The sequence below is a fragment of the Euprymna scolopes genome, chromosome 19 (assembly GCF_053919585.1).
Source record: "Euprymna scolopes isolate OS-2025 chromosome 19, ASM5391958v1, whole genome shotgun sequence".
In the NCBI taxonomy this organism is placed as follows: Eukaryota; Metazoa; Mollusca; class Cephalopoda; order Sepiida; family Sepiolidae; genus Euprymna; species Euprymna scolopes.
In genome coordinates this window covers 39,440,780-39,546,117 of record NC_136500.1, presented here as the reverse complement: position 1 = coordinate 39,546,117, position 105,338 = coordinate 39,440,780, and the positions used below count along the sequence as shown (strand labels likewise).

General features: G+C 34.1%; 2 protein-coding genes across 3 annotated transcripts; one reads left to right on the top strand and one right to left on the bottom strand.

Moving 5' to 3' along the window:
- Nucleotides 1–9,803: 9,803 nt before the first annotated feature.
- LOC145303541 (uncharacterized) lies at nt 9,804–54,613 on the bottom strand. 2 transcript variants are annotated; one of them, XM_080145008.1, is made up of 4 exons: nt 53,781–54,613; nt 31,371–31,546; nt 23,885–24,104; nt 9,804–17,394 (listed from the first exon to the last, which is right to left on the bottom strand). In XM_080145008.1, the coding sequence occupies exons 1-4, from the start codon at nt 54,255–54,257 to the stop codon at nt 16,345–16,347; spliced, it is 1,923 nt and encodes a 640-aa protein (XP_080001134.1). In that variant the 5' UTR covers nt 54,258–54,613; the 3' UTR covers nt 9,804–16,344. The 2 variants fall into 2 exon arrangements, with proteins under 2 accessions (XP_080001134.1, XP_080001135.1); XM_080145009.1 differs by lacking the exon at nt 53,781–54,613 and adding an exon at nt 42,362–43,139.
- Nucleotides 54,614–55,299: 686 nt separating this feature from the next.
- LOC145303540 (pyruvate dehydrogenase E1 component subunit alpha, mitochondrial-like) lies at nt 55,300–97,634 on the top strand. Its single transcript, XM_080145007.1, has 9 exons — nt 55,300–55,490; nt 62,033–62,104; nt 71,624–71,797; nt 73,152–73,278; nt 76,560–76,651; nt 82,705–82,953; nt 86,452–86,588; nt 92,379–92,487; nt 96,365–97,634. Exons 1-9 carry the CDS (start codon nt 55,449–55,451, stop codon nt 96,527–96,529), a joined length of 1,167 nt encoding a protein of 388 aa, XP_080001133.1. The 5' UTR covers nt 55,300–55,448; the 3' UTR covers nt 96,530–97,634.
- Nucleotides 97,635–105,338: the final 7,704 nt, after the last annotated feature.

Sequence of the window (105,338 nt, the reverse complement as noted above, 5' to 3'; positions counted from 1 at the left end):
GAAAAAAGGGCTGCTAAGGGGTCAAAATTGGGATCATCGGATTTTTATCCGTTTGTCAACCATTTCATGACTGCACATGTGTAAATCGGTCACATGACAGCTCATGTTAACCATAAGTAGGTTTGAAAACACTTTTTGAAGATTCTGGCAAGCTGGCCTAATGGTTATCATACTTGACTCACTGTCTTTAGGTTTCAATCTCAGCTCGAGTATTTTTTTTTTTTTTACTTACAGAAGTGAATTGTTTAAAAATAAACATAAGTTGCATGCACAGGTCTCAGTTCTTTCCATTTTTTTATTTATTTATTTTTTTCACTATATTGGGTAAAATATAACAATTAGTGGAGGATTGGCTCTAATAATAAATTAAAATTTAATATTTATGAGCATTTTAGGACCGAGCTACTTCGGGTGGCCCACTAGTATACTTATCAAGTTGTTTTTTAAATTTTTGCTCGGACATTTTCTATTTAAAAACAAACTTAATATATTCCGACATGGATATGTAAGAGACCTTCATAAGGTTAATTAGTTTGCATATTCCTTTGAAAATCGAATTCATTATTTTCTATTGTTTACTTATTAATATTTTTTATGGTTCCTTATAGGATGATTGGATTCATTTAACAATTATGCTCAGTTCTATTTATGCATAGTTTTTATATTGTGCATAATTGCATAGCATTAAGGGTAAAAAGGTTCTAGCAAATGCACATGTATTTATATATATCTGTATAGATGTATATAAGTTATCTTGTCTGTGTGTGTGTGTGTGTAGAAAACCCGCTATCAAATGCCTTTCTGAATTTTTTAATCTCCAAACTTGAAATTTGATATATATATATATATATATGGGATTTGTACCTGTGGAAATATTTTGATTTTTGTTTTTAGCTCATAAAAATAGCTGCTATGGGATCAAAATTGAAAAAGAAAAAAAAATTAACCTTGGTGAGAGTAAGTTAAATAAAGCTGTTCTTGTGCTATTACTTTTGCACGTGCACAAAATTAAGCATTCATAACTCAGTCGTTTAATTTTTAACCTTTTGTATTCATCTGTCAGTATAGTCCAATTTCCACTTTTAACCCTATTGGCCTTGATAAGTGGTGATGCCTATGTATAAAAAAAAAAAAAAAAAAAAAACTCTGGCACTAGCAATGCTGAAGTGATAAATGACTAAGGCTGTTTTTGCTTTGATTCTAGCAGGTGGCACTCAAGTCATATTATTTTTATATAACTTTTGAAATCATTACTATATATTGGATAATAATCAATAGAGAATTGGCTCTTTATTAATAAATATGAAATCTGCATTAATTAAAGTATATTTATGCGTAAATTGCTTGGCCTGCTAATATAATAAGCGCATGAGTATAGAGAGGGATATCAAGTGTAGCTTCAGGGAAAAAGTAACAGCGCGTCAAATGGAGACACAGGTGGGGTGGGGCAGTTCACATGCACAATACTGCATGTTTAATTGGGGTGCAGGCTTCAAACGACAGGGCTCTAATAAGGAAGTATTTAGCTGTAATAAAAATGAAGACCTTTTTAAATGAGCAAAAAGGCTTTATTCAACATAAAATACAACCAATAGGGATGCATAACAAATGAATGACAAACAGAATGAACATGCCAATTTCCAACATTATTTTTAAGCCTATACGTGAGTCAAGTATGATAACTATTTGAAGTCTACACATCACATCATAACACTCTGTCATATTTTTTATTTAAATTTCTGGTTACGGATGATCTTCCTTCCCCATTTTGTTGATTCTGGAAGAAATCTCAAAGCGTCCTTCTTCGAGTCTGACTTCTGCTGCTCTTCTATTTCTGGACGCTTTATTTTGCCAACTAAAGAGAAAGATTCACCATCTGGTGTGGCGTTATTCTTAGAGGGTTCCTGTTGATCAGTCACTTCCAGTTCAGAGCTATTTGGTGGGTAGAATCTGGTGGTTTACAATGATCAGTGAAGACAGGAGATCTCAGGTTTGTAAAGGATGGGTCAGTGGTCGGAGTGCAAGCTAGGTCTTTTGTCAAGACTTGACTGACAGCTGTCAGGGAAAAGAATTCTGTCAAAATTGGGAGTTGCAGATATTATTTCTACTGGTTCCACTAGGGGGTCAGACATGGGTTGATGGACACACTTTCTAAGGAGAACTGGGCCTCCTTGCAACCACTCAGGGAGGGTGTATCCGGTACCCAACTTGCTCGAAAAATTGAACATTCTCTTGTGTGGAGTTGTTAGTTGCTGTACAAAGGAGATATCAAATAGAGTGCAAAGCAATGTTAAGTACTTCTTGCCAATGACGATCATCTAATTGCTTGGTCTTGGGGGTGAGTTTGATTGTTTTCCAAATTGTATTATTTACTCTCTCACATTGTCCATTGCTGATTGGATGGTATGGAGTTGAGTGGGTAATCACAATTCTGTGTTGCCAGAGAAACTCTTAGTTCACCTGAAATGAACTGATTCCCTCAATCACTATGGATGGAATCTGGGCAATCAAAGAAGGTAAATAAATTCTGGAGACATTTTATGACAGTTTTTGTTGATATATCCTGGCATGGATAGACAAAAGGATAATTTGAATATTCATCTAAGATCACGAGTAGGTATTTGCAATTATTCGCAGATAGTTTTGGACCCATAAAATCTATTGAAAGGCATTCAAATGGGGATCAAGAATGGATTAAACGACTTGAGGGGGGTTTGAAGAATCTTGGTTTCAGTTCAGCACATATTTGACATTCAGCGCAGGTACGTTAAACATCTTCCGTAGAGAATGTTAGATTTTTCTGTCTCACAAAATGATTCAGCCTCGATACTCCTGGATGACAGAGCACTGCATGCAGATCTTTTAGTGATAATGAGCACGAAGTAGAGCATGAATGAGAAAGAGTATCTGCGGAGCTATTAAAGGAACCTGGTCTATATACTATATCATAAGAATAGCTGGAAAGATCAAGTGTCCATCGAAGTAGTTTATCATTTTTAATGTGGTTTAACATCTGAGTGTTGAACATATGTGAAGCAGCCTGTTGGTCAATAATGATGGTAAAATGTCGACCGAGTAAGAGATCACATCATTTACGCACAGATTTGACAATGGCTGCTGATTCACATTCTACTCCTGAGTGTGGACACTCCAACAGCGTCAGGGTCCTACAAAAATACACTACTGGACGTCCATTTTGAGAAAGGCGGGCTGCTAATGCTGTCGCAAATGCATCCGTTTCTATTGTGAATGGAACTTCATCCTCAATGGCTGCAAGCGAAGCCTTACAAATTTCATCTTTTATTGCCTGAAATTTATTTTGGAGTTTTTCAGTAATAGAAAATGATGTAATGTTTAACAAAATGACATCCAATTGGAGAAATTCTCTACCCATGGTGAATAGTATGAGAAGAGACCTAAGGCTCGTTTAAGTGACTTACTACAGTTCGAAATTGGTAATTCTTTTAGTGGTGTGAGTCTGTCTGAATCAGGACTGATTGTTCCATTTTCCAATAGGTGCCTTAAAAATTTGAGTTTAGTTATACCCCCTTTCTTTTCTTTTTTTTTTACAAAGGAGTCACAACTTATCAAGGCCCGGAGGCCACTCCAGGAGAAGGGTTAATGATATACATTAGTTATGGGATTATAGCATAAGTAATGGAGATTTTGTAAATTGGATTACTTAGAGGGATGGTTCATCAAGAACTTGTTTACGTTGGACTTAAAGACAACCATATTGTAGTCAGCTGGAAAGCAGGCAATTGGAAGAGAATTCCACAGGTGTGCAGTTCTAAGAAAGAAGCTTTGTTCATTGAATCTATGTTTAGTTTTAGGCACAGATAAAGAGTGTGGGAAATTATTGATAGTGGTTTTGGCTAGATGAGCGTTTTTTGTGAAAGTTTGGTGAGGGAGGACCATAGCTTGAAGCTCAGCACTTGCCAAGAAAATAACGATAGAGACAAGCTCACAAGGTCTCTTTTGTGGGAAAGAGGTTGCAGGGCAGAGAAAAGGGCATCCCCCACTAAGCTACGAAGTCTATTTTGAACTCTGTCAAGGCAGGATAAGCTGCTTCTAGCAGCTCCTGCCTAGATGTGGCAACAGTACTCCATCATTGGCCGTGCTTGATTTTTATATAGGTAGAGAATTGCATCAGGAGTGAGATATCTACTGGAGCGGTAGAAGGATCTTACCATTTTTCCAGCGGCCTTGACAACGAATTTGATGTATGTGTTCCATTTTAGATCAGGAGTAAAGGTCAAGCCCAGAAGCTTGTCAAAACATGAAGCCTCCCCAAAACGAGAGCCATTCATTTTAATTGATGCCAAATGAGGATCAAAGTGGTGATGATTTGTGTTTTCGGATTATATTGTGCATAGTGCATTGGAACACGGTTACCGAGTTTGTTAATCCAAAAGGTAACCGATAAAATTCATATAGGCCTCCGTCAGCTGCGAATGCTGTATAAATTCTTTCATCTTTATGAATATGGCATTCAAATCTAATTTATTAAAAATTTATATTGTGATAGTTGGCGTATAATATTTGAGATTTTGACGAGTGGAAAAGCACCAATAAATGTCTGCTTTCTTTTAGATCGGCAGATTTAGAGAAATGACCTCTCTTTCCAGTCAGCATTCCTAGCAGGGCAATAGTTTCGAGAATGATTTTCCCACCTACAGAATTGGCATTTTGGCATAGTGAACTGCTTGATTAGTTCTAGAAAAAGCAGCACATTCTTTAGTTAATTAAGACGTGGGATCATTTTTAGATTTTTATGGATACGCCTGTGGAACTCTGTTCCATCTGCCTACTTCCCACCGGACTACAACTTGGATGTCTTCAAGTCCAACGTTAACAAATTCCTTCTGCTTGTGCAGCTGCCATATGTCAAAGGCAGCATGCGTTCCGCAGATTCAACCGACATAAGTCCAGCTCAAATAAACAGAAGTTTATAGAAGCTAGAAATAATTGTAAGAGAGTGATAGAGACAGCTAAGACAGATTACTCTGAAACCACCAGAAAGCGCATCGAAGCACAGAAATTAGGAACCCGGGATTTTTGGAAAATCTACAACAGCATAGTTAATAATGGACAGTCAACTATTCCCCCACTAACAAACAATCATGAGGTTGCTTGCACGGCAACTGACAAGGCTAATCTGCTTGCCAGTCGGTTTGCCTCAAACTCCACACTGAACTCAGTACACCACTCACTCCCTGATTTTCCTCTGCGAACAGACGCCACAATTGACGATTTGAAAACCACCCCTTCTCAGGTACATGGTATTATAAAAAACCTAGACACCTCAAAAGCATGTGGACCAGATCTCATCCCGGCTGTGTTATTAAAAAAATGCTCTGCCAAGGTTGCTTCAGTTCTGTCCAAACTTTATAATAAATGCATTAACGAATCTTGTTTTCCCGACTGCTGGAAAACCGGCTCTGTGGTACCAGTCTTCAAGAATTCTGGTGAAAGAACTGACCCACTAAATTATCGCCCCATTAGCCTCCTCCCGCTTTTCGCCAAAATATTTGAGTCCTTAGTTAATCAAACCCTAGTCCAGCACCTAACAGCTGCTAAACTCCTGACTGACAAACAATATGGATTCAGGCAAGCCCGTTCAATAGCAGATATCTTAACTGTAGTTTCTGAACGTATATACCATTCATTGGATAAAACAAGGGAGGGTAGAACGGTGGCCCTTGATATATCTAAGGCTTTTGACAGGGTATGGCACGATGGTCTTCTAAGGAAAATTAAATCATATGGAATCACTGGAAGAATTCATAATGTAATTAAATCCTTCTTAAGTAAGAGAAAAATCAAAGTTGTCCTCGACGGTCGTACATCCAAACAATATGACATAAATGCGGGAGTACCTCAGGGGTCTATCCTTGGACCTCTATTATTCCTGATATTCATAAATGACCTCCCTGATAAAATTGTTTCGGAAATAGGTATATTTGCCGATGACACCACTCTCTATAACAGATATGAGGGGAAAACAAATGAACACATATCCAAGGAAATGGCAGAAACACTAGAGGATGACCTCCAATCCGTAGTGGAATGGGGACAAAAATGGTTGGTCACATTCAATGCTGCTAAGACTAAGCTTGTTTCCTTCAATAACTACAAGAAACCTTCTTTGCCACCAATAGCAATGGCCAAGAACACATTGCCTGAAAGTAATTCTTTTAAACTCCTCAGCCTAACGTTTACAGGGAATATAAACTGGAATAGATACATTGAGAGCATTGCCAAGGCTGCTGCAAGGAAGGTTGGCTCCCTCTACCGTGCTAGAAAACTACTTACGCCTGACAGTATCCTATACCTCTATAAGGCCACCATTCGCCCATGTATGGAGTACTGTTGTCACATCTGGGCTGGTGCATCTGCTGCTTGTCTCTCGCTCCTGGACAGGGTTCAAAAGAGAGTCGCCAACCTGATAGGTCCTGAACTGTCATCTAGGCTTCAGCCTCTGTCCCATCGACGAGATGTTGCATCCCTCTGCCTGTTCTACAAATACTTTAATGGTGAATGCTCTGACGAACTACAAACACTTGTACCTCCCGACGTAACTACCCCCGACAAACCCAACAAGCTACTAAGTCTCATCCCTTTACAGTAGAGATCCCTAGGTGCAAGAAAGCCTTTTACTCCAATAGTTTCTTCCCCAGAACTGCGGGTCTTTGGAAATCCCTTCCGGGATTCTGCTTTCCCAACTGCAATGATAAGCAGAAGTTCAAGTGTAATGTTAACAAACATCTTTCTACTCATCTCCCTTCATAATGACCCCGCTAATTAAGTCCCTGATAGTAGCCCCCTGCTTCAAAGTGGCACTGTGCCTTGTTTGGGGTGAAAATTGAATAAAAAAAATAAAAAAATTCCTAATGAACCGCCCCCTTAAGTAAACACTTCATCAAATCTCCACACTAACGGAATGTACTTGCAATAACCCTTATCCCTGAATGGCTTCCGGGCCTTGATAAGTGGTGATCACTGTGTAAAAAAAAAAAAAAGCTGAAGGTGATAATGGGATACCTGCTGAATATACAAATGTGGAATCAGGAAACTAAGTGCTTTGTTTTTATCAATATGGGAACTTGGTACCGTGCCACAACAGTTCAAAGATGCTTCAAGATGATTTAAATAGAAATTGAGGCACGCACTGAAATACACGCTTTTACCTAATATTGGATTTTTTAGATATGCATAATGTGCATATACGGTACATAAAGGTGTATACAAATATTCAGGGTTAATTCTAATATTGTGAGACAGCTTATTTTTTAAGTGATAACATTACATTATATATATATATATATATATATATATATATATATTTCAAAACAGATTTTGGCAGTTAAGGCAGCACACTCAGTAGTGCTCTGGCAGTCATTGGAAGAGATTGTCTCACAGGTGGCGCATCTCTTGGGTTGCTCAAATGCACATTTTTTTGCCTTGCATATGATTTAGTTTTACTTTTTTTTACTCCAATGGCTTCAATCACATCAAAACGTCGAGGATGTCTCAACAAGGCCAATTCTTTCTGCTACGTGTTTGGGGCTTCACAACAGTTGCACAGCGTCGAACCATCTATTCACTTTTCAGAACCGCCTACTTTCACTATTTTGACTGTAAAATTGGTGATCAGGACAAGTCTTGGGCTCCACACATCTGTTGTAAACTCTGCTACAAAGGGCTAACTTCATGGTTTAATGGCAAGAAAGCGGCTTCTTTTAAGCGAGTTCTTTTAATGATTTGGAACTCATTCCATTTGTGATTTTTTCCAAGGAATTCTGCCTTTTGGATCATTTTGGGCCATTTGGAACTTACCTGTTGGATTGGAAATTTTTAATTCGACCGTGTTTGGATTTTACCATTCTTGGATTTTTTACCCTTCACCGGACTATCCATTCATGTGAAATCTTTTTATCATTTTTCTTTTACCTCCTATTTCCCTTACCTCACCCTTTTTTTAACCAAGTAAGATCTGTTACTTACTTGTAGTTTCATTAAATACTTTTACATGCAAGAACCGATCCCGCATTTTGCTAATTCCCGCCCTCTGATATGCAAAAGAAGTATGAGTATTATCCCCGTAGAGGAATTTCTAGCTTGTGTAATCTTAAATGGACTCAATAATTCAATTTGTAAAACGGTGCTCCCAGAAGCCAAATGTGGTTTCCGGTCTGGAAGAGAGGCGCCGTTTTACAATTTGTCATCGTGCAGAGGGAGACAACTCTCGTTTACTAAGAAATTCGTTCATTTTTTCATCTCACAATTTAGGACGCTCAATCTGACAATATTTTTATTAAATCAGAACATTAAAAAGAAGACGACGAATTCTTTTAAATGTAACAAAGCTGATAACATTAATAATACAAAATGTAGACAAGATGTTAAATATGATTGTCTCCTTTCATCGTGGAATGATGACATCAGTACAGTCTGACTGTGAATCATTTGAAGTGTTCTTGCTCCAGTCCTATTTCCTCTCTTCTTTTCAGTGATGCTTGAAACAGCCTTCGAAGACACTTAATAATTATTCTTCAAAAAATCTAGCTAATTTGCATATTCTTTTAAACATTCATTTTAATTAATTCCATATTAGATTTTTCGGTTTTCTTATGAGATAATTATCTTTAGTTAACTATTACATGTAATTATATTAATGCATATATTCTACATGATTTATACTTGCATAATATTTGCGTAAAAAGGTTATAGTAAACACAAACCTCTTTCTATATACATTTATGTATGCGTATATATATTTATTTAAAAAAGTTTGCCTACCAAACTCCTCTGTCAGTTTTTGGTTTACAGATATGAAACTTACTATATTGGATAGTCGAACCCATGTGAAACTTTATATTTGGGTTTAAACCAGGGAAAATCAGTAGAAAAGTGTGAAAATTAAAAGAATAAAATTTGCTAGGTGAAATTTGAACGACGGCATTACAAACATGCATGTGTAATGTAATAGCTATTGGTTCATGATTTAATTTTAATTGCACAAGTAATTTTTTGCAACCTTTTGTGTGGAAAAAAGCTGACGGAATTCCTTCATTAAAATTGAGATACTTTCAATTTATTTTTAATATTAAATAGATAATTTTCTTGAAAGTACATTTTGTGGGGCATAATATCGGCATAACCTCCTATTTTAAAATTCAGATATTTAATCCATAGTCATTAGGCACCAATTCAACAAGATTCTTTGAATTTCTATTTCCTTCTTATGATTCCTTAGGCTTAAATGTCAGACATTTTCTAGAATCAAAATTATGTAATGGATTTTGATCAAAATTAGAACAAGGATTTTAGGCATAAGGATTTGTAGCATTTATAGTTATACCAGCAGGCTGCCTGGTGTTGCCCAATCATAAAATGCAAATTACGTATTTATTATTGTAGAAACAATTCTCTAGCAATTATTATATCGAACCTAATATATAGTAGTGAGATCAAAACTAAAAAATATATATGCCTTGGGTGCTATCAGCTAAAATCGAAACCAAAACATACAACTCTCCACCCTCATTCTAAAGCCTCTGAGCCATGCCCATACACATATATCTCTATCTCTCTCTTCATTTTATATATATATATATATATATATATATATATATATATATATATATATATATATATATATATATATAAAAATTAACCTGTCATCTCTTTTGTAAAGCTGGAATTGCCTGATTATCAAATAATAAATTTTAGCCAGAACGGTCAGACAGACCAGAGTTTTATACATACATAAAATTTGAATCATTTATAAAGGATAGAAAAAGAATTATAATTATTTATTTTCAAAATAGAAACATCCAAAAGTAAGGGAAAAAATTGAGAAAAACAATGTGAACAACGAAAAAACAATAAAAATACATGTACAATCAATATTTAGTAAATGAGTCCTTGCTCTCAATGGCAGTTGCACATCTTCGACTACAAGAACGAATCAGTTCTTGACAATCCTCAATACTAATTTTAGACCATTCTTCTTGAAGCTTCACCAACAAATCCTCCGTGTTAGTGGGATTTCTTGCCATAACTTTCACTCCTAAGGTCTTCCAAAGATTTTCTATTGGATTTAAGTCAGGACTTTGCAGTGGCCAATCCAGAACTCCAAAATCTTGCTTGCTAAGGTAACTCATTACCATCTTTGCCTTGTGACATGGGGCATAAAGGTAGTCCTATCGAAACCTGAATTCTGTATGATTGGCACATGATCTTGAACAATGTTTTTATAGATTTGCGCGTTTACACAAGTTTGTAACCGGACAAGACATGTTGTACCTTGGCTAGAAAACATTCCAAATACTATGATGCTTCCGTCCCCAAACTTGACAGTTTTCTTAGTACATTTTGCACTTAATCTTTCACCAATATGTCTCTTTACATTGTTTTTTTCCATCATTTCCAAATAAATTAAACTTGCTTTTATCACTGAAAAATACTTTTGCCCAATTTTCATATGTCCAAATTACATACGTGTTTGAAAACTCTAATCTCTTCTTTTTATTCTTCAAACTAACAAGTGGCTTCTTCCCTGGGGTTCGATTAAATAGCCCTATTTCTTGCAGTCATCTTGAAACAGTCCGTCTTGACACATTAACAAAAAACTTCAACCAGAACTAGCGCCGATACTTAGAAAACTGTTTAAATGTTGTCTTAAGGAGAACTGCTTCCCATCACCCTGGAAAATCTCATCAGTATGCCCTGTATTTAAGAATTCAGGTGATCGCTCATCCCCCTCTCAGTACAGGCCATTAAGTCTCCTGTGTATCATGAGTAAGTTGCTGTAATCTGTGTTAAATAGAGAAGTAATCAACCATCTCAGCAAAAATAACCTTCTTAGTGGCAAACATTATGGTTTCCGTTCTGCAAGATCTACAACAGATGTGCTTACAGTTATATCTCATTGGATTAGCGAATTTCTCGATGGAGGCAACCTTTCTAGGGCAATTGCTCTTGACATATCTAAGGCCTTTGATAGGGTATGGCATGCAGGTTTACTTCACAAGATCTCTAGCTATGGTATAGCTGGAAATGTCCTCTCAATTATTAAATCATTTCTTTCTGACAAGTTCATAAGAGTAGTAGTTGAGGGGCAAAAATCAGCTCACAGTATTAATGCTGGAGTCCATCAAGAGTCCATCCTAGAACCAACTCTTTTCCTGATCTATATTAATGATCTTCCAAATCACATCCTTACATCATTTGTAGACATTTATGCTGATGACACTACTATCTATGGTAGCACATCTAAGTCAGTAAACGACCAAGTTCTCTCCGATTCTCTCTCCTCTGATCTTGAACACGTGGTACAATGGGGAAAGGAGTGGTTGGTTACTTTTAATGCGTCTAAAACCAAGCTTCTCTCTTTACATCATCAACGTTCTGATCTCCATCTGGCATCAGTTGAAATGAATGGCTCTCGTCTTGAGGATGCCTCAAGTTTTGACAAGCTTCTGGGCTTGACTTTTACTCCTGATCTTAAATGGAACAGGTACATCAAATCTGTTGCCAAGGCCGCTGGAAAAATGGTGGGATCGTTCTATCGATCCAGTAGATATCTCACTGCTGATGCAATTTTCTATCTATAAAAGAGCCAGGTATGTCCAAGGATGGAATACTGTTGCCACATCTGGGCAGGAGCTGCTAGAAAGGACTTGTCCTGTCTTGATAGAGTTCAAAATAGACTTCGTAGCCTTGTAGGAGATGTCCTTTTCTCTTCCCTGCAACCTCTATCTCACAGAAGGGATGTTGCAAGTTTGACTTTGCTGTATTGTTATTTTCATGGAAAGTGTTCGACTGAGCTTCAGTCTATGGTCGCCCCTCGCCAAACTTTCACAAGGCACACTCATCTAGCTGAAAACACTATCAATAATTCTCCCCACTCTTTATCTATGCCTAAACCTAAACGTAGATTCCATGAACAAAGCTTCTTTCTTAGAACTGCACGCCTGTGGAATTGTCTTCCGTTTTTCTGCTTTCCAGCTGACTACAATATGGTTGTCTTCAAGTCTAATGTAAACAAGTTTTTGATGAGCCGTCCCACTTGTTAACAAATTTACCGAATTTCCATTACTAATGATTACTATATTGTCCAATTTCTATAGTATACTCTTTAACCCTTATCCTCGAGTGGCCTCTTAGGCATCACCACTTATCAAGGCTATGTAAAAAAAAAAAAAAATGTACTATTCGTAACCCTTTTAATTTCTGTGCAAGACTTAAAATGGTTCTTTAATGATATACACTGCATTATTCAATCTTATCTTGCCGAAGTTTTGCGGGATCTGCCGGTTTTAAAAGCACTATTTTGTCAGTATCATTGTAGGATTTAACAACCCTGTCTACAACATTCTTGGAACGTTTCACTTTCTCTGAAATCCCTCTAAGGGTGTGCTTTTCCTTTTGTAGCCTCACAATAGCTTGTCTCACAGAGTAATCAAGTTTTTGGCATTTTGCTATGGTGCCAACTGATGCAACATTTACAAATGACTAAGTAAGACTTATTCTTTAGAGGAAACCAAAAAAATTTGAATATAGCATATTTTTTACATTGTTTTTCTCAATTTTGGATGTTCCTATTTTGAAAATAAATAATTGTTATAATTCTTTTTCTATCCTTTGCAAACGATTCAAATCTTAGTACGTTATTATGGATAATAATGACTACCAGTTGTCAAAATTTCAACTTTCCATGGTTGTTATTTCTAACAAATATTAGGTTTTAAAATTTTGTCCCTTAGTTTTGGACGCTAATAAATTCACCTGCCATTCTTATTTTAAAAGATGGAATCACTCAATTGTTAAAGACAAGATTCAAACAAGGATGGATGGTCTACAGAGTTTTATGATTCTTTAGATTTTAATTTAGAAAATTAATTTTAGCCCTTTCAGGGTGGGTATTCTAGTATTTATAAAAAATAAATAAAATGGCAGATCAGAATTACATTGTGATCAAATGTTGATTTTAGAGCTAAGAAAAACTTATCAAACACATTCATTATATAAAAATAAGCACGTTTTTCTCATGTATTTTTTGAGGGATCAAATATATAAAGTAAAATAATCTGAGCAATTCTTTCTGTGCAAATGAGTTTATTCAAAGCAAATTATATTCTGTTCATGTTTGCTCCAGTTTTTTGGATCTTTGAAAGCAGATAATATTTGTCAAAGAATGACAGTTTCTCAGAAGTTTATAAATAATTAAATGAACTTATACATTAACGACCTGAAAGTTTCATCTCTGTTGTATATATTGATGGTGCAAATCTCTAAGAAAGCAACCCCTCGTCATAGACGTGTGTTAGGAGCAGATGCGTCACTGAATTCTTTACAAAAGTGCCTAAAGAATGGTGATGATTATGTACAAAAAATAAATTTTGGAGTACAAAAGGTCACGCATTTTAATGGTACCACTCTCGTCTTTATAGCTCTTCAACTTTTTGAGTCAAAAACAAAATAGATTTTACTTTTGGAATGACACTTGCATAACAAAGCACACTCTGGACGCCCATGTATTCATCGTTGGCAAAAATGCATTGAAAATTGTGGTGACTATGTAGAAAAATAAATTCTCACAAAATGTCACTCGTTTTAATGGTAACTCTTAAACTTTTGGAGTTTAAATAAGGGCTTTACTTTTGAAACGACCCTTGTATACATATTTTTTTGCCAGAATAGGTAAAGATCACATGGAAAGTGACGTTATCTTGTGTTGCTCACCTGATGTCTGGGACACTCGTAACATTCTAAATACCAAAACCAGATGATGTAATTATTTCTTTGCTTTATGAACTCAATTTAGAGTCTTATCTTGCACTATTTTCTATTAGGATTATTGTCCTCATCGACATTGACGAAGATGTGTCGAGAAGACAAAAAAAAATAGATAGGACAGATATGACCCTTGGAAATAAAAGATCATGATTCAGTTGCTGCCTCCTCTAGTTTTGGTATTTAAGGAGCTACAAGTGTCTTGAATTTCAGAGTGGCCAGCAACAGGCAACACTTCACATCTGCTCTACACACAGTCCAATCCAAAGAGTTGGTATCAGTCATGCTGCATGCAGTCAAATCACTGCCTAGGAACTCAAACCAGGTCTTTCTTGGTCTACCATGCACCCAACTGCTTGGGGCATATCCAGGTGTGTTATGGAGTTAATTTAAAAGGTGGAATGCTGTACATGGCTCAACCACTTTAAACAGCAAGTGCGTAAGGCATCTGAAATCCAACCAATACCAAGCTTCTAATGGATGAAGGGATTCTTTCCCCTAGTTTGCTGGCACACATCCACTGCATTATAGTAAAGATTATTATGCAGAAACCATTGCTCCTACTTGATCACGTTTTTTTTTTTTTTTATCTTGCCCCTGCTGTTTAACAATCTATAAACAACTTACAACTATTACGTATAAACTAACCCCTCTTCAGGGTTGGAAAAAATACTGTGGAAACTAGCTGAAAAACAGGTTTAGGACGGTGAAACATGATGTCAAGCTGATATTTAAAAAAAAAAAAAAAACTATTGTGTATGCTATTTTGTTTTCTTGCGTTGTTGTCACCATAGTTACTAACACAGCAGGGATGTAGCCTGTATCTCATACAGTGTGCCATTCTGAACAGTAAGGGGAATGCTCCTGCTAGTCAGTTCACGGACTGTGCAATATTTCTTATTTCTGACATAAAAACTCAAATCCGATGGTTGTGAAATGTTTTGGCATTATAACAAATTCACTAAAGACCAATTACCATTTGGGTCCCTTTCCTTAAACAAATCTCAAAGAAACTTTCATGATGGCAAATTCTACGTTCTCTAGCCAACAAGTGGTTGGTCTTTGGCAGTAGAATTATAAATGGATAGTCAGCTCATGCGACCTTGATGTGAGCTGCTGTCGTTTGAGTTGTGGTGTACACTGGGGAGTAAATCTGTTCAACTTAACCAGGGTGATTGTGTCCGAAAGTACTTCTCAGTGTTGGTGTTTCAACCATATTTCAGTTGATGTGCTCTTCCGGCCTTCTTCAGATTTATGGTCCATTTATGTATGCTAATAAGTTTTATGGATATTTAACAAGTACAAATCATTCATATAAAAACAATATGTTACATATTTCAGAGAGATACCATGATTTCATTGCAGTGGATCTTTTAAGGGCATTTTAAAAATGATTTGTTTAGAATTTTTAAAAGACTTTTAAAAGGCAGATCGATTGGAATGAAACCATGGTACGTCTCTGAAATATGTAACATATAGTTTATATAACTTATATTTTAGCTTTCATATTTGTGATCGAGCACTTTATTGATTTCTTTTCAACACATCCTGACATAGTATGCATACCAATAGGAGGAGCTGATGCTGGTTGTTGTTGTTCAGCATCATTCAGTCATTCATTTTGTGTGAATCAGGTTAGGGTTAGAGTAAGATTATTGTTGGCATTTGTTTCCCCCGATATCTTTCGAGTTAGAATTCTTTCATGAAGGTTACCCACATCCCTAAGTGAAAGTGTATCTGTAGGTTGTCAATTTGTGTCATTAACCACTTAGCTACCATCATCTCCCAGCTGATACTGTTGTGACAAAAAGTTAAAATGGCTGGAGCAAGTTTGATGAACTTCTATAATTATTACCCAGCAGAGAATTAACATTGTTAACCAAGGGAAGACTATGAGACGTGTGTACAAAGTGTGATGATGTATGGATGTAAAACCTTAGTCAGTGAGGGTTGAGGATATGTATTGCATGGAAAGAAACAATATGAGAATGATATTATTGATTTTTTATGTGACTCTTGAAGACAGTCTTATGCGTGTAGGACAGGACACTTTGTTCGTTTGGTCACATTTAAACAATGGATACAAGTTTTGGGTTTAGTAGACGTAGAACAGTCGAGATAACAGGGTTAGTTGGTAGGGGAAGGCTAAGGGAAAACATAAGTGATAAGGATGGATTTGAGAGAAAATGGGAAAAATAAAGACCTGGCCAGAGATAAGTTAGTTTGGAAGTTAACTTTTAAAAGTTGCTAGGTCTTTATTTATTCCTCATTTTCTCAAGTTGTTCTTATCACTACATCCGGTTTTCCTTAGCCATCCCTTTCCAAGTGACCCAATTACCTACATCTACTAACCCAAGAACTGTCAACAATTCTTTCAACATAACCAACAAAATCTTCTGTTCTGCACACATTTCCTTATACTGTCCAAATTTAATCTTTCTCTGAAGTCATCAGATCTAAGCCTGCCTTCATAGCACATTCATCATACTCAATGGGACCGGGTTGGATTTGTAATATTCGCAAGGTTAATATTCATGAATCTCAAGACGTGAGATCTATATATGGTTCCCTTTTGGCAGTCTGTGATATATTTTGGGGTAGGGTATCGAGTTCGGAAGACAATAGCATCGTTGAGTAAGATTTTTGCGATTGTGAAGGTTTATTTCTTAAATTTAACCTCAAATCGTTATTTCCAGCAATAGTTCTCAACGAGGCATTCTCACGGGTAGGCCGGGCGGCTTTGTCTCCAGAAGACGATGGCAAGGTTGAAAGAGTTGTTACAGCTTTTAACTGATTCTTTGAAAATGATTGTTGATGATTGGAAGTTGTATCAATAGCAGGGGAAGGACGAGGGGATAGTCTTGGTGGATGAGAACTGGTACAAGTTGAAGACAATGTGGAGCAATGCTGATCATATTCAAATACATTTTGGTTCAAATGTTCCCTTTTGATTTGAGAAACGACTGGCGATTCTAAAGTTTGGCTGCATTCTTGGAATGTTTTTGGAATTTTACTTACTTTAGCTACAGAAATAGATCTGGGAGAGTAGACTGGCTCGTTAACAGATACGGCCACATTAGTGGTAATTTCCGAATGTGTTGGGAAAGCTGGACCCATTGAACTATAATCCTGGATGGAATCTTGAGACTCTATCTTGACGGCAAAAGGGTTAGGGAGAATAAAGTTTTGACCTTTTGAACTCTGTACCAATGAACTGTTCTTGACCCCTGGACTAGAACTCTGTTTATGGTTTAATGAGATTTGTGATGAGGAGGTGTCTGATTGAGTAGCAAGGTGTGACAGTGATGTTCCTGGCTGGATGATATTTTCTGCATCTTGTGTCTGTGAGTAAAGGTGCGTATTGCAGAGTAGACAGAGTTCCTCAATCCCAAGTTGGTATGAGATTTGCTGCAACTGAGTGAGTGTAAGAGGATCAAGATCCAATACGCCATTATACATATACTCAGCAAATGCTCTCATTGCATTCTCACTTATATTGGCCGGAAAGTTCACACGCAGAAAACAATCGTCTCGTACCTCAGAATTCGATAATAATGTTGGAGAAGTGGCCAATAAGACAACTTTATGAACCTAAAAGAAAAAAAAAGAAAAGAAAATTAATGAAATATTTTTTAACTGAAGAAAAAAATGAAAAGAAAACCAAATGAAAATAAAGAAACTAAGGTGTTCAGTGCAACCTTGAGATGCTGGCTTCATTACGAGGCTCAACAGTCTAATCACAACAATGGGAGGTAATGGTGGCTCAGTGGTTAATGACACAGATTGATAACCTAGGTATGACAAGTTAAAATCCAGTTCATTCCACAGAAACACTTTCACTTAGAGATGTTGGCAATCTTCACATGGTGGCTCCTGTGACACAATGGGTTTGAAATCCTTTCGAGGAAGCCCCAGATCCCCAATTTGGAGGTCCTTTTCTTAGATGTGTACTGTTCTTGCGGGAAGGCATGCACAATCTGCTCAGGCAATCTCAAATCTGACATGAGTCAGATCGGGCTTGATTGACAAATATTTTATGTGAATGAGTACAAGAAGATGATGAATGTCGTGCTTGATTTTTTTTTTCTACATAGGAGTAACCACTTCTCAAGGACTGGAGGCCACTCGAGGATAAGGGTTAAAGAGTGGACAGTGGTCAATGGGACAATATCGGAGAAATCGTTAGTTGTGGAAATTTGGTAAATTGGATTACTTAAGGGGACGGCTCACCAAGAACTTGTTTGCTGACAATCAAATTTAAAACAATGTTCATGTTTTGTTCTCTCTTTCTTTCTCTATCTTTCTTTCTCTTTCTTCATTGAAAGAGAGGAGAATCAAATTGTAGTGAAAAAAACAGTTGAAGCTAAGATACCAAGCAGGTAAGATGCGTGCCTCAGCACTCATAGCAGTTTTTTTTTATCTGGTTGCAGGTGAAAACAGACATGGGTCAACAATCATCAAATTTAAATACGTTCTGCCAGTGTTAAATGTAAATAAAAGAATTATATTTTTATAAAAAATGCCTCTGTTCGTTATTTATAAAGATGTTCTATCTGCAACAACAGTATTCTTTTTAGCAGAGGTCTTTTATGTCTGCCTGTAACAACACAATGAAGACTCAGCAACCAGACCCATGCCAGCCAGTTATAGCTGACACCATATCGACCATATATGTAAGGGAAGTGTCTATTGTTTGATCGTGTCTAACACCCGGGGAACTGGTTGCCATGCCAGGACATAACAATAGTTCAAGAAATGTTCACATGACAAAAGGAGAGTAAATCTTTCTTGCAAACATAAGTATCTGATATCCTACTAGAAAGATATCAGAGAAATGAATGCCAACATCATCATGAATGATGCTAATCAACAACAATCTATAATATATAAAAATGTAATTCGTTATAAGCGAATAAAACCATATTTCTATGTTACCAATTTAATTGAAATTTTCAGAATATTTATATGTAAAGTCAAGGAATGTTTGCATGTTATTAAAATAAATTAACATCGCAAATTATAAAAATATATTAAATAAAATAAAAATATTTTTTGTAAATGCAGAACTATGTTCCATTTTATTTCCGGTTTGCAGTAAATTTACAACGATTTGACGATTTCAAATTTCGAATTAGAAATGTAATTCTGGGTTCGTTCGTTATCAGTAAAACCATATTTGTACATTACCAATTTATTTGAAAGCTTCAGACAGTCTATATGTTATTAAAATAAATTAACATCCCAAATTATAAAAATATATAAAATAAAATAAAAATATTTTTCTTAAATGCGAACCTGTGGTCAAATTTTATTTCCGGTAGAATGCACATTGGAATGATTTCACTACGATTTGACGATTTCGCATGACAACATTTTCAGTGTTACATCGCTAAGTATAATAAGCATCTCTTATTTTTACATTTTTTATTTCATTTGTTTATTTCATCCATCAAAAAATAATTTTTATTTGTTTGTTTTTTTTTTTACGGCATCTCGCATTCCAAAATTCCATTTTTTTTTTTAAATTTAAATTTAAAGCGTTTAGATTAAATCCAAGCCTACCTAAAATAAATTTGTTTAATTCTTATAAATATTAATAAATAAAAAATAGTATCCATTTGCTTTGATCGATTTAATTTGCTGTACGTTTTTTCATATATAACTTCATATTTGAACTTATCTCGAATTACAGGATTTAACCACTTTCGGGCAATTTGTGCTAATTCATTTGCTGTTTCTTTTTTTTCTTTTTTTTTTTTTTAAATGCAGTCAATCTTATTTCTACATTTTTTTTTTTACGGCATATCGCATTCCAAAATTCCATTTTTTTTTAAATTTAAATTACAAGTGTTTTGGTTAAAGCCAAGCCTACCTAAAATATATTTAATTCTTAAAAATCGTTTCGATCGAATTCATTTGCTGTAAAAACTTACTGCAATTTTCTCTTCCTCACGTGTTTCTTTCCGTTTATTTTTTTTTTTTTAATTTTTATTCTGATATTCAACAAATTCCTTGGTAAGTTTCTTTTTTTTCCATAAGAATTCATTTGCTGTTTTTTTTTTTTTTCAATCTTATTTCTACATTTTTTTTTTACGGCATCTCGCATTCCAAAATTCCATTTTTTTATTTAAATTCCAAGATTACATTTTTTTTTAAATTTAAATTCCAAGTGTTTTGATTAAAACAAGCCTACCTAAAATAAATTTGTTTAATTCTTAAAAATATTAATAGCATCCATTTGCTTCGATCGATTTCATTTGCTGTAAAAACTTACCGCATTTTTTGCCCCCCCCCTCCCATTTTATTTCTTCCCCACGTGTTACAGGTGATTCTTGGTAAGTTTCTTTCGGTAACTCTTTCTAAATAACTTCATATTTGAAGTTATCTCGAATTACAGGAATTAAAAATTATTTTGTTTTTCTTACTAATTCATTTGCTGTTTCTTGTTTTTTTTTTTCTGGCAGTCAATTTTATTTCTACATTTTTTTCCCCCCATAAATTTTTTTTCAACTTTCACGTGCATTTAGAAATTGTACGATTATACTTTAACAATTCAAATAGTTTTTATACATAAATCCTTCTTTCAACGTTGTCCAACAATATTTATTCCTTACCGTTTTCCGGTGTTTTGTGGGGGCATTACTATATTGCTATTGCAATTATTTCCATTTTTTGCTTCCTGCTTTTTCTACAGATTTTTTAAATGATTTATTATTTATTCTTAAAATCTTATAACATTACAATAAACATTACATCTTCTTACAAATGATTTTTGCTTTTTGAGTTATAGAAATTAATACCATTTTCTTACTCACGTGCATATAGCGTACGAGCCATCTGTTTACTAAAAAACACTTGGCCTTACATAACGATACAGCTGTTGACTGGCCAAACAATTGATTATATTGCGATATCTATCAAGCATATGTTTTTCTTCAGTCTCCTCTTTTTTCAGATTGCTTAATTAAAAATTTGCAGAAACAAGGAATCAAACCTACTTGGACGCAAACAAAATTACAGAATTACCATAAAAAAAATTGGCATTACTTGGCCATACAGGCAAATAAATTGAGAAATCACTCAAGCAAATATTGTTTTAGACTTCTCTTTCTTCAGATTCCTCAATTACAAACAGGCATTAAAACATAAAACAATTTTAAAACTAAATTCATTTCTCCAAATCTATTTGGACAAAAAGAAAACTACAGAACCACATAGAAAGCTAAATTGGCCTTAATTGACCATACAGCTCAATTACCAATAAGCAAAAAAAAAAAAAGAAGAAAAATATAACAAATAAAAAAAAATTGCTCCAAATCTATTTTGAAGCAAAGAAAAGATTTTCAGATTCCTCAATTGAAAATAAGCAAAAGCAAAAAAAAAAAAAAATATTTCTACAAATCTATTTGTAAGCAAGGAAAATTGCTGGACCATATGCAAAAAAAAGGTCTTAATTGACCATACATATCTCGACAGATAAATAAATTGAGAAATCAATCAAGCCAATATTTTTTTTTCAGACTTCCCTTTTTTTCAGATTCTTCAATTCAACACTTTTTTAAAAAAAATATATTCCTCCAAATCTATTTGGCCGCAAATAAAAAAATTGGCCTTATTTAGCCATACATTTGTCGACAGGCCAATACATTGCGAAATAAATCAAACATCTTTTTCAGATTGCTCTTTTTTCAGATTCCTAAATTAACAATAAGTAAACAGAAAATTTCGGAAAAAATTATTTCCAAATCTATTTGGATACAAGAAGTAAAATAATTGGCCTTATTTGACGTTACAGCTCAATTAAAAATAAGCACAAAAAGGAAAATTTTAAAAATATATTTCTACACATTGTGCTTATTTGAACATAAGTTCTCAATAGGATAATTATTTGAGAAAACAATCGAGCAAATATTTTTTCATACTTCTCTTTTTTCAGATTCCTCTAATCAAACTAAGCAAAAAATTACAAAAAATCATTTCTACAAATCTATTTTAACGCAAAGATAACTACAGGGCTACAAACAAAAAAAAAAGAAATTGCTCTTAATTGACCGTACAGCTCAATTAACAATAAGCAAAAGAAATAAGAAAAATATAACAAATTAAAAAAAAAAATTGCTCCAAATCTATTTGGAAGCAAAGAAAGGATTTTCAGATTCCTCAATTGAAAATAAGCAAAAAACAAAGAAAATATTTCTACAAATCTATTTGTAAGCAAGGAAAATTACTGAACAAAAAAAAAGAAAAATATAACAAATTAAAAAAAAATTTTTTTTGCTATATTCATTCAATTTAATCATTTCACCAAACGGAACCACAGCAACGCGTGGCCGGGTACAGCTAGTGATCTATATTTTATTTCTCTTTGTCTGTCCATCTGTTCCACCTTTTCTCAGAAACTTCTGGTTCAATCTGAGTGAAATTTTGCAAGGGCTTTTGTTATAATAAGGTGCAGCAAATTAAGTATTATGGTATTCGTTTAATGTACACTTAGGGATTAGTTTTTCTATGAAACTAGTGGATCAGTCTAGCTGATAGTTTGTAAGGACCTTTGTTCTGAGAAGGTGCAGCAAACTAAGTATTATGGTATCTGTTCAATTCATAATTAGGGATGATAAAAATTTGTAAAGATTAATATTTAATTAAAAAATAAGCACAAATTTAACCATATTCAAGTATCAATTTGGCATAAAACACTCATTCTAAGTCAACAGGCTATAACATTTCTGGTCCTTAATGGACTAAAAAGTCTAATAATAATTGTAGAAACACTAAGAACATTTTTGTATTACCTGGAAAAAAGATTTTTTACTATGCAGGGAGGGGTTTGCCACTTAAAGCCACTTAATGAGTTTAATGAGAGGAGACTGATTGCCAATGAAAAGATGAGGAACACTATGGGAGTATCAATATTGATCAATGGTATGAACCATGTCTTATTATCTTATTACTTTTAGAGCAATCCATGACAAGAATTTCTATATACTGGCTTTGAAGGCAACAAAGTTGTAATCGGCAGGGAAGCAGTCCAGCAAAAATTGGAATCAAAGAAAAGATTGTGACCATACAACATACAGTAATGACAAAAATAGCCAAAAGCTTAAGGAAAATCTTGGAATGTGGAAACCAACGCAAATAACCAACCAGTCACAGGTAAGTTAAAATAGTAATAGAACAAGAAAAGATATAGAAAGAACCTCACATGAGCCAAGGAAACTGCCACAAATTTAATGATCTTCCGGCCGTCTCTTACAAAAAACACAGACACATACAGCTGATTGTGAAAGGTCAAGAAAAACTAAAAAACCAAGGACAAAGAACACCAACCAATCTTCCACTTGATACAAAAAGTATTGAATCTTTTGGGAGGTTTATTAATACTCAAATTCCAGAGAAATCAATGGTATACGGCTGTTGTGAAGACACAAAATGTTTTACAACAGTTCTCGAAAGAGGTGGAGAGTGCTAGAAATTTGAAGAGACATACCGACACTCAGATTCCAGGGAACACTATTGGTTATCATTAATAGGCAATCACAAATACATACATTACGTGTGTGAAAACTAATGAGCAAATAATCCACTTGCAGATTTCCATTCAAACATGTTTTCAAGCGAAATCATTAGCCGATCACATTTTCTGTCATGATGGTATTAATATTACAAGTGCAGGGTGGAACGATAAAGTTGTCGCCCTAAAGAAAATAACACTACAGCTTTATTTTAAAACGTTTATTGAAAAAGTCAATTCAGGTAATATGATTATGTAGTAGAGCTGACATCTATTCAATGTAGCCACCTTCAGCCTCAATAACCGCCTCGATACAGGTTCGAAACTGTAGAGTTGTTTTCTTTAGAGCAACAATCGTTCCACCCTGTAAACTGAATCCCTCTGAATTCTGTATTCATAGCTTTTCATCTTGATACGAGAAGACCATTACACTGTTGATCCCGACTGGATTAATTCTTATCTGGAAAAGCTTCTTCGTCTGGATTTATGGTGCCATTTTGTTTTGCTTGGGAAAACAACATTCTTTCTATTAAAAGAATTGCTCTATGCTCAAGAAATAACATTAGTTACCTTAATAATGGTGGTGCCATTTCCAATTGATGCATCACACATTTTTTGCTGTTTCCACATCGACGCTAAGCTCAACATCATCCTATTTTGATATTCAGGGATGACAAGGAATCGTTTCGAAGAAGGCTCATATGCATCCATTATAATGGAATCGGCTTCTTGTTGTGTAACATCGGACAACTGGCTTTCATTTATCATCATTGGTACATTGGAATCTGACCTGTAAATTAAGACAAAACTGAACTGAAAGATAATTCTGATAATTATTGTAATTTCATTTTTTGAGATGAAAATTTGGATCATTTACTTCTCACAATGTTTCAGCCAATGTAACCTTCAACCTTCTTCAGGTCTATTTTGTTGAACTTGGAAAACTTTCTATTAGACTTGGAAATCTGCACAGCATTTTGAATGGGACCCTTTATTTAGTACATTTAAAATTCTCGAGTATTAAAAGAAAGAATGAATAAATAAATAAATAAAATAAAATACACTATAGAAAAAAGAAAGATGCAGAAATGAAATCAAATTTATGCACTGTGTATAATTTTCGGCTTTTTAGTGTGATTTAATTGTTCTGGTCTTTGAAAAAGGGACAATTTTTTGTTTTGTGTCAATGGACTTTTGAAATGTATAATGTAACAAAGTTTTATTATTTTTTTTTTTGTGTTTTGTTGCAAAATGTTTAAATGTATTAAGGTATTTTCTTTTGAAAATGTGTTTTAAACAATATTGTAAATTCATACTTAATGTAAATGTTATTGATTTTCACAGCAAGAATTCAAAGTTATCAGTAAATATACATTAGATTTAAACAGTCTAGGAGAAAATAAAACTAGTTAAGACGTATGGTTGGCTTACAGATTCAGTTAGAATTTTAGAAGGGGGACAAGAATTAAAATTACGTAAACGGGTATTTAGAGAGTTTTTAGATGTGATAAGCCGTAAGAAAGATGTTTTTTTTTAGCATTTGGTTTTTGTTTTGTTTTTTTAGAGATCCTATAATTTTTTTCCAAGAAAAGTGACTTGGTAGGGATTGATAAGCAAGCACAAGAAGTGCCCCTATTCGAAAAATTTGGGAGCCTGGTTAATTAAGTGCTTAAAATAAGCTGGTTGCATGTGACGACTCCAAGCAAGTGATAAGACTTGGTTTAATTAATAAACAAGCGTTGGAAAGAATACGAAAGTTCTTAAGGGGACCAGTAAACCGATGATAGGTAATCCCGAGGCAATCACATATAGCTTAATGAAGTAAGAGACAGGCAAAAATATGCCGTAGATTACGTAAGAAAGATACAACCTTGTATTTGTTTTTTAGAGACGCATGAATGTGGGATATATCTGCTGGATCTGGGATAGGGGAAGTTTCAAGAATCCAAGCAAGGAAATCCGAGTGAATCCGTATGAGAGAAAAAAAGGTATATCTTGATAGTTAAAGCCAACCAAGGAGATTGGTTATGAGCTTTGGTATGTCCCGTATAAGGTAGTTATAGAATAAAAAAACAAAGCCATACTTGATAAGACTAACCATGCAGAAAGAGTTGATTAGGACACTTTTGGGACGAAGGAAGTCGTCCATTTCGAGGGAGGTGGAAACCTCTAGTCTGCGACATATGGGTGGCTAGAAAGTAGCTGATGTGAATCATAGGTAAAGACCCTACACCCAAAAAAGTAAATGCCAAGAAGATCAGAAAGGTTCTGATCTTATAAAAATATAATAATTGTGAAGTCGGCCGCGGAGGGCTGACTGAAAGAGATTTTTTTTTTTAGCCTGATCTTTCCTAGATGTGTGGTTGTGTAAATGTAGAAAAAAAAAAAATGTACTAAATTTAAAAATGCATACATTTTTTTTTGTGAAATATGGAAGGGAGGGATGTTACATGATAAGGGTTGTTCCCTTTTCATGTAAGTATAAAAATAGAGAGATTTAGTTAAAATGAAAATGAAATAGCAATAGACGAAATTCGAACCTCGTAATTTAGGTTTAGAAATAGATTACGTGTGAGAATTAGAAAATGGAATGTAAAACAGCTTAGAGATAAAATAGTTTCAAGAAAAGAATGTGCACTGTCAATTTTGTTATGAAAATTCAATTGAAAGAATGCAGCTACAAGATAATTTAATAAACATGTTTTTAACATATTGGAAATATAGGTTACTGAGTATAGGTTAAAATTCCTTTTGTAAAAAAAGGAAAAGTTTTGGACACGTATGTCCAGAACACATGTGTATGACGTCATGGAAAATAGAAAGTTCTAGAGATAGATAGAAAAACTTGAGAGTTAAGCAGACAGAAGCAGGGGGAGAGACGAAGAGGGAGTTTGAGAACGACAGACGATAGTCTGCAGTTTGGAATTCGAACGTTTAGAGGTGAGACGGTCACTTTGAAACTTAATATGTGAAGCTTTGAATTCTTGATGAGAAAACCACGGCCGGTCATGAGAAGAAATAAACCCATCATGTGTTTTTATAACGTCGTCTTTGTGTTATGATTCTACCAAAAGGTAAAGTGAACTGTTATTATATGTCTATATGTCTGTGTTATAAAATGTCTTGACATACACATCTCATATCTACACTGAGACTGTCTGAACAGTGAACACTATCTCCTCACTCAAAGAGCTTCCATATTCTACACTTCTAAGTATGAACATTTTTTTTTTTATATATATAAAAATCGTTATAACACGAACAACATCCCTCTCACAACATCCCTCTTAATAAAAGACTCTCTAAGCATTACTTATAATAAGACTATCGCTTTTAATAACAACAAGAAAATAATAATCATAATAATAATAATGAAACCCCTATATGTAACAGATCTACGTATGTATTGAGCATTGTTGAAGTAAATACTTAAAGTTTACTTTCATATATTAATTTATGTGATTAAATGAAGTAATCATATATATATATATATATATATACACACACATCATCTGGCATTGCCCAGTTGCAAGATCCAGTTAAATATATTTTAATTCATGCAGATTATATTTACTACTATTCAGTAGATATAAAACCTTTACAAACTAACCCAGTAACATTAACTACTCATGCGGGGGTCGCAGAAATACCTGGATTAAGACTCAGGCACGGGACAAACCCTATCGATGCTGATGGACCCGTAGATATTCCCAGATCATTCGTCTAAGAGAAAGAAAACTCTGAGGCTAAATCTAAGAGGAGGGAGGCCTCTCCAGTCTTGGATGACAACCTTCCTAGAGCTGGTGACTCAAACAAATTACTGGTTTACAAACCTAAATTGCCTGGCTTCCATACTCCTTTGCCTATTAGCCAGGTGCAGAGGTACTATCACAGGGATTTGACAGAAACACTCGGTGGTCGATCTTGTTTCCTGACTAAGGTAATGAACGCCGTCTTCCCCACTCCAGACACATCCCATCCTTCTAAACTGGGCGCCATATATGCCAGTGCAATTAGATTGGGTTGACTTTCGTCTGATGGGTTGAGGGTACCGGTTTGACAGTTCCTGGCTGCTGTTTCCGACTGGTAGTACAGAAGCCCTAACTCTTTGGTAGCGCTTAGAGTGGCTACTCCATCAACAGTTGTATGATATCGTGATGTTTGTAGTGCCATGTCGTGCATGAAAAGAGACTCTGCACTCATCCATAGTGGGCTTTCCTGAGGCCACAATCCTAGTAAATGAAAGGTCAGTTGATGGTCTAGTTGTGTTGCATGTCTAGTATTCTGCATAACCACTTGCTTAGCATCCCTTACCTAAACTGAAACTTTTAAAACAATGATGACAGTACAATAAAAAAATTATGCTTAAACCAGGCTTAAAATCAAACAAAACCAACTTGCCTCCTCCCTTGAGGCTTGCATTTACGAACATCTGTGGGCTTAGAACTAATTTAGATGATGTAGAAGCATTTCATTACTTACGGTTTCTAACCAGTTATGGCTGACAGATACTAAGAAATTATTTAAGGTTTCTAACCAGTTATGGCTGACAGATACTAAGAAATTACTTCATGGGGGTAGCATGCGTTCGTTTTGTCAGTCATAGCTGGATAGAAGTCCTAAGTAATTCACAATTGTATTTTTTGGTTGCCCATACTAATTGAACCTTCAACCTTCAGGAGAACAAGCTGCACGTGCGCGGTCCCTCTCTGGTGCTGCATGTGGGATGACGCCACAAAAAATAGTGAAAAAATGATGAATGCGAGAAGTGTGTAGGGCCAAAGTTGAGTTAGTGGTAAGGCAAGTGTATATGTTCAGTTTCTTTCAATTTCTCTACCAAAGCATTCAGCCAACTTTTGGTCTAAACATTATATAGAAAGGCATTACCGTACATATGCACACTTTTTAATATATACATATACACATAAAGTTATGAACAGTACATAGGGCCCGAGCTAAGCTGGGCTGAACTGCTAGTATATAAATAGATAGATGATAAAAAAAGAGAGAGTGATGAGGAAATACCCAGCACAATTATGTCTGTATTTCATTTGCATACTTTCTTCATAAATTTTGGTATGAAAATTGTTTAGGAGGAGAGGGTAATTGTTTTACCTTCCTAATAAATTATAGCAAAGAACAAGGCACGAAAGAAACACAAACTTCTTTTTTGAACAATAGCAATGAAGAGTATTTTATTTGTAGCAGGAACTAGCAGGTCAGGCTGCTAAAAGGGAAGAAGGCAAAGAAAGTTGTTTTAAGGTCGTCGTCGGTCAGTCAGTATTATGTCGTCCCCGGTTGGATAACAGTTATCTAAAATCGAGACCGTCAATGCTATAGCGAGATGCCCGGTGGACAGGATACGAAAGAGGATAGATGCTGTTAGGCTGGTGGTCCCGATCTGACTGCTGACATTCCCTTAAGACTTTTAGGGAGCAGAGGAATCAATGCGCCCTGTTAGCTGATTGGTCAGCCTGTGGCCAGAGAACAGAGAGGGGCATTGATTCACCAGAGAAAATAGTTCTCTGTGACTGCCACAACCACTATATAGACATACATATAAAGATTTTGAGAAATATGTAAAGAAGAGCCCCAAATAGGGTTATTTTTTAGCTTTAAAAGTTCCCAAGGGATGCAAAGCAAAATTTTTCCAGGGTCAGCAATATTGAATTTATATGGAAAACAATTGCCTTCACATTTTCGCCAAGTTTCAGAAAAATCTAATGGATAGGGTGAAAGTTATGGGATAAAAAGTGTCATTTTTTGCAATTTTGGGGCATTTATGACTCTTTTTGAGCTTCTGGGAACACCGAATCCAAGTGAAAATGGACAAACGGTGCAGTTTCATGCCTTCAGACATGTATATTTGAATTCAGCACCATGGAAAACTACTATATAGACAAACATATCAAGTTTTTGAGTAATATGAAAAAAGAACTAAAAAAAGGTAAGTTTTTTAGCCCTAAAATCCCAGACGGATGTGAACCAGAATTTTGCTAGGGTCATCCATACTGAATTAATATTAAGAACAATGGCCTCCACATTTTGGCCAAGTTTCAGGAAAATCTAATTGATGGATCAAATGCTATGGGGCAAAAAGTGTTATTTTGGGGCATTTTTGACCTCTTGAGCCACTGGATATACCAAATCCCAGTGTAAATGGAAAATGGATCAGTTTCAGGCCTTAACACATGTATATTTAAGTTGACCGCCATGAAAAACCACTATATAGTCAGACATATCAAGATTTTGTTGAGAAATATGAAAAAAGAGCCACAAAAAGGGACGTTTTTAGCATTGAAAGTCCTTGGGAACACGAACCAGAATTTTGCCAGGGTAACCCATACTGGGCTCCACATTTTGACCAAGTTCCAGAAAAATCTAGTGGATGGATAAAAAGTTATGGGGCAAAACGTGTCATTTTTGGCCATTTTGAGGCATTTTTTACTGTGCACATCTATTTAATGAAATACAATTTGTGGCAAAATTTTTGGAAACACTCTTGGACGGTTATCTGAAAACATAGGTCCCTCTCCGATAAATCGAGGGACCAATATCACTTTCACAATTTATTTTATCCAACTACTCTAACCACTACACCACAGGTCCTTGCAGACAGTTCTTGTATGAATTTTGGGAGCCTAAAACCTATTTTATTTTTAGTTGTAAATATTGACTGAAACGTTATAAAAATGACACTCAAGATGAAAACAGTAGTCCGAAGAATCCAAATATTCCGAGTATGGACTAGTGTTTTAATTTTTATTTTGAATTAACAATGATGAAAAATTAGTTCTTAATAAAATTTATTTTTTATATGTTATATCAAATATTATAAAAGTGAAATTGTTTGTCTGTGTGTGTGTGTACATTTCCCTACCAAACTACTCTGTCAATTTTTAGTCTACAGACTTGAGATTTAACATAAGGAATATTAAGATTTTTTAAAATCTTTTTAATCGGTTTTCGGCCAGAAATTTGGCTGTCAAAGGGTCAAAGTTCAATGATTTGACTTTTGAAAACTCTACCAAACTCCTCCGCCATTTTTGGGTCAAAACACTTGAAATTTTAGATGTAGGTTACCTAGACATGAGTCAAACTTTTAAATATATACATTCTGCCTTGACAGAGTTAAAAATAGACTTTGTAGCTTAGTAGAGGATGCCCTTTTCTCTTCCCTGCAATCTCTTTCCCAGAGAAGAAATGTTGCAAATATATAACTTCAAGAAAGTTAATTTGGATTTTACCGTCACTGGATTATTTATCTTCCACCAGACTATCCATTCACGTGTAATCACCTTTTTCTTCACCATATTCCCTCTGCTTCACTTTTTGTTATCAAGTAAGATCTTTGACTTACTTGTTGTTTCATCAAATACTTTTGCATGCAAAATCCGATCCCGCATTTTGCTAATTCCTACCCTCTGATGAGAAGGAAAGTATTTCTTCGAAACTCCGCGGATTAAGGACTATCCACTTATCTAGTGTTTCCTTTTCAGATGATTAAATATGTTTGTAACTCTTTTTCAAAGTGTTTTTTAACAAGCATGTTTTATTAACTGTTTGCTTGTATATATATATATATATATATATATATATATATATATATATATATATATAATAGAATACCCATCCCAGGATAAATAAAACAAATTCCTCAAATACAACAAATTTGCACCACTTTTATGTTTATTATTAAGATTAAAATCAAGATATGATACTAAACCTTATATCTAGAATCCTTCTAATTTTGATCCAAATTTAAGACATGATCTACATGAAAGAAAATGTTTCAAAATTGAAGACATTTTAAGAAGAAATAGAAATTTAGGAAACCTTGCTCAATTGATGTCTAATGATTATGAACCAAATTTAATAGAAATCTGAAATATTTGAATTTCAAAAATGGAAGATTGTGCTTATATTGTGCTCCCTAAAATCTCTTCAAAATATTCCAAAGAAACTTACATTTAGAAAATATTAATTAAATGGCGTCTAATATTTATTGTTAAAAATGAGAATATTGATTAAAATAAATAAATAAATATATACTTACTGATCATCTTGGAATTCTTCTTTTATTGTATTTATAGTTTCAATTTGACTTGATTCAAAATCAATTTCTTCTGGCAGTTCAGTTTCCATGTTCGGCAATACTTCTCTTGGCTTCAAGGTCGTCTCCATAACTGGTTGTGGCTGTGAAGTCTTACTTATTTGTTTACCAGTTGATAACTATGCAATAAAAACAAACAATAAATAAAATAAATAAACTGGATAAATTTCTACCAATATTCACAAAAAATTTATTTACCTAAAGCAGTGCCAATTAACATAGTGGCAGATGTAGCAGCTGCTACAGGCCTTGCGCTTCACAAACGTCCCACGCTTGGTTAAGCAAATTTTAATTTTTTTTTATTTTTTGTCGATTCTCTTCTCTATATTAATAAAATAATAACGATTTTTCCTCTGTTATTTCAGATATTATAAGTATAATAAGTAGTTTGGACGATCAATTAGAATTGGAAAAAATCAGAATATTTTGGGGTATCAGAATTGGAAAAATTTTAGCCTAATTTTTGATTAAAAAACGATTCTTTTAATATTTTTTCAAACCGTATTTGCCATTGCTGATCCTAGTGATATTTATTGTTTTTTTTAATATCAGAACAACTAACATCTATGGATCATAATAAAATCAGAATACAATTTAGGTTTATTTTACTTGCGTAAAAAAAACACAAAAAAAAAAAACGCCAGCAGTCTCTGGCAAAGTGATTGGGACCTCTACACTTGTGGCACCACACTGCAACTGCATTCTGCTGGTCAGAGGTTGAAGGCTGGTCCACAGACATATGACAAAGAATTCTGCATCTCCCGACTACTGCAGCAACAGGTTCTTCCACATCTGCCTCCTCCGTCATGAGAACCTGGGTCCTCGCAAGAATCTGCTCCAGGGTCATCCGTTCCATTCTGGAGGACCCCCGCAACTGTTGCCTTATGAAACCGGGGAATCCTGACACGAAAGCGCAACTGAGCAATCGATAATTATTTATTAACCGTGCAAGATCCTGCAGGTCACCCATGTATTCAACAGTTTCCCCTGAGTGCAAATGATGGGAGACAAATTTGTCCAGCATGAAAGCCATGAGGAAGGTTTGTTTTACTTGCTTCAAAACCGGCCTCTGGTCATGGGTTCATCTCCGATATATGGACAGCACGCCACCTCTCAGCCAGAGTGATAGAACACACTCAATGTTGTCAACCCACACATTTCGCACACCAGCTGCAGTTGTTTCAACCATACGGATTGTGTGTGATTGGGTGAGACGCCACAAAATTCAGGAATCAGACAAATATCAAATGCTTTGCCTACCATCTGTAAGCTGAAATAGCTTGAAAACTGCTAGGGCATTTTGCCTTACACTGCGGAAATTTCTTTTGAAAAAAAACTTTTCTCTTCTATTACCGGTTTTCTATCTTGAGCAAAAGCACAGCCCTCTATCCATCCGAGTTTGAAGTCTCGGGAATTCTTGTGGTTAATCTTGCCTTTTTCCTAATAAAACGAACCACACCTACTGCTTTTTCTTCTTATTATTCCCCTCCTAGTTCCTGCGTATCGACAGCAGACAGAGCAGACCTTTCGTCTTTTAGAGGTGAGTGTGTTAAAAGAATTACTACTACAAAACATTTATTTTATAAAATTCTGTATTGTTTCAAAATAAAATGATTATTAAGTTCAATAATTGTTTGTTAACATTAAGTGAAAAAAAAAAAAAAAAATGAAACTATTTAATCACTCATATTGACGTCTTAACCTTGATAATGATGGGATCTCTTTTAATGTCCTCTCCAGTTATGTAAGAGTTATCGCCCCTTTTCTTCTGCCGTTTTTTTCTTAAAGTAAACCTGTTTTGCATGTCACAGCACACAAAAAAATCTCATGTTATAGGTGGTCGTCAATATTTCTATTAATGCAAATTCTTCAAATTTTAAGACAAAAGAAATTAACATATTGGCTATTAAATACTGTTTGAACAACGTCTCTATCTTGACTTAGCTAAAGCCTCTACTTTGAGATGCTCTAACTTTTCCGATTCAGCCCTCGAAAAAAAAATAAAAAAAATAAAAGATAACACCATGTTGGTTATTCTTTTTCAAAGAATTTTTTTTTTAACATTGTTTTTGATTTCATAATAAAAAACTTATAGTGTTTTCCAAAATAAAAAGAAATGAAGCATTCATTTCCAAAATTTCCAAAATAAAAAGAAATGAATACTTCATTTCTTTTTATTTATAAGTCAGTTTGAACATACGAACGTGTTATAAATTTTTGCGTGCATCACAACACACAAAAGATCTCATATTATCCATGCTTGTCACCATTTCTATCGATGCATATATAAAAAGTGTTCAATGAATTCCATTCACATTTTTGGAATTGGACAAAAGAAAATAATATATTGGCTATTAAATACTGTTTGAACAAAGTTTCTGTCTCGACTTACCTTTGTACTACAAAGTGTAAACTTCAAGATGTTCTAAGTTTTGACTGAAAAAATGCTTTCGTTCAAATTCTTTTCGCTGAGTGACTAAAAAAAAAAATGAAATCTCATCAATTGGTAGAATTTCTATATCAAGTGTTTCTGTGAACAGACTCCACCCGCATAGTTGCAAAAAAAAAAAAAAAAAAATCATCTACCACTATCAGGTACACTATGCCAGCATGTTTTGTTGTTAATAGTTAGATTTAAATAGCGATTTCTTGGAATATACAAAATTACAACAAAAATTTTGAAATACTATTTAAAAAAAAAAATTTATTGTGAAACCAGTGATATAAGTTTTATTTTGATGGACATAGAAAAAATTTACTAGTTACTGGTTTCAAAACTATGACTGTTATATTAGTAGTATTGTGCGCCTTGTCCAGCACTGACCAAAAGAGACACTTTCAGATCTACATCGATTGAGTTTCGATGCACACTGCATTTGTAAGCAAACAGATAATGAAACAGAGTTCTTTTGTTTTTTTTTTACATTTCGTCAATTTTTTATATTCTGTATACACGAAATTGGTAAATGTGCACCATCTTTCCACCCTCAAAAAATCTTTTAAAATTACCATTATTCGAGGTTTTTGGGTTTGCTGAAAACAAAAATAACGTTTAAAATTCCAGGAAACAAGTAGTTTCCAAGATATGAAAAAACTATAGTTTAAAAAACTGGGGAATCATTTTTCTATATCAATTTATCACAAAATGATTTTTTTTGCGGGGGGGAATAATTTTTTTTAAGGGAGAGGTGTTTATTTGGTAATTGTGGCCTGGTAGATCAACATAAAACCTACCTTAAAAAACTTATTTTATTATTTTATTTGATGCTGAGTGTGAGATGATGCCAAAAAAAATAGTGGAGAAATGATGAATCTGAGAAGTGTGAACGGCCAAGGTTGCCTTCACATTTTCGCCAAGCTTCAGAAAAATCTAATGGATGGGATAAAAGTTATGGGGTAAAAAGTGTCATTTTTTGTAATTTGGGGACATTTGTAACCCTTTTGAGCTCCTGGGAACACCAAACCCCAGTGAAAATAGATAAACAGTGCAGTTTCATGCCTTAAGACATGTATATTTGAATTCAGCACCATAGAAAAAACATTATATAGACATAAATATAAAGTTTTTGAGTAATATGAAAAAAGAGCTCCAAAAAGGCATGCTTTTTTAGCCCTAAAAGTCCCAGAGAAATGTGAACCAGAATTTTGCTAGGGTCACTCATACTGAATTAATATTAAGAACAATGGCCTCCACATTTTGGCCAAGTTTCGGGAAAATCTAATGGATAGATCAAACACTATGGGGCAAAAAGTGTAATTTTTGGCCATTTTGGAGCATTTTTGCCGTTTTTGTGCCCCTGGGGATGCCAAATCCCAATGTAAATGGATAACGGTGCAATTTCAAGCCTTAACACATGTATCTTTGAGTTGACCACTGTGAAAAACCACTATATAGTCAGACATATCAAGTTATTGTTGAGAAATATGAAAAAAAGAGCCACAAAAAGGGGCGTTTTTAGCACTAAAAATCCACGGGGATGTGAACCAAAATTTTGCTAGGGTCATCCATACTGGATTTATATTAAGAAAAATGGGCTCCACATTTTGGCCAAGTTTCAGAAAAATCTAATAGATGGATCAAAAGTTATCTATCGATTTTGGCCATTTGGGGGCATTTTTGACCTCTTTTGAGCCCCTGGGGATGAAACAGGAATTTTTGCACAAAAATTTTTTTACTGTGCACATCTATTTAATGAAATGCAATATGTGGCAAAATTTTAGGAAAAACTAATGGACGGTTATCTAGCAATCGTCCGGAATAACAGACGCACAGATGGACGCATGGGCACCACTGAAAACATAGGTCCCTCTCCGATAAATTGAGGGACAATATCGCATTTATATTTCCGCAAATAAGTAGTTTTCCAGATATTAAGCAATGTCATTCTGTATGCTATAAGTGCTGGTCATTTTTGCAATGTACGCTTATTATTGAAACCTAATTCCTTCAATCACCTAAAAGAATTAGAATCTCATTAGATATATTTTGGAGGGGGGGGGGCTGAGGGTGTTAATTTGCAATAACACTGAAAATTTCTTACAAATTGTCACACATTAAAACCAACCAGGCTCGATAAAGAATTTTGTTTTAATGCATTTTATTTTATTTTATATAAATTATGTGACATCATTGGTACTTGTTCAGTTTAATCAAGACATTAAAAAATACCGAAAAAAGGTTATATTGTACGTATCTGTTTTGAACTGAAGATCTCTGAAAAAAAATTCCACTTAATTTAATCGAGTAATTTTTTTTTACAGCAGGAGAGCACGTTGAAGGCAGACATCTTGGATTTTTAAAAACGCCACAGAGAGATAACTCAATTTAAAGCGCTGACACTCCCTCCCTATCTTTAATACTAGCCTTTCTTCCTAAAAATCGAACCTTTTGCTCGGTATCATAACAAATTGTTTTTTCGCTGTAAAACAAAAACTACTTGATGAAATTAAGTGAAATTTTTTTTCCGGAGAACTTCATTCCATAACGTATATGTACAATTTAAACTTTTTTTTTTTTTTTTCTCGATATTTTCATATTTTAATGTCTTGATTAAACAGTACAAGTACCACATCATTTATTTATTTATTGATTCATGAGTTCTTGAGTGTTAAGTATCCTGTATTGTTTCCTATTTAATTCTTGTTTTTGTTTTTTGACAATATAAAATTTACGTCTCTAAAATAAACATTTACCTAAATAGCATTCATGAATGGCCAAGAAATCAAAAATAAGTAAGATATGCAACAAATAACTTCTACCAAAAGCATTAAAATTTAATTTTGTTTCGATCTGCATAATTTGAAACTTCTGCAACTGTAATATTTTTTTTTAAATTCCCACCATCAAACGATAAAATTTTTGGCGCACATGACTTAAATAAAACAGTCAAAGGCGACCATGAAAAGTGTCTACTCAAAATATTTTAACAATGAAAACAAGCCTGGATTTTTTAAAATTTTAAACCTTTTGTTACATGTTTCTGAAGTTTGGAGATGAAGACTTGTGGCGTAACGGATAAAGTACTGTGTACCCAGTTGTAAGTGACACTCTTCCGGAAAAATAGATGACAAAAATAAAATTGAATAAATTACAATATTTATCAATCGATCAACTTCAGTCAAGAAATTATAATAAAAATCCTTAATCCATTGATTTTCAAAGATATATTCTTTTCATCAAATGATTAGCATTAGCAAAACAAAAGTACATCACGAGGCACCTTCAAAATTCACCACAGAATTACCCCCCCCATATGTAAAACAATGTAACTTTATTATAAATTAATATTATCAATATAACTTTTGTACCATATAAAAGAAGAAGGGCAAAATAAACCAGTAATAATTTAAAAAAATCTTTTCATCGTACGAAAATAATGAAATTGCAAAACGAAAATGGCGCTTTAAAATTAAGTCGCTTCTGCTTTTCCATAGTTTGTATAATTAACACAAGTCTGATGTCACGGAATAATGCGTTCCTTTTTTCACATTAGAAAGCCATTCTTAACATGGGGACGGGAGGGTATTATAAACCTATTCTGTACTTTCACCTAACAATTTAATAAAAACAGGTATCATAAAACTTTAATTAAACTTGAAAATGCTATTTAAAAATAGCGTGGACCAATGTGCACTAGCACCAAATAACATTTCACTGTGTTTCGATCGACGACATTCCATGAGAGGGGGTACATGCTAAAGCTTTTTGTTTATCACCACAAGTGCTAATTTGGACATGCTCCAATTTTCCTGTTTATAGTTACCTATAACTAATCTCCGGCCAAAAAAAAAAAAATATCCATCAGAAAAAAAAACTAAAAAACAGAAAAAATCATAACAAGATAATTCGCAAAGCGCAAAGTTCAAGCCAAAATAAATAATTTTTAAAAAGCCCAAAAAAACTAGGGCACACGGAAAAATTTTTTCTTTGTAAAAATAATCATTGCTCCCTAAGTCGAACTGCGTAAACCATCAGAGCCAATGCGTATTTCGCTAAAGGGGTCTAGGTGTGTCAGAATTTTGGGGGAATTTTTGACACCCCTAACACAAAACTACAAATAAAATATAAAAAACTCGTAATTTCTCTTTTTAAAATGGGTTGTTTATTTTCGTCATGGAATATACTTCCAAAATAAACTATTAAAGTTGTTTAAAAAATAATAGAAATATTATTTTTTAAAAAACAGTGTTTACAAAGTGCCTGCGCGTGTAATGAAATCAATTTAATTTTATGAGTTAAATGTTTTTCAATTTTTAAACTTTAAAAATCTATCCAAATTTTTCTAATGGTTCAATTTTTACGATATTTACTGGTTCAATGTGAAATTTTATGCTCTTTCCAATAAACCGAATATAATATTCTAGACAAGCGTTTTTTTTTTAAATTCACCCCCACCATTTTGAAATGTCTATTCAAATGAAAATAATTAATTTTCTCACCTCAAATTTATATATCACAAATTGAAGCTAAAAGATCAATAAATAAAATAAGCTAATTTTAAAAAAAAAACCCAAAAAACACAGTTATTTACAAATTTACTAGTAAAGTCCAAAGTTTAAAACCTTTTTTGTTTAAAACCATGTTGAATTTTTTTGTTTTTTTTAAGTGAAACCTTATAATCTTGTTATATTGTCCAGAAAATTTCGTAGAATTATGACAATTTTTTCTATTTCATTCAGTGTTTTTTTTTTTAGATATTTAAAAAAATTCACTCCATAAAGAAGAAATAAAATATTAAATCAAAAACTTATGTATTTCTTTGAGAGAAGAAAAAAAATAAATAAATAAAAAAAATAAAAAATTTGAGTGTTTTTTTTTTTTTAAGGCGAAAACTGATAAGTAAAATGTGATTATTTTTAATCCACGGTGACACATATTTCTTCACGGCTTACGCGTACGTGTTGTTTTTACATCCTTTTATCCATCCGTATTTCAAAACAGGAAGAAACAGTGCTTTGCTAACACCAGTTAATGCTTACGTAATGGTGGTCTTTTCAAATAGTTGTTTAAAAAAATTCTTAATAAAATATTTAAAAGATACATGGAATATAAAATATAAATATGGACAAATTCTCATAAATGAAGAATGGAAGCATCCATTGATTAGTTTTTTTATATAGGTAAGTGATTTTTTGGAATTTATATATATTTATTATATTTAGATTAAGTTAAAATTCGTTGAATTTCGTGAAATCTTTTTTGACAAAAACTGATTAAAAAAAAATATTGTATATTTTTCAATAAAACCTTTTATTATTTTAAAGTTTCTTCTTTGCTCCTTTTATTGAAAAAAAAATTAGGGTTTAAATTACATTATTCATATTGTTATAAGCTTTGAAAGATAGAGTCTACATAATCACTCCTTTTTTAATGGCGAATTCTGACACTCCTAGGGTAGCACTCATGTACATTAGCCACACACACACACGGATATATATATATATACTACTTCTAATAATAATAATAATAATAGAAAATCTACCCAGCGTTGTCCAGGAAGCTTTATGACAATATTGCAATTTTTCTTGAACAAAAAATTTGAGTAAATGTAAGAAAAATTAAAATAAAAAAAATATTTTAGCAAAGAAGAGTTACCTCCCTTAGGACATGTTAAAATTCCAAATAACCTAATTTCCTAGCCTTCGGGCAAGATCAGTGTTATTTTGTTTGCTATCATTTAGTAATTAGATTGGGTTTCCTCGTGTTTTTTAAGATTTGATAGGCGGTCACTAGGTATCTCCAAAACAATGTGAAAAACGGAGCACATGTTCCCGTGACGTCAGAATTGTGTTAACTATACGAACTATGGAAAAGCAGAAGCGACTTCATGATTTTTTAAAACCTTTGTTTATCTTCTTCAAACTGTAATTAATAATTAACCTTTTTTATAATTTTGTTAGGTTTTAAGATTTACACAGTTTAATGATTAATATTATAAACATTTGTATATTAAATATGGTTTTACTGAATGTTCTTTTGGTTACCTACGGGCTTCCATATTTTGTTCGGTAAAAAGAGACAAACAAAATATAGGGGGGGGCTACAAAATGCTTAATATTTGTGCAATAATATTTTCAAATTGGTTTTAATCTGGCGATAAAATAGCTGACAAGACTCATGTTTATATTAAAACTTAATATTTTTAAAAAAATTAAACCAAATTAAAAATCTATGTTGTAACGGAACATTTTGAAACAATGGAATTTTAATCGTTTTGATCTTTTAAAAATGAATTTTTAGGAAGTTTCTTTTTCTTAGCAATTCAACTGATTATAGTATATATTAATTCGAAAAACGCTATTTAAAAAACATAATATTAAATTCATATCATTTATTAATTACAACTTCAAGATAATTTTTGTTCAATATGTGTATTTAAATTTAAAAAAAATAAATGTTTTACTTATTTGAACTCTTATGTTTCATAATAAATAGAAATTTCGATAGATTTAAATATATTTTGTTCAAGTTTCGAAAAAATAAATATGAGGGGGGGGGGCAGGACACGCACTAAAAAAAAAATGTTTTTTTCCTTGTATATTTTACGGAATCTGCATTTTATATGTAATTTCGGTACTGGTCGCGATTTGAGTTCCCTGCCGAACACCATAAAAAAACACTGACTTCTTCCTATGCATGAGCAAAGGACATATTTTAGAAATTACTAAACATTAATAATATCTCACTTTTATCGCCTTTGTTTTTTATCACTTTTATCGATTTTTTTTTTAAAATAGCATTTTCTTTTTAAATGACAACGTTTTTACTGTTTATAGGCACCGCCAAAAATGGCCGCAAAATCAAGTTGTTGTTTTTTAAAATGAAATTACATTCATTAAAATCCATTATTTCTGAGTAACTTTTTTTTTTCCAGAAAGATAAAACCCTGAATTTTATCATATAGAAAGCAGAATAATGTAAAACTTTTTCTACTGTTTTTAATTAAATTTGAAATGTTAAATTTTCCCAAAAAGTTAACAATTGGCGTTTTTTTGTTTTGCACAAAAAACGTACATAAATATTTAAAAAAAAAAAGGTTTTTGAAATAATTAATTTATTTATTTGTTGTCTAACTAAGATTTAGAATGATTTTCTAAGAGAATATGCAAAAATATTATAATATAAGTACCTGGATTTCAAATAATTCCACTTATTCATATAGGCAACCAGTTATTTCGCGTCGATCTAGAGTCTAGATCGACACTGTTTACTTTTGCATTTGATAAAAAGCAAACTATGGAAGACCAAACAGGCCAAAAAAAAACTTATTTTTCAGTGACGAAAATTTCAATGTATTAAAGTAGAGAATAGGTACAAAACACCATTTTGTGGTACTAGTGCACTTATTGATTCGTGCTGAAATAACGTTATTATTTAAAAAGCCATTAACATGGGGAGGGTGTTTTGTACCTATTCTCTACTTTAACCTCACAATTGAATAAAAAAAACATTAAACTTTAATTAAACTTAGAAATAAGATTTAAAATATAGCGCGGATCATAAGTGCACTAGCACCCATTTTTTTTATTAATAAATGTTTAGTAATTATTTTTCTTTTAATATTCATAAACAGTAAAAACGCCGTCATTTAAAAAGAAAATGCTATTTAAAAAAAGAAAAGAAAAAGTCAATAAAAGTGACACATAAACAGTAAAAAAAAAAGTCGATAAAAGTGATTAAAAACAAAGGGGATAAAAGTGAGATATTATTAATAAATGTGTAGTAATTTCTTTTATTTCAATATTCATAAACAGTAAAACTTATAAAAAGTCGATAAAAATTCATGGTCGTTTAGTTACTATGGCAACTAAAACATGTCCTTTGCTCATGCGTAGGGAGAAGTCAGTGTTTTTTTTATGGTATTCGGCAGGGAACTCAAATCGCGACCAGTACCGTAATTTCATTCTAAAATGGATAAGTATCGAAAATTTCACGAAAATCTGACCATTAGTTGATTTTTGCTAGATTTATTAAACACGGGTATGTTTTCACGTTCGAAATGCTTACTATATGGGAAAGTTATTTTTAAGCGCCAAATTATGTAAACACGATTTTCGTCTCACAATTTCATTATTTTCGTACGATGAAAAAATTTTTTTTAAATTATTACTAGTTTATTTTGCCCTTCTTTTAAATGGTACGAAAGTTATATTGATAATATTAATTTATAATAAAGTTACATCGTTTTACATATAAGGGGGGGGGGTAATTCTGTGATGACTGTTTACGTCAAGTGGCACCTGACTCAGGTCAGGCCGAACTCGAGCGGACATGAGAATCCGGTTTATAATATGCACCAGTACCGAATTGTCTTTCGAAAATGGGCTCGAACCCAAAATCCTTACCCTACAAACTGGGAGCCTAAAAAGGCAAATCCGCAAATATTTATTGAACTAAAACAAATAAAAAAAAATGAAAAGTGAGAATCAAATACCATAGAAGCCATATCATTGTTATTGCTGCCAGGTGAAGCTTGCGTAATATTTCCTCGCGTGACTACGGTTTTGCGGCCCCGGCCGTGTGGAAACAAGAGTTTCTTCCGCTTCAGGAATCGGAGACACCAGGATGGTGTGCCTATGAAACCTTGGATGTTTCTCTCGCGGGCGATCGCTATGGCCTTCTGCCGAATCAACTTGGAACAAAGTCTAGTATATCCGGTGATGGCGATCTGTTCGAGCACCCAGGCGGCGAGAACCTCCTCCAAGAGGGCCCAACGGGCTGATCCCCCGCGGTTGGCCTTCTTCGACTTGCGGCATTTCATCAGGAGGTCCTCTTGCTTCTTCCAGTACCGAATCTGTTTTTCGTTGACACAAAAGAGGTGACTCGCCGCCCTGTTGCCCATCTCCTTGGCACAAGCAACCACTTTTAACTTGAAAGCAGCCGTGTAACTCCGACGAGCTGCCATCGTTCGGAAGATATATATTTTGTTAGCGTTTAGGGTTCGGCAAAACCACTAACAGGATTGGTTTAAAAAAAAAAAAAAAAAAAAACCGAGAGACTTAATAAAAAATAAATAAATCGCTCAAACATGTATTCCCATTAGAATGTGTCCCTTTCCTTTTCCAATTCCATATAATCCAAATTAAACATTAATTTTCATATTTTTTAAAGACACCTCAAAAATAGTTAATAAGAAAGTACAAAACGGAATACATAATATAATAATAACATTTTTCCTCTAAATTTTCAACCGGTGTGTATGGAAATTGTTTCAAGGGAGATAACTCTAACCGAATAATTGAATTTCCAAATAATATGGAGGATCAAAAGTGTAATAATTTTTTAAATGATACGATTTATTTTGTTTTTAACAAATGTAATAACTAGGCTGTGACAACAGCATATTATTTTCATTGTTCTGACTCTTGAATATATATCCGTTAATATCTTATATGTTTTTATATGGACGGATGTGGTTCTCGGTTGATTAAGTGTGTCTAACTGTGTCGGATATGTAACTGAGAGTCAAAAGAATGAAAAGAATATTCTGTTGTCACAGCCCTAGTAATTACCCATCGTCAAAAAGGACAAGAAAAATTAGTCTTCGCCAGTTTTCCCATTAGTGTTTCTCTCTGATAGGCTCATAGGTTGATGGGCAGAAATCAGAGGCCCACAGTATTAATGCTGGAGTCCCTCAGGGGTCCATCCTGGGTCCAACTCTCTTACTGATCTACATCAATGATCTCCCAAAACACATACTTAAATCATTCGTTGACATCTATGCTGATGACACGACCATCTATGCCAACACATCAAAGGTCGTAAATGACAAAGTTCTCTCTGATTCTCTCTCTTCTGATCTTGAGCACGTGATACAGTGGGGGAAGAGGTGGCTGGTTACTTTTAATGCATCTAAAACCAAACTCTTATCTTTACATCATAAACACTCTGATCCCCATCTGGCATCAATTGAAATGGATGGCTCTCGTCTTGGGGAGGCTCCATGTTTTGACAAGCTTCTGGGTTTGACCTTTACTCCTGATCTGAAATGGAACACGTACATCAAGTCTGTTGCCAAGGTCACTGGGAAAATAGTGGGATCCTTCTACCGCTCCAGAAGATATCTCACTACTGATGCAATTCTCTATCTGTATAAAAGCCAAGTACGTCCAAGAATGGAGTACTGCTGCCACATCTGAGCAGGAGCTGCTAAAAACAGCCTATCCTGCCTTGACAGAGTACAAAATAGACCTCGTGGCTTAGTGGGGGATGCCCTTTTCTCTTCCCTGCAACCTCTCTCCCACAGAAGAGATGTTGCGAGCCTGTCTTTGTTTTATCGTTATTTCTATGGCAAGTGCTCGTCTGAGCTCCAATCTCTGGTCCCCCCTCGCCAATCTTTCACAAAAAACACCCGTCTAGCTGAAACCACTGTCAGTAATTTTCCCCATTCTTTATCTGTGCCTAAATCAAAACGTAGATCCCATGAAAAAAAGCTTCTTTCTTAAAAGTGCACGCTTGTGAAACTCTCTTCCATTTGCCTGTTTTCCACCTGGCTACAACTTGGATGTCTTCAAGTCCAACATAAACAAATTCCTGATGAATCGCCCCCTTAAGTATGATACTTTATCAAATCTCCAATACTAACGAGTACTACGATACTATCCCATTGATTACTGTACATGCAATAATCCTTGTCCCCGACTGGCTTCCGGGCCTTGATAAGTGGTGACCCCCCCCCTGTAAAAAAAAAAAAAAATCCATAAAAAATAATGTCTGAATCGCTGAACTAGAAGCCCTAGTACCACCTTGATGTAAATACCTCTCCCCGACAAGCAGCAAAATCTCACCCCTACATAGTAGAAATTCCCTAGACGTAAGAACTCCTTCTGCTCTAATAGTTTCTAACCTAGGACTGCTAGACTTTGGAATTCTTTTCCAGATTCCTGTTTCCCCGACTGTACTGACATGCAGAAGTTCAAGTATAGTGTAAACAGACATTTTGCTGCTCTGCTCCCCACATAGTATCCCTCCAAATTATGTCCAAGATAGTAGCCTCCTACATCAAAGTGGCACTGTGCTTTGTTTAGAGTGAAAATGCAATAATGATAATAATAAAAAATGATGTAAAAAAAAAGAAAAGAAAAAAGAATGAATGTGATATTCGTTTTCAGTTGATCTGAAAACCTGTAAAAAAGTTGTCAATTTAAAAGTGAGTGTTGAGTTGCAGTTAAAGTAAAAATACTGGATTTTAAAAGTTAAACTTAATTATTACGGGTGGGTGCTTCTGTAGTATTAGAACGAAAATGGAAATCTTGAATTTCAATGAAAACCAATTTTATCTACTTGATTGTCATGCCGAAGATTAAATTATTAATGAAAATATTTTTCAAAGTAAAATTGCAAGTTTACTTAAATAATAAACAGAAGAGTTGGAGCTTGTTAAGATAGAGTCAACAGATCGATTTTTAAAAGATAAGTTTTATAAGCAAAAATAATATTACTTACTTGTCATATCAAAAATAGTAAAAATGCCTCTGTTCAGTCTCAAAAGACAAAGGACACCCCTTGAAAAGGCAACTGTGCATGTAATTGTGAGACAAGAGTTGCACAATCCTCAACCACACCTCTCCTGAATCAGCATTATTTGAGTCCAGTGGAAAGGAGAAGTCCAGGATGGCTGAAAACAATACCGAGATAAGCAGAGAGCACATACAGCACCCGGAAGTCCCAAATGGTCACCCATTTAGTACTTAATCAGGTTCAACATTGCTTAACTTCAATGATCCAGCAAGAACTGGTGTGCCAATGTGATTATGCCGTATAAAAAATAGTATACATCAAAATATGTAAATTCATCGAGTAGAAAGCTATTTATAGTTTGTAAAGTGGATTTAAAAGTCTACCGAGTCTGAGACTAGTGTTGAATTTATAATACTGCACTTTTTCCCAACCTGTCTCATCGGTCGTTCCGAGTCTCTATATGCCCCCCCCCCACTTTATGACCGCAACACCAGTGTTTTGTATAATATTGTTAGGAAAGTTCTGTATAGTTATGAGTTGGTCTTCGTATTTGTGGAGACAATGTTCTTGGTGGTTGTGTTACTCTCATGCTGCGTCGTGGGATCGGACTCGTTGGTTTGTGTCTGATAGGGTCTTGGTTATCCACTCTATATCTGCATCAGATGTGTTGTTTGTCATCACTACGTCATCATCCATGTTTTCCACGTCCATCCTCTCATGTATGTCACATGGGAATATGCTGTCCTCCATTCTTGGCCTTTGGGGAGGTGATTGTATGAGTGAATAATCTAGCGTATCCATGATAGGTTGGATCTTCTGGAGAAAACGATTATTGCATAGTGTGATCCTGCCGCTTCCATCCAACTGTATCCAGTATTGTCTAGTACACATGGTCTCGACAACTCTCCCCGTTTTTGTCCATCATTGCGGATATGGCCCCTACTGATTCTACACCTGAATGGATTCGCCAACCTAAAGCTGTTGGAGTGGATGTCTGTGCATGTTGTACTGTTATTTGTTTAGCACATGACTTTTGCCATCGCTTTTTCTCTTAATTCTTTAGGTTCTGATATGTCGTGTATAACGCTAAGCATGCATTCAACAACCAAACTGTTCTAGTTGGTGTCAGTTTATAAATATGAGCTATCTACTCATATGTAAATTATACTTAATTTGCATATCACTACATCTCACTATGATGGAGGGGCTTTATGCCGCGAGTACTTCTTGTACTTCTTCTCGTGCCCTCCTGAATATCTTCCTTTATCTCTCTTTCCTTTCCTTAGAGATCTAGATCTATCATGTCTTTCCCTATAATCGCAGTGATCCTCCTTCATATTCTGATCTTCCTCTTCTGCCTTGCCCCATTCTACTTCTTCCTCTTCTAACTCGTCCCTCTCTACTTCTTCCTCCGCAGTCTCATTCTGCAGTAAGTCTTCTGTTACGTCAATAATGGGCAGCTCTGACGGCATTTCCTCATCCGATTGTTCTCCTTGGTATCTTATTTGGTCAGCATGAGCTAGAACACTGTTCCTATTTTCTTTATTTAATATTGCAGTATTATGTCTTTTCTGCATAATAAATTCTGCTGTCTCGGCTTCCATATTCCTATTTCTTTTGTACCACATCTTTTGATTTGTGGCATATAACATAGTCAAAGGGGATCTTAATTATCTGCCCATTAAGGCAGATGGACTTTCTGGCCTGCCTGCATGCGGAATTGTTCAATAACTTAGTAATAATCTTGGTAGGAAAGCATCAATTTTCCCCTTCTGTTGCACACATGCTTTTTTGCCCTTCTTTACCGCCTGGACCATCCTTTCTGCTATCCTGTTACTGTGAGGGTGGTAGGGAGGGGTCTTGTAAGGTCTGTATCCTATTTTACTTAACCATTCATGCAAATCAGCATCCGCAAATTCTGGTGCGTTATCTGTCACCAATGTTCTCGGTATTCCATTTTTCAAAAATATTACTCTTAATATTTGTTTTACGGTGGTACTTTTTTTTATCAGGTACTCTCACTACTTCGGGCCAACCTGAATATGCGTCTACTAATATTAATAATAGTCCTATCTCATTGACATAGGCATGATCCATGTGTACTCTGCTCCACGATTTTGCTTCTCGGGGCCAAACATGTATTTTCTTTTGCTTGAAATTCCTGAGTTCTGTGCATTCTGCACATCTTTTTACATAGTCCTCTACATCTCTTGAGTACCCTGGCCACCATGCTTCCAATTTTAATCTTCTTTGCATAGCTGCTACTCCACAATGTACATCATCGTGTACACTTTTATAACCTGTATCCTCTGTGTTTCTGGGGGAACTATCAAGTCTCCATTACATATTACCCCGTTTTCTATAGTCAGTTTATGTCTTATTTCTTTGAATAGTCTTTCAGCCACTGAACAATTTCCCCAGCAATTCTCTTTTATCCTCAACACTATTCTGTTTAACACTGGGTCATTTGTAGTTTCAGTAGCCATTTTATCTACAGATATTACATCGGTTTCTACAAGGTGCAGGAATGTGTCTTCAAATTCCTCGTCGTTTTTGTCCTTATCCTCTCTATAAAACCGCAATCTAGATAAGGCATCAGCGTACGGTATCGTATTCCCTTTAACATACTCAATGTCAAAGTCAAATGCCATCAGTCTAATCGCCCAACATAATATTCTGGACGTTGCAACTTTTGGTAGTTCTTTTCTTAGGTTCTGTGATGACTTTTCAACAAGAATTTTTTTCCCATTGAGAGCTGTCTTGCTCTATCCATTGTTCACACTATGGCTAGTGCCTTCCTTTCTTTATTAGAATAATTGTGTTCAGTCATTGTTAATCTCCTCAATAAGTACATTACTGGATGACCATCTTGTGACAAAATACCGGATACGGAATTCTCACTTGCGTCAGTAGTTAGAGTTATATTCCTTCTTAGGGTCAAAAATTTGTACTATTGGCTTTTCGCCAGAATCTGTTTTAAGTTTTCAAAGGCTTTCTGTTGGTGTTCTAACCAAATGAATTCCGCATTTTTTTTCTTAACTTCGCAAATGGTTTTGTCAACTCATTATATTTTGGTACATATTTTCTATAAAAATTTACCAAACCCAAGAAAGACTCCAACTCTTTTTTATTTTTTGGTGTAGCCACTTTTAGAATTTTTTCTATTAGCGCTTCATCTGGATAGATCCCTTCCTTTGATATTGAGTAACCCAAAAATGATATTTTATTACTTTTGGTTACACACTTTTTTGCAATACGGCATCCTTTTCCATCTTAACAGGCCTATAGGTGTGTTTATGGTCGTCACTTCTTTAAAATTTTCATCTATGGGTATTTGGTGGTAAGCTGATTTTAAGTTTATCTTTGAAAATACTTTCATTCCGGCAAGTTTATGTAAAGCTACTTCCACATTCGGAATAGGGTATGAGTCGGCGCAAACTTTATGGTTCATCCTAATTTTATAATCTCCACAAATTCTCAAGTCACCATCTTTTTTTTTTAATATCACAATTAAAAAGTTTGATCAATGTCCAAGTAACCTAGATCTAAAATTTCAAGTGTTTAGACCCAAAATTGGCAGAGGAGTTTGGTAGAGTTTTCATAGGTCAAATCGTTGAACATTGACTCCTTGACAACCGAATTTCTGACTGAAAACCGATTAAAAAGATTTTCCCAAATCTCAATACCCCTTATGTCAAATCTCGAGTTTGTAGACTTAAAATTGATAGAGTGGTTTGGTATGGAAATGTACACACACAGACAGACAATTTCACTTTTATAGATAGCAGGGGTGCCCGGCGTTGCTCGGGTGTTTGGAGGTGTATGCTGTGCAAAAAAAGCAAAAAAACAAAAAAAATGGTTAATTTTTTAAAACTTTGACCCCTATTATGACCCCTTAAAATTTATAGTTTCGGGCTCAAATCACTTTATTAAGTTAGATCCAGGTTCAAGGAACCTATATCTAAAATTTCAAGTGTCTAGACCCAAAATTGTCGGAGGAATTTGGTAGAGTTCTTAAAGGTCAAATCGTTGAAATTTGACCCCTTAACAGCCAAATTTCTGGCTGACACCCATCACATCGATTTTCCCAAATCTCAGTACCCGGTATTTCAAATTTCGAGTCTATAGACTAAAAATTGACAGAGTTATTGCGTAGGGAAATGTACACAGACAGACAGACAGACAGACAGACAGACAGATAGACACGTTCACTTTTATAGATATATAGACTACCATGGGTGCCCGGCGTTGCCTGGGTGTTTAGAGGTGTGAGCAAAAAAAAAAGTGGTAGTAGGAAGGCAGGCTCGAACCCATACCGCTTAATGTTCTCACTAAACTTTTAATGATTCAGTTACATACACCTGTATCAACACAATATAACACTAAGGACCATAGTAGAAAATCTTAATTCTATAAAAAATACAAATTAAAATTTACCTCTGCCAGAAAAGCTCAATTATTATAACAAGACGTTTAAAATAATTAATTAATTAAAAAAATATAACACTTTACTAAAAAATAATCGCTTTTATACTATAATAAAATAAAAATTAATTCATATTCAAATATACCATACAATTAAATAAAAGGAAGATTTAGCAGAGAAGTCAACAAACTATAAGAAAAAATGAATATACACCCTGTGCCAAAATTATATGCAAATCGATATTTTTGTTCTAACTGAGAGTTTTCAATGAAAATTTGTGAAATTTAGCATGTTATATGGCAACCATAACACAAGCGTAGATCTAAAATTTTAAGCTAATCTGCACAGTAATAAACAATTGGCAGCCATTTTGGTGATTTGCATTTTTTCAGCATTCCAACTTTATATGAAAACCAATGCTAAAATATGGTGAAGTGCTAAAAGATCCTCGAAACATTGATTATTCTAGGAATTTGTAAATTGAGAACAACAATAATAAAGAACAAACAATTTCAATATGGTTTCATAGTACAATCAATATCTTATATAATTGCCATTTTTATTGACAAGAGCAAAAAGCCTTTGGTCGATTGAAGATGTCAAACTTTCGATTTCATCTGATGAAATGTCTTTGGCAGCAGTCAAAATAGCATTCCAGAGGTCATCCTTGAAGTTGTACTTCCTCCGGAGTAAATATTTTGTTTCAAGATGCTCCACAGATTTTTGATGGGATTTAAATCTGGAGAACAGGCTGGCCATCGCATTATTTTCCCATGTCAAGCAAAAACTCTCTCCAAATATTCAGTGGCTATCCTTGCAGAATGAGACGGTGCATTATCATGCATGAATACTATCTTTTTCCAGAATGCCAAATTCTTCTTCTCGTGCCAGGGTTCCTAGTGTTCTTTAATGAAGTCAATGTAGAGTGTAGCGGTAATTTTCACTCCATCTGCGACTCTGGATGGTCCTACCAGCTCATTGCCAATAATTGTAGCCCAGTAAATCACACCACCACCTCCTTGTTGACGCCTGATCCTTTGGGGACGTAGACCCTCATTATGATACCATCCTCTGCTCCACCCATCGGGTCCATCAAGGGTCATTCAACACTCACTGATGAACAAAACAGTTTGAAAATTCAGCTTCATGTGATCTCTTGTCCACTCCACCTCTTTTTCTTGTGGATATCCAAATTTTTGCAATCGTCCTCAGGATATGGCAACGAGTTGATTTGGGCACATCAGGAACGCCAGCTTTTTCAAAAACTTGTTTGCTAGTTTCGAGTGGGTTACGGTGACCTTCTCTCTTGATCTTTCTCATTATTCGACATAAGGTGGAAATCTTATTATGGAGCCTTTGAATAATTTTAGACTTCTCAGCTTGACGTAAAGCATCTTGCTTATAAAGTTGGCATGCTGAAAAAACTGCAAGTCACCAAAATGGCTGCCGTTTGCTCGCTATTGCGCAGATAAACTTAAAATTTTATATCTGCGCATGTGTTAGTGTTGCCGTATAACGTGCAAAGTTTCATGAATTTTCATTGAAAACTATTGGAGTTAGAACAAAAATATCGATTTGCATATAATTCTGGCACGGGGTGTATACAAGAAATAAATGGCACCGTAGGCAATAAATGTTAATTTTATACCTGGCTTGTTTGTTTTTGTTTTCAAGTAATTTTCATTGCTCTTTATTTAATCTAAAAAATTCATCATATTAAGAATGGCTTTAGGAATAAACACCCTAACCTCCAAAGCCGTTCTTAACATGGGGAGGTTAGGGATGTTTATTTCTAAAGCCGTTCTTAACATGGGAAGGTTGAGGTGTTTATACTACGCTGGGTACTCTCGCAAAAAAAAAAAAAAATCAAAACAATTCAAAGCACCTGTAAACCTTGAAGTCAAAACGAGGCTTGCTTATTCCAAAGAAGATGCCGCCATTTCTTTCTTTTTTTTTTTTTCAAATCCACCCAGAAAAACTGAATTTTTTAGATTAAATAAAGAGCAATAAAAATTGCCCACTTTTTTTATGTACACACATCAATGGAATAACTTGCACCTCACCTCAACAAAGAAAACCATCAGAGGAAGCTGTACACCAAAAGAAAAATCTAAATACAAAGCACAAACATCACAACAGACGCAACTCCGGCACCATAAAAACATAAAGAAGGATCTCAAAAACACTGCAAAAGTACAACACCTACTAGAACACATTCACAACTTTTTTAGCTTTAAATTGATATAACATATGTATACAAACATCAGACGACTCCTTACAATACATTAAAACATAAAAAACAAACACAAATAAAAAGCAAAAACGACGACCAGTGAGAAAAGCCACCTTTGTCTACAACTAAGTTCACAACATGAGTATAAAAATGACAGCCTTTTCGATAAGTGACCAGATCAACCCAGCGTCTCAAGCTGTGAACCTCGCTCTATCACCAGCCAGCAGCCGTTAATCTCTTGCCAGCAGCAACAGCTATTAAAATTACTACGCTCCTGCCGCCACCATCTCACTCATGATACTAGACAGCAAGCCTCAAAGACTACCCCTCTTTTGCCGCCGTCACCACCACCAGATCAACACAGCTCACCAGACAGCAAGGTTTGTCCCACCAATAGTAGCAGCCACTGTCACCAATTCTCCATCAGCGACAGCCGCTATTAAAATTACTCCTCTTCCGCCATCGCCACCAACCTCCTTGTGCTAGCGGACAACAGTTTTAGACTACCTCCTCCTTCACCGCCGACACTGCACCTGTATCCCAGACACCAGAACACTTAGCCACATTTCTGCCATCGCCGCCACCACATACATAATCCACACACCAGAACACATAAGCCATGTTCCTGATATCCTGACACACCAAGCAGTTCGTTTCACAATCATTTTAACTTTAAATAAAAAGTTTAAACTCAACCTTTTCATTTGTCCCTTTCTTGTTTCCATACAATCAGTTTTGTAATACAACACAGAGTAGAACGATAAAATTGTTGCCTTAAAGAAAACTAAACTACAGCTTTATTTTAAAATTTTTAATGAAAAAATCAATTCAGGTAACTTGATCATGTAGTAGAGCTAACATCTATTCAATGTAGCCACCTTCAATCTCAATCACCGCCTCGATATGCGTTCAGAACTGGGAGCATGTCTTTTCCACAAGTGCTGGAGGGAGCTCAGCAAATACTCGGTGGATGGCTGTGATCTGGCTAGCTCTGGTGTTGTGTGAGGTCATGTTGGTGATGTTCTCGACATATAACCAAACGAAGTAGTTCGATGGGTTCAGGTCAGGGTAAGAGGGGGCCAGTAAGAGAAGGGTACAAAGTCGTAGCACTCCTTCTGAAGCCAAGCCTGGGTCTCTTTGGACTTGGTGGCCGGAGCAAAATCCTGCTGCCACAACAGGGTCTGCCAGTGGCCACCTGATTGCACCAGGGGATCACCATACTCTTCAGCACATCCAGGTACACTTTGGTGTTGACTTCCAAGCCAACTTTGAAGATATGAGGTGGCATGATATGACCCTTACTTAAAACCACACCAAAGACCATTACCATGGGTTGTCTGATACATTGAGCTGTGCCCTCAGGCGTTCAATTGTCTGAAATTGCATTTGGAGGGTGCTGGCAATGTTCCTGTTGTCCTAACTTGGATCGGTAGAGAGCATGAATTGTACAGTGGTGCATCTCCGATTTTGCTCATTGAACATTGTGTCACTTTCAAACATAATAGAAGGCTCCTATTGCTCTTGGGAAACTGGCCAACTAGTAGATGGTCTGCAGCAAAAAAGAAAACAGGTTTTCATCAAACGGAAATGGAATTATGCTGTCTTTTCTAGGGCGGCAATTTTATCGTTCCACTCTGTGGAAGAATGAAGAAGAGTAACACTTACTCTGCAGAGAGTAAAAAAGCAATCATTATTCTGGAAACATTAAAGGATAAACTCAAAAAACAAACTTACGTCACGAAATTTGTAGCGATTTCGAAAACCTGCAAACCATGTAGTACTGGCGCTAAAAGGCGACATGTCCGTGGAATTGCCATACTTTTTCCTCAGACCACTATAAATTGACAAGGCCATATGTTTTACATCCAAGAAGCTGATCTCAGATGGGCTTTTTTTTTGGTTCTCAATCCAAACATGTAGAATCTGCTCCATTTCTTCAATGAGTTTTGGCCGGATCCTGAGCACTTTGCTAGCACTCAGGCTGGTTCCGGCATGGATGCTCGCTTTAATTTTTTCGGCATTGTCTCGAATTGTTCGTAAAGTAGACTCTTTTATGCCAGTTGCACGGACGATGTCACATGTCCTTTCATTGCGTTCAAAACGTTTGAGAACCTCGAGCTTTTCCTTTAGGGTTATAGCCCTTCGTTTACCTTCACCGACGTATAGTTTATTATTTTTCCCAAAACAAAATTTATACTTCTGTTCTCCCATATTTGAAAAATAAAACCTAAAATATTTAAGATAAGTCTTAGTAATTTTGATTATATAACAAAAAGTAAATACATGTTTTAAAAAAAAGTCGTATAAAAATGTATTATAGTAAAAGTTTTTTTTTTTTTTTAATTTCTCATTGCAAGCATGGAAACGTAAACCAACATCTTCTTTTTCCGCATTCGCGTATGAGCAAACATTACCATAAAAAAATTACTATATATATTATTTTGATGATTGCATAGAGGCAAAAAAAAAAAATAAAAATAAATAAATAAAATAAGCACTTTCGAAATTTAGCAAAAAATCTTGTTTTGAGAATAACCACTTTAAGAAGGTGTTTAGTGTTAAATCGCGCAATAGCAAAAAAATACGTAAGCGGAAGTTCGCGTTTTAGTATATTCACTTTTTTTAAATGTGAGAATAGAGATTGAAATACAGATAGACAATAATTAAAACAAGGAATTAGTAATTTTTACGCCAAGTGATGATCAAATATAATATAATATAATATAATATATATATATATATATATATATATATATATATTAAATATAAATTACAATAAGTTTTTTTTCATAATTGTTATTAATTAAAAATAAAAATAAAAACTTCTCGTCTCCTCTTCACTAATTAAAATTTTTTTTTAACTTGTTTAAACTTTTACAATAAAAATATTTTTTTTAACTCGATTGTAACGATTTAAATATTGTCTTATTGCGGCTATTTAAAAAAAATTGTTTTTTTTTTAAATTATATCTCTCACTTAGTTTCTAACCGCTATGAAATCTAATCTGTATTAAATTAACTATTTATTCATAAGTTAGATATTAATCGTGTGTGCGTGTGTTTGTTTTTTTTTTTCAATTAAAAAAAAAAGTAAATATGCTTTTGAAAAATTTTACAATAGAATAATTTTACCTATAAAAAAATACCCGGACAAATGATAAATTAAGTATAGTTTTTTTTTTTTTTTTAATTTATATTATTTTTTTTTTTAGGTTTTTAAATTTCGTTTCGTTTCATTTTTGTTTTTAAAGAAATAAGTTTCGTTTCGTTTTTATAAGAAAGAAGTTGAGGTTCGTTTCGTTTTCCGTCTCAGCCCACTCAGAAAACTGTTGTTGTTCCTTTCAGTTTCCTGGAGACGACGTCTCTGCCTGTTGTCATACAGTTTGTCTGGATTTTGTCGCCATGTTAGTCAGTCAAATAGTCTCCACGGGAACAAAATTAAAGGTAGGTAAAATATTTTTCATTCACGTATCTTCACTTATCTGACAATGCCCTTTCTCCCTTAATTGATTCGTTGTTTTTATTTGGGGGGGGGGGTTACTGACCTTCTTACTTCAAGGTTACTTCCCCCCCCCCTCCAAATAAAAATTGTTTTCTTCTCAACACTATTAAAATCTGACAATTATTTATTCGTTTTCCCTAAAAGTCGGTTTTGTAAACATGTTTAAAATTGTTTCAATTTCTAGATAGAATCGCACCATTTTTATTGTGGCATCCTTAACCGGGTTGTAGTCCCGGAAGTACCCGGTTATGACGGTCACCTCTAAGTTTGATATTTTGAAAAAGTGTTTTCTCTTTTGAAATTATTTTCAAAGTTTTTTTCTTATTCATTCTCGCATCTGTCATTAGTTATTTTATTTGTTTCTTTTTCTTCTCTTATTGTTTTAAATATTAAAATACATTTGATTTAAATTGTATCACACCTGCAGTGACAGGTGTGTTATTGCTTCGTGCAAATCGTTGTTTGTTTAACTTTTGGGTGACAGTGCACTCGGACTACACTCAATGTCCACTGGTTATCCAACCTGCAAAGGGTGTTTCCGAAAGCCGTTTATTGGGTACTTCTACAGTTTATCGCCGAAAATGGAGACGCCATTTTTTTTTTCTCCCCCGCGCACCTTTCGGATTTTAATAAATCGGTATTTTAAACTATGGCCGAAGTAGGAAATAAATTAAAAAAAAAATTAAACTAGATATTAATTACTTTCGGAAAGAACCATGAAAAAAGTAAATAAAGTGAAAGAACAAATATCCGTAATTGTTTGATTTGAAATGTTTCGATTTAATTAATGAAAACGGGAAAGTTATTCATGTACTAGTGCACTTATTGATCCGTGCTGAAATGTTATTTAAAACGCCATTCTTAACATAGGGAGGGGAGGGTGTTTTGTACCTATTCAGTACTTTAACCTTACAATTAAAAAAAAAAAAAAAAAAAAAAAACTTTAAACTTGGAAATACGATTTAAAAAAAATAGCGCGGATCAGTAAGTGCATTAGCACATTTTTTATTAAAAACAGAAAATGAAAATAATTGTCTAAACTGAGCGAGCGACCAAAACATTTACTGTATAAAAATTTATCAAAATATGATTGTAAAAACATTTCTTGAAAAGTTTGCGTAAGAAAATATAATTTTGATAAAACAATTTTGTAATGAAAGCAACTTTAGATTTTTTTTTTTTTTTTTTTTTTTTTTTTTTTCGAACAAATAAATTTTAATGAAACATTTTGAATTAAAGGAAATTTGAAGGGTCACCGACAAATTAATTTAAATGAAACTGAAAAATCATTATCTAGTTTTAATTTTTTTTGTTTATTTCACGCATCTGCATCAGTCATAGTTTAAAATACTGATTTCTCCCTCGGATTAAAATCCGACAGGTTTGCGAAAGAAATGGCGTCTGTCTTTTCGGCGATAAACTGTAGAAGTACCGTTTTTTTTTTTTTTTTTTTTTTTTAAATAAACGGCTTTTGGAATAAGCACACTTTACAGATTGGACAACCACAGACCATCCTTTTAAACCACCATTTTATATACGGCTTTAAAATTCCTGTTTTTAAAAGCACTTGTGCATTTTAACATTCCCAAGCAAATCCTTTTCATTTTAGGAGAGTTGCGGTTGCGTCCGTGCAACGCAACGTTCTCCTTTCCATATTAAGAATAGCTTTCTCAGTTAGCCTGACTGGGGATGTTAAATGCATAATTGCTTTTGATTTTCCCTACATTTAAAAACAAAGCATTTGTACTTTTTTTTTTTTTTTTAATTTATACAAAATACGGACTGTATTTTAGTTCACGGTATCTTGTGTTTATGAAATTGTTACTTGCATCAAATCTGGGTGCGTCTTTTTAAGACAGTCGTTTTTTTTTTTTTGGTATTATTATACAAACACCGTGAATTCGAATTAGTAAAATCTTTTACGTAGTATTCTGTTACGTTTCGGTGTGCTGAACACGAATCTGAAAACTGGGTTAGGGTTAGGGTACATTATGACTCGAAACACCTTACTTATGGCGATTAATATTTTAGCTTATAGCGATACTTTTTTTTGTAATTTTTGTATATATTACTAATTGCGACATGGCAAGTAATATTTTTGCTTAAAAGGACATATATAAAAAAATTGACCTATTGATCTATTTTAACAAGCGCCTAAGTTGTCAAGGTCGCCGGAAAAATGGTTACGTCATTTTACGGCTCCAGAACTCCCGATCTGTATAAGAGCCAGACACGTTCTAAAATATAGTACTGTTGCCATATCTTGGCAGGAGCTGCTCGGAGAATCCTGTCCTGCCTTGACATAATTCCAAACTGGCTTCGAAACCTAGAAAGTGACGCTCTTTTCTTTCCTTTTTTGCAACCTTTTTTCCACAGGTCCTTGATATTATCTTGAACTATGCCCGATGGTGAGGCCCCAGCTTCTGGGCTTTGGGGAGTGTGGAGCCACCCTTTAATTGCCATTGCTCCCAGGTCCACTCTGAGTGGTAGTACCTGTTTGGGTCCCAATTATGGGTTAAATAGAAACTGACTTAAAAAAAACAAATATATTCTATTAAAAACTTTCTTCTGAAATCATTGGATTCGGCATTAAATAACCTGAAAAAGGTTATGCCGTAAAACAAAAACAATCAACCGTCTTTTCCAGAGAAGAGACGTTGCAAGCCTATCATGGCAAATGCTTGTCTGAGCTTCAATTTATGCCCTTCCTTGTCAAACTTTCACAAAAAACACTTGTCTAGCTACAACTATCAAGCCCCCTCCCTCTCTGTGCCTGAATCTAAACACAAATTCCATGAATTAAACTTCTTTCCTAGAACTGCCCACCTGTGGAACTCTGTTCCTGATCTTCTTTCCAGCTGACTACAATATGAGTTTCAAGTTCAATGTAAACAAGCTCTTGTTGAGCCGCCTTCCTAAATCTGTTTCTACCCAATGTCTTTTCAATTTTTCTACAGCGTGACCCCCCCAAAAATGGGCCTCAACTATAATTAGGCACCGTTTCTTAGTGTTTTGTCCAAACGAAATTTAACACAGTGTAATCTTCGTCCCAGCTCCCACTGGGAGCTTGGTGTACTCACGGTCGTTGATTCACCATATCCTGTAAAATAAGGGCAATAAATAATGGAGATATCAGGGTTTTTTTTTTTTTTTTGATCACCCAGTATTAGTCACTAAAACACTGGCATATTATCGTAACGCTCATTAACTCTTTGGACATTTTTCTTTAGAAAAAGTGGGCTCAATTACAGACTTCAACATTTCAAGAAATTTGGTAATTTCGCCACCATTTATTTATTTTTCAAGCTACGAGGGGCGTGCAATAAGTAATGCCCCTGACCCACTTCCCATAGCAGTAGAGCAACAAAACTTAAATTATTATTAAAGTTATTAGTCTTTCTCTGCATAGGAACCACACAGTTATGCATTTCTCCCATCGTTTGATGCAGCTCTGGAGACCATTTTTGTAGAACACCCCAGGTTGGTCCTCCAACCACGATGTGACTTCAGAAATCAAGGCTGCATCATCTGGGAAACGCTTTCCTTTCAAAAACAACTTCATGGCTGAGAAGAGGTGAAAGTTAGAAGGTGAAAGGTCAGGAGAATAGGGAGGATGGAGAAGGATTTCATAACCACACGCCCATGCTTCTGATCTGGCAACATGCGAGCATTGTCCTGCAGGAGGAGGAGGGTACCTTTGCTGATCTTACCCCGCCTCTTGATTTTGATAGCTTCCCTTAATTTTCTCAAAAGTGAAGCATAATAGACTCCTGTAATTGTGGTACCCTTTGCCAGGAAATCTGTCATCACTACTGTCTTGGTCCCAGAAGACTGAGCATGACCTTGTCAGCGGAGGGCTGCACCCTTGCTTTCTTTGGAGGTGCTGAGTCCAAGTGCTTCCACTGCATTGACTGGGCTTTGGTCTCTGGATCATAGAGATGGACCCAGGTTTCATCCTGTGTAATCAGCCTTTTGAAAGACTTTGACTCATCTTCTTGGCACATCTCCAAATTTATCCTCGAGCACTCGATGCGTTCTCGATTCTGGAATGGTGTGAGCAACCTGAGAATCCATCTGGCAGACACCTTATGCATATGCAAATGGTCATGAATGATAGTTTCCACAGACCCTGTACTAATCTTGACATCTTGGGCTATTTGGCGAATAGTAATGCGCCGATCTTCCAAAATGGCAGCTTCAACTTGACGGACAGATGCCTCATCAATGGCAGAAGGGGGCGACCAGGTCTGGGAGCTGTTTCCACAGACTTCCGACCATGTTTGAATTCATGATGCCAGCGTTTTACAAGGTCATATGATGGGGCATTATCACCATGAGTTTCTTTCATTTCATCAAAAGTCTCCTGCGGTGTGCGTCCTTTCAAATACAAAAAGCGGATCACTGCTCAACATTCAACAGGCTCCATTTCACACCTGACTCAGTTCAAACACCTGTAAAACAGAAACCACAATTAGTTCAGAGCTGTAATTTGCCACATAACCCGTAGAGATATAAATTATTGCACATGCAAAATTTCAGCTAGATCAGACAACTGGAAGTGGGTCAGGGACATTACTTATTGCACGCTCCTCGTATTCTCATAAAATTTGGCACTCTTGTGTAAAATTGTATGCTCTTTCTGATTATACAGTCAAATCTGATGTATCTCTTTACCATAAGCCATGAATTATAAATTAAAATGTACAAATTTCAATTTTTTTTTTTTAAACTGGCGCATGGTATCATACAGTGGGTGTCTATTCATGAACAAAACTAAGTATTATAGTGGTATTTAAATATAGCTTTATTGAGAATAGGCATTTTCCTGCCTCCTCACCAAAGGAGAGCTTAATCTTGGGTGTAGCCATTGAATGCCTAAAGAGCATTCATGGCCGGTATTTACTATCCTCAAAGTAAAAAAAATAAGTAGATATGAATTCATCTCGGAAATAAATCAAAGAAAATTCTTCATATAGATTTTAGATTTCTGTAAAAGATGGAATATTTTTAGTTGCCTGAAGGGCAATTGCAAATGGCAAAGACTGATAAGGGCTAGAGGAAGTAGAAAGAATCCCAACTGATTCTGCATTCTTGTTGCATTGCCTCCTTCCACATCCTCTACACCTTATTCGTAGTATTTGGCATAGTCTATGAAATTAAAACTGGTTCATCACTGTTAGGATTTGAAGCTCTTCTGACTCCAATTTGCTGTAGGCTTTTCAACAATCAAATACAACCGTGATCCCCAGCAGAATTTGCTTATGGGAAGGGTTACTTTCAGCATTACAGTTTGGCATTATCACCAGGAAATCCTATAATCAGTTTTAAAATTCAAAGATCATATGCATCATTGGCTATAATATGGGCCAAATAGCAAATCTCTATGATGAACAAAACTAAAGTTATCACCAAAAGTGTGACTTTCACCTTTTCCATAATCTTTAACCTTTATATCTCAAATGAAATCGTTTTTAAGTTAGATCATGACCAATAATTTCGCTAAGTTTGGTGACAATTAGTCAAGCAATGTGGGTGCTAGGCTGTCTGCAAATAAACATGACAAACCATTAAACTTGATGGAAAACATAACCTCCTTGGCAGAGGTAATTAGTTGGACTTGTGTAAATTACACCATATCATTATGACAAACTCCCCTTCTTTTTCCTCAAAATGTTGAATGCATGTTTGGCTAAATGGATACTCTCACAGACTACAAAAGACTGGAGTTGAAGTCTTTGTAGATCTCGTTTAGTTTTAACACAAATACTTCCTCCAAATTATATATATATATATATATATATATATATATATATATATATATATATATAGTTAAATAGAAATTTGTATTGAATTAATCATATACAATGATTCTAACAAAAAGTGCTGTGCTTTGGTATTACACCCCCCCCATGTTGATCTAATATATTGAATAAAGTTTACAAAAATATGGGTCTGTAATAATACTACATGCGTGTATCAAGCCTTAATTTAAGTTTGTTAACACTTGCCCTGTTACAGAGATGGCTACTAGCCCATCAAAAATCTATTTTGAATATATTATAATTAAAAAGAATATTTAATCCGGATCAGAATTTTTAGTACTGATACGAGAGAGTAGGAGTGAAACATGAACGAGAAAGTCGTTTTCCAAAAATATAGATTAAATGGCAACATGTGTTCAATTATTCATATACAATGAATCACTAATGAAAAGTATTGTTTTGGCATCAATAATCTCAAAAAGTTAATATACAATAAAATTGACAAGCCAAACTGAAAATATTTAAAAAAAAAAAAAAAAAATGAATTAAATTTAAAAAGTACTGTTTTTTGTATGCAGCAAAGTTTTATTACAATAAAATTATTAAAATGTATTTAATTTTCTAAAGAAATTTGTAGAAATTCAGTTTCATTGTTTTCATTTTTTCATTCAAAATGTATATTTTGTTCCAATCTTAGCAATTCTTTCTTTTCTCTTTTTAAGTTCTCTGGTGTTCTTGGTGTTGCTGCTCGACTGTATTCTACGGTTGCTGATAGTGCAACCTTTGACATTCAGGTCAGTATGTAAAATAATTTAGGAAAAAAATATTTTTTATAATTCTCATTTCAGAAAAAGAAAATACAAAACATTACATTAAATAAAAACACTAAAAACATATCCAGTTAGGTAGAAAAGTAACTTGACTTTGATAACATTTATTTGTTATTTGTATGTATTTGCTTTTTGGTAACTTTTTTGAATCTATGTGTACAGTAATACAAACCCCGTTATTTTTTTCTACTTATTAAGCGAAAGGTATTTTTACCACCTGCTCCAGTGTAGTATAAACGGTCTATGGAATAAACACCTTTAACCTCGAAAATAGAAATCAAGAAATTTATGAAATTTTCTTTGAAATTTTGTAACGCAATTTCTTAAATTAAAACTGAATAAAGCATTTGCTGACTTATTTACCTGTCGAATACACACACACACACACACACACACATATATATATATATATCTTTCTGTAAGATATTTATTTGAAATGGAAACGGCATTTTGCAGTTAGAACAAAAAAACAAAAATGAAGTAACTGTTCGTATTCCAATCCACAGAGGTACGAAAAAGTTGTCAAAAACAAATTTTATCAAAGGCAAGTTACTTTTCTACCTAACTGGATACTTTTTATTTATTTATTTAATTTTTTAAATCTAAAATGTTTATTCAGTTCAAAAAACAAGTAGTGTTTGAGTGATCGAGTGTTATCGAAGAACAAGAAAAATGGCCGCAATGTCTCTTTACATTTTTGAAGTCTCAACAAAGATTTCAAAATAAGAAATGAAACAAAATGGTGAATGAAACCCACCCAATAAATGTTACCGTGACATTTATAGGGTCGATTTCATTCACCATTTTGCTTTATTTCTTATTTTGAAGTGATTATCAAGACTTGAAAAATGTAAATAGAAATTGCAGCCATATTTTATTTTCGGGTAGTGCTGGCTGGCTGAATATTACCTACTTTTTGAAGCGAATAAATATTTTACATTAAATAAAAACAGTAAAAACTTATTCAGTTAAGTAGAAAAGTAACTTACGCTTTGCATAACATTTATTTGTTATAATTTTATTTTTTTTTATTTTTTTGGACAACTTTTTCGTACTTCTATGGCAAGTAATACAAACGCGCAAATAGTGTTGACTGTTGAGCATTTCCTGAGAACAAGAAAAATGTCAGTTAGTTGACACTTAAATATTTGAAGTCTTGATAATGACTTAAAAATCAATAGTAAAACAAAATACTGTTAGCAAAGTTTCACATCCTTATTTACATAAGTTTATATATTTAATAGTAATGTGATATTCCAAATTTAATTCATAACATTTTCAAAAGCCAATAATTATGAACCACTAACAGTAAATATGAGTGAACGCTCTTTGAAAAAAAAAGCTCTTAACCTCACCTCTAACCCCAGTTATGTGTGGCAAGTCTCCTCCTAAAACACTCTTTAACCCTAACAATAACACTAAGTTCGAGTGGCAAGTCCCCCCCCTCAAATACCTCTGTACACCACATACAAGCGTCTAAAACAGACAAAAAATAGATCCTTCCTTAAAGAAAAACGCGCATAAAAAATAAATTGGTTAACTGTCCTAAAATGCTAGAATGGCCTAGAAATAGTGAATTATTGTACATTAAATTTTTATGAAACTAACCGCCCTCCCTCTAATATTGTTTTTGTTTGTCAAGTCTTCAGTATGTTCACACATAATTTTCCTTAGCCCTACAATTAATTCAAAGTCCGAATGGCAACCCTCTCCATATTCTTATTACATAGAACCCCTCTTAAAACCACACATAATCGTCTTAAAAAAAAAAAAAAAGCATACAGGATTTATCTCCCATAAAAAAACCCAGTTAACTGCCCTAAAACACTAGAATGACCTGTAATAGGGAATTATTTTACATTAAATTCTAAAATAATTTGTTTATCTTTCATTAAAAAGTTTTTCATGGCATTTCATACATAATTGCCTAAAAAGGTAGAATCACATTTTGGAGGGGTGGTCAGAAGGGGTTGGATGGGGTTAAACAGAAGGTCTTAATCTATAATAATACCAAAGAAATATTGCAATATATTCATTTTTAAATGGTGCTATGTTTAGATTCAAGTTTTTTGTACATAAAGCACATTACAATTCAACTTTGAGTTCTCTAACTTTTCTGTTTATGGATGGATGGCATTTTTAAGGAATTGCAGCATATTTATGCACATTTACTGCAAATTATTTGGAAACCATGAACTTTTGGAGATTTTCAGTCGCATATTCTGATTCCTTGTACAAAAATACACTTACATGGTAAATTTCATTGCTTAATCTTATGTTTTAACAAAGATAAAACAGTTTTACTGAAAAAGTAGTGTAAAAAATGTGACAAAACGCGTATGGTCTTCAAGAGGGGAAAATATCCAAACGTGTGAGGCACAAAAATAGTCATAACTTCCTTAATTTTAATCAGATTTTAAAAATTTAAAAAGATTCTTTCTTAGCTCATCAAGCTCTTTCTATGTATACCAATATTGAAATATTTTAAGCTATTTCAATTTTTTCATGTGTATTATAATGGAATATGTGCCTACATTAAAGATGGCTTTCCATGTGGTATCATATTTCCGGAGAAGATCCTAAATTACTCTATATGTGCTTCCAGGTTGCATTTGCTCACATGACTTCATTTATATTTGCCCTCTATTGCCCCCACAACAGCGGAGTTACTATCTTTAAGAGCATATCTGAGAAAATTGACCACATCCTATCTGCTCATCCTTCAGTTAATATTCACGCCTGTGGAGACTTCAATGTTCACAATGTGGAATGGTTAACCCACTCAAACAAGACAGAAAATGAGGGGAGTTTCTGTCATGATTTCTCCATTGTTTATGACCTCCTTCAGATTGTTTGCGAACCCACCCGTGTGCCTGATACTGAAGGTCAGTATGCCAGTTTCCTAGACCTTTTCCTCACAACTTGCCCTGAGCAATGTTCATCATCTGTTCTGTCTCCACTGGGATCTTCTGACCACTCTGTTAAGTTAAAATAAAAACGAAATAAGTCCTGATGTACCTCTCTATCATACAGTATATCGATACTCTATGACTGACTGGGATAGCTTCTGTTCATGTATATCTAATCTACCTCTGCATTCCATATTTAAAAAGGATATGTCCTCTATAGTAACAGACCTGACGGACTGGTTAATTGTAGGTATAGACCGTTTCATACCCTCCAAAAAATTCCAGCAAAAACCTAATAGTCAGCCTTGATTCTCCTTAGAATGTGCTGCTGCCATTACACACAGACATCACTTTTTCCATTGCTTCCAACATAAGATATACTGAGATTAAAACCGCTTTCAGGACTGCCAGCAACCACTGTAAAAGAGTAATGAAGAACGCAAGAAAGTTGTATGCTCAGTCTGTCAAGTCCAAAGTAGCTGAGCAGCGGCTTGGTCCCCACCAGTTTTGACAGATAGCAAACAGGATCCTGAACAGAAGCATGTGCTCTATCCTAACGATCATCAATGGACCTGAGGTCATCTCGTCAGCATTAGACAAGGCCAAACTATTTGCCAAGAACTTTGCAGCTAATTCCACTCTATGCGACCAAGGCCTCCAACCCTCCGTATTTCCTCCTGTATTCGAAAACTCGCTATGTGACATGATTAATTCTTTCCATGTTTACCGGTAAATGAACCAAACGTATAAAAGTGCTCAACAGCGAGGGAGCTTTGATTCAGGTTTGAGGTGTTCAGAAGTCGGTATTAATGAAGACGAGGTTGTTAAATAGTGCTCAATAAAAAGAGCAAAATAAGTAATAAAAAAGCATATATATACTCTTAAAAAACCACAAACCTGATTTTATTAACAAACCTACAACTAGACTTATTAACCCAACTAGACCCGAAATAGGTAGGATCAGCAAAAATATTCTGGACAGAATTAACAGCCAAATGAAATTTACGTACAATCTTAACCTATGGATAAACACAAATGCTACAATTAAGTGGTTCTCAAACATAAATAATAAACAAAATTGTTCCTTCCTACAATTTAACATCGAAACTATTACCCCTCTATCACGAAAGAACTTTTCGGTGAGGTAATTGAATTCGCTAAGCTTCTCTCTATCTCTGAGGGTGAAATTGAAATCATCAGTAAGTGTAGAAATTCTGTGCTGCTAAGTGGAAATGAACAGTGGACCAAGAAAGACCAAATAGGTCAATTCGACATGTCGATGGGCTCCCTCGATTCAGCTGAATTGACTGACCTAGTAGGTTTGTATATCTTATATAACCTAACTAGGATCATCATCATCGAAGTTGAAAACATCGGTCTATATAGAGACGACAGCCTTATGATTAAAGAAGAATCCAATGGTCCTAAATGTGAGAAAATTAATAAAATCATCCTCAGAGAGTTTAAGAGGATAAAGCTAAAAGTTTAAATTATTTCTAATGTCAAAATAGTAAATTTTTTAGATGTAACATTACATTTAATGATGGGTTGTTATGAACCTTATAAGAAAGCTAACGCTAATCCCATCTATGTCAACCCACTATCTAACCACCCTAAATCTATTATCAAACATATACCTAAATCAATTAGCATAAGGATTAGTAACAACCCTTCAAATCATACCATTTTCAACTCCCACAAAATTTATAATAAAGCTCTTAAAGACAGTGGCTATAAAAATATACAACTAGAGTATATCGAACCAATACCCTCCAATAGCACACCCAAAAAAAAACAAAAAGGAAAATAATTTGGTATACGCCTCCATACAATATGATGCTGAAAACTAACCTAGGCAACAAATTTTTAAACCTCATCAAAAAGCATTTTCCCCCCGATACACTACACAAATTATTCAATAGAAACACTATAAAATTGAACTATAGCTGTAGTGATGATTTAGAAAAAATAATAAAAAACATAAAATATTAAATGGCAATAATAGAAATTCACCCAAAGTTTTTTTTTTTTTAAATAAATCATGCAACTGTAGAGTAAAGTCTGAATGCCCCCTTAAAGGAAACTGCCTCATAACGTCAGTTGTTTACAAAGCTACAATTTCTACTAAGAAAAACCCTGACAACAAAAAATATTATATTGGTATGGCTGGCAATACATTCAAGGAAAGATATACAGGCCATAAATGCTCTTTTGAAGATCCTAACTATACAGACAGAACATCACTATCCAAATACTTTAATGAATTAATCGAACAGAGATTATCACCAATAGTTAATTGGACTATCCTAAAGAGAGCTAATACTTGTTCGTCTATAAATTCACCTTGCTATCTATGCCTTTTTGAGAAACTATTTATTACGTTCAGGGAGAGAGATAAGCTCCTAAACAAAAAAACAAGAAAACTCTATTAATTGCAAACACTATAAAAAACATCTCCTTTCTAACCTCAATCTAATCTGAAGTCTTAAACATTACTTGAACCTCATACATACGGCATAGCCAAAATACACCATCGGTCTACCCTCAACTCTTATGTGAACAATCATACTCAATATGGTCTTATTTCCTATATACCCATTCCACTCCACCTTTAATTCACCTATATTAAGTATCTACCCCATTAATAACTACATATTTTCATTTCAGAGACTCTTCCATTTTTTACCATATTCTATATGTAAATTATGTACCTTTTCTTTTTTTTTGCTACGCATGTCTAAATTTCTACTCCCCACCTATATTGTAAATGTATATATTACTATACCCCCCCACCACAACCTCATCTTAGTATTTTAGTATGTTTCAATTCTTGTATAACTAAATTTTAATATGTATAATTTAGATGAAGAAAATAGCCTGACACTCGATGACGTTTCGTAAATTGACCAGATTTTTATTTAACCCCTTCTTTACCCCTTTATTATATACCTGTACATGTATATAAGTGTTTGTGCATCTGTATATATGTGTGCGTGTGTTTGTGCATCTGTATATATGTGTGTTTGTGCATCTGTATATGTGTGTGTTTGTGCATCTGTATATGTGTGTGTTTGTGCATCTGTATATGTGTGTGTTTGTGCATCTGTATATGTGTGTATGTGTGTTTGTGCATCTGTATATGTGTGTATGTGTGTTTGTGCATCTGTATGTATATGTATGTCTGTATATTTGTATGTATTTGTATATATGTAAACTTGTGATTATCTGTATCTATACATATAGTTTTATTCTTACGTATCCATATATTTTTTTATATATATATTTATGTGTGTATGTGTGCGTTGCTTTCACGTATGTATGTATTTGTATATTTGGTTTGGATGTATATATACAGATATGTCATCCCCCCCCCCCAACCTAATCTTAGTATTTTCGTATGTTTCAATTCTTGAATAACTAAATTTTACTACGTATAATTTAGATGAAGAAAAGAGCCTGACACCCGATGACGTTTCGCAAATGACCATATATTTAACCCCTTCTTTACCCCCTATAATATACCTGTACATGCATAAATGTGTATTGTTTTGTATGCGTACTTTATGTCCGTACCTATTTGTAATTGCATCTCTATATTTATACATCCTTTAATATTATTCTTACTAATTCTTACTATTCGTATAGGATTTCCAACTCCATGGTCTAAAACTTATTCTAATAGGATTTCCAATTCCATAGTCTAACACATGTACCACCTAACTCCAATCTACTCGTACAAAAAAAAATATTAAAAAAAAATATATAAAATAAAAATAAATATTATAAACTTTAATTTGATAACTAGTAAAATGAATACTTTACATAATATATAATAATATGGTGGAATTTAACACCTTTTATAACTCATTATAATGGTAATACTAATAACTGCTCATTATTATTAATATGCATATATTTTCATATTTATATTTAATTTTCTTAATAATTTCTTAATTCCATAATAGATTTTAATCGAAAATTTTATCTTGAATATAATCCATTTTAATTTTTAATATCCTGATACTATTTAATTAAATATATACTTATGTCTGTATAACAGTATCTCTGTACGTAGGTTTATTTCGCTAGACGCCTGTCTGTGTATATATGTAGATATTCATATAGATGTATTTGCTGAGATATGTATGTGTGTGCGTGTGTTTGTGTATCTATATCCGTTTTTGTATATGTCTATATATGTGTACATGTGTATATATATATAAAGTATATGGATATGTGTGTGTGTGTATGTCTGTATATTTGTACGTATTTGTATATTTATATACCTGTGATTATCTGTGTATCTATACATATAGCTGTATTCTTGTATGTGCGTATGTTCCTTTATGCATATATTTACATGTGTATGTTTGTGTTGCTTTCACACATGTATGTACGTATTTTTATATTTGGTACATATGTATGTATACAGATATATGCCTCAGCATGAATATGCCTGCATTAGTCAATCCCCCCCCCATCCCTAACTTAATGCATAACGATACGTAACTCTCGTCCCCTTTTCTTTCCCTGCCCCCTCCACACCACCCTCCTATACAACTCAAAGCCCCAGTAAAAATTGACCCATTTTTATTTCAAATTTACTTTGTTGTGAAAAGTTTTGAATAATCTCCAATAGGTCCTAATGCAATCTTTCCCTTTCTTTTTTTCTATCCTCTTTTTTAGAGAGCTCGCAATTTTTTATAAACTCCTTATGAACTTTTTATACTTTTTTTGAAGAGCTCCATTTTTCTTTTTTAATCTCTCTCTAATCTATCCCATTTTTCTTTTTGGCGTCGAGGTTTCAGGTCACCTGATGAAGTCTCTTTGACTGAAACAGATGGCTATTTGTAGCGACCATATATAACTGTTTACCCACAAATAATAAAAAATATTTTGCTCTTTTTATTGAGCACTATTCAGTGTTAATGTACTGACTTCTGAATACCTTAAACCTATATATATATATATATATATAAATTGATCATACTCGGTAAATTATGCCAAAAATATTGCAAAATTTTTTTATTTACAATGTAGGATTTCTTTTTTAATACGTTTCAATCAGCAAAGGTGTGTGACTTAATATTTGTTTTCCAATGTAAGTAATTTAAATGTATTTTTATTTTTTAAAATTTGAATAGGATAATTAGGTATTGAGTTATGAGTTGGAAAAAAAAACATCATTTCTGCTGACTTTGGTTTTTTAATTTTTTTATTTTATCTCTAATTATTCGGAAGAATTGTGTATGAGGGTGGGGGTAGCTAAACTATTCATAAATGTAAATTGTTTTTTATATAGATCATTTTTTTTTTTTTTTTTGTGAAATGTAATTGAATTTATATCAATTGAATGAGATTGTTTAAAAAAATATTTTAAAATTATGCTTGAATGCAAATTGCTATGGAGAGATATTTTGTTTTTAACTTGTGTGTGTGTGTGTATATATATATATATATATATATATATATATATATATATATATATATATATAAAAACCTGGAGCTTGCCAGGATCATGTTTCCAATCTGTTCTGTTTAGTTGTTATATACCAAAGAAACTGTGGTACTTGTACAGTTTAATCAAGACATTAAAAAATGAAAATGTTGGAAAAAAAAAGGTTATATTGTACATATCTGTTTTTAATTGAAGATCTCTGAAAAAAAAAAAATTCACTTAATTTGATCGAGTTTTTTTTTGCAGCAGAAAAACGTTTTTATGAAAGCACATTGAAGGTAGACATCTTTGAATATTTTAAATTTTCGTTTGGATTTTTAGAACATGCCATGGGAAGATAACTCAGTTTAAAGCGCCAACACCCTCCCGTTAGCTTTTCTTAAAAATCGAACCTTTTGCTCGGTATCATAACAAATTGTTTTTTCGCTCTAAAAAAAAAATATTTGAAATTAAGTGAAATTTTTTTTTTTTTTTTTTTTTTTTGGAGAACTTCATTCCATAACGTATACGTACAATATAAAGTTTTTTCAATATTTTTATTTTTTTTAATGTCTTTATTAAACTGTACAATTACTGAAATTCTCTTTTGGGGCGGAATTTTCATGATTTCCGATTTCACTTTTTAACACCCTCTTCTCGAGCACCCCTTTCGCTATCTAACATCAGAAAAAAATCAGTTTCATGGAGAATAGACAATCTCTCAACACTATTTTGCAAATGGTTTGAAGAACAAAGATATTTCCAAATTATTCAAATATGCAAGATTTAAGAAAGCCATTCTTAACATCGAGAGGGGGATCATTGTAAAAACCCAAATTCATCATTGGTTAACTCCTTAAAATAGCTATTCAGAAATAAGCCTTAACATTGTAATGACTGAAATCCCATTAACCATTAAAAATTTTTTTTTTTTTTTTTTTTTTCTTTATAAAAATACTTGATCAATTTACATGATTCTTTTTGGTGTTTGATATCTTCTTTCCATCATAGGTGCATGCATCATAGTTTTTTTTCTTTAGTTTTGTTTTTGCTTGTTGATGGGGTTATGGACTAGCACCTTAATTTTTACTTTAATTTGCTCTACTGATTTAAAAAATTTTTTTTTTTTTTTTTCAGCCTTTTAAATTACATAAGCTTGATGCTGGCCCAGCTACGACGGTCAACCTAACCAGAGAAGATGCCCTCACTTATTACAGACAAATGCAGACGATTCGTCGCATGGAGACTGCTGCCGGCAACCTGTACAAGTCTAAAGTCATCAGAGGTTTCTGCCATCTCTACTCTGGACAGGTAGGTTGTCTTTTTTTATTTCAGTTTTCTCAATTTTTGTTATACTTGTGTGAATTGAGGACACAAGTGGATCCTCATCACGCCTCAATTGAAATGAATGACTCTCGTTTTGAGGAAGCACCATGTCTTGACAAGCTTCTGGGTCCGACATTCACTCCAGATCTGAAATGGAACACATACATCAAATCTTTTGCCAAGACTGCTTGAAAAATGGTTGGATCATTATACCGTTCCAGCAGGTATCTCACTACTGATGCTTTTCTCTATAGGTATAAGAGCCAGGTACACCCTAAAATGGAGTTCTGTTGCCACATCTGTGCAGAAGCTACTCTGCACACACTATTCAGCCATGATAGAATTCAACACCAGCTTCGAAACCTAGTAGGTGATGCCTTTTTCTCTTCCTTGCAACCTCTTTCCCACAGAAGAGACATTGCAAGCTTGTCTCTGCTTTATCGTTATTTTCATGGCAAGTGTTCACCTGAACTCCAATCTGTGCCTCCCCCTGCCAAACTTTCACAAAAAAAAAAAACTCAACAGCTACAACCACTATATACGATTTCCTCCACTTTCTGTCTAAATCTAAATGCAGATTTCATGTGCAAAGCTTCTCAGAACTGCCTGTTTGTCAGTTGAATACAAAATAATAGCCTTCAAGTCCAATGTAAACAAGTTCTTGTTGAGCTGTCCACATAAATCAAATTCTACCCAATTTACACCATTAACGATTACTAAACTACCACCTTACATTCATGAATCCTTATACTCGAGTGGCCTTCAGACCTTGATAAGTGGTGACTCCCCAGAAGTGAAAGACAGATGGATGAGAACTCAAAAATGGAGAAAACATATCTGAATGGTGAAGCTTTTCAGAAGTTAACGTTTTGATCCCATTGATTGCGAGAGTTAAAAGTTGATAGATTTAGTTTAGTGAATTTCTGTCATTACGAATCATCAGAGCATTCCCACTGCTGACCAAGGGAAAAGTCTCTTAGGCATATTATCTGCCTCTTTCCAAGGAAGTTAGATCCAATGTCGGGTGTGGTTTAGAGAAGTCAATAAAGTAGGATAAGTGGACTCTAGTCTACGGAAAACGCCTGAGCATCCCTATCTGCATTCCCTGGTAGGAATAAACTAGCTTCTTCTGAGAGTGGACAGAATGACAGTCTAACAGCAAGAAAGCCAGTATCAAACTGATTTGTATCAATGTGTTTTTTTTTTTTTTTGTCTTTTTCATTTTGGGGGAAAAAAAATTGCATCATAAATTACCTAGAAAAAAAAGTTGATATGCGATAAATCTTATTTTTAAACCAACCAAATAAATTTTACCTTTTTTTTTTTTATTTTATTACAGGAAGCTTGTTGTGTAGGAATGGAAAATGCCATTGAAAAAGATGATGCCGTCATTACTGCCTACCGTGCACATGGTTGGACTTACATGCGAGGAGTTTCGTTGGTTGGCGTCTTAGCAGAACTTACAGGTTTGTTTACTGTTATGTCTGACAGTACACTTTCTTGGTTTAATACTGACTCAAAAAAGGACGAGTTGTAACCTTTTAACAGATTTATTCAACAACTTAGAGAGCAAAATGGTAAGGTAAGATGCCTAATGATTTTTTTTTTTTTTTTTTTTAATAATGGGGGAGTTACCACTTGTCAAAGCCTGAAGGCCATTTGAGGATAAGAGTTAAAGTCTGATGTTTAAAGTTAGGGCGTTTCTGTTATTGTAAAAAATTTGAAAATTGAAATATTGAATTTAAAGCGAAACTAATGGCATCTATTATGTCACAACAATTAAAATATCTAAAAATTATGAAAAATTTTAAGGTAAAAAAATAATTATTAATGAAAATAGTGTTTCAAGAAAATTAGCAAAAATTTGTTTTTTACAAAAAAAAAAAAAAGTTCTAATTGTAACAAAAAGGGACAAATATTTTCTGAAAACTGCAAATTTTTGGCCACTTTAGCAAAACTTAATTTTCACTAATTGTCTTAAAAAACTGTTGTACATGATGTGCGTTTGTGACTATTCTTTACTAACTTTAATCAGAGAAACTGATGAAGAAATAAATTTTACAATAGTTAGCCGGCCATGGTCTAATTGCAAATATGCCTGGCACTAGAATAATAATTGATGGTTGGTGGGCTTACAATGGCCTACATAAACATGCTGTTGTTAATAAGTACAATTTTGTCGACCCCAATGACTGAACTATACACGCCAATTGTGTGAAAGGTTCCTAGAGCAATTGCAAAAGGAGATTCAGTGATGTGAGGAACTAGTGCTGAAAATTTTAGAAGTTACCTGCAAGAGTTCCTTTGGCATCGCAGAGTTAAAAAAATTACTTTGGCAATATTTTACAGAAAATTTACCTGTATTATGTTTAAGTTATTTTATTTATTTTTTTTTATTATTTTTTTTTTTTTTTGTAATTGTTTAATAATACAAATATATATATATATATATATATATATATATATATATTTATATTTAAGTATAAAGAAATCAATAAATACTTAATAAAGTAATATATTTTAATAATACTAAAAACAGATTCAAAGCATTGAAAAAAAAATTGTATTTTAAAGACAAAACAATAAAAACAGTAGCATTTTATTATTTTATCCAAAATGTAATTAAGTTCTATCTTTATTAGTCCTCGTGGGAAAGCGCAGGACACAAAATGTTTTAAATAATAATAATAATAATAATAATAGAATAACAATAACAAAGTCTTTCGCTAGCGAGGACTACTCTTGAGCGTAACCAGTTATACACTCCTTTTGAAATTTTCATCTCTATTTTTTTTCGTTATCTACTGAATATTTTTGATGAAACCTATATGAAATATGTTCCTTATTAAATTCTAAAGATTTTCTATTCTGAAAGAAGTTTTAAAAAAAATCTAAAGTATTTTTGTTAAAAAAATTCAGATTTTCTTATTATTCAGACATGTATGACAGAGTTGCAAAAAAGAGTTGTGGAGTGAGGAGAATTACAAACTGAAACAGAATATTCAGATCTGTAATAATACAAAGAGGGGCTTGCAAAAATGAGTTGTGGTATGAGGAGAAATACAATCTGAAATAGAGAGTAGGAGAGTTTTTATAAATACATACAAAATCACATTCATCTTTTTTTAAATCTAAATTAGTAAATTAAATAAAATATAATCTTAAAAAGATAGGATACAAGTTAGAAAAGCATTTCATCCAAGGCATGAAAATTGTTAAACAAAATGTTTTTACTATAGGCTTTAAAAATAAAGGTACAAGATTCAATTTGAAATTTATTTATCCTCAAAGTGCACTTTTATACATTTTACAAAGTAAGGTATTAAATTTGCATACCTTACTTTGTAAAATTTATAAAAGTACACTTTGAAGATAAATAAATTTCAAATTGAATCTTGTACCTTTATTTTTAAAGCCTATAGTAAAAACATTTTTAACAATTTTCATGCCTTGGATGAAATACTTTTCTAACTTGTAAAATAGAATTGAGTGTTATTTTTGTAAAATAGATTTAAAAAAAAGTTTCACATGATTTTTCATGCCAATTTTCTTATTTATTTGGAACTAAAACAGGAAGTCTAATTTGGTAATCAGAATATTTTTACGTCAATAACAGGTTTTTACCTAACATTCTTACCAATTGCCTATACTTCTGCATCACCAGTTGTACTCAGATTAACTCCCACAACAAAGCAATTGTCACGGAGATTTAAGGGGTTACTGTGAATTAGGGCTCATATTTATAGGGACATCTTGAGAGTTGTGCAGTGAGAGGTTTATTTCTATTTAAGTTTCTGTATATTGGAGAGCAGGGAGAGAATTCCAACAGCAAGCAGTTCAAGGAACGAATTGATTATAGTAAAAAGCTGTCCGTCTAAAAACATCTACAGTAACACGGCAGGATATTCACATTGATTGTGCAGCAAACTTGTCAGGGCTCATTCCATTGAAGTACTAGTAAAACAAACACAGATTTGAGAATGAGTTAATTGGTAAACTGTGGAACCTATAAGACTTTTTTTTCTTTTTAAACCCTGTTTTTAAAGTAATTTATTGTCAATTATTTTATAAATAATCATTGTTGATCTACAGAATCGTTTACCCTAATTTATTTCTTCATATTTGTGCTTAACTACTTAAGAAGATCACTTTATTTCAGAAAAGAATTAACTCCAGTTGAATATTTTTGTTCTAAAAAACATGGTGCCACAAACCAAATAGAAATGACCATGCGGTACTTATGTTGAAAATCCAATTGATTCCATATCTATTCATATACAACCTGCAGCCCCAGTATAATTATGACCCACTTTAATTTCAAATTTACATTCTGTTAAGTTTTCAATAATCTTCCAATAGGTCCTAATGCGTTCTTTCCCCTTTTTTGTTTTATGCCGTTTCTTTTATTCAATTTTTTTATCCTCTTTCTATCCCCCCCCCTTTTTTTTTTTTTGAGAGCTCGCAATTTTTTATAAACTCTTTATGAACTTTTTATGAAGAGTTCCATTTTTCCTTTTCAATTTCTCTCTAATCTTTCCCATTTTTCTTTTTGGCGTCGAGAGGTTCCAGGTCGCCTGATGAAGTCTCTTCAACTGAAACAGATGGCTATTTGTAGCGACCATATGTAATTGTTTATCCCCAAATAATAAAAAAAATATATATATATTCACGTGCATTTATAACAGATCTATTATAATATTGACTGCATAGCATGTATATATATATAAAGCATTTCTTTCTTTCCCAGGTCGTCAAACTGGATGTGCTCAGGGAAAAGGTGGTTCGATGCATATGTATAATGATAACTTTTATGGTGGAAACGGGATCGTAGGAGCCCAGGTAGGTAAACTGAATCAGAGAAATGTAATATAATGCACTGAAGGTCACATTTGGTATCAAGCACTCATTCTAAACCAATGGACTATAACTTTTACCAGTTTTTAAAGGGCTAAAAAGCCTTTTTTTACATGGAGGTCACCACTTATCAAGGCTTGGAAGCCACTCAGGGATAAGAGTTATTGCGTATACAGTAATCAGTGAGATAGTATCTTAGTAATCGATATTATTTGATAGGGTATCTTAAGAGAGTGGTTTGTCAGGAATTTGTTTATGTTGGACTTGAAGACCCAAGTTGTAGTCAGGTGGGAAACAGGCAAACTTAAGAGTTTCCACAGTCATGCACTTCTAAGAAAGAAGCGCTGCTCATGGAATCTACGTTTGGATTTAGGCACAAATAAAGAGTGGGGAAAATTAATGATGGTAATTTCAGCTAGATGGGCGTTTTTCGTGAAAGATTGGCGAAGGGGGACCAGAGATTGGAGCACAGATGAGCACTTACCATGAAAATAACAATAAAACAAAAATAGGCTCGCAACGTCTCTTCTGTGGGAGAGAGGCTGCAGGGAAGAGAAAAAGGCATTCCCCACTAAGCCACAGTCTATTTTGTACTCTGTCAAGGCAGGATAGGCTGCTTTTAGCAGCTGCTGGCCAGATGTGGCAGCAGTACTCTATCCTTGGGTGTACTTGGCTTTTATACAGATAGAGAATTGCATCAGTAGTGAGATATCTTCTGGAGCGGTAGAAGGGCCCCACCATTTTTCCAGCGTCCTTAGCAACAGACCTGATGTACGTGTTCCATTTCAGATCAGGAGTTAAAGGTCAAACCCAGAAGCTTGTCAAAACATGGAGCCTCCCCAAGACAAGAGCCATCTATTTCAGTTGATGCCAGATGGGGATCAGTGTTGATGATGTAAAGATAGAAGCTTGGTTTTGGATGCATTAAAAGTAACCAGCCACCTCTTTCCCCACTGTACCACACGCTCAAGATCAGAGGAGAGAGAATCAGAGAACATTGTCATTTACGGCCTTTGATGTGTTGGCATAGATGGTCGTGTCATCAGCATAGATTTCAATGAATGATTTAAGTATGTTTTGGGAAATCATTGATATAGATCAGGAAGAGAGTTGGGCCCAGAATGGACCCCTGAGATACTCCAGCATTAATACTGTGGGCCTCTGATTTCTGCCCATCAACCACTATGATATGAACCTATCAGAGAGAAATGATTTAATAATTGAGAAAACATTTCCAGTGATACCGTAGCTGTGAAGTAGGCCCTTATGCCATACCTTATTGAATGCCTTCGATATGTCAAGAGCAATTGCTCTGGAAATGAAGCCTTTGTCAAGAGATTCACTAATCCTATGAGATATAGCTGTTAGCACATCTGCTGTAGATCTTGCGGAGGGCAAACCATATTGCATGTCACTAAGAAGGTTGTTTCTGCTGAAGTGGTTGACTACTTTATTTAATATGGGTTCCAGTAACTTACTCATGACACACAGGAGACTTATTGGTCTGTACTGAGAGGAAGATGACTTTTCGCCTGAATTCTTAAATACAGGGCATACTGATGAGGTTTTCCAGAGTGTTGGAAAGCACTTCTTAAGGCAACACTTAAACAATTTTGTAAGTATGGGGGCAAGTTCTGGTTGTAGCTTTTTCACCACTATAACTGGAATACCGTCGGGGCCAGTTACGTTACTGGAATCAAGGTTCTTGATTAGCTTGGCGACCTCATGCATGTTGCATAGCGTGTTGTGTGTTATAGGATGAAATAAGGCGAGTTGATGGCCTTCGTCGCTTAGGGTAGAATTAGCTGCAAAGTTCTTGGCAAATAGTTTGGACTTGTCTGATGCTGACGAGATGACCTCAGGTCCATTGATGATGGTTGGGATAGAACGTACGCTTCTGTTCAGGATCCTGTTTGCTAGACTTGGGACTCCAGACTCCTGGGTTTGATTCTTGTTCAGTTTAGTTGTGCTGATGAGTCGGATGATGACAAAATATGTGTTCGTAGCTAATATACACCCCGTGCCAGAATTATATGCAAATCGATATTTTTGTCCTAACTCCGATAGTTTTCAATGAAAATTTGTGAAATTTAGCACATTATATGGCAACCATAACACAAGCGCAGATCTAAAATTTTAAGCTAATCTGCACAGTAATAAACAATTAGCAGCCATTTTGGTGACTTGCATTTTTTTTTTTTTTTCAGCGTGCCAACTTTATATGCAAACGAATGCTAAAATATGGTGAAATGCTTAAAGATCATCGAAACATTGATTATTCTAGGAATTTGTAAATTGAGAACAACAATCATAAAGAACAAACAACTTCAATATGGTTTCATAGTGCAATCAATATCTTATATAATTGCCATTTTTATTGACACAAGCAAAAAGCCTTTGGTCGATTGAAGATGCCAAACTTTTGATTTCATCTGATGAAATGTCTTTGGCAGAAGTCAGAATAGCATTCCAGAGGTCATCCTTGGAGTTGTACTGCCTTCCTCCAGAGTAAATATTTATTTTTATTTTTATTTTTTTTCAAGATGCTCCAGATTTCTGATGGGATTTAAATCTGGAGAACAGGCTGGCCATTGCATTATTTTCCCATGTCTGGCAAAAACTCTCCAAATATTCAGTGGCTATCCTTGCAGAATGTGACAGTGCATTATCATGCATGAATACCATTTTTTTTCCGGAATGCCAAATTCTTGTGCCTGGGTTCCAAGTGTTCTTTAATGAAGTCAATGTAGAGTTTGGCAGTGATTTTCACTCTGTCTGCGACTGGATGGTCCTACCAGCTCATTGCCAATGATTACAGCCCAGAACATCACACTACCACCTCCTTGTTGACACCTTATCCTTTGGGGACGTAGACCCTCATTATGGTACCATCCTCCCCTCCACTCATCGGGTCCATCAAGGTTTGCGTGACACTCATCGGTGAGCAAAATAGTTTGAAAATTCGCCTTCATGTGATCTCTTGCCCACTCCATCCTCTTTTTCTTGTGGATATCCCTCAATTGAGGGCAGACCTCTGGCTTTCCAAATTTTGCAATCGATTTGGGCACATCAGGAACGCCAGCTTTTTTAAAAACTTGTTTGCTAGTTTTGAGTGGGTTACAGCAAACTTCTCTCTTGATCTTTCTCATTGTTCGACATGACAGATATTTCTTATGCATTTTCCCTTTGTCAGAACGTCTGTTGCAAAGTTGAGGGTTAGTACAATATTTTTTTATTGTACGATGATCACGGTGTAATTCTTTGGCAATTTCCTAGATGGAAATCTTATTATGGAGCTATTGAACAATTTTAGACTTCTCAGCTTGACTTAAAGCACCTTTATGTCCCATCTTGCCTATAAAGTTGGCACGCTGAAAAAACTGCAAGTCACTGAAATGGCTGCCGTTTGCTTGCTATTGCGCAGATCAGCTTAAAATCTTATATCTGTTATGTATTAGTGTTGCCGTATAACATGCGAAGTTTCACGGATTTTCATTGAAAACTATCAGAACAAAAATATCGATTTGCATATAATTCTGGCATGAGGTGTATTTTTCAAAAGTATGTCGCTTCCCATCTGGGAGCACCACATCGGTAAGGAAAAAATTATTCCAGATTAGGTAATGCAATCTGCTCAAGAAAATTACTGCAGGCAAAATAAACAAAGAAATGACAACTAATATGCAGATATGTATAATAGATCAGGGAGATAACGCCACTTGTCTTGCACAGTCCAGGTCTCCCTTTGTAGCACCTGTTAATCTTCCTCTGACATTCCAGAGAGTTACCATGCAATGGGTAGATGGATTTTCTCAGCTGTGGTGAAGGCAATCCATCTAGGAGAAGGAAACTGATGAAAAACTAAACCTGATAGCCTGTTAGCTTTGTAAGAAATCTAGTGATAATTTCACAAGCAAAATACCTACTTTCAATTTGTCATAAGACAGTATTTTTTTTTTTTAATTTTTTTTTATATTACATTTTCACCCCAAACAAAGCACATTGCCACTCAGGTGTAGGGGGCTACTATCAGAGTCAGCAACTACGGGGGCACTATGTAGGGATTTGGGCAGCAAGATGTCGATTCACGTTGCACTTGAACTTCTGCATGTCAATACAGTTAGGGAATCATGATCCTGGAATGGAATTCCAGAGTCTAGCGGTTCTGGGGAAGAAACTACTGGAGTAGAAAGATCTTTTACATCTAGAGATCTCTACTGTGTGGGGGTGGAATTTAGCTGCCTGTCGGGTTTGTCGAGGGTGTCTGCGTCGTGGGGGCACAAGTGTCTGCAGTTCATCAGAGCATTCACCATTAAAATACTTGTAGAACAAGCAGAGGGATGCAACGTTTCGTCGATGGTTCAGAGGCTGAAGCTTAGATGCCAGTTCAGGGCCTATCAGATTGGCGACTCTTTTTTTAACCTTGTCTAGGAGCGAGAGACTAGTAGTAGACGCACCAGCCCAGATGTGATAACAATACTCCATACATGGGCGAATGGTGGCCTTATAGAGATACAGGATACTTTCAGGTGTCAGTAGTTTTCTAGCACGGTAGAGAGAGCCTACCTTTTTTGCAGCGGCCCTGGCAATGTTTTCAATATAATTGTTCCAGCTCATGTTTCCTGTGAACGTTAGGCCAAGGAGTTTGAAATATGTACTCTCAGACAGGGAGTCACTGGCCATTGCTATTGGTGGTAGAGAAGGTTTCTTGTAGTTATTGAACGAAACCAGTTTGGTTTTGGCAGCATTGAATGAGACTATCCATTTATGTCCCCATTCCACTACAGATTGGAGGTCATCCTCTAGTGTTTCTGCCATTTCTTTAGATATGTGTTCATTTGTTTTCCTGTCATGCCTGTTATAGAGTGTAGTGTCATCAGCATATATACCCATCTCAGAGGCAGTTTTGTCGGGGAGGTCATTAATAAATATCAGAAACAATAGAAGTCCAAGAATAGACCCCTAAGGCACTCCCACATTTATATCACACTGTTTAGATGTTCGACCGTTGAGGACAACCTGGATTTTTCTCTTGTCTAAGAAGGATTCAATTATTCTAAGTATTCTACCAGTGATACCGTATGATTTAATTTTCCTGAGGAGACCCTTGTGCCATACCCTGTCAAAAGCCTTAGATATATCTACAGCTACTGCCATACCCTGTCAAAAGCCTTAGATATATCTACAGCTACCGCTCTGCCCTCCCCCGCTTTGTCCAGTGAATGTTATATACGTTCAGAGATTACAGTGAGAATGTCAGCTGTGGAACAGGCTTGTCTAAATGCATATTGTTTGTCAGTCAGAAGTTTAGCGTCTGTAAGGTGCCAGACTAGAGCATGGTTAATTATGGTCTCAAATATTTTGGGGAAGAGTGGGAGGAGGCTAATGGGGCGATAATTTGATGGGTCAGTTCTTTCGCCAGAATTCTTGAATATTGGTACCACAGAAGCGGTTTTCCAACAGCCTGAAAAGCATGATTCATTAAGGCATTTGTTGAAGAGTTTGGAGAGAACTGGAGCTACTTCGGCTGAGCACTTTTTTAATAGCACAGCTGGGATGAGATCAGGTCCGCATGCTTTAGAAGTGTCAAGATTTATTATGTATGAAAGTAGTAAAGCTTGGAAAACTGTCATGTCGGTGCACAATCTGATCTAACTAGAAATAGTGAAACATATACGTATACTAGCTTCATTAGCTTCATAGTAATTGGTCATTTGAATCTAATGTTTGGCATTGGTTTCTCTGGTATTTTTCTAGTCAGAATTCTTTCTAGAAGGACATCAAGGGTTATAGGAGAGACCACATGAATGTTGCCAAAGTGAAACTGATTTTTGTGGAATGAAACTGGATTTGAACTTGGGACACTCAGGTTGTCAGTCCGTGTTAACAACTAGACCAGTCACGTCTCGTAGTAATTGGAAAATTAGTTCCAGTTTATCTTGTACATACAAATGTATAAAGATATCTAATTTTATTTTATGTAGAGATATCTCTATTCGTATGTATCTGATACATGTCTTTTCTACTTTTTTTCATAGGTTCCTCTTGGTGCTGGCATTGCACTTGCCTTCCAATATCAGAAGAAACCAAATATTTCTATCGCCTTGTATGGTGATGGGGCCGCTAACCAAGGGCAATTGTTTGAAGCATACAACATTTCGAAATTGTGGAATGTTCCAGCTATTTTTGTATGTGAGAACAACGGCTACGGCATGGGAACAAGCGTTGACAGGGCAGCTGCTTCCACAGAATACTACACACGTGGTGATTACATTCCTGGCATCTGGGTACTGTATCATTATTATCATCATTATTACCAGCAGAAACTGTGGAAATTCCACGGAATGAGAAATATATTTAATAAACAAATGTGTTCTGATGAAGCTGATATTTTTCTGAATAGCACAAAAAAATTTAGGGTGCATCTTTCCAATAGTATGTCGTCCTCAGGGATGCCAGATCATAAAAAATATTTGAAACCAAAGCTTTGAGAAAAAAAGCCAAAAAAAGCCAAATTGATAATTGTAGCCAATTTTCACAAAAAGAAAAGCTAAATTAAACATTAAAATTGTTAAAAGAAATAGTGTGTGCATAAACATATTTTTTTCATGGTTTCTAATCTTCAATTTGGTGTTATTGTTTGAAAATTTGGCTACAACTATCGATTTGACATTTTTTTTACTTCTAATATTTTTATGGTCTGGCAACCCAGAAGATGATACACTATTGTAAAGAAGAACCAAAATTAGTTTTCTGGCCAGAAAAACCAATACAATTTTTGTTGCCCAAACAGCTTCAAATGGTTAAATTAACAAAATTTGGCTTTAAAAAGGCTAATCTGGCAACTCTGGACAAGAATATGAGAGTAACCTCCCTTTTTAGTCTCATTTTCAAATATCTAATTACTGAAAGCTTAATGTACAAACTAAGAAACCAGCAGAATATTATATAGATTATTCATTCCATATTGTTTCCACCTTTTTTATTAAATTTGTGATACTTCTTGATATTTCCCACAAAAGCGATACATTCGTTTTAAGTAGCTAAATTGTCTTGACTACAGTAATCAAGTAATAATTTAGTAAGTCGCCTTGAATGAGTGTTTGTGGTCGGAGTTAGTATATCTTTTGCATATGGCTTTTGATATCTATCTCTCCCAGGTGGCTCTATTTATGGCTTAACTAGCCAATCATATTCGTGTAAGGAGTAACCAAGATGTACTCCTATTCATTACATTAGTTATATAGGAGAAGGCCCGGATGTTTTTGATTGCATAATGGATCTTAAATGGATGAGCTATCACTGAACAGTCAATTAGTACCAGCATTAATTGAAAGCACTTCATTTTTTTCCCCTGACTGTAGAGTAGCATCAATCCATCCCCCTCCATGTTAAGAATGAGTTTGATAATTTTCTTCAGATGATAAATTAAGTGAATAAAGTTTTGGTTCTTGTCCAGAATTCAACCTAATTTTTAAAAAAAGTAAAGAAAAATCTTTGTATGTACCTGTCATATTTCCCAAATTACGTAAATTGATAAAGTAGTTTTTTTTATTATATAGAAAATCTTTTTTTTGCGATTGATTGCAATTTGTAGACATTACAAGGCTTAACTAGCCAATCATATTCATGATTCGTATTTGATCTCTATTTCTGTCTCCATAGTTTGAATTGTCTCTTATTTGTTTAATATGGCAGACCAAGACACACCATCCTTGCTTTCAATAAAATTTACCTTTTTAGTAAAAAAAAAAATGTATTTATTTAAAAAAAATTTTTTTTATTATTTATTTTTTTTTTTTTTAAGCATGGATGTTTTAAATTGTAGAAAGTTTGACTGGCCAATGACAACTTACAAGCCTATGATAAGACAAAACTGTACACAATGGAATCTGGAGAGAGTTGACCTGCAGATTTCCGAGAACTGAAAATTAATATCAAAATGTTTGACCTCTAAACAAGTAAAATGAACACAAGAACATTTCGCAAATAAGTGCACAGATTGAGGGGATTCATGCTGTTTCCAAACGTAGTTAATTATTTTCAACATTTTATGCCTTGGCAATGCTGGGTAAATCTTCTAGTTTTTAATTTGTTTCAAGACATTTTTTTTATCTTAAAAACAAAAGTTTGCTACTTCAGCGAACATTTCCATAGCAATTATCAGTTTTGTCTCACAACTAAATTTTGTTGGAATAAGTTCTTGTCATTTTACTGAAATTAAACAATGATCAGTACATTAAGTTTAAGTACAGGTTTTGACAGAAAACACTTCACCTTGACATTCTAGATTTACAGTAAATCCATGTTGAATGAATGTCTCCTTTTTTTTTTATCTGTATTTTTAAAAAAAATCTTTTTTCATCATCTGATAAAACGGTGCCAAATTTTCATATCCCAATATATATTATTATATATAACAATAAACTAAAACCTAAATGACTAAAAAAAAATTTTTATAAAGCAAACCTATTAAAATAGTTCTACTCAATTAAGAGGAGCAATTCATAAATTAAAAAATGAGGAATAAAAATTTAATTATTAGGTCAAAGACAAAAATGAGAGGAAAGTGTAAAAGAACGTCTTTAGGTCATGACATTTCGAAGCTAGATGCTTCTTATCAGAATAGGAGGAAAACTAGTATTATAACACTATATGGGTACCTGATGATTTGATAGTCTTATGTAACTTTTATTACTCATCTTTTTAATTTATGAATTGCTTCTCTTAACCGGGTAGAGCTTCTACTATGTAAATGCATTTGCTTTATAAAAGAAAATATTCTTTATATATATATATATATATATATATATATATATATATATATATATATATATTGGAAAAGACATTCTACTTGGCATCCATGGCATCCACTTAGCTTATCACTTACATCTGCTCATTAATCTCCAGCTGTATATGTACACACGTCTATAAACATGTGCGCGTATCCTGTGTATATATGGGTACGTGAAGAAGCATATGTGGTAGTGCGCAAGTGTATATACATGCATGTTCACATGTGCGAGTATGTTCGTGGGATGCATGGGTGCCCAATTCAAAGTTTTATGAAAGACTTAGTTTTGAATAGAGGCCACACATTGCTGACCATTCCAAGACAAAAATACTGGAAGGGTCATATTCAAATAGATCTTTACCTTAATGGCTATACCCGTGCCCCTCCTGTTGCTAACTCTGCCCGCACGCTCCTGTTTTCTATCCTTCACACTAAGGAAGATCGAAGGATCGGTCGAAAATTATGTGCTTTTGAAGGAAACATTCTTTTTTTTTCTTTTTTTCAAAAGAATTTTGTATTCCTACATGTCAACACACAGGAAATAAATACAGAAAAGATATAAACATTTATATATTTTTTGTATTGATTTTTTATTCATATTTAAATATATATATATATATATATATATATATATATATATATATATATATATATAGCTTTAAGTAAAAGAGAAAAGAGAAAGATCAATTCCACAAATTATATATATATATATATATATATATATATATATATATGATGTTTGTTACATAGAACTTTATTAAATCATCAGGTACCCATATAGTATTATTATACGGTCTTTATTTTGATAAGATTTTAACTTGAAATGGTATGCTCTAAAGAGGGGTTTTTTTTTTTTTTTTTTTTTAAATTTTTTTTTACACTTTCCTCTAAGTTTTGTACTTATTGGCTTGATGATTTGATAAAGTTCTATGTAACTTTTATTCCTCATCTTTTTAATTTATATATTTTTTAATTTAAAAATTTCAAACAGGTTGATGGTATGGATGTGCTGGCTGTGAGAGAAGCAACCCGATTTGCACGTCGTTATGCTCTTAAACAGGGTCCTATTCTGTTGGAGTGCGTCACCTACAGATACAGTGGACACAGTATGAGTGATCCAGGAACCAGGTAAGCAAAGTACTTCTTTTGAACATTCGTCACCTGAAAATAACTTTTTATTGGCAGCGATACCTGGCGATAAGAAACTCGTGATGCTATAGAGCAGAGCCAAAACCTAGGAGAAACGGAAAGTCGGTTAGAAAAGAAATGAACAAAAAGCTGGTGATAGGCTGCCTAAATCTTCTGCCCTCTTGAGACAAGATGATACCTCCATAGTTTTTTTTTTTTTTTACATAGGCATTTCCAGTTATAAAGGCCTTAAGGCCACTCGAGGATAAGGGTTAAAAGAGTGTACAGAAGAAATTGGACAATATAGTAATCATTAGTAATGGAAATTTGGTAAATTTGTTAACTTATATGGAACGGTTCATCAAAAACTTTTTTACGTTAGACTTGAAGACAACCATATTGTAATCAGCTGGAAAGCAGGAAAACAGAAGACAATTCCATAGGCATGCAGTTCTAATAAAGAAGTTTTGCTCATGAAATCTACTTTTAGGTTTAGGTACAGATAAAGAGTGGGGGAAATTATTGATAGTGATTTCTGCTAGACGGGTGTATCTTGTGAAAGTTTGGCGAGGGGGGGGGGCCATAGATTGGAGCACTTACCATGAAAATAGCGATAAAGCAGATACAAACTCGCAGCATCTCTTCTGTGACAGAGGTTACAGGAAAGAGAAAAGGACATCCCCTACGAGGCTACAAAGTCTACTTTTAGGTTTAGGTACAGATAAAGAGTGGGGGAAATTATTGATAGTGATTTCTGCTAGATGGGTGTATCTTGTGAAAGTTTGGCGAGGGGGGGGGCATAGATTGGAGCACAGCCGAGCACTTACCATGAAAATAGCGATAAAGCAGATACAAACTCGCAGCATCTCTTCTGTGACAGAGGTTACAGGGAAGAGAAAAGGACATCCCCTACGAGGCTACAAAGTCTATTTTGAACTCTATCAAGGCAGCTCCTGCCCAGATGTGGCAACAGTACTCCATCCTTGGACGTACCTGGCTCTTATATAGATAGAGAATTGCATCAGCAGTGATCGATCTACTGGATCGATAGAAGGATCCCACCATTTTTCCAGCGGCTTTGGTAGGGGATTTAATGTATGTGTTCCACTTAAGATCAGGAGTAAAAGTCAAGCCCAGAAGCTTGTCAAAACATGAAGCCTCCCCAAGACAAGAGCCATTCATTTCAACTGATGCCAGATGAGGATCAGAACGTTGATGATGTAAAGATAAAAGCTTAGTTTTAGATGCATTAAAAGTAACCAGCCACTCCTTTCCCCATTGTACCACATGCTCAGGATCAGAGGAGAGAGAATCAAAGAGAATTTGGTCGTTTACGGTCTTAGACGTGCTACCATAGATAGTAGTGTCATCAGCATAAATGTCTACGAATGATGTAAGGATGTGATTTGGAAGATCATTAATATAGATCAGGAAAAGAGTTGGGCCCAGGATGGACCCCTGAGGGACTCCAGCATTAATACTGAGAGCTTCTGATTTCTGTCCATCAGCCATTACTCTTATGAACTCTTATGCACAGGAGACTTATTGGCCTGTACTGAGAGGGAGATATCAGTAAGAAATTAGCATTTTCAGATCTATTTATGCTCTATTTCAAATCTACTTGCCAGATAGAATCGACACATTTTTCCACGAGAAAACCATTTACACAATTAATAAAACAATGAAATAAAAATAAAGATTAAAAACTGAAATAAATATAATATCAGCACTTGCATCTAGAAAAGAAATATTACGAAATTCATAACTTAACTGCTATAATAAGACGTCCTTCACGGCTGCAAATAGGAATTGATTCTGCTTGAAATAAAATTCAGCGTTTTCATTTTTGAAAAGAAAACGGTCATTACGTGACATAGCTCGCTACTTGGACGAGCATAAATGCTGAAGTCGTCAGTTTCCACTGATCTGGAGGCAGTCTAAGGAAAAAGACTGGACAGGATTTTTGGTTGTATTTAGGAGTTGGTAGATAGTTGGAAGCTCAGGGATATCCTGAGTGAGTTTGGCTTCAAGGAGATTGTCGTAGATGCAATGAAACGGACAGATCTTGGTAAAGATTTAGTAGATTGGCAAGATGAGCTGATCAACTGAATGACAGTCTCTACAGATAAATTATCTCGGCTAGGTCTTAGCTGATACCTTGGAATTTGACTAAATCATTTTCACTACCATTCATTTTTGTGTCTTTCAGCCTATTTTTTTAATCGTGTGCTTGGCACTTCTGCAGTATATGGACAGTGGCAATGTTAGGAGGTGACAACTCTAATTTCTACTTGGTCAAATACCACATCAAATAAGTAACAAACAAGATTTTTTTTTTTTTCCGAATACAAACATATTTGAAAATCAAAGCATTTATTGTCTAAAAATATATCATTTATTGTATAAAACTGAATCAAAATCATAATTGGAAAAACATTTATTGAAAAGTCTGCATAAGAAAATATAATTTTAATAAAACGATTTTGTAATTAAGATTGGATTTTTATAAAGTAAATTTAAAAAAAAACTTTTTTTATTGACCAAATTAATAATTTAAATGAAATATTTTTCGAATTAAAGCAACATTGGATTTTTAAGATAGTTTCCAAAGAATTTCCCAGAAAGTATAAGTTGTTGTCCCCTGTTTTTGACCACGAAGCACCACCTGGCAATAGTTTAGTGAAATGCACAAAAAAAATGGCTGCTGTCCATGCACTTCAGAAGTGCTATGTATTTAATAGAATAACTCTTATAGTTTGTTTTAAGAGAAATCAAGGTCTTGCATCAAATTATTGGCACATTAAAGAGTGATTATCATTTATTATGAGAAGGAAGATCTGATGTTCCTTGAGATTTAATGGGGTTCACTGTGTTTTTATTTTTTTTATGATGCATATTATTTTGTTTCTACTGAAGCCCTTCCTGTTTCACCCCCTAATATAGTCAGAAGAAACTGAAATGCTGGAGAACTTTCTGTATTAGTATCTTATACATATAGTTTAAATTTCTTTAAAATTGGATATACATATTTGAGGTTTTAAGATGTTTTTTCTTCCTCTGTATTTAGAGTTGGACCAGGTAGACGTTCTGCAAAGAGCGGTTACAGTGATTCAGAACCATCAATAGATGGTAACATTTAATGCTACTAAGACTAAGCACCTTTCCTTTTTACAACTACAAAAAAAAACTCAATCACAGATTGCCATGAGTCCTCAGCTTAATGTTTACAAGCAACATGAGTTGGAACAAATACATTGAGGATGTTGCCAAGTTGCTGCAAACGTGGGCTCCCTCTATCATGTGAAAAAAGTACTCACACCAGAGAGCATCTTTACAAAATCACAATTCAGCCATGTATGGAGTACTGCTGCCACATCTGGGCAGGAGTATCTTTGTCTTTTAGACAAGGTCCAAAAAGTAGTCTCCAATCCAATGTCCAGCATTATCAGCCAAACTCCAATCAGTGTCCCATCGCCACAATTTCACATCACTGTTCCTGTTTTTACAAGTGCTTTGATGGAATATGCTTTGATGAACTCTCAGCACTCCTGCCCCTTCAACGCACATACTCCTGACTAACCCGACAAGCAGGAAAATCCCATCCCTTCACTGTTGAGGTCTCTAGATGGTAGAGCTTCTACTCTAATAGTTTCTTCCCTCCAACTACTGGACTTTATACTTCCCTCCCTATCTTCTGCTTCTCAGATTATACTAAAATGCAGGTTTAAATGTAATCTGAGCAGACATAGCTCTGCTCAACTCCCCTCAGTCTCCCGCTAGACACGATCCCAATAGTAGCCTCTTATGTTCCAAGTGGTAATATGCCTTGTTTGGGATGAAAAAAAAATTATATAAATTTAATAAAAATAGTATACGTTTGAAGTTTTAAGGAGGGTTATGTTCCCATAACTCTTTTCCATTGTCTTCCCTGCTAAATTTTACATTAGATTCAATTTTAGATTTTATGTAGATTATGTAACTTTGTATTCTATAGGGAATAGACAAACATCACACATACATAGTTGTACATAGTGATTTCACATTTTTGATGTGTTAAATGACCAAGTATATGAGCTTATTTTAATTTCTGATATCCTCAAAACAAAAAAACAATATGATTACCCATCACTACAATGCTTTCATTCTTGATGGAACGTGTACTTGTGTAAAAAAGACTGGAATAAAATAACCTATAAAGACTACATAAACTAATTACAATTTACTAGCAGGATATCTATCCTGGTATTTCTTGGAAAATTAATGAAATCAAGAATGGTAACTCCCAGAAGAAATTTGAGAAAAAAAACTACTTTCCTTCAAAATACTAAATTATCTACAATGTAGATTATTACCATTGTAACAATTATTTGCCAGGGAGTCTAATAGTGTATCTCGCAGGAATGTTTCTGGAAGGGCTGTTATGCTTGGCACAGCATGACCAACTTCCCGAGGACTAAAGAGAAAGTCATCCCTTTTTAAATGAAGGGGTTAATCCTATCTGTAACTTGGTTGGTCTTTGGCAGGCTTTAGGCATTATTAATTCTCTCCAGAGAATTAATTTCCTTGGCTGGGACTATCAGCTGAAATTTAAATGATTGTAATAAGGAGCAAACAGCTATATAAAAATATATATTCTTACATTTCAAGGGACATAAAGTCTGAGAGTTGACTGAGCAGGCTTTTTATGACCAACTACTGCATGGTCAAGATTCCAACTGCTCTCATGGTGACAAAGATAAGAGAAAGCAAAAACACTAATATATATAAAAGAACGAACTTGAAAAAACTTGATTCACAAGTTCATTTGATTCAACCTTTTTGATCTTTTGCGAGCCCTTGACTTTATAAACATTTGTCAAGTTCAGCCAGAATCAAATCTGATTGACAACACACTTTTTGCTATCAAACTGTCTCTCCCAAGTTTGAATGTCTTTTCGATTCTACATGTCTCTCCATGTGAACCATAAGTCAGGCACAAGGCTCCTCAAAAAAGGCGTTTATAATTGTGCCACACTGTGGTTAATATAGTAAAAAGAATAGCATTCTCAAATAAGATCATCATCAGTTCAACATCTGTTTTAAATGATTTTATCCTTTTTCATTAATTTAAATGCTGATGATTTTATTAAATTTCTGTTTAGTTACATAATCAACTAGCTGGATGTCTGGCGTTGCCCGGTCGTACAATACGCTTATACATAATATTTTAATTTATGCAGATTGCGTACGTATTATTATAAAATCAATCATCTATTGAATAATATATCTTACGAGGAATAATTTGCCTGGTGGACTTATTTGCAAAAAAATAATAATGTCATTCATCAAATTTTGTCTGTTTACAATATCATGTCAGCTGACATTTGGGCTTGACGATCTTTTAAAATAGTCTTTCTTCTCTTATAGATAAAAACGAAATTTAACAGGAAAATATTTTACTTTACACCAGTGTAACGTAAAATATTCCCCTGTCAAAATTCAAGAGTATTTTTAAAATTGGCTTTTTAAAATTTATTTTTTATTTTTCAATACTTATCGAATCAATTTCTGTACAAAACATATCGCAAGAAAATTGCCAGACATATAAATTAGCTTTGTGTGAAATTTTCAAAAGATAGGCTCAACCGTTTCGGAACCTATGAGGAAGGAAATTGCATACACACAGTGAGTTTCATTTAATAGTAGAGATAGTCATTTTTTATATATTTTTATTTTATTGCCAAATGTTTTTTTTTTTTTTTTTTTTTTTTTTTTTAAAACTTTTTCTCTTTCTCTATCATATTTAAACAGTTATCGTACACGTGCAGAAATCCAGGAAGTTCGTGAGAAACGAGATCCTATTTCAGCTCTGAAGGAACGAATGCTCTCCAAAAACTTGGCTGTTCTCGACGAATTGAAGGTAACATAAATTTTTTTTTTTTTTTTTTTTTTTTTTTTTTTACAAAAACTTTCTAAAATAGCACGCTGAAAGTGCAACACTTCTACACCCTAGTTGTATTGTTAAAAGTTATAAGATACTTAACTAATGAAATGTTAAAATTCAATCAGTAGTACTTACTAGAAGGGAGGCCCAACGTTACCTGGGATTGAATGGGGACTAAAAAAATGTTCTACATTTCCAATACTTTATTTATGTCATCGAAATTTGTAAAATTGCTCATTTTTCAATCAAATTGATTGGCTCTCTAGTCGAGGATCCACTGTGGTGCACTGTGAGGAAACTTTACGTGCTTCTCACAATATATTGCAGTCTACATTGCATTGTTAATTTTATCAAATTTTATATAATGGCTTGAATTAAAGTTTAGAATGCAAAAGTCAAGTATCATGGTTCAGTTGTGTTGCATCAAAAAACATTCATTTCAAACATGCCCTTATCTTATCAGAGAACCTACTTTTGATTGTATATGTTGGATCCTTCTGCTTGTGCATTGATAAAACTTCTCAAATCCACTTGTGATGTTAGGTTGTATAAGAATGTTAACTTTGGTCAAAATTGGACTGATTCTTCTTTAATCGGATTTTTTCGATTATCCATTTTTGATACTTATCAGACATTCCAATACAGAAGCTACCTAAGAACACTCCCAGACACGTCAAGAACATTTGTGCAAAACTTTTAAAAAATCGGACCAGCTTCTTTGGAGTCCTTAGGGAACACTCACACACTCACAGAAAAAGTGCTTTTTCTATATAAGTAGGTGTGAAAATTCTCATACAAACACAGTAAAACATAACCTTATTAGTATCTTTGCTCTTTGTGAGACTAATTTAGACTCTACATGTGGATTGTTATCTGCCTCTTAGCCGTTTAGACTCTTCCACTCTTGCTATTTTTTTCTTTGCAAAGATCTGCCCATTTTACGTGTCCCCTATCTTGAATTTTTGAAGTTGTCTATGCTGCATTTACAGTAGAGCCCCGGGATACGTTTTTTTTATTTTTTTTTTTTAGGTTACGATATGGAATACAATGTTTTTCCAACTCCTGGTTATGGTATTTGCCCTTCCTCACAGTGTTATTTATAATGTTCTTTGATTATATACATATGTACTACATACTGTACTGTATTTCGTTACTAATCTTTCATATATATACTGTATAAAATTTTGCTTAGGCTCCGTCATACAGCAATTTCATTTTATGATCCCAACCGTGGAATGGATTAATGCCATATCCCGGGATTCTACTGTATTTAAAAAAAAATGTTTTTTTTTGTTTTTTTTTTACCATTCCCATAACAGTGACTGCTTTGTTGTTGATGCTATATTAAACAGTATTCATAATGTATTACAACTTCATCTGTTTTTTTTTTTTTTTTTTTTTTTTTTGTCTCATGGCCCAAATTGTTACACACTTTCTTAATAATGACCTTCTTTACCAATAATTACTTTTTTCGTTTGTTTCTGAATGATATTCTATTTTCTCTTCTACATTGAGTTCTTTTGATCATGTTGAGGCTGATTTTTCTGTGAAGTTTTCTATAAGACATTTAACTGCTGAAAGGCTGATTGAGACCAGCTATGCAACATTCTATGACGTTCCGTGGGAGTTTGTTTTGTATGTCTCTAAATGTTGCTGCTAGAAAAAAAACTTTACTTCAAAGAATGACATGGTATCCCCACCCCCACATAAGCACTCTGCGTTTCTCTTAAATTTTACTTCTTGTTAACTAAGATTGTAATTTCACTAGTTAAACATATTTTTTAATTTTGTTTTTTATTACTTATCATTAGCACCTCATCCAAATTGTCTTCAGTTCTTTGAACTGCCTTCTCTTCACACATACACACACACAGAGGGGAGGAAGGTTGGAAAAATGATTTCAAACTTTTTTTTTCCCGTTAGTTACTTACATCTGTATGATAGACAACCCCTATTACTTGGCATTTTGTTCTTTTTATAGTAGAGATCATAATCCGTGCGATTGTGGTTCTTTTTTGGCATCTTAATTTTTGACATCTTAATCCTTAACAGAAAACTAAAATCATTATACAAAACTGGTTAAATTCGACACTGCTGTTAAAAACTCCCTACTCTAAATCTCAATCTGCTGTCAAAATTCGTTACTCCAAATCTCAACGCTCTGTGAAAACTCAACTCTTGAACATGGTGCACTGCCGAAACACTTGCTACTCCATCATCAAAATCTAAAAAATGACCCAGTTTGAAAAATCAAGTTTTTATATCCAACTGGAAGTGTCTTATTTGCATATTAGGTGACAGTATCGCAAGCATATAAAGGGGAAAGGCAGACATTTTTTTCTTCATTCTTTTTGCCTGCACAGGACTCTACAGACTGCACAGAAACAGGTTTGTACTAATTTTTTTTAAAGCGTTTAGTCACAGAAGAGTAACTTATTTTGCCTTTCAGACCACAAAAACGTAAAATATAACTTGTCGAAAAAGTTCATTCAGCAAGATCTGTATTAGTTGTTTCTCATCTTTTTAAAACCGTATATGGTTATGGTACTGTCACTTTGCAACTGCTTTCTTTCTCATTTGATCACCCCGAAACCATTCAGATGTGAGACATGCAACAGTGTTTCTCTTTGCTTGGATTTTTTTAAGCTTTGACACCCAATAACCGACCTGATAGACTTCACAAATTTATTTTTCATCTGATCACGAACAACCCAAGTGATCTCCATGTCTCTAGCACATATCATAGTTTGATTATGCTTTAAACAAACATTTATTTTTGAAGCGCCCTTGTCATATCAAAGAGCCTATTGTTGATTTTTATATGTCGAGCCTTTCTGCTTGTCTGCTTGTGTGGTAACAAAACGTCTCAAATGCACTTGTGATGTTAGACTGTATAAGGCGTTAACTTTAATAAAACTTGCCTGTTCCTTCTTTCATTGGATTTTTTCGATTATTAATACTTATGGAAGACATTGTGATACAAAACTAATCTAAAAACATTACTAGGCACATTTGTGTGAAATTTTACAAAAATCCGCCCAGTTGTTTAGGAGTTCATAGGGAATGATCTCATACACACACAGATCTTTTTATATAATAATAATAGGAATAGTGATAAATGACTGAAAAAATAACTTTGTGAAATATGCATTATTTAAGCCATTAGGTCCCACTGTCCTATAAATAGGATGCTAAATAATTTATTTTTAAAATCTATAAGATAATATATAATAGTTCTGCTTATTGCAAAATTACTTTGAAGGAAGGATAAAATTCATCTGTATTTATCAATTTCTCCTTCAGATTTGTTGGAACGTTCTTAAAAAAAATACTTGTGAAATTTGCTAAAATTCTATTTGTTCAATGATGTATGAATTTGAGTTTTGCAATAGTAAACCACTAACTTATTGCAAAAAGTGCAATGTAACTCTTTGTGTGAACTGCTTAGTTTCTTACTATAATGTGTAACTTTTACCTTGAATTTATAGCCTTTTTATTTCTAAAATATATCACGTGTATCTGGCGTCCTATTTAGAGGAGTAAATATTTTGCTATCTAAAAATAACTTTTTCCTTTCAATTTGTGTATTGCACAAAGTTTCAACTTAACAGTAAAAAAAATGTAGATATCCTGAGATTTAATGGGTCCATGCTTATCACGTTTTGGTGAAATGTATACCTTTTTTTTTTTTTTTTTTTTTTTTTTTTTTAAGCTAAAAGCCAAAAAAATAAAAAAGCAGTTATTAATTTGAAGAGAATAAGGTAAACTTAGACCAGAGAAAAGGAAGGTTTTCCAGATTTTTTATTTTTGCCAATTTGTTAATGCTTTTTTTTTTTTTTTTTTTTTTAATTAGAAAATTGACCTCGAAGTTCGTAAAGAAGTTGATGTAGCTGTCACGGCAGCAAAGTCTGACCCTGAATTGCCAATAGAAGAACTCTACACTTATGTCTACAAGAACCCTCCAAGTGGGATGAAAATCCGAGGCTGTGACAACCTGTCTTATTTCCCAACTGTTTGAGGATAAAGCCTCTGTAAAGTTTTAAAAAATTTATTTATTTTTTTGTTTTTCATTTTCTTTAAAGTTATGAAACCTCAGTCACATGAACAAACAGATATCCAAACTAAGATGATCCCGGCCCGCATCCTGAAATATTTAAATAATTTTGTCCGTTGAGATGATAGGAACACTGTCAACTTTAGAATCAACTTGATGACTTCACATTTTAAGATCTCCAACCCTTCTCTATTCCTGGAATATCTCCTGCCTGATCTCCCCTAACCACTTTTTTTTTTTTTTTCTGCCTGGTGAGTTTGTCCATGACGTCGCATTCAAAGAAGACATTTTATTTTTTTCTCTTTAGAAAATCTTGGGTTACTAATGGAGTGGGTCAAATCGTTTTAAAACTAGAAACTTGCAGTGAAACGCTTTCTTCACTGACTGATCTCGTAGCATCTCCAAGATTTATTTTATGACCAATGTTTACTTATCCTAGAATTTTGATAAATGTACGAGGTTGATGTTTCAATTCATTATAGATGCTCTAATCACTGAATTTTTCTGTGACTCCTCATCTGCCATTCTAATGTCTTGGTGCAGATTATCCTGTGATCTATTTTGTTGCGTTTTTGTTTGAATTACTTAGCTAAACCTAATGATCTCGAAACCTGACCAAACCTGTGGATAAATCCATAGGGTTTGTTAGATTTGCATAATGAGGCATCAAATTTTTACGAGAACACTCAGATTCTAAAGTATCGCATCTCAATGGCAGCTTTTTACCATTCTGTTTGCTGTCAGTCAATGGCTTGCAGGACTACATCTCTAAACGAATTACGTAGTTGTCTATTGATATTTCATTTGCTCATACATAACTGCTCAGTTTAATCAACTAGACATTCTTATTCTCTGCCATCTGTATAGGCTGGACAGTTGAACTGAAGGTAAAAATAAAAACTAAAACATACACAATGATTAAAAATAACAAAAAAAACCCTAAGAATAAAACTTTTCTTTTTTTCCTTTTTCTCTACAAAAAAAAAAAAGGCACGAATTAACTGTTTGTTGACAGGAACTGCAAAAGTAATTTCTGGAGCAATAAAAAATTTTTGAACACAAAAGAAAAGACTGTCATCGTTCTTGTTTTCTAGTTATTTATTGTCCAATTTTTGATATTTAATTTTAGTGAAATGAAAATGTCTAGAACGTCTAGGAATTATCTCCCTTTTCGCTTGAACCGCCTGATCAAAGTTGGTTTTAGCTCCAAAGATAAACCAGAGACCCTGGTTGGTTTGAGCCTCCTAAATCATTGTGATACAGGTTGGCTTTGGCCTTTTTCTAACCAGAAACTCAAATATGAGAAAAAAAAAATTTTTTTTTTTTTTTTTCCCCTAATAAAATTCAGTTTTTCCTTTATTGTAGAAACACAAGCTAACTTAAAAAGTTTATTTTTTTGGCATTTAAATTTTAATTAAGGTAAAAAATTACTTCTTTCCAAATCCTTTTCCTGACTCACTCTTGTCAGGAGTTTTAGCATATCTGGATACCAATAATTGCAGGCAGGTGTGCCACCATCCGGAGCTGATATTCTAAAAATAAGAACTTTCAACATGTACTATTACCGCACAGTTTAATGTCTTCTGTTCCCAGCTGCTGGAGTTGGATGCCTTAATTATCATGTTACCACTGGTGTTGATGGCTGCTCTTTACGCATTACGATCATTGACCAGATGCTCTGTGATGTTTGGAGTATGGAGGTCCAGCCATTGTTTCCTTGACCGTCCACAGTACTTACCCTTGACATCAAAGTACAACATTCTTGGTTGCCATCCATTCTCTTCACCTGCCCAAATCATCTCCATCTTCCACGCCTCAGAATAATTTCCAAAGAGGAGATGCCAAGATGTTTGTTCAGATCAGCCATGTGCCTCTTGTGCATAATTTTTGAAGGTCAGATCCATCTGACCATGACATTGTCATTTTTCACAAGCCTGTTTATATCAACAATGACAGCCCAAGTTTTAGTGGCATGAAGCATGACTCCTCAAACACTTAACAACAAAGACCTGTCCACAGGACTTCAGGAGTATGCCTTTATTCGACAGAATCTGAATGAGCTCTCTGAACTTCTCTCATGCGAATTGTATTCTGATTGTGTTGTATATGTTGGTAGTAATTTCCTATAGGTTGCAATTCTAAAATATTTGCTGTTCATAAAACAAGACAACTTTCAAAGAAAATATCACTTCCCTTATTTTGCTCTCTCATTCTGCGATCAATTTTTCTGACAAAGGGGGAAGAATCGCTGTTTTCTGGATCAGAATCTATCCATCTAATATGTATTGTTGATTAGTTTTTTACCTTTTTTCCAAGCTCCTTACATCAAGTGGAATCATGTAATGTCCGGAGCGATTTCCATAAAAAAAAAAAAAAAAAAAAATGAATTCCATAAGAAAACCAATCATGAAACTGGAAGTAAAACCATTGTAGAGTGGTTGATGTATATTGAATGTTGAAATGAAAAGTAAGCATTTTTTGAGCTGGCTTGGAATAAAGAAAAGGCCACCAGAGTTTGATATGAAAATACCAATATCTTCTCTACAATAAAATCAGGAATGTAAACATGCAAGGCAAGTTGGTTCGACGTATTAGGAAAGTAATTGAGTTCAAGTTTTGTCACTCGCCTTTGAGTTCTCTCCGACCTCTCATCATGATGAGAGTCTAAAGAAATGTATATTAAGAAATCTACTGGAACTAACTTTCATTCGTCTATGAACTGGTTTTGAACAGAAAGTAAGAAAAGTTAAGCATGTGCAGTTGGTTTTTAACGCCTACAACATAACTATGCAAGTCGGAACATAACTGCACAAGCCATTATGCATAAATACAGTAGGAATAGTAGGAGGCTTCTGTTGGTCAGTCAACCATGGATGATGCATCCTTTGGATGCTTGCCTGGGTAGTGTGATATAAAGGACAGGCTGTTGCTCACGTAACCCATCCACCTTCTCAACGTTGCTGATTAGTTTAGCACCAACGCCATCGCAGGAGCTGGTAGAACAAAGTTGTAACGCTGAACTGCTTTAGTTGCTCAACTCCTGAATTTTTCTTCAAGATTTACTCCTGAAGCCTTCCCATGGGAAATATTGGACCTTTTGCCTTCTCTTAGAGAGAATGCCTTCTAAAGCTGACGAGCTCCACCTACCTGACAAATACAATGATTAGAAGTAACAGTATACTCTTTTGAAGAAAAGAGAAGGTAATACCTGGGAGGATATTATTGTAACTGAATAATACTATCCTCCTTTAAAAAAAAAAGGATGTGGGGGAGGTAATCCTTAGGAGGAAGATATATTTGAATCATTTTACTGCTATACCATCAAGAAAAGACGTTTAAATTTCGTATGGTATGAGTATAAATTACTCCAGTATGCATTTGAATAAAAAGAAGCTTTAATTTCTATTAATAATGTGAAAAAAGGCCGAATAAAAGCAACATATATTAATACTCTTCCCTCGGTGCCCCCCAAAATCAACAGATATTCCACCATTCCTGTAATGTTCTGGCCCCTGTTGATTGCTGTGTAATGTTAGTTCTGTGCAGTTCTACTTTGCCTTCTCTCTTTGAGATGGGGTTAGTTTATTGCTAATCGCCCGAGGCGCTCTTACTGGGGAATGCTGACGGGGCTGCCCAGGCACTTTTTGTAGGTCAGTGTCTCTCCTCGGAGGCACCGACTTCTCAATCCCACTTTCCGACCCTGGTGTCTAAGTTCTTGCAATGGGAGAGGACTAAATACCCCCCCTCCCCCCAAAAAAACATCTTGAGAAACAGATGCATACAGTAGTAAGCATTGCAGAAGACCTTAGAGAAATACAACCAGGATAACACAGATGCAATAGTAAACTGTGAAAGAATGATGTGTGTTTCTAATTTGATTTAAGGTTAAGGGCCGGTAAAAACTGCTAGTAATGTTCAGGTTTTGTTTAAAATGAAATTTAACTCTTACTCGAACGAAAGTGATGTGGATTAAAACTTGTAGATGATGATTATGCCAACAAATCTTGAGAGAAAATGATTCGCACACCAGACAGTATTAAAGATCGACACGGTGAGAACACTCCTACAATAGTGAATTATGAAAGAGGAAAAGTATTAAAAAAAAATGACTTTTTATCAAACTAATCAGCTTTCTTTTTTTTTTTTTTTTTTTTTTTTTAGATTTAAGTGATTGTAATTCTAATCATGGCACTTATTCAAATGTTGAATATAAAAGAAAATGATTTCTGTACTTGAATAAAAGCTTCAAGTATTACGTTTTGTTTGTTTTCTTAAACAAAGGAAAAATAATTTTGTATGCTCTGTGGTAAATAAAAGAAAACGATGAAAAAAAAATCACATGATTTTTGATAACTTAAAAGAAAAAGAGGTTCTTTATTGTAATATCAACTCTAAATATTGAATTTCAAGACCAATCGTACTTAATAATCATGTTGCAATAATTCAGTATTTTAAATTTCGCTATTATAACAAAGAAGAAATAAAAATATTGGTTCTTCGTTATTGCATCAAAATTTGTCACGTTACAGTAATGAACATATCCAAAAATTATGAAACACTAAGGTAGAAAATTAATTATTAATGACAAGTTTTTGAAGACAACGAAAATTGAGCTTTGCAAAAAAAAAAAAATGCTACAGTTTTAACAGTACCAAAAACAGGTAAAAAAAAAAAAATATATATATATATATATATAAAAATATTTTCTGAAAATCTTCGGCTCATTTAGGAAAACTTAATTTTCGCTATTTTAATATTTTGAATTTTGTATTATAACTAAGAACCAAAATAATGTTGAAGGGGAGATAACTCCTATGCAAGTTAAAATTTCGTCCATTTTATTTTATAAGCCCTTCAATTTCATGGGCTCAAAATATTGATAAAATCTAGAACAGCACACAATATGGCTTTTTTGGACATCTTATATATAAAATATACTGTATTAACAAAACCAAGACTTCAAAAAAGGAATTAGTAGCAACAAAAAGTGTATTTCATTGTAAGTTACAATTGTTTCAATACCGGTTGGACAATTTCAAGCATTATGTTGTTTGAAAATCTTCACATAACCAGCTTTTCTTCTGACTTTTTGAATAAAAAACACTTAACAATAGAACATTATTTAAAGAAATTTCCCTTATATAGATTCCATTGAATGATACTCTGATTTCTGACATATTGTTCTAAGTTTTCAAACTAGTAGAGGATTGACTTTGTACAATTTAGTGGAATTTTAATTTTCCAGTATACAATAAGACATACCGCTCTTGTATTACAGTTGAGCACTCTGATTAATTTATTTTTTAACTGACATAAGGTGCAGTCAAATATTTGTATAAAAAGACATTTGAAGATATCCTTTACGAGTGTTGATCCCATGGGCTAGAGGGTAGAACTGCCGACTATCAACTTAATGGTTGTAGGTTTGGTCCCTGACTTGGGATGGGTGCTAGTCTGGCTGCATTGAAGGCCTGTGATGCAGCACAACAGTCTGTCTGTGGATGACATACACACACACTGCACATCCTCCTCTCAAAATAAAAACCTATACTTAAAACTAAGTTAATGACTTTGTCATGTTAAATGCTTTTTTTTATCTGAAGAATAAAACCGACTTTGGATAAAAGGAACTGAATTTTTTGTTCTTTTGTAATCGATTTTTCTGGAACTATTATGGAATAAATTTACAAAAAATCTTTACATTTTTCTTGTTTTTACTTAGATTTTATTACCAAATCCTTTTAATAATTGCATATGTAAGGATGTGGTTTAAAGTGTTATTAGATCTGGTAGCAACTACTACTAATATTAATAATAATAGATCCAAATGCAAAAAATAGGCGTGAAGGGTCAAAGAGGATGGAAGGACAGAGGAGAGAGAGCACTAACCAGGCCTCTACTGGATAAGTACGAAAAGTACTGGGTTCTTGGTGAGGCTTATTGCCACAAAAATTCCAGTGAAGACCAATGGTTGTTGCCAGTGAGAAATCAATGGTAAGCGGCTGATGTGATAATGCACAATTATTTGCAAAGATTATCAAAAGAAGTAGAGAGTACTGAGAAGACTTTTTGTCACTTAGGCCATCATTTATTGGAGTCTGAGAATTCCTAGAGAATACTATATTACACGCAATAATGACCAGCAATGTTAATAACTACTTTCACTCATTAAACATAGGATCTTGAAACAATAGTTTACAAGTTTAAAAAGCATTTCATCCAAGGCATGAAAATTGTTAAACAAAATGTTTTTACTATAGGCTTTAAAAATAAAGCTACAAGATTCAATTTGAAATTTATCTTCAAAGTGCACTTTTATAAACTTTACAAAGTAAGGTATAAAAATTTAATTTAAATTGAATCAAAAAATTACCTTGCATTTATTTTATGTAATGTACATTCTGTTGCCCTTTTTAAAAAAAATCATTGAAAATTTTATATCTATATCATTAATTGCTAGATGAAAGATAATGTTTTTAAATTACAACAAAATGTACATTACATAAAATAAATTCAAGGTAATTTTTTGATTCAATTTAAATTAAATTTTTATACCTTACGTTGTAAAATTTATAAAAGTGCACTTTGAAGGTAAATAAATTTCAAATTGAATCTTGTACCTTTATTTTTAAAGCCTATAGTAAAAACATTTTGTTCAACAATTTTCATGCCTTGGATGAAATACTTTTCTAACTTGTATCTTATCTTTTTAAGATTATATTTTAAAACTTTCCTACTCTCTATTTCAGTTTGTATTTCTCACACCACAACTCATTTTTGCAACCCCCTCTTTGTATTATTACAGGTCTGAATATTCTCTCTGTTTCAGTTTGTATTTCTCCTCACACCACATCTCATTTTTTGCAACCCCCTCTTTGTAATACAGGTCTGAATAATGAGAAAATCTGAGTTTTTTTTAAACAAAAACTTTAAAATAACTTTTTTAGATTAATTTTTTTAAAACTTCTTTCAGAATAGAAAATCTTTAAAATTTAATAAAGAACATATTTCATATAGGTTTCATTAACAAATATTCAGTACATAATGAGAAAAATAGAGATGAAAATTTCAAAAGGACTGTATGACTGGTTACGGACAATAGTAGCCCTCGCCAGCGAAAGTCTGTTATTCTATTATTATTTAACACATATATTGGAATTGTCCCATCACTAGATCTTTACTATAATGAAAATTGATTCAAATCTTCTAAATGTAAAATTTGAAATCCTCTCTTTCAACATACACTAAAATTAAATTCAGATATAACCAATTTGAGATGATATAGATAAAATAGAATTAACTTATTCTAGTGTATTTTTATTACATAGTTGGTCTGAACAATGTCAAGTTAGCTGGACAATTATTATGATTGTTATTATTATTTATAGAAATAGAAAGAATATTATTAGGGCAAAAGGTATTTACAGATAAAATTATTTATATTAAAATAATTCCCAAAAATGTTAACTTGGTGAAAAGGAATGTTAGTTTTCATAATTAACATAAACAGAAATATGTGACAAGGGTGGATCATCTGATTTGTGTCTTCGGTCATGACGTAATGAGATAAAGATACACAGGGAGAGATTACCCAACACATTAGCAGACAAATAGGGGTCTTGTGCTCCAAGGTTTGGACTTGACGCTCGTGGTAATCAATGGGGTGAAATAGCAAAATGTAGACTTGTATGGAGTGTGTCCGAACTCGGAGAAGGAACCCAGCAATATCCATCATGTCTTGGCGTTTCCCTTTTCGAATGAAAAACATCCTTACTTTCAAGAAGAAACTTTGAAGGTATGTATCTTTTTCTGGTGAACCTACTGACAATGTTATCTGTCCCCTTGGTAAATACTATCTAAATTATCATTGTCAATAGTTATACACATTGTTATAAAAATATCCACACACATGAACACAAGAGACAATCAATAGACATCATGCACACATTTAACCCTTACGCTATGCTGGCTGTTAATTTTTTAATGCCTAGTTTGGTTTTTGTATTACAAACAACTGCAACAATGGTGTCTTCAAGGACTATGGAATTCTTCTTTGCCCTAACTGCATTAATCAATGAATGAAACCCATGTTTGTAGTGTTTTTTTGATTAAAAAAAAATTCTTTTTCAAAGACCCTAGACTTGATTTTATGTGATGTGTAAAAATACCATCGTAGCCAAGGTTTAAGGAACTATCCAATCACATAATGGTAAAAAACGTGTGTGTGTGTGTATATATATATATATATATATATATATGATGACCCCAAAAAAACGGCCTCAACTCTAATTAGGCTCCGTTTCTTAGTGTTTTGTCCGAATGAAATGAAACTTTGGTCATAACTAGTTTATTATATTCAAAACATCACATCAAAACACTAGGGTCTTTGGCCTTTTTTTCTCCGTTGACTGTAAAATGCTCAGAAAAAAATTATATATATATATATATACACACATGTATCAACATGTCACAACACTAAAGAGACCTAAGTTATATAGACCCTGTTTATATACCACTTGACTATACATTTGATCTCGGGTTTATTTTTAAAACAATATCATAACTTGACATCTACTTTTAATATACGCTCTTGAATTTTACATTGAAGGGTGTTGTTAGTGATGGTGTGACTTGTGCAGTTTTAGATCTTCCGCCATCATGAAGCTGACCTCATCAGAACTGATCAGGCTCCGGTGCACCCTCCTTCTGGATCATGCTATTGGACATCGACTTATATTTCTTCCCAGGCGTTATTCTCGGTACAGACAGTGTA

What these genes read in the sequence shown, in the direction of transcription:
- LOC145303540 (XM_080145007.1), top strand. Translation starts at nt 55,449, where the DNA reads ATGTTAGTCAGTCAAATAGTCTCCACGGGAACAAAATTAAAG. An exon ending in CCACGGGAACAAAATTAAAG is followed by an intron (nt 55,491 to 62,032) that starts GTAGGTAAAATA and finishes TCTCTTTTTAAG; the next exon opens with TTCTCTGGTGTTCTTGGTGT. An exon ending in GCCATCTCTACTCTGGACAG is followed by an intron (nt 71,798 to 73,151) that starts GTAGGTTGTCTT and finishes ATTTTATTACAG; the next exon opens with GAAGCTTGTTGTGTAGGAAT.
- LOC145303541 (XM_080145008.1), bottom strand. Translation starts at nt 54,257, where the DNA reads ATGGGAGAACAGAAGTATAAATTTTGTTTTGGGAAAAATAATAAACTA. An exon ending in GAAGAATTCCAAGATGATCA is followed by an intron (nt 24,105 to 31,370) that starts GTAAGTATATAT and finishes CTTAATTTACAG; the next exon opens with GTCAGATTCCAATGTACCAA. An exon ending in ATGGCACCACCATTATTAAG is followed by an intron (nt 17,395 to 23,884) that starts GTAACTAATGTT and finishes TTTTTCTTTTAG; the next exon opens with GTTCATAAAGTTGTCTTATT.